At 46.9% G+C, this 144179-nt stretch overlaps 1 long non-coding RNA gene across 1 annotated transcript; it reads right to left on the reverse strand.

Moving 5' to 3' along the window:
• Positions 1-13136: 13136 nt before the first annotated feature.
• LOC140394860 (uncharacterized) lies at positions 13137-78029 on the reverse strand. Its single transcript, XR_011936047.1, has 3 exons — positions 77846-78029; positions 28361-28637; positions 13137-13324 (listed from the first exon to the last, which is right to left on the reverse strand). It is a non-coding gene; the product is annotated as an uncharacterized lncRNA (long non-coding RNA).
• Positions 78030-144179: the final 66150 nt, after the last annotated feature.

Raw genomic sequence — 144179 nt, forward strand, 5'->3', positions numbered from 1 at the left:
GAACACCACTGGTCACAGCCCTCCAATTAGAAAAGCATTCTTCCATTGCTACTCTCTGCCTTCTATGGCCTAGCCAGTTCTGTATCCACCTTGCCAGCTCACCCCTGATCCCGTGTGACTTCACCTTTTGTACTAGTCTACCATGAGGGACCTTGTCAAAGGCCTTACTGAAGTCCATATAGACAACATCCACTGCCCTACCTGCATCAATCATCTTAGTGACCTCCTCGAAAAACTCTCGCAAGTTAGTGAGACACGACCTTCCCTTCACAAAACCATGCTGCCTCTCACTAATACGTCCATTTGCTTCCAGGGAGTAGATCCTGTCTCGGAGAATTCTCTCCAGTAATTTCCCTACCACTGAAGTAAGGCTCACCGGCCTGTAGTTCCCGGGATTATCCTTGCTACCCTTCTTAAACAGAGGAACAACATTGGCTATTCTCCAGTCCTCCGGGACATCCCCTGAAGACAGCGAGGATCCAAAGATTTCTGTCAAGGCCTCAGCAATTTCCTCTCCAGCCTCCTTCAGTATTCTGGGGTAGATCCCATCAGGCCCTGGGGACTTATCTACCTTAATATTTTTTAAGACACCCAACACCTCGTCTTTTTGGATCTCAATGTGACCCAGGCTATCTACACACCCTTCTCCAGACTCAACATCTACCAATTTCTTCTCTTTGGTGAATACTGATGCAAAGTATTCATTTAGTACCTCACCCATTTCCTCTGGCTCCACACATAGATTCCCTTGCCTATCCTTCAGTGGGCCAACCCTTTCCCTGGCTACCCTCTTGCTTTTTATGTACGTGTAAAAAGCCTTGGGATTTTCCTTAACCCTATTTGCCAATGACTTTTCGTGACCCCTTCTAGCCCTCCTGACTCCTTGCTTAAGTTCCTTCCTACTTTCCTTATATTCCACGCAGGCTTCGTCTGTTCCCAGCCTTTTAGCCCTGACAAATGCCTCCTTTTTCTTTTTGACGGGGCCTACAATATCTCTCGTCATCCAAGGTTCCCGAAAATTGCCGTATTTATCCTTCTTCCTCACAGGAACATGCCGGTCCTGAATTCCTTTCAACTGCCACTTGAAAGCCTCCCACATGTCAGATGTTGATTTGCCCTCAAACATCCGCCCCCAATCTATGTTCTTCAGTTCCCGCCTAATATTGTTATAATTAGCCTTCCCCCAATTTAGCACATTCATCCTAGGACCACTCTTATCCTTGTCCACCAGTACTTTAAAACTTACTGAATTGTGGTCACTGTTACCAAAATGCTCCCCTACTGAAACATCTACCACCTGGCCGGGCTCATTCCCCAATACCAGGTCCAGTACCGCCCCTTCCCTAGTTGGACTGTCTACATATTGTTTTAAGAAGCCCTCCTGGATGCTCCTTACAAACTCCGCCCCGTCTAAGCCCCTGGCACTAAGTGAGTCCCAGTCAATATTGGGGAAGTTGAAGTCTCCCATCACCACAACCCTGTTGTTTTTACTCTTTTCCAAAATCTGTCTACCTATCTGCTCCTCTATCTCCCGCTGGCTGTTGGGAGGCCTGTAGTAAACCCCCAACATTGTGACTGCACCCTTCTTATTCCTGATCTCTACCCATATAGCCTCACTGCCCTCTGAGGTGTCCTCCCGCAGTACAGCTGTGATATTCTCCCGAACCAGTAGCGCAACTCCGCCTCCCCTTTTACATCCTCCTCTATCCCGCCTGAAACATCTAAATCCTGGAACGTTTAGCTGCCAATCCTGCCCTTCCCTCAACCAGATCTCTGTAATGGCAACAACATCATAGTTCCAAGTACTAATCCAAGCTCTAAGTTCGTCTGCCTTACCCGTAATACTTCTTGCATTAAAACATATGCACTTCAGGCCACCAGACCCGCTGTGTTCAGCAACTTCTCCCTGTCTGCTCTGCCTCAGAGCCACACTGTCCCTATTCCCTAGTTCTCCCTCAATGCTCTCACCTTCTGACCTATTGCTCCCGTGCCCACCCCCCTGCCATACTAGTTTAAACCCTCCCGTGTGACACTAGCAAACCTCGCGGCCAGGATATTTATGCCTCTAAATTATTTAGGGGAAAAGAACATAACATAGAAAAAACTGTGCCATTACCAAGCAACAGGGGATACATAGAGAGACAGGGAAAAACAGAAGGGCAGTCACTAAGTGTGTGTATGTCAGAGAATGGAGGCAACAATTCTAAGCTCTAGTAACATATCCTGTGAGACTAGGGGGGAACGTGAGTTAAGGAACTCATGTGCTTGCTCTGAAGTTAAAGTTATCGTGAGTTTAGATTGTTGATTTTTTGGGTGTCCAAGGGGGAAAATACCAGCTGGAAAAAAAGCATCTAGTCTTCTAGTGAATGCTCAGAAATCTGGGATATTTTATTTTAACTCGGCCAGTCCAAGTAAGAAACCTTGGTGTTGAGATAATGGAAAATCTTCACCGCTGTTTTGTGCCTGTAAAGCTATTGCTGTGATAAAATAAATAGTGTGAGTTTGAATCATTTTCTGGTGTTTGTATTGAGATTTTCCCAGGGCAGCACGGTGGCACAGTGGTTAGCACAGTTGCTTCACAGCCCCAGGGTCCCAGGTTCGATTCCCGGCTTGGGTGACTGTCTGTGCGGAGTCTGCACATTCTCCCTGTGTGGGTTTCCTCCGGGTGCTCCGGTTTCCTCCCACAGTCCAAAGATGTGCAGGTTAGGTGGATTGGCCATGCTAAATTGCTCTTAGTGTCCAAAAATGTCATGTGGGGTTACAGGGATAGGGTAGAGGTGTGGACTTAGCTAGGGTGCTCTTTCCAAGGGCCAGTGGGGGCTCGTTGGGCCAAATGGCCTCCTTCTGCAGTGTAAATTCTATGATTCCCAACCTTTTTGTCTTGTGTAATACAGTTAATTTTTCTTGTTCAACAAGTGTTTTTATTCTTTGTGTTAAACGTACATTGGCAGACTCTTCTGACTCTGTTCAGTGACTAACCTCCACGGTTTCTTAGAAAAAAAAATTAGGATACAAGGCTATGGCTTAAGTGCTGGAAAGTGTGTTTAGAATACATAGGTGCTTAATTGCCGGTACAATCACAATGGGCCGATTGGCTTCCTTCTGTGCTGTAAAACTGCATGACTATGACTAAGAACTATCAAGCCAGGTTTCACTCCGGGATCTGACTTGTCTAATATTAGCATCAGCTGCGATGGTAACAATAGGCTACTACAAATTGTACTAATATGAACACACTCATTCACCAACTGAGGAGTGAGTAAGATCCTAAAGCTGATAAAGTAATCAATTAAAATTCCAAGATTGTACATCAACTTTGTAACCAACATTATTCAGTGCCTGTAGCATAGCACGTACAGATGCTCCAAACTTTTCCAAGGTATTTTCTGCAGGGAAAAGTTAACAATTTAATGAACAATTTTTTCCCCCCTTACATGGTGCTTGCAGGCACCTTTTGAACTAACAAGTGTATGAAAGGGATAATGAAAAATAAATATGGACGTTTTCCAGCCCTGCCACCACATTTTGTGCCGTGGCGGATGAAAAGAGCCTTGACCGCTGGCAGGATTTTACCGTCCTACCAAAGAGTACTGGTTTATCATGACTCACTCACCCCGCCACCAAGGAACCCACCCAGAGGGGGTCAACTTTCATAGAATTTATGGTGCAAAAGGAGGCCATTCGGCCCATCGAGTCTGCACCAGCCCTTGGAAAGAGCACCCTACTTAAGCCCACACCACCACCCTATCCGCGAAACCCACTAATCCCACCGAACCTTTTTAACACCAAGAGGCAATTTAGCATGGCCAACCCACCTAATCTGCACATCTTTTTGACAGTAAGGGGCAATCCCACAGACCCGGGACTGAAGACTTGCCGGCAGGAAGGGCAGGAAAATCCCACACTATGACCGGGCTTCTCCGACCCAGCGCCGGGTCGGAGAATCCCCGGGAGGGTGCGAGAATCGCGCCCTGACGCGGGCCTCCCCATTCTCCTGTGGCGTTTTTCTGGCGCCCTCGGGATCGCCGCCACGCCGGTCGGGGGCCGTTGACAGCGGCCCCCTACCCCCCCCGGTGATTCGCCGGGTTCCGATGGGCCGAGTAGCCGACAAGTTTGGCTCAGTCCCTCCGGCGTGGATTACTCACCTCACACGGCGTGACCTGGCAGGTAAGTGTGCGGGGGCCGTCCTGAAGGGGGCCCCCACGGTGGCCTCACCCCCGATTGGGCCCACATGATCGGCAGGCGGGCTGATTCCGTGGGGGCCTTCTTTACTCCGCGCCGGGCCCCTGTAGGGCTCCGCCATATTGCCCGGGGGCTGGCGCGGAGAAGGGATCCCCCGCGCATGCGCGAACTCGCGCAGGCCGTTCCCCGCCGGGTGGAGCTGCGGGGACGACTCCGGCGGCAACCTAGCCCCCTAGAAAGGTGATAATTCCTCACGGGCCATTGACCCCGGAGTCGTTGACGTCGGTATTCCCACCAGCGTGGGGACATAGCCCCATTTTTAGAGAATCCCGCCCTATATCTTTCAAATGTTTATATATTTCACAATAATTTCAGAATTCCAGTCAGGCTAGTGTTGCATTCTGTTTTGACAAAACACAGTATTCAGATCAAGCAGAGGAGAGAGATGAGTGGATAATTGGATAGAGTGTGGTGGGTGGAAAGGGGTTAGGAGAAGGAGAAGGAGAAACGAGGGGAATCATGGCAGGCAGAACGGGAAGGCATGGGATACAGAAGTGGGAAGGCTAAGAGAAGGGGAGAGAATGGAAGGCAGAAGGCTGACCTTCCCTAGCCTCCACCAGACATTGAGATAGCTCCTCACGTGGAAGCTGCTCCCCGATCTGCTGCCAAGCTAGTGAAGAAGAGGTGGGTTTTCCGCCACAGGGGAGGCTGGAGTGTGTGTCTGAAAATAAAGTTTTGGATTATTTATTAATGTGCTCACTGGGGAGGTAGAATAATTAATCAAATGATGTAGTTACCGGGACCATTTCAGTTATCAGTTCAGTAAGCACTTGGATTTAAAGGTCAAGAGGTTGGCAAGAGAATGTTCACTGAATCACCATCAGGAAATGGGAGAGCTATCTATAACTTTCCGGAACAGGAACGGTAAGTACAATTTTTAAAAATAGCTGGGAAATAGTTTGTACTAATAAATGGTTTGGTCTTCTCGAGGGCAAATATTATATGAACATTTTTTAATGCAAACACTCTGACTGTTTGCCGTCCATTCTGGAATCCTCTCCTTACCTAGTCCGTGGTGCATGGTTAGAATGTGTCCTGGTTGACTACTGCGCCATTTGCCAGATTGCAGAGAAATTCCTTGCCTTCTACTCGCATCGTCACATTTTTTGTGACCTCTCTTCTTAATATTTTTCACAACTGCAGGACATCTCAAGCCACTTTACTGCCATCGGGAATTTGATTTTTTGATGTGTAGTCATTGTTGGTGATGTAGAAAACGCATCAGCCATTTATTGCAGAACAAACTCCCACACACAGCAGTGTGTGATGATCAAATAAGCTCTTTTAGTTGTCTTGTTGAGGGATAAAAGTTGGTCAGGTCAGTGGGGATAATTGCCTTCTATTCTGAAGTGCCAAGATCTCACAAACGTCGTTGACTTAAAATTTTAATCCCTGGCACCCTCGATAAAAGCTCAGCGCCGCTCACTCAAGAAGGAAAGAATACAGCTGACAAAAGGGGCATGATTTAATTTGACTGATAGTCATGTCATGTTAGATGGCGTTCCATCATGCCCAGGCCACCATCCAAAGGTGCCTTATGTTTTTAGTTCTGTGACTGTTTAGTCAGGTTCAATAATTGCAACATTATCAAAAATGTGTCAACATTCTATTTTGCATATCATAACTTTGTGGGGCACTAGTTGAAGAAAATTAAAGTTCTCCCAATATCCTCACCAAGTTTGGATAAGTAACCATTTGTCTCATTGTTTTGTGTGGAACTGAGACATTTCAGTGATGTGAAATGCCGGCCGACCTTTGCGACTCACGCCGGCTGAACTTCGTGAGCCACCATTTTCGCTCACCTTTAACGTGACAGGTGAGCCTCCTTGCTCCTCATGACCTCACTTGCTTTGTTATTTAATGATACATTTTTGCTTACGACTTCAGCTGATGATTTACGTTCTCACTACATCCGTTGATAAAAATCAAGGGGATTGTCCTTGAACTTGCCTTTGAAGTTTTGATGGTTTTAATATTTCATTTGCCAGTACTTCCCTGCATGTAACACACATGAGCTTTGCGTCCTGATTTGCATTGGCACAATTAATAAACCCATATCTCAAGAAATCCTCTTTATACTGCTTTGTTCCTGATTTTGGCTTCTTCCTAATGGGTTACTCACCAGAGGTGCTGGAGCTCACACCAGCACTGCTGGCAGCTACAAAAAGGAGGAATCTCTATCGCACCAAGGACACGTACCGTCAGTGTACCGCTTCTGGAGAGAAAACTCCATCGATTTATAAAATTAATCTGCTCCTGGGTCAGCGCGCTGACGTCAGGAGGAGGTGGGCTCCGGGCCTGCGCACTTGACCTAGAGTCACAACACAAGTGAAATTAGATGTTGGGCGCGATTTAACTAGCGTTAAAAAAACAAAGTCCCATTTTGGGCATGCATAGCGGGGTCTTTCTCGGCACCTGCAGCACTGAGAACAATCCCGCTATCAAACGGAACTCTGTCGGTCTTTTTGGCCTCGGCAAGGAATGCCCTGTCGACGCTGCGCTCAGCTCACTTCTTGCACTGAAGTGATTGGGACGCCATTTTAAATTGCTGCCTCAATCTCTCGACCCCCCTCAGACAACTCGCCGCGGCCTCTGGAAACCCCCCCCCCCCACCTCTTAAGGGGTCCTTTTAAGGGCAGGGCACACCTGGGCCCGATCCCTAGTTTGGGCAACCTGGCACTCAGGCAACCTGGCACTGCTAGCCTGGCACCCTGGCAGTGCCACCAGGCCTCTGGGCAATGTCAGGTGTCTGGGTGCCAGTGGGAGTGCCAGGGTACTAACCTGCCAAGAGCCCAACCACCTGGGGGCCTCTGATGGCCTGGGAGATCTCCCCCCACTCAAGTGCTGTTACGCCTGGTCCACGTTTGTGTGGACAAATACTAAACGGCGCCATGTTGAGGTCTCCCAGGTGCAGGTGTTAGTTCCTGAGTCTCGGGAGAATTGGGTGCAGACATATTTAAATGAGCCTAAATATATTAATCTGGTTCTCGCCAAGCTAGGGCGAGATCCAGATCACGACGTCTCCCAAGATCTTGTTAGACCTCACGAGGCGTTCCGAGCGTAGCAACTCGCGCGAGAGGCTTCTTGCGAGATTTAATGGACTCATCGCGTCACTGAGTTGGACGCAGTGAGGCCTTTCGATCGAGCCCGTTATCTTAAAATACCTGAAGATCTTGGCTGAGCCCAATAAACTGTAGTCTCGGGTGGTTGGCAGGTTTGTAAAACGTGAATACAAATAACCTTTTATTATTTAATAGTAATATAATTAAACTGACAAAAATGTGAAGAACTACCGCTTTCCCAAACCCCTCTTTCGAAGTACCAGCACTCTCTCTCCACACACACACGCGCACACGCACACATATACATACACACATGCACGCGCACACACACATGTGTGTGCACACATATACATACACACACGCGTGCACGCACACACACACACACACGCGCGCACACATATACATACACACACATGCACACACACACGCACGCACACACACGCACGCACACATATACATACACACACGTGCGTGCATGCACACACACATATATATACACACGCGCGCACATACACACATACACGCACACACGCACGCACACACATGCGCACACACGCACATATGCACAGACAACATAGAGGAGAAAGGGTGATGCTGTGGGATGAAATTAATGACAAAGTAAAAGGATAAAGGATGGTTTCCAGTTAATGTCTTTCTGGAGTTCAAGCTTTCATTGTGGTGCTTCTTCCTTCTAGGATCGAGAAGATTTTCTCTGGCAAGGTTGTCTATTTTCTCTGCAGATCCAAGATCATTTCAACTTAAATCACCACCAGTCAGTTCACCCCCTCAAAGGGGAAAGCAGCCTATGGATCGGGGACTATGGTGATGTTACTCTACTTTACAATGCTAGCGAGGCTGTTTCGTGAAAAAAAAAATAAAGTAGTTGGGTTGTGTAGGAATGATGACAAACAACTGTAACTTAAACAGTAAACTATAAAACCTTCATCAGCTTTTATACGCCATGCCTGTAGCCACAATGGTCTGAACTCCCCTGCTACCCACACGTCACTTCCTGTGTACCGGTCATGGCAACGGACCCATGAATACACATTGTGCAAACAGTTTTATTGAAATAATGCACAGGTGATTTCCCCCCCACTTTACCTCAGATATTTTTATTTGGTGAGTTAAAAAGTGGGATTAGTGCTTTACACAATCCACTTTCTGAAAGGAACAATTTCCAGAAATTGTTTGGAAATCTAATACAGTACTTGCCCATGTTTTCCCAACCATAGAATTAACATGGACAATTTACATTTTTCATAAAGGGATAGTTTTTCTCCTTTTTCAAACTGTAATACTAAACACAATTTCGATAACATGCTGGGCACCTGTTTGTAGTTTGACGTTTGTTATTTTAATCTATTAGACCACTGATAACTGATTATTATCTGTGTTTTGCACAGTGTTGAATGTTGTAAAACAACTAGATTTCCCTTCTTTTCTTATGCTGGTTTATGTTGGCCACTGTCTCTGCTTTATTGCAGTCTCGGTTAGAATTTGAGAAGTGGCAATGCTGGTATTGACTTTTATGCAGTTACACAGCCTTTTGCCAACCATCAAACCATTGCACACAATGTGTGGTTCTGGATCAGATAATAAGGGATAACTAAGCTCAACACAGTAAGCTACCGTTTAATTGTATTTTGAATTAGCTGTTTGTACATGAGGTTCAGACAGGCTGTTAACACTGCTGGATGTCTGAAGAACATAATCATGAATGCGGGGTTAGGGGGCTTGGAGTTATCCGCATTGAATAATAATAATAATCTTTATTCGTGTCACAAGTAGGCTTACATTAACACGGCAATAAAGTCACTGTGAAAAGCCCCTAGTCACCACACTATGGCGCCTGTTCAGGTACACTGAGGGAGAATTCAGAATGTCCAATTCACCTAACAAGCACGTCTTTTGGGATTTGTGGGAGGAAACCGGAGCACCCGGAGGAAACCACGCAGACACGGGGAGAACGTGCAGACTCCGCACAGATAGTGACCCAAGCCGGGAATCGCACCCGGGTCCCTGGTGCTGTGAAGCAACAGTCCTGACCACTGTGCTACCATAAATAAATAGCCATTGCTGGAACTTTCAACTTGCAATGGAAAGGAAGGTCAATTAGGCTATATAGCAGGCTGTTGATCTGATCCTGCTTATTTTATGTAGGGTGCTATTCTCAATTAGAGTGTGGACCACAAGGGAGCCCAGAGGTCAATCTACCCATAACATGGCACTCTTGATTTCGCAGTGATATAAAATAAATCAGACAAATTTGAACAAAATAGTCTTCCCTCCGTGACACTACTCCTATCTACACTTCTACTTGCTCTACTCTGAGAGCAATGTCTCACAAATTCGCTTCTTTAGCTTCTTACCGATTTTCCGCTGTTACCTCTCTGAACAATTCTAGCTCACGGAAGTAAGAATGAAAATCACAAAAAGCATTTTTAACAACAGCCAAGAGACAGCTACAACTTGAATTGGGATTTTTAGTGTTACCACAAACTCCATTTAGTATTCAAGTTAGCAAAATGTTAAATATAATAAGGTAATATAATAAATATATTCAGGTAGGAGAGGACTAATTCAGCTGTGTTAAGTTACCTCTGGTAAGCTTCAGAAAGGAAGTATATGTCCGGCCATGATCGATCTTCAATGACCTCCCATATTGAAGATGATAATAGTTCACCTATTTTTAAATATGTAGATGAATCAGTTTGTGCTGTGTGGAGTGTGGCGACCAGGGCTTTTCACAGTAACATTATTGCAGTGTTATGCTGTTCTGGGCATAGACAACGTTTTAAACAATGGAATGAAAATCAGCTAAAATGCTGCTCTATAAAAGGCGAGGTGCTCTGCTCAGGGTGTGAGGCTGAAAATCTACTCCAATAACAATACTGATGATTTCATGTATATCACCTAACAATTCTGACCACATTAACAGGTTTTTGAGTATTGCTGGAGTAGTGCTGTTGAGGCTTTTCATCTTGAACGCATCAGGGCAGAATCGAATGACTGTCAAATCTCAAAGGGACCAACAATTTATACTATGTGAGAAGAAAGTGCTCATATGTTGGCAAGTGGACTCTGACTGGTGGAGGCATTGTCATGGAGAATGTACGAGAGAACAATTACAACGCCCACTGGTGCCAGTGTGATGTCAGGTATGTAGGCCATATGACTCGACTGGTGAATCATATTAAACATCATGTCCCTCCAGGCAAAGTACTGATCGTATTCAACCAATCCTGTGCTGGGAAACTCATAGTATCCAATATTAGGTGTGATGCCGCGAATGGACAACACTTACTCAACAATCCCGATTGTGCTAAAAATTACACTAACAACAATTTAGAATTATCAGTTTGGCTCCGAGTGTGGATTACATACATATATTGGAAAGTACATATATTTAAACAAAAGGCACTGTCCTTTGCAGGTAAAAGGAGTATCTTTTCATCTTTTTCAACTAAACAAAAGCTTGTTGGACAGCCATTCCCTGGTTTATTCCTCTGCCTTGAACAATCAGAGTTAACTTGCCTGATCTGAATTTAAACAAAGGCTTGGCAGTTAACTGTTCCTTACCAATCAGAGTCCACTTGTCATCTGTTGTGGGAAAAATCAACCACTTCAGGAGTCAGACTTGCTCTGTTCAAATCAGTGCAGTTTATTGTTACACGAAGCTTCGGGAGAAAGCGTACGTACCCTGCGGTACAGTAGCCAACCTTTCTCATGGTTTGAATGGCAGTCATTCATTTTATACTTTGGGTTCACAATGAGCCCAGATACAAAACAATTATCACCATGTTATCTTTAAACAGCCACTTCGGGTTCACAATGAGCCCAGATACAAAACAATTATCACCTTGTTATCTTTAAACATTTTATAGATTGTACATCGCTATTTGTAAGTGTTTTGCCATTTACATATGGTTGTAGTTAAAGAGGTTTTACAGGTTACAGGTAGCAGCAGGAAAGCAGTATCGGTTGTCCCTTTGTTTTAGGAAATGGCCCAAGACATTCGTATTAGCATATCATTGTGTATACCTTGGCTGAAGTCAGCTTTATTCAAGTGGTGTATTTCTTAATCTTCCTGCCTGGCTCCCTTTGTCCTGGATCTGTTCCTATCTGTCCCACTGGCACCCCACTGGGCTCTAGGCATCAGTTATGTCTGCTTTATTCTCTGTGTCTTCATCTTGTGTGTCAGGCAGCCATCTTCTGTGCCAAGTGCCCTTCTGAACCATTTCCCACTTCAGCATCCAATTAGCACCCTCTTCTCATGTAGTATACATTGTTGGTCCCTTTGAGATTTGGCATTCTTGCGATCCTGTCCTGATGAGTGCGAACTGAACAGCTTCAACAGCATTTCTCTTTCAGCTATACCCACGTTCCATACTGCCAAGTGGATTAACAGAGTTCACGCCAGAAAAGACTGTTTACTTATTCCCTTTCTTTCCTGAAGGATATCTCTGTCATTTACAAAAAAAAAGACTTGAAATCCTTTCAGGTTCCCTGTTCTACCTTCTCGCCAACCAATTTGCTCCGTGGGTCGACCACCATTTTCCATTTCACTTAAGTTTTTTCTTCATCTTAATTTTATGTCCCTTCTTTCCGACGACCCTCATGCAACAGAAAATGTTAGCTCTTTATAGCTGATCAAACTCTTTCACATACTTAAGGGCTTTCTGAAGAAAAACTTATTGTCAAGAGAGAAATGTCTCAAGGTGCACCGTCAGTCCTTCATGATTCTGCCCTGTAAGATCTGGTTTAAATATTGTCACCTTTGATTGAACCAGCCCCAAAAATAAGATATCCTTGGTAGATTATGGGGGTCCAAAACTGGGCACAATGCTCCAAATCCAAATGCAGTGTTAAAAACATGTTTCAGTTTATAGGCTGTAGTTGTCCTATTTGTGACATTTTATCATAATAATTGTGCAGTTTTTATGGTATGTGCCATATATACGTTATATATTGTGTTGGTTTAATGCCATATTCTATCAATTGATGCAACTTCACTGCAAAAAAGTGTCCTCAACGGTTAATTTTTTAAAACTTCATTTGCAAATTTAAATAAATCCTAGCACTTTCACACCTAACATGCATGTTATAAACTGGATTGGTTTCCATGAATTTGGCAACCGTACACGTTAGCCTTGTCAGTCAGCAGATGTTTATTGACCCAAGACTAACTGATACTGGGCCACCGATGTGTAAAACATGTACTTTTGTAAATTGTCCCTTTCTTTGCAGCACACGATATTTTGCTTTTGGCGGCAATGGGGCACGCATTCCTCCAAATGAACAAACTTGTCAAAATAAGCAGTTAGATTTTTGTTCGGAATTTTGAAGGCACCATTAAGCATTGGCGAATTTATTAACAGCCCCCGCATCAGCTTACTTTCATTCCCTGAACTGAATATCTCCCGCTGCGTTCTTGCATTAATTTCCACCTCGCGCTTCAAAAGGAATTGATCTTTTCAGTTTCTGTTCATTTTAGGACAAGCTTCTGAAAGGTGACAGCAACAACTTGCATTTGTATAGCCCCTGCAACATAGTAAAGACATCTTAAGGTGCTTTGCGGGAATGTTCCCAGACAAAGCTTGACACCAGGCTACTTTGCTAAAATTAAACACGTGACGAAAAGCTTAGTCAAAGAGGTAGGTATAAAGGAGTGACCTAGAGTGGTGAAAGGTAGAGAGATGAAAAGGTTTAGGGCGGGTACTCCAGAGATTAGGGCAGCTAAAGACATGGTGCAGTGTTGAAAATCAGGCTTGTGCAAGAGGCGTGAAGGAGTTCTTTCATCTCATGCTTGATTTGTAACATTTTGTTTATTGTTTTATTTTAGTTTTAGCCATCTTACTTTATTTTAAAATGCTCCTGTCTCGTTGAAAAAATGGTATGATAGAATTCTCAACCTCTCTAATCCATGAATGGGCTTCTTCTTTCTTTTCGTACAGCTGACACAGATGGATATTAAGAACAAAAGAATGCTGAAAAAAGGCAGCCATGTCGGACAGCATCTGTGGGGACAAACAGAATAAACTTTCATCAAACTTGAGGAAAGATTGAAGTGGATTTTTAAGCCAGTGGAAGGGGGCAATAAAAAAAAGCGAAGGACTCAGTCTATGATTGGTTGGTTTGCACGGGAGAATAATTAATCTCATGATGCAACAGCCAAAAAGTGTGGTAATGGATATAATAAAGAAACAAAGGTTGTGTCCAAATGTTGTGCAAACAATTACATATAAACCACCTGAATGCAGCATAAAGTGATTTAAAAAAACAGACAAGACCAACTCAGCAAAAAAAAAAAAAGAAAAAGTACACATAGAACAAGATGGGACAGATGTTCGGATCTAAAGTTGCTGAACTCAGTGTCAAATTCAGAAGATAAGGCACGGTAGCCCAGTGGTTAGCACTGTTGCTTCACAGCGCCAGAGTCCCAGGTTGGATTCCCAGCTTGGGTCACCGTCTGTGCGGAGTCTGCACGTTCTCCCTGTATCTGCTTAGGTTTCCTTCGGGTGCTCCAGTTTTCTCCCACAAGTCCCGAAAGATCTGGGGTGGGATTCTCCGACCCCCGATCGCCGGGGGGCGGCGTGAATCCCGCCCCCACCGGCTGCCGAATTCTCCGGCGCCGGGGATTTGGTGGGGGCGGGAATCGCGCCGCGACAGTCAGCGGCCGCTAGCAGCGCCCCCCCCCCCCCGGCGATCCTCCGGCCCGCGATGGGCCGAGTGGCCGCCCTTTTTTTGCCGGTCCCGCCGGTGTAAATTAGACTAGGTCCTTATCGGCGGGACCTGGCGGCGCGAGCGGCCTCCGGAGCCCTCGGGGGGGCACGGGGGGATCTGGCTCCAGGAGATGCCCCCACGGTGGCCTGGCCGCGATCGGGGCCCACCGATCCGCGGGCGGCCCTGTGCCGTGGGGGCACTCTCTTCTTCCACACCGGCGGCTGTAGCGGTCCGCCATGGCCTGTGCGGAGACGAAGCCCTCTGCGCATGCACTGGAATGACGCCAGCACACGCTGGCGCTCCCGCGCATGCGCCAACTCGTGCCAGCCGGCGAAGGCCCTTCGGCGCCGGTTGGCGTGGCGCCAAGCCCCTTCCCCGCCGGCCGGTGCGGCGCAAACCACTCCGGGGTGGGCCTTGTCCCTGAAGGTGCGGAGGATTCCGCACATTTGGGACGGCCCGACACCAGAGTGGTTCACGCCACTCTTCGGCACCGGGACCACCCGCTTTGCCGGGTAGGGGAGAACACCGCCCGTGCTGTTAGGGGAATTGGACATTCTGAATTCTCCATCAGTGTACCCAAACAGGCGCTGGAGTGTGGCAACTAGGGGATTTTCACAGTAACTTCACTGCAGTGTTAATGCAAGCCTACTTATGACACCAATAAAGATTATTATTAGGGGGAAAAATTATAAAAACAGCTCTTTTTTCCGTCATATGTCGCATACTACCAAACCTTACCCATTCATTTTCTTTTAAATATGCCATAAACTCAGAATTGGAACTATTTATCAAACCAGAGGAATTATCGTAAATAAGCATTCACTTCTGGAGTTACTAAGCTGTGTATTTATTGATCAATTTATGAGATCAGTACATTTGGTGTTCATTTTGTCAATAAATTGTTGCTCTCCTTGCCCTTAAATTCGATCGTTGCTCTGTTCAACAGGATGGCCAGAATCTTAAGCTCGCACTTGACAACAAGGGCAGAAAACTTTGTGAGAATCAGGAAACACGATCTCCAGAGAGATTACGTTTCCGATTTTTCCCACCCCCTCACCAGCGTTGTCACAAGATTCACGATTACAAAGGACGTGAACCTCATTTTAATACATTTTCATAATTCTACATTTTATTTGCAGCCCCCGCTACCAAATGATCCCCCTTCAATAAATATTCATAAAATTGCCGACGTTTGCAAGAGGTTTGGTCAGGCGTGAGGCAGTCGAGGGGATCGTTCCAGTGGCTCAGGGGTGGATATAGCCCCCGGGCAGGTAGAGGGACTTGTCCAGGCAGTACCCTAACACTGCCCCAACAGAGGTTTCCCGACTTTCGTAAGGTTTTCAGCCCTTGCTGCTGATCCCGCGGGCAGCGAGTGCGGGCTCAAGATTCTGGCCATTCTGAATGGCCGTGCCAACCTGTGCCAGTGGCACTGCTGTGCGGACCAAAGTAGGAACCCCATGTGGGGGGGAGAGTGGGATGCAGGGGAGGTGCGGAAATTGTGTGTGTGTGTGTGTGAGGGTTTCGGTGATGAATGCCATTTGCGGGAGGCGGGGGGGGGGGGGGGGGGGATGCTGAAGAGCCCTGAGACCTCCATGAATGTGTCCTGGGGGCCACTCGGCTGCAGTGTGGCTATAAGAAGCCTCCCAGTGTGGCACTTGTTTTTGGCGAGGAGACAAGATTCCGTGAGAAAACTGGTTTGTACAACTGGATAGTTACCAGTTTTCTATCTGAGCCTGACACTTTGCCAAATTCTGGTAACATTCTGCCCAATATTTCTGACCAAGAGAGACGCAGAGTGTACAAATAAAGACTTGCATTTATATAGCACTTTTCATGACCACCTGTTGGCTCCAAGTGCTTTGCAGCCAATGAGGTGCTTTGAAGGGTGGTCACAATTGAAATGTAGAAAACACAGCAGACAATTTGTGCAAAGTAAATGCCCACAAGCCACGGGATCTTCTATGTGCACCTGAGCAGACAGATGGAGGCTCGGTTTAATGTTTCATGCGAAAGATCTTTGACAGCGTGGTACTACCTGAATGCACACTGTAACAAGTTGTTTGGTGAGAGTAGCCTAAAGTCTTAAATGGCCAGCCTTAGTTTTTCTCTCTCACCCTGTGGATATGCCCTGCCCTTTGACCTGAGATCAGTAAACTACTGTGTAATGAACTCCAATGCAAACCTATATTCTAAGTCCATTATACCTGAGTGTGACAGTGCCATTTATTTAGCAAATATTCAGCACTGTGAGTAGTGTAGCTGTATTTAATTGTTGACAATTTTGGCTTGTGTTCTGATGCTTGTGACAGCTTGACTCCTAACCTGCGATATCTAAACAGCAATAACAGTGACTTTGATTAATAAGGACGGCCTGTTTCAAACATGAGGATCTGTGCAAAGTGCTGCTGCTGAGCTTGTGAAAATTGCTGAAATGAAATGAGTTTTAGTGCATGGTTACCAGTTACAGCTGAGCAGGTATGGGGAAGAGTGAAGTATAATGGGCGCGATTCTCCGACCCCCCACCGGGTCGGAGAATCGCCGGGGGCTGGCATGAATCCCGCCCCTGCCGTGTCCCGAATTCTCCGTCATCAGAGATTCGGCGGGGGCGGGAATCGCGCCGCGCCGGTCGGCGGGAATCGCGCCGATCGGCGGGCCCACCCCCGGCGATTCTCCGGCCTGCGATGGGCCGAAGTCCCGCCGCTGTCAACCCTCGCCCGCCGGCGTGGATTAAACCTCCTTTTGAACGGCGGGACAAGGTGGCGCGGGCAGGCTCCCTAGTCCTGTGGGGGGGGGGGGGAGGGGCGATCTGGCTCCGGGGAACGCCCCCATGGTGGCCTGGCCCGCGATCGGGACCCACCGATCCGCGGGAGGGCCTGTGCCTTGGGGGGGCACTCTTTTTCTTCCGCCTTCGCCATGCTCTTCACTAAGGCAGAGGCGGAAAAGACACCCTCCACTGCGCATGTGCGGGGATGCCGTGAGCGGCCGCTGATGCTCCCGCGCATGCGTCGCCCGGCGAAGACCTTTTGGCGCCGGCTGGCGTGGTGCCAAAGGCCTTTCCCGCCAGCCGACGGAGCGGAAACCACTCCGGCGCGGGCCTACCTTTGTGGCGGCTCGACGCCGGAGTGGTTCCTGCCACTCCATTACGCCGGAACCCCCCGCCCCGCCGGGTAGGGGAGAATCCCGCCCAATGTGTCTGATGCAACAATCTGTTTGTTGGTGCAATCTATCAATTGGCTGCTTGATTGGGATGAACTCCCTCCCGGAATGCAACTTAACACACTGCCCTGTTCCCATTTTTCCCACTCAAAATTTATTAGGGGCATGAGACTTTCAGGGGGACAGCGTAAACACTTGAGGGATGTTCTGAAAGTATTCCTGAAGAAGTCAAACATTCCTGGCAATTCTAGGGAGACTCTGGCTTGTAACCGAGCAGAATGGAGAAGGCTCACTCGGGGAGGCACCGAACGCATCCAGAGACTTCGATACATAGAATCATCATAGAATCATAGAATTTACAGTGCAGAAGGAGGCCATTCAGCCGATCAAATCTGCACTGGCCCTTGGAAAGAGCACCTTCCACCCTATCTCCGTAACCCACCTGATCTTTTGGACACTAAGGGGGGGCTGTTTAGCACAGGGCTAAATCGCTGGCTTTGAAAGCAGACCAAGGCAGGCCAGCAGCATGGTTCAATTCCCGTAACAGCCTCCCTGAACAGGTGCCGGAATGTGGCGACTAGGGGCTTTTCACAGTAACTTCATTGAAGCCTACTTGTGACAATAAGTGATTTTCATTTCATTTCAATTTGGCACGGCCAATCCACCCAACCTGCAAATCTTTGGACTGTGAGAGGAAATCGGAGCACCCGGATGGAACCCACGCAGATACGGGGAGAAAGTGCAAACTCCACACAGGCAGTCACCTGAGGCCGGAATTGTACCCGGGACCCTGGAGCTGTGAGGCAGCAGTGCTAACCACCGTGCCGCCCCAGATATGTGCAGATGTGAAGTAGAAGGTATGCACAATACTCCAAACAACCCAGCTACGCAACCCTTCAAGTACCATGTACCCTGCATGTGGCAGAGTCTGCAGGCCACACATTGGACTTGTCAGCCATATCGGAACTCATCAAACTGGAACGGAAGCCAGTCATCGATCCTGAGGGACCGATTAAGAAGCAGAAGATTCTGTTTAAGCAATCTGAGCCAAAAATCCAAGGCTGTTAGTAGTTTGAATTTACGCATCTGGCTACAATCTCATCCTGGACGGTTAGAAATGAGGCAGCTTTATTTTGGGGACAGTGAATAATAAAGCCGAATAGGGCAATTAGTGTAGAACAAAGAACAAAGAAATGTACAGCACAGGAACAGGCCCTTCGGCCCTCCAAGCCCGTGCCGACCATGCTGCCCGACTAAACTACAATCTTCTACACTTCCTGGGTCCGTATCCCTCTATTCCCATCCTATTCATGTATTTGTCAAGATGCCCCTTAAATGTCACTATCGTCCCTGCTTCCACCACCTCCTCCGGTAGCGAGTTCCAGGCACCCACTACCCTCTGCGTAAAAAACTTGCCTCGTACATCTACTCTAAACCTTGCCCCTCTCACCTTAAACCTATGCCCCCTAGTAATTACCGCATCCTGAAGTAATAAAATGCAATAATCCAGTGGAAATCCGTATCAGCAATTTGTCATAACGATGATGAACCTGAATGCTTCTTTTAGCCAAACACTGAAATACTTGAAGCTGGAATAAAGCCAGTTTATGAAACATTTTTTCCCCGAAGTGATCCTATCTTTAAACATTTATTTTCTTCGTTCTTTTTAAACTTAAGCTGACACCGGATTAATTTTTTTCTGCCCACCCGGATTGATAGTTGCGTTTTTAACAGCAAGGGGATTCACTGGCATCAGTTTTTGACTTTTGGGATTTTACCTGGTCTTTCAACCTCAGGCTGATTAGTTTTAAACTTTTAGAAGATTTGTTCATGGAATGGGGACATTGCTGGCAAAAGCAGCATTGTTGCCCATCCCTAAATATCGTTGCCAAGGTAGTGAGCCTCCTTGAGCTCCTGCATTCCATATGGTGTCGCACACCTACAGTGTTGTTATGGTGCTAATTACATGATTTTAATATGAACATACAAAGATGTTTCCTAATATTCTAGCAACACCCTTCGTTGCAATCCCACTCTCACCATCATGTACATGTAGCCTGGGATCTAGCAATGATTCTCGGCATCAAGATACCAGCAGGAACCACCGCCTCTCCAGTGGCTGCTGTTCAATGAAATTGTCGGCCTTTGATTGGCCAGCAGCTCTCAGCAGTGGGACTTTCCCAGGATCCTTGATCCTGTGGAAAGCCCAAGGCTGCCCATATAAATGTCTGAGGGGGCACTTAATTTAGCAAGCCTTGCTGACAAGAGGTGGCACAGGGCTCCCACCGACCCTGCAGTCAGTGTCTGAGATGCCCCGACGTGCCCATTACTTCCAGCCCTTGGTCTTGGCGGTCACAGTGTGAATTTCAGACCTTGTAACACGTCTTTCAGCTATGTTTAATCAAACCCAGAGTCATCTCATTCACCAGAGCCTCTCCCTTAGCTTGCCCTGCTCCCCCCCTCCCACCAACACATATCACAGCTAACAGTTGTTTGGAAGGAAAGAGGATGGAAACTAGGCTGTGATCCAGACCACTTGCAATTCTTTGTCCATTAGACATTAGCTTGTTTCCAGATGTACTGTCTATGCATTTTACACCTTGGAAATAAAAGACACATTGCATTTACACCTGTCCATAATCTGTTTATACATTGTATGGTATCCATAAGTGGGGAAGTAGAAGGTGTGATACAGTTATCTGTTTATCTATCTCACTGTGAAGATTATTGCCTCACACATTGTATACGACAAGCAGAATTGTTCTAAACACCGTATAATTGTTGTATGTTGCCTAGATTAATGCTTTGGTATATTTATCACAGATCTTCTGAGAAGCAATAATATTAATGACAGGAGGGCTCTCAGTAGCATGAGTTCTGACATCTAGACAATACAAGCTGAGGATTGTGTAAGAAAAAATATGTGTGAGCGTTGCCAGTTCTAGTAAATGTAAAGCAAATGTTCTTAATACATTTATTGCTTCCAGATCATCTGCATCCTATTGTCTTCTTCAGAAGAAGTGCCTTTTTGACCTTAGTCATTTTGAGAGGGCATTATTCCGGTACATTTTCCATTAATTTATAGAGGCCTCTCAAATGAAAATTGGAGTTGAAGAGTGCACAGACAGCAAGATGCATTTAGTTTTCTTCTGATCAACCAATGCCTATGATACTTCAATGCAATTTTCAAAGCTTTTCTTTTGTTTGAGATGGTGGCACAATGGTAATGTCACTGGACTTGTAATTCAGAGACCCAAGCTAATATTCTGGGGACGTGGATTCAAATCCCACCACGACAGTTGGCTGGAATTTAAATTCAATGAATATAACCTGGAATTGAAAGCTAGTGTCAGAAATGGTGCCATGAGACTATTGTTGCCTGTCAGTCGCAAAGATGCTAGTGGGGCACCATTAGCCACTTTTTTCCAAATTAAGTAATCAATCATTATTCATATTTTCTGCCTTCCACCACCTAATCAAAAACCAGGTCAATAATTTGCCTTCAATTGCCTGAGCTGTTATTTTTTCTGACTCCCTTATCAAATGCCTTCTGGAAGATCGCACTACTATCACCAGAGACACTCCTCCGCTTACCAGTTTATTTATCTCATCAACGATTTTAATTAGGTTCATTAGGAATAACCTACCCTTTACAAATCTAAGTTGGTTCTCTCTTTTTTATATACATTTGGTGTAGCCAATTATTTTATTCCAATTAAAGAGCAATTTAGCATGGCCAATACACCGAACCTGCACATCTTTGGGTTGTGGGGGTGAAACCCACGCAGACACGGAGAGAATGTGCAAAACGCACGCGGACAGTGACCCGGGGCCGGGATCGAACCCGGGTCCTCAGCGCCGTAGGCAGCAGTGCTAATCACTGCGCCGCTCCAAGTTGGTTCTCTGTAATCAGTTCAAACTTCTCAATGTGCACGGCCTTACTGTCCTTAATTGTAGATTCCAAGAATTTCCCTCCAATGGATGTTAGACCAACAGGTCTATGATTCAGTAGTTTCTCTCTCTCATTTTAATTAATGAAATTATATTTGTAAATTTTACAATCTAAGGGAATAACTCCTGACTTGAGAAAACTTTGGAAGAAATGGCGAAAGCATCTGCAATTTCCTCACAAATCTCCTTTCAATTCCTAGGGTGTAAGTTATCCCAGGCGGGATTCTCCCTCCCGCCGCGGCCGTTTTCTGGTGCCGGGCGCTCCCGCTGGCAGCGGGATCCTCAGATCTGGTAGCCAGCTAATGGGGTTTCCATTGTGGGCACCCCCACACCGTCGGGAAATCCGTGGGTGTGAGTGCTCTGCCAGCGAAGCGGAGGATCTTTTCCTGGGATTTAACATTTTTTAGCACAGTTATTTTATCTAATAATGGCTTCTTGCTTACGTTAACTTAAGAGAGCTTCAGTTCCTGGTTCATTATTGGTGCAAGAAGTATTACGGGTAAGGCAGATGAACTTAGAGCTTGGATTAGTACTTGGAACTATGATGTTGTTGCCATTACAGGGACCTGGTTGAGGGAAGGGCAGGATTGGCAGCTAAACGTTCCAGGATTTAGATGTTTCTGGCGGGATAGAGGGGGATAAAAGGGGTGGTGGAGTTGCGCGACTGGTTAGGGAGGATATCACAGCTGTACTGCGGGAGGACACCTCAGAGGGCAGTGAGGCTATATGGGTAGAGATCAGGAATAAGAAGGGTGCAGTCACAATGTTGGGGGTTTACTACAGGCCTCCCATCAGCCAGCGGGAGACAGAGGAGCAGATAGGTAGACAGATTTTGGAAAAGAGTAAAAACAACAGGATTGTGGTGATGGGAGACTTCAACTTCCACAATATTGACTGGGACTCACTTAGTGCCAGGGGCTTTGATGGGGCAGAGTTTGTAAGGAGCATCCAGGAGGGCTTCTTAAACCAATATGTAGACAGTCCAACCAGGGAAGGGGCAGTACTGGACCTGGTATTGGGGAATGAGCCCGGCCAGGTGGTAGAAGTTTCAGTAGGGGAGCATTTCGGGAACAGTGGGCACAATTCAGTAAGTTTTAAAGTGCTGGTGGACATGGATAAGAGTGGTCCTAGGGTGAATGTGCTAAATTGGGGGAAGGCTAAATATAACAATATTAGGCGGGAACTGAAGAACCTAGATTGGGGGCGGATGTTTGAGGGTAAATGAACATCTGACATGTGGGAGGCTTTAAGTGTCAGTTGAATGGAATTCAGGATCTGCATGTTCCTGTGAGGAAGAAGGATAAATACGGCAATTTTCGGGAACCTTGGATAACGAGAGATATTGTAGGCCTCACCAAAAAGAAAAAGGAGGCATTTGTCAGGGCTAAAAGGCTGGGAACAGACGAAGCCTGTGCGGAATATAAGGAAAGTAGGAAGGAACTTAAGCAAGGAGTCAGGAGGGCTAGAAGGGGTCGCGAAAAGTCATTGGCAAATAGGGTTAAGGAAAATCCCAAAGCTTTTTACACGTACATAAAAAGCAAGAGGGTAGCCAGGGAAAGGTTTGGCCCACTGAAGGATAGGCAAGGGAATCTATGTGTGGAGCCAGGGGAAATGGGCGATCATTACCTCCACCTCCCTACCTTCCGGGGGCATCATGATCACATTTAACAGCCTTCTTACATTGGCCACCAACTGCCTGCCCTTAACAATCCCAGTCTGGTCCTCCCCAATAACATCCGGAACACAATCCTCAATCCTGGAGGACAAGATTTTGGCCAGCAACTTGGTATCTACATTCAACAGGGAGATCGGCCTGTCGGACCCACACAGCTCTGGGTTCTTGTCCCGCTTAAGAATCAGCAAAATCGTTGCCTGTGACATCGTCGGGGGCAGCACCCCTCTTTCCCCTGCCTCATTGAACATCCTCAACAACACCGGACCCAATATCCCCAAGAACTTTTTATAAAACTCCACTGGGTACCTGTCCGGACCCGGGGCCTTACCCGCCTGCATGGCCTTCAAGCCCTCCACTATCTCTTCAAGCCCTATTGGGGCCCCCAGCCCTTCTACCTGCTACCCATCCACCTTTGGGAAATTCAGCCCCTCCAAGAAGTGCCTTATCACCTCCGACCCCGTAGAGGGTTCCGACCTGTACAGCCTGCTGTAGAAATCCCTAAATGCCTTATTCACCCCTACTGAATCACCAACCATGTTCCCATCTCTGTTTTTTTACTTTCCCTATCTCCCTAGCTGCCTCCCTCTTCCTAAGCTGCTGTGCAAGCATTCTGCTGGCCTTCTCTCCATGTTCATAGATCGCCCCCCTCGCCTTTCTCAGCTGCTCCACCGCCCTCCCTGTGGTCAGCAAGCTGAACACCGCCTGTAACCTCCGCCGTTCCCTTAAAAGCCCTGCCTCTGGGGTCTCCGCATACCTCCCATCAATCTGTAGTATCTCCTTTACCAGTCGGTCCATCTCTGCCCTGTCCACCTTCTCCCTATGGACCCGGATCGAGATCAGCTCCCCCTGACCACCGCCTTCAGTGCTTCCCACACCACCACTGCTGAAATTTCCCTCATGTCATTGACCTGCAGGTAGCTTTGAATACATTTCCTCAGCCGCTCGCACACGCCTTCATTCGCCAAAAGTCCCACATCTAACCTCCATTGCGGCCGCTGGTTCCGCCCCCCCCCCATCAGCTCCATGAACCCTCTTAGTTCCTTTGCCATTGCTGGCACCCTGCCCGTTTTCGAGCTTGACCAGTCCAAGCCAGGGTCCATAACTGTGTTGAAGTCCCCTCCCATGACCAACCTGTGCGAGTCCAGGTCCGGTATCTTCTCCAGTATCCTCTTTATAAACTCCACATCATCCCAATTTGGCGCAAACACATTTACTAATACCACCTGCAATCCCTCTAGTTTCCCACTGACCATAATGTACTGACCTCCCACGTCTGAGACTATTCTACCTGCCTCAAACACCACCCGCTTATTGATCAGGATCGCGACCCCTCTAGTCTTTGAATATAGTCCCGAGTGAAAGACCTGACTGACCCAGCCTTTGCTCAGTCTAACCTGGTCCGTTACTCTAAGGTGCATCTCCTGCAACATTACCACGTCCGCCTTCAATCCCCTAAGATGAGCGCACACACGTGCCCTCTTGACCGGCCCATTTAACCCTCAAACATTCCAGGTGATTAGCCTAGTTGGGAGGTTCATTGCCCTGCTCTCTGCCCTGCCTCTGCTGATCAGCTATCCCCTTTTTTAGGCCTGCCTCCAGCCGGTGCTCCGCGCCTCCACCGGTCCATCCCCAGGCAGCCCCCGCCCCAACCTCCTCTCTGTCCCTCAGCCCAAGTCCCTCCCTCGTCAGCAGAACATTCACCCCCCTACCCCCACCAAGTAACAACACCCTGTAACCCAACCATTTTACTAAACCAAACATATGCACCCCCCCACTGCGCTTCCAAGAGCTAGTTCGCCCAGCTAGCTTGGTGGCCCCCATCCCCGGCATCAGATAGTCTCCCACCTATTGTTCCCTCCCTACCCTACCCCCGCTCATACAAACAAACTCCAACATCAAACAATCCCCACACAATTGCTCAACAGAAAAACACCAAGATCAAAACAAGCACGCCTCTATCCCCCAACAGTGCAAATGAAAACCTTAACTCACTCAGCTCTACTGCTGGTTCCAAATCAATGCAAACGGCATCACAAATATCTTCCATGAAACGCAAAATGAGAAACCTTTTACAAAAACAGAGAAACAAAAAGAAAAAACAAAACCATGAACGTTGCAGCCAAGTTCAAAAGTTCTCAATCCATCACCAGCCCTTTCTTTTTCGCAAAATCCAACGCGTCCTCAGGCGGCTCGAAGTAGAAGTGCTGATCCTCATGCGTGACCCAGAGACGGGCTGGGTATAACAGTCCAAACTTCACCTTTTTCTTAAAAAGGATCGAGCTGATCTGGTTGAAGCCTGCTCTCCTCCTGGCCCCCTCTACACTCAGGTCCTGGTAAACCCGCAGGATGCTGTTGTCCCATTTACAGCTCCATGTCTGCTTGGCCCACTGTAGAATGCGCTCCTTATCCGAGAACCTGTGGAATCTCACCACATTGCCCTCGGGGGGGTCTCTCATTCGCGGCTTCCTCGCGAGTGCTCTGTGAGCACTATCCACTTCTAAGGGCCGGGAGAATGCCCCATCCCCCAGCAGTTTCACAAACATGTCTGCGATGTGTGCCCCAGCGTCCGTTCCTTCAGACTCCTCCGGGAGCCCGGCAATTCGGGACCTACCTTCTAGGTCCTCCACCTTCTCCAGGAGCTTCCTCTGCTGGTCCCTCAGCATCCCCACCTCCAGCTCCACCGCAGACTGATGTTCCTCCTACTCAGCCAGCGCCTTCTCCACCTTCTGGATCGCCCAATCCTGGGCATCCAATATATGCTCCAACTGCTCAATCGACTCTTTTATCGGGTCCAAGCAGTCCCGTTTCTGCGTAGCAAAGCCTTCCTGAATGACTTGCATCAGGTGCTCCATAAACTGCTGAGTCTCCCAAGCCAGAGGTCCGAACCTCCGCCATGCTGTCTTCTGTTGCAGCTACAGCCCAAGCCTTCTCTATCTTTTTGTTTCTGCCCTTACGAACACTTCTAGTCCTTCTCTCCATGCACCGAAGTGGGAATTCAGTAAACAGTCACCACTAACATCCGTTTTACAATTCAAGTCCGGTAGAAAAATGGGGGAAAGGTCCAAAAGTCCGACCAGAGCAGGAGCCACCAAATGTGTGACTTACTCCTTCGTAGCCGCCACTGGAAGCCCCCAAGTGTCACCTTTAATTGGATGGTGAGTGCACTCTCTGGCCATTAACTTGCCAGTTTTACATAAATTATTTTACTGACACAGTGTGGAGTTAAGCACCCACATTTGTTCGCGACAATGGGGTCCCACATACCCAAGTGGAAAATCCAGCCTTTATGGTTTCAACCTGTTAATTAGGAGGAACTGATCATTTTCAGTTTACAGAGTTGGTTGTTGGGTGGGGTGGAGTCATGTGGGAATGGGGACGGGGAGTCTGTGTGAAGAGGTAAACCTGCCCTGAGGGCAATTCAATTATCAATCCCCCACACATTTTTCTGGAGTCCGTTTCTGCCACTTGATTTGTAGAATCTAGCTGTGAAGAGCATTCAAGGATCAGCCAGTAAGTGGGTCACTGTAAAAGATTCAAATCCACGAATGTGACAGAATCTGTGGAAAATAACTTGGACCTTTTTCTGCAGCTAACGTAGCCTTTCTGCAGAAAGGCTGGGAGGGAGATTGAATTTAGTTTCACACCAGCAGTAAACACCAGTAGTGAACTCATTTCACACTGCGCCCAAACTTCTTTTCCATTGAAGTCGAGCGCAGTGCAAAAAGAAAGCTGCCAATTTACTGTGAGATCCTTTCCCACTACGAGCATTGATACCAAAGGCTACATAAATTTGCACATATTTACAAAGAAAATTCTATCATTTAATTCTCCCCTTCCTATGGTCTCTGCTAAATTGCACAGAAAAAAATATTAAGATCAAACCTAATGGTTTGCAAAGTACAACATTTTGAACAATACATTGAATGCTTAAAAAAAAACATCAGAGGACTTTCATTGTTGCAAAACGTGAGTTTGAAAATGTACAAGCAGGAACAACAAATTCTCGCCTTGAAGGCTTCAGTCTGAGATCGTACTGTGGAATCCATTTGGTTGTTTTGCCAAGAAATATCGTCTACTTTTATCCAAGTCAAAGTTATTGGCTAGATGACCAGTTTTCTGGGACTTTGCAGCGAATGTTGTCATTTACAATTATCATTTGAGAGAAGTAACAAATGGTGTGATTGTTCTGGATTTTACATGCCGTGATGTACCAATCTTTGCACCATGCATTCAGTGAGCCCGGCAGGGGTCTATTTCCAGTGGTTTGTTTTTCAGATGAGTAAGTGCTGGCGTGATTCATTATTTCCACGAAAATCTGAAGAGAATATGGATAAACAGCCTGAAAGCAATGGTTCAGTGATAACACAGCCCATTCAATGACAGCAGCACTTACCTCACCAATCAGAGGGCCTAATATCTGCTACACTTTGTTTATATTATTTGTAAAGTACCACCTTAGCAACCGCACGATGAACAACTATTTCATCTAAGATACGTCACATGGTTCTCCCCTAGGATTGCTTCACCTTACTTTTTATATTTGTTTCCCCTGGCATTGCACAATGTTGCGCTGTCGCTTTTATTTTGGCAAACCAAATAACTGAGAAATGTGGGGCTAGTGATGGGCTTAATTTGACATCTCATTGTGTGGTCAATCTAATTATGCTAGTTCCCCGCTGGGGGGAAGTTTGGTTAAAAATTACTCGCAGAATGTGCACTTTCTTCAGTTTTGAAATTAACTACGTTTTCTGGTATAAGTCGCCTAATTTTACAAGGCCACACTTTTGAGTGAATCGAAAGAAGCAAATTCCACTGAGCTGAATTCACATCTTTAATCTTTGCTGTTGTGTCAAAGAACAAAGAAAAGTACAGCACAGGAACAGGCCCTTCGGCCCTCCAAGCCCGTGCCGACCATGCTGCCCGTCTAAACTAAAATCTTCTACACTTTCTGGGTCCGTATCCCTCTATTCCCATCCTATTCATGTATTTGTCAAGATGCCCCTTAAATGTCCCTATCGTCCCTGCTTCCACCACCTCCTCCGGCAGCGAGTTCCAGGCACCCACTATCCTCTGTGTAAAAACCTTGCCTCGTACATCTCCTCTAAACCTTGCCCCTCCCATCTTAAACCTATGCCCCCTAGTAATTGACCCCTCTACCCTGGGGAAAAGCCTCTGACTATCCACTCTGTCTATTCCCCTCATAATTTTGTAGACCTCTATCAGGTCGCCCCTCAACCTCCGTCGTTCCAGTGAGAACAAACCGAGTTTATTCAACCGCTCCTCATAGCTAATGCCCTCCATACCAGGCAACCTCCATACCAGGCAACATCCTGGTAAATCTCTTCTGCACCCTCTGTAAAGCCTCCACATCCTTCTGGTAATGTGGCGACCAGAATTGAACACTATGCTCCAAGTGTGGCCTAACTAAGGTTCTATACAGCTGCAACATGACTTGCCAATTCTTATACTCAATGCCCCGGCCAATGAAGGCAAGCATGCCATATGCCTTCTTGACTACCTTCTCCACCTGCATTCCAAAATGCATTACCTCACATTTGTCCGGATTAAACTCCATCTGCCATCTCTCCGCCCAAGTCTCCAAACAATCTGAATCCTGCTGTATCCTCTGACAGTCCTCATCGCTATCCGCAATTCCACCAACCTTTGTGTCGTCTGCAAACTTACTAATCAGACCAGTTACATTTTCCTCCTTCAAAACATTCACAAAGAGTCACTTTGGGCAAGACTCGGAGCAGATATAGAATGAGCAAAACTCAGGCCCTCTGTTCCATGTCCTGATTACTGTAAACTGGGTGGAAATATATCTGCAAAACACAAAATATACATAAAATGATCAACTTTTGTTCACTTAACCAGAAAGATTTTCACCCTCTTGTGCACAAAGGCCATCCTATATCCAAGTAAGTGCAATAATCAATATGTTTGACTAATTAGAAGGCAAGTGAGAGATTGTTTTATTTGGCTGAAACTGTTATTAACCAACTGAGGACTAAATTTCCTTTCCTGCTGCTCACCAGTGTGCTTTCCATCATCTGACACTTACAAGACATATAATGTGGAATATTAAAAGCAGCATGAAAAATAACCACACACACAAAGATTCCTTTAACAGAACTATTCTGTATAAAAAGGCCTCGGCCTTGTTAATATTTTTAAATAATAGTGCAACAATGTTAATGTACTTCCCAGGACGTTGAATTTAGGTTTGTTGAAGAATATGTTGCCAGTTTGATTAACACCACTGAGGTTTGGCATTGAATGGTGAAGTTAGGAGTGCAGGGGGTGCAGGATGTTTGAAAATGATTTGGCTTCACAATGAAAGTGTGGACTTTTCTCAGTGGAGGTAAAGGAGGCATTTTGAGCGAAGCCAGATCATCTTTCTAAGCCCTGATGCAAATTTCAGAAGATTGGCAAAACCTGAAAAAAAATTGATTGAGAAAAAGAATCTTTAATGTACAAAAACTGACATATAGTGGACAAAACTAAAATATCACTTCAAAACAATATTTGTATCAATATTAAACAAAGAATTTTTAAAAATCACAAAACTGCTGAAATTATTTCTCAGAGCTGGGGTGGGTATAATCTCTTGCAGTATCTGAAATCTTATTGTAAATATTTTCCTTTTAAAAACTTTGGATAAAGTTGTCGTGATTGGAGTCAAGTTGCTCACTTTAACTGCTCCGTTAATGATTAAGAATTAGTCAAATACACTTTGAGACTTGTTGACTTTCTTATTCTTCCAATGTCAGAGAATTGCTAATCATGTTCAGAAAAAGATCTAACTGCAAACCACTACCAATCCAATAATAGGAATAAAATATTTGCACTGGTTTCTTTAATTCAAAAAACGTTTGCAGGATTATTGGCAGTAATGAGATGCATGAATTTGGTGTTCGCCGTTAGACAGTGGATTCAATTGATGCATAAGATGGAGGCCAGTGCACCTGTCAAAGTTTGCCAATGGGCACCGTGTTTGTCCTTACCAGCTGTGTGTGGACAGAGCAGATATTCGCAGAGCAAAAAGTTGAAGCTGTATCAGGCTACAGGATCCCAGTAAAAAGGTGAACTGCACTAGTTGCTATCAGAGAATAGAGGCCACTTCACTTGGACACATATAACTGAACCATATGATGCAGAGACAAAATGGACATATAATATAAAATGAGACAATTTCCTAATCATACTCAGTCCAGTGTTGGACATCCTTATATCAGTAATAATGGTTTCCATGAACCACTTTTGCTTCTCCTGTTCTACAGAGACCCACTGAATTAATTGTTCAAGTTCAAAAAATAGATTCCCCTGATACTTTTTACAGTTGCTCCCTACTTACATTTGTGCTGTTAATTTCTATAAATTACACATTTCTCATAAAAGTGCAATTAATGTTCAATTTAAGCAACTGGAGGGAAGGAATTTAAAAAAAAAAAATCCTTGTCTGATAACTATCCAAATATCAGTTACTCCATTAATTTTTGCTTCCCAATTCTTTAAACTAGATTAAATTGTGATTATTACTTTGCCCTTATTTATTGCACATACATCCATTCCTATTATCTTGCGAACCGTGCTACCAAATTACATGTGTGCAACCAATTTATTAGTATGGATTTTAAATGCCATTCAATTCTGGGTTAGCTTTCTCGTTTCATTGTAATCCAGTTTTGATTGTTAGAAATGTTGGTTCAAGAGAAGGCCAGAACTAACGATGGTCAAATCAGTTATTTAACTGATGTGACAGGATAACAGTCACATTTAAATCATTGTGGCATTATTTGTAAAATGTTTCCATTTCCATAAACTAATATCAAAAATTAAAGTCGTATAAGTGTCATCTTCCTTGCCAACAAAATTATTTCAGTATGGCTTGCATTTTAAACTTAAATCATTTGACGCTCATAAAATATTGGTTAAAGGGAGGTAAGGCCCCTTCCCAGTTGGAAATATTTTGATGAAAACATTTGGCTTTTCTACATTACTCTATCACATATCTTCAGAAACCGAAATGACCAAAATTTCAGGTAATCCAGTCACTTTTTATAAATTGCTTGGGTACCATCTTAATTAAGTTTTCCTATCAATCTGTATCGCAAAGCGCACAATTGTGAATGTTTCTGCAAGATGGAGAATGTGGCATGATGTTTCATGCTGTTATGATCTTGATTCCCTCCAGAGAAAGTCACAAGTTCAAATCTCAGTTGCTGGGTGAGTTACATTAGCTGTTGATTGGCTGGGCCAGTAAAGGATACAAAGAGGGGATTGACGGCATCTGGCTCCCAATGCTTGAAGCATGCCTGCTGCTGGGAAAACTGTAGCATAAACTGATGGTGGTTATGGAAAGGTCTGTGGCAATCCGTCGCCAGCCTCCCATTTGGAAGAGGATTTGGGTTTAAGTTGGGGAGAAGTAATGGGAGGAATAACAATTCAGTATGTTTTCAATGTGGGCTGATTTCTGCTCCACGTGGCAATTTAAACTTTTGTGAAAATATCAACTCAGCCATTGTTGCTGGATTTTCTGGCATATTTAACCCACTGGATTAGGTGGGGCATTGCTTTTACACCATGCCCAGTATTACCCCTTGAACTAATTATATCAGCTTCTCAACTGCTGGGATAGGGAAAATTGGCCCCAATGGGTGATGGGTGCAAAACCATCTCATCTGGTGGGTCTCCCATCAACAAGTTGGGGTAAAATTGACCCTTTTATCTTTTTCCACAATTAACCACAAAATGTCCGTGGGGAAAAAATTGAACCATGGTAATTTTATTTTGTAAATTACATGTAGGCAAATTTATTTATGTAATGTGTGGGTTTTTCTAAATGTTGGTCAGAATTTTGTTGCAGTGTTGGGCGTCTCACCTGCTGGCTAGAGAGCTGGTTGTCTTTTTTCCAGAAGACTCACCAAATCACAAGCCAATCAGGCAGTGATGAGGCCAGTGGTGGCCTTGCCTTGGGGATCAAGACCCCTGGGCAGAGGTCTCATCCACTGAGAGCTGCTGGCCATTCAGAACCCACCAGCTCCTGTGCTCAGAAGCACCACTGGGGAGACATGACTGCTACCAGTAAGGCAGAACCCCCCTCCCTCCCCCCGGGTCCCAGATAGTGGAGCGACCCAGGCCATGGGCCAGTAATGTGTATGGGATGGGGGAGGGGGGGGGTTGATTTGTGAGGTGAGGTTCATGGGGAGAGGAGTGCGCAGGGGGTCAGCAGCAAGAATAAGTGGGTGGTTCTCAATTGTCTCTCTCTCGATTACGCACTGAGGCCTCAAAGTTGGCCAATCATGAACTTATTGCCAAAGCCATCCTGTGTAGCTCCTGAATGACAGAGCAAGCTGGGTGTTCTTATAATAAGTCTTGGTCAATTTCCTAGTAGTCATATGAGAATGTACATCCCTGTGCCTAAATGAGTACAATTTTAACTCTTCCTGGTGGATTCATCAAGAGATCACTGTTAAAGTGACTATTGTCTTGAACCCATGCCTCACCAATCTTTAGCCTAGATATATTTTCAGTAAATGTCATTGAATTGCAAACATATCTTTAAGATGATCTCAAAGAACAAAAAGAATTGGTGAATACATTTTGGTTTAGTTTAACAGTTTCTTTTTATTCATTAAAAGGAACATGTGACACATTATTTGTTGTGGAGTGTTGCAGGATTTTCTTCTTTACAATATAGGGCGGCATGGTAGTACAGTGGTTAACACTTGCTTCACAGCGCCAGGGTCCCAGGTTCGATTCCCGGCTTGGGTCACTGTCTGTGCAGAGTCTGTATGTTCTCCCCGTTTCTGAGTGGGTTTCCTCCAGGTGTCCGGTTTCCTCTCACAAGTCCCGAAAGACATGCTTGTTAGGTAATTTGGACATTCTGAATTCTCCCTCAGTGTACCCGAACAGGCGCCGGAGTGTGGCGACTAGGGGCTTTCACAGCAACTTCATTGCAGTGTTGGTATAAGCCTAATTGTGACAATAATAAAGATTATTATTAGTCAGTTGCAGGATCCCTGGGTTGGAAAGAAAACCTCTGAAACGGATCATACTAGCAAGTACAGGAGCATTATTATTAGGTGTGGATGGAATTGAGGAAGGGAGAGGGCTGAGTTGTCCTAAATAGATGAATGGCTTGCCACCTCTCGGTGGATAGTTCAAAATATGAAGAATGGCTAATTCTAGAAAGTATCCAAGGGAAGTCAGCAGGATGGAAGTGGATCCTAACATTGGCCAAGAGGAAAAGACACAAAAACAAACAAATAGTCCATGCATCAAGACCTAGACAATAATTCAGGCTTGGGTTGATGTAACATTTGGGCCACACAAGTGCAATGCAATGACTAGAGAAAGGCTCACCATCTCACCTTGGTATTCAATGGCATTTCTGTAGTTGAATCCCCTGCCATTAACATTCTGGGAGAGGTCAACATTAACCAGAAACCTGACTGGACCAAGCACAGTGGTGCTGCCTGACTTGCTGAGTAATTGCAGAATTTTCTGTTTTTAATTCTGATTTGCAGCATCGGCAGCATTTTACTTTTGTAAATGCTCTGGCCACAAGAGCAGGCCAGAGGCTAGGAATTCGGTGGTGGGTAACTCGCCTCCTGATGCCCAAAGCCTATCTGCCACCTACAAAGCAAGTGAGGAGTTTGAAGGCATACTCGTCAATTGCCTGGATGAGTGCAGCTCCAACAGCACAAAAGAAACTTGGTACCATCCAGAAAAAGCAGCGTGCTTAATTGGTACCCCATCTATCAATCTTAAAACATTCACCCTCTCCACCACCTCTGCACCATGGCAGCATTGTATACTATCTACAGGATGCACTGCAGCAACTCGACAAGACTCCTTTGACAGCACCAAACCTGTGGGGAGCGATTCTCCCAAATGGAACCCAACTGTTCGCGCCGTAGTGAACGCCATCGCGTTTCACGACGGCGTGAACCGGGCCCGGTTATGACCTATTCTGTCCTCCACAGGGGGCCAGGCCAGCATGATGCTGGAGCGGCTCACGCCCCTCCAGCCTCCTTTCCCGGTGCCAAATGGGCGCCGCGCCAACCAGCGTATGCGCAGTTGGGCCGCGCCAACCTGCGCATGCACGGGGGACTTCTTTAGCGCGCCGGCCCCGACACAACATGGTGTCGGTGTTCGGGGGCCGGCCGTGCAATGAAGTAGGCCCGGGGGGGGAGAGGCCGGCCCGCCAATCGGTGGGCCCCGATCCTGGTGAAGGAGCCCCCCTCTCCCACCCACAAGCCGCCCCCCGGCCGTTCGCGCAGAGTTCCCGCCGGCAGCGACCAGGGGTGAATGGCGCCGGCGGGACTCTGTCATATCCGCGCGGCCGCTCGGCCCATTCGGGCCGGAGAATCAGCGGCCCGCGGCCGGCGTCGCGCCAAACACGCTGGCGCAAATGGCGCCGATTTTCGGCACCTTGGAGAATCGCGCGCCGGCATCGGGGCGTCGTGGCGTGGTTGCGGCGATTCTCCGGCCCGGCGCGGGGCTCGGAGAATCGCCCCCGTGGTCTTTTCCGCCTAGAAGGACCAGGGCAGCAGGTGCACATGAGCACCACCACCTGCAAGATCCCCTCCCCGACAATACCCAATCCCATTGGAAGTATACTGCAATTGCAATTCCTTCACTGTCGCTGGGTCAGAATTCTGGAACTCTCTCCCGAAGTGCACTGTGGATGTGCCTCACCACATGGACTGAGGTGATTTAAGAAGACAGTATTCTGTCACCTCCTCAAAAGGCAATTCGGGGTGTGCAATAAATGCTGCTCACACCCCATGAATTAATTTAAATAAAAAAGGATTTGAACAAATTCAGGTCAAAGAATGGAGTTTCACTGAGTTACCATGCATTGAAAAACAAAAACAGCAATTATCAGCCAGTCTCGGTACTCTTCCTTTCTTCCTGGAGGTAATTTAGACTGATACAGTATAGCACATCTCAAGAGCATTCCTGCTGATTTCAAATTAGTAAGGTAAGGGTTGAGAGCAATTTGCCTTGATTTAACCATGTTTCCCCATGCAGTGTTCATTATAGCATGATACCTGGATTGCTCCCAAAAAGCACATCATAGAGGGATCCACTGTTTCCAGTTGGCTACATTTGCGCAATAAATAAGTAGTCAGTAAAGGCTTGTTAACTTTGTGACATCCTTTAAGGCCAAAGAAACTTCAGTCTTATGCTACCAGGCAGTTCGGAGCAGCATAATTTTGACTTTTGGCCGATTGACTGCCAGAGTGCTCTGCTTGGGCGGCCACATATTGAGCAAAACGGTAGCTGCGACTTTTGAGACCCCAGCCTCATTTAAATCAGGCCTGTGAACCGAGGGATGAAAAACGGGCATGGCGTTACAGCTTGCCAGATTAATATCAATATTAGGTTGCTCCAGCCGTCAAGTACATTATGGGAGTGGGAATCCAGAGGCAAAAGCAACTTGGATTATTTTTGTGAGCCTGGAAGGGCATTCCTGCTCACCTGGGCACAGCAGAAATAATTCCAAATTGATCTTGACGGGCCTCTTCTGCTTAATCCAGTTGCAATCTAATATTGTCGTTGGGGCTCCATTTAATATCGTAGAATCCTGATCAGTAGGTTAAAGGGGTGCTATTGTCTGAAACAGGCAGGCACTTTGGACGTATTGCAGGAGGCCCCTTTCAAAATGGAGCCTGCTGCCTCCCCAGATTTAACAGGGCGGTAAACCTCGGTTTTTAGGCTGTTACTGTTCCTCTAAGCAACAAGTGAATACCGACTTAGCTGTCAATAGAACAGAAGCATAGCCAACAGTTTAAACATATTTAAATGAAAAATTAATTTTATCTTCTAGTCTTAAGTCCTGAAGACGAAATTGACCTATCAGTGATTGAATTGTGGCTCCCATTTTCAAAAAGGAGTTAATGCATTTAAAAAAAAAACTAACCTTTATTTACTGTTATTGCCAATGCTGTTTGAATCATATCTGTGAGTGAATTATGTTTCTAATTTAAAGATGCAGGGTTGATTTTCGTGTGAACTTATATTGAGCAGGCAGTGAAGCAGGGTAGTGAGGTTAATGGGAGACCCAATCAAACGTTGTGGTTGGGCCTCATTTAGCTTTGTTAAGTTGAGCTTCCAGTATGATTGGAAGGACAGGAAATCCTGTAAGGCAGCCGTGCTCAAACGGATCTTCAGGAGCACCTTAAAGGGGAGGCCTGGAATTATCAGGAGGAAAAAGGAATAGTAGCTATCAGCTGGGATTTTTTTCCCCCCATAACTTACATCAAAAGGGTAAATATCGTAAAGCATGAAGGTTCAAAACACACAAGTGACGGAGGTAACATCCAGTGATGGACCTGCTTCCAGGTTCCTGACGGGAACCCTTCAAATACACCAGGAAATGTCCATCTAGGGCGGCACAGTAGCGCAGTGATTAGCACTGCTGCCAGACGGCGCCGAAGACCCGGGTTCGATCCCAGCCCCGGATCACTATTCGTGTGGAGTTTGCACATTCTCCCCATGTTTGTGTGGGTCTCACCCCCAGAATCCAAAAAGATGTGCAGGGTAGGTGGATCGGACATGCTAAATTGCCCTTTAATTGGGAAAAAAAAGGAAATGGCCATCTCTCAAATTCTGCTATCTAAATTGTCTTCATGACACAAGTGAAGACACAAAATGGTGCCAGAGTCCTTCCATAATCCTGAGTTGCAGGGCCTTAAATCAGAACTGAGAACCTCCAGCACAAACTCAGTGGCTCCGTGTTTTTGGCTGTGTTGCTGTGTGATTTGGAACTTTGTTACTGCCCCATTTTTAGCTGTAAATAGGACAGTGTCAGGCCTGAGGTTGGCCCTGTGGTAATACCAGGTATTGCGGTGCCTGAGTGGTGGATGACCATTGGTTAGACCCAGGAGTCTACCATTGGCTGATATACGTAACTCCGCCCTGAGAGGCGGAGTATAAGAACCGATGCTGTCCCAGCAGCCTTCACTTTCTGTATCGAAGCTGATGGGGAAGACTTCTAGCAGATTAAAGCCTATTAGTTATGACTCACCTTGTCTTGAGAGTAATTGATTGTGCATCAGGCCCCATAATCTTTTTTGGTTCTTCGAAAGACAAGTGCTGATGTTGTATCAAAATGGAAATACATTACCCTATTCTTGATGATAGCTCAATCACCTGGATCATTAATTTTATTTCTCTCTGTACAGCTGCTGCCTTGGCTTGTTGACTATTTTCAGCATGTTTTGTTTTTATTTCAGATTTCTAGCATCTACAATATTTGCTTTTAAAAAATGGAGAGTACATATTTTCAATGAAGAATCCATGTTGATTAACTATTATGTGGACTTGCAATGGAGATTCACGCAATCCGATTCCAATACTCGGCATGAGTTTGTGCAACAAAATTGCAACTGTCTAATAATCATTTCCATCCTTAATGTCTGAGGATCATAATTGGAGACATGCATCACTGGTCCCTCATTTTCTGTAATTAAATAAACCACCAATCACTCCATAACCTTCAAGGAAAAAAACAGGTACTTTTAGATTTTTTTATATGCCAGTATGATTTTGAAATACTTCAGTATATAGAAAATGTGGAGACAGTGGTAAAATTAAAATGATATATCATACTTGCTACTGACTCATTTGCAATGGTAAGATTATAATACTGTTCCCAGGGGCTCTGTAAGTGTGCATAATTCTTTCCGTTCCTGTAAATCCCCAATTTCTGCTTATCATTAACAATAATATGAAGAAATATAGTGCATTAACTGGATTCTCCAGAGATTATATTGGAATCGTTGATTATGAACTTCAGCGAATTAGCAAAATATGCTCTGAAGCTACTAAACTATCCAAGTCGTGCCTTTGTTTTCTCACAATTATGCTCCTGAATTTAAAGCAGGCTGCTGACAACATCTGCTGTGAAATGACAAAAGGGACATTCTGTCTTTCTTTATATTAGACAGAAACACAGATATGTTGTTTTGAAAGAAAGACCACAATAGGATCATATAGCACAGGAGTCCATTCAGCCCATTGTACCTGTGCTGGAGCTTTGGAAGAACTATCCCACTTCTTCCACCCACTTCCCTGCTCTTTGCTCCCTAGCTCTACAAATGTTTATTGTTTTACCTGTAAGGACTGTCCTACCAACAGGAATGGAACTTAAAGAGTTGCATTAGGTAGGAGTAATATTGCTTAAATGTGGCTTAAAATGGACTTCTTCTGACGTCTCACGGACTGGCACAGAAATAATGTCAAAAAGGTACCCTTGCAACACCAGCCTGTTCTGAAGTGGTGAAAATGACTTCATGTGAAAGTTGATGAGAATGGAAATTTCAATTAAGAAACCTATCAATGAGTGGTTTTCAAAGTAAACCCTAAGAGGAAGTGTTGCTTTAAATGTGCATCTGAATTTGGTTAACAGAGGCTTTAAACGGAGAAGCTCCTGATAGCTTTTCTGCCCTTTAATCTCCCATTTCAACAGCAATCAGTTCTGTAATCCTGTTAACAATCTCCTTAATGGCTCCTCAATGACTATCATTCCCTGATCAGTCGCTACCAGTCCAACTCTATCTAACTGAAATGATCGATTGCATCGCCTGTGTTCTTTCATTTCTTATTTGCGTTTCCCTGTGTTTAAACATACGGCTGGGCGTTCTTTTTTATCCTGATTGTACCGTGTGCTGTAGCTCCCTCCCTTTCACTATGTAAAGCATAGGGTTATCGTCACAAGCATTTAATTTATTCCTTGTCCAGTTCGACATTATCCTGAAGCTGTGCATGTGTTCCCTGAAGGATAGTTGCTTTGATGAGTCACTCTGGTTTGTGTACTAATTGAAATTTATTTGATTCAATCCTTACTTCATTATTTCGTAGTTAGTAGTGACTGCCGAGAAGATCTACTGGGAACAGTAGAGAACCTATTAATTTTTATTTAGCTGGCAGTGGCTTGTAAGCAAGCCAGAGAGTCTTCAAATTCATCTATTTTAATAGATCTTTTAAGTGGGTGAGATGTAAAATGCTAGAGGCATTTTCATTCTTAGGCTCGGCAGAGAAGGGCTACCCTCGAAGTTCTCCAGCTTATGTTTGGGCTTGAAATATTTTTGTACAGCCCTGTAACTGTGGGACTAAACTAACTGAGCTGACTTCTCAAAGTTCAATGTCACTGCATGGGAAGATTTTAAATGTCGCTTTGCACCAGGGTGAAGTTAATCTGCTTTTAGTGCACAACAGCTTGCCGAAGAGAGTTTCTCATTGTTTAGTTTTAGCGCATTAAGGATCCAGATCATGACCCCAGAGTTATACAGCCACTTTCTCATTGCTTTCCAAACAACCTGGTGAGTGGGGTGGTGCAATGCGAAGTTAATGAGAATTATTAAGACACAATCTTAGAGCCACATATGGTACTGCAGGGCAGGGTTTCACAGTTAGAAGCTTGGACAAATGCGAAAATCTATATTAGAGGAACTTCATTTCAGTAAATTGTAGTCAGAAGGATTTATCATAAATCCACCTTGCTAAAATCTGGACCCAACGCATTAGACTATGAAAGATATACAGGCACAGAGGTAATATTCCGACATTAGATATGAATAACAGAAACCCACTCTTCGGGTGGAATTTGAGACCAGTGGAACTCTGACCAGTGCACATCAGCCAAAAAAATTGAGGCTGGGCTGGAAAAGGCCCTTAAGTGTCCATTAAATGGCTACTGAAGGGCTTTAATAGAAGCAAGGCCGGGATTCCCGCCGAAGGCCCTGCCCGCCTCACTGTGAAACTGCATCTGGGGCAGGGCGTGTGGATATTGGAGGGACACTTATTCAGGCAATTTTATGCTCCCCCCGCCCCCTCAGAACCCACCAGGGGGAGCGTAAACTTTTGACCCAAGTTTACAACAGGATCCTGAAACACAGGCACTGTACAGTTCAGAGCAGTGCCATTGTATAGCAAAGAATTATTTTAAAAGCAGAAGTCCACTTCAGTGTGGTAGTTACCAGTAGTGGCATATTATATGTATTACGGCACTGCCCGTATATTAAATGTACAACAGTAAATCCCTGCTTGCTGGCTCCACGGTATAAAAGCCTGTGCTCTCCGATGCTGCAGCCATTCTGATTCCAGCTACAGGAGGCACAACATGTTGCTCAATGATGCCTTGATTGTTCCACCATTCTCGTCTTCTGGTAATTGACGGCGCATCAATTTATTGAGCAAAATTTTTAAAACGATGGATCTCCGCATCAAGCCTAATCGCTGGAGCTGAGCTCTCAAGCAGCCAACACTACACCCGCCTTTGACCACTTGCTAGCCTGCTTGTAAAGCTGCCTCAGAACAGCCGCTGAAGAACCCTCGGACTCGCAGAAGCTCCAAGTCCTCTATTCACGGGTGAGCCCTGACATTTTCCCCCTCATCCGGGATGCGCCCACCTACTCTGAAGTGATGGAGCTCCTGAAGGGACATTACGTTCGACCAGTGAATCAAGTATACGCGAGGCACCTCCTGGCCACGAGACAGCAACTCCCCGGGGAGTCCCTGGACGATTTCTGGCATGCTCTGCACATCCTAGGTAAGAACTGTGACTGCCAGGGAGTTCCGGCAGTCCAGCACACTGAACGTTTAATTAGAGACACTTACGTCATGGGCATGAAGTCTGCGTATGTCCGCCAGCCCACCATGTGCGCCCCGTGGGCGCCGCCATCTTTGGCGCCATTTTGGACGGGGCCTCAGGACCCATGCCCATCTGGCCGTTCATTGCCTGCCGCTACCTCTGCCACCGCTGACCAGTCGGGGACCTCCCTGCATCTGCCGTGGCTTGCCTCTATCACCCTGGATCAGTCCTGGCCCCGCAACCTTGCCACCGTGACGACGACGATGAAGATCGATGGGCACGAGACAACCTGCCTCTTTGACTCCAGGAGAACCGAGAGCTTCATCCACCCCACTACGGTAAGGCAATGCACCCTCCTGGTACACCCCGTCACCCAGAAAATCTCCCTGGCCACCGGATTCCATTCCGTGGAAAACCCGGGGTACAGCATCGCGACCCTCACCGTCCAAGGCGTAGAGTTCAGCAACCCCCCTCACCGTATGCGGCCTCACGACCCTTAAGGTTGATCCACTTTCCCTCTTTGCGAACCTCGCCCCGGATTGCAAACCCGTCGCCACTAGGAGCAGACGGTACAGTGCCCAGGACAGGACCTTCATCAGGTCGGAGGTCCAATGGATTCTGCGGGAAGGGGTCATTGAGGCCAGCAACAGCCCCTGAAGAGCTCAAGGGGTGGTAGTGAAGACTGGGGAGAAGCACAGGATCGTCCTTGACTACAGTCAGACCATCAATCGGTACACGCAGCTCGATGCGTATCCCCTCCCACGCATATCTGACATGGTCAATCAGATTGCGCAGTATCGAGTCTTTTCCACAGTGGACTTGAAGTCCGCCTATCACCAGCTCCCCATCCGCCCGGATGACCGCCAATACACTGCGTTCGAAGCAGATGGCCGCCTCTATCACTTCCTGAGGGTTCCCTTCGGCGTCACTAATGGAGTCCCAGTCTTCCAGCGAGAGATGGACCGAATGGTTGACTGGTACGGACTGTGGGCCACCTTCCCGTACCTAGATAATGTCACCATCTGCGGCCACGATCAGCAGGACCACGACGCACACCTCCAAAAATTCCTCCAGACCGCCAAGCTCCTTAATCTCACATACAATCAGGAGAAAAGCGTGTTCCGCACCAACTGCTAAGCCATCCTTGGCTATGTCATGGCAAAATGGAGTCCTAGGGCCCGACCCCGACCGCATGCACCCCCTCCTGGAACTCCCTCTCCCTCACTGCCCCAAGGCCCTGAAACGATGCCTGCGGTTCTTCTATTACGCCCAGTGGGTCCCTAATTATGCAGAAAAGGCCCGCCCACTCATTCAGTCCACAGTTTTCCCCCTGGCAGCTGAGGCCCACCAGGCCTTCAACCGCATCAAGGCAGACATTGCCAAGGCCATGATGCACGCGGTCGACGAGTTCCTCCCCTTTCAGGTGGAGAGCGATGCATTGGACGTAGCCCTGGCCGCCACCCTCAACCAGGCAGGCAGGCCTGTGGCCTTCTTTTCCTGCACCTGCCATGCCTCCGAAATTCGGCACTCCTCTGTTGAAAAGGAGGCCCAAGCCATTGTGGAAGCTGTGCGACATTGGAGGCATTACCTGGCCGGCAGGAGATTCACTCTCCTCACTGACCAACGGTCGGTTGCCTTTATGTTTAATAATACACAGCGGGGCAAGATCAAAAATGACAAGATCTTGAGGTGGAGGATCGAGCTCTCCACCTATAATTATGAGATCTTGTACGTCCGGGTAAGCTCAACGAGCCCCCTCATGCCCTATCCCGCGGTACATGTGCCAGCGCACAAGTGGACCGACTCCGGGCTCTCCACTTTGACCTCTGCCACCCGGGGGTCACCCGGTTCTTCCATTTTATTAAGGCCCGCAACCTGCCCTACTCCATTGAGGAGGTCAGGACCGTCACCAGAGGCTGCCAGGTCTGCGCAGAGTGCAAGCCGCACTTCTACCGGCCAGATCGAGCGCACCTGGTGAAGGCCTCCCGCCCCTTTGAATGCCTCAGCATTGACTTCAAAGGGCCCCTCCCCTCCACCGACCGCAACACGTACTTTCTGAACGTGATTGATGAGTACTCTCGGTTCCCTTTCGCCATCCCGTGCGCCGATATGACTTCTGCCATGGTAATCAAAGGCCTGCACAGCATGTTCACTCTGTTCGGCTTCACCACCTATCTCCACAGCGATCAGGGATCCTCTTTCATGAGCGATGAGCTGCGTCAGTTCCTGCTCAGCAAGGGCATCGCCTCGAGCAGGACGACCAGCTACAACCCCCGGGGAAACGGGCAGGTGGAGAGGGAGAATGTGACGGTCTGGAAGGCCGCCCTGCTGGCCCTGCGGTCTAAAAATCTCCCGGTCTCTCGTAGGCAGGAGGTCCTCCCCAACGCGCTCCACTACATCCGATCGCTCCTCTGCACCGCGACTAACGAGACCCCTCACGAACGTGTGTTTGCCTTCCCCAGGAGGTCCACCTCCAGGGTCTCGCTCCCAACATGACTGACAGTGCCTGGACCCGTCCTCCTCCGGAAGCATGTGTGGACCCATAAGTCGGACCCCTTGGTCAAAAAGGTCCACCTTACATGCAAACCCGCAGTACGCCTACGTGGCACACCCCGACGGGCGCCAGGACACAGTCTCCCTCCGGGACCTGGCACCCGCTGGATCCCCACCCACGACCCCCGACCTGGCACTGCCCCCCCCCCCCCCCCGGTTGTCTCATTCACCCCTGCACCACTCATCCTCCCTCCAGCGAACCTCACCGCAACCCCCACCCCAGCAGGATCCGTCCTCCCACTGGATCCACTCTAGGGCGATGAAGACGAGGACAACACGCTCCTGGAGTCGCAGGTAACAAAGTTGGCATCACCACCAGGACTGAGGCGATCGCAGAGGAGGGTCAAGGCCCCCGACAGACTTAATTTGTAATGTTTTCCACCACCCCCGCCGGACTCTTTTTTAAACAGGGGGTGAATGTGGTAGTCACCACTAGTGGCATATTATATGTATTACGGCACTGCCCGTATATTAAAGGTACAACGATAAATTTGTGCCTGTTGGCTCTGCCCAGCAGGCGGTGTATAAAAGTCTGTGCTCTCCGATGCTGCAGCCATTCTGTTTCCAGCTACAGGAGGCACAACATCTTGCTCAATAAAGCCTCGATTTGTGGTAATTGACGGTGCATCATGCAGTTCCTCAGATATGTCCTGCACTACATAGAATTTACATAGAATTTACAGTGCAGAAGGAGGCCATTCGGCCCATCGGGTCTGCACCGGCTCTTGGAAAGAGCACCCTACTCAAGGTCCACACCTCCACCCCATCCCCACAACCCAGCAACCCCACCCAACACCAAGGGCATTTTGGACAATAAGGGCAATTATCATGGCCAATCCACCTAACCTGCACATCTTTGGACTGTGGGAGGAAACCGGAGCACCCGGAGGAAACCCACGCACACACGGGAAGGATGTGCAGACTCCGCACAGCCAGTGTCCCAAGCCGGAATCGAACCTGGGACCCTGGAGCTGTGAAGCAGTTGTGCAATCTACAATGCTACCATGCTGCCCAAAGAAGTACTAGCAGCAAAGAAGTTTGAAAAACAAAGTTTAGACACAGTAAGGTGCGGAACTCTTTCAAAGAATAAGTCCACAGAGTTCCTCAACTCATACAAGGTACAGCAAAAACTATTTCAACACAAAGTTTAGTTTAGTAAACTGAGAACCTGAAAACACAGCAGAAAAACTATGGGCTGAATTTACCGGCGGGAATCTCGGTCACACTGATGGCGCACTTCCGCCTCGGGTTTCCCGCCAATGAGGTGTGCAGTCAAAGAGAAATTCCTTTGACAACAGCAGGACCAGAAAATCCTGCTGGTGGGCTGCCTCCACCGCTGAAAAACATGCAGTGGGTTGCTCGGTAAATGCCGCCCTATATTGCTTGAACGTATGGATAGGATAATGTGGTGGTGATCACAAGCCAGACTCAGGGTGTGCTGATGTCATCGCACTGCTTACGCTCTTTAAAACGGGGAGTACAGCACTTTTAAGTCAAACTCAGACACACAACAGAAATCCCTTTAAAACAAAATTATTTTAAAAGGGGATACTTAAAATGAGTATTTGCTGCATTCCAAATTTATTTTAACCTGACATTTAGCACCAATATTTTGTTTATAATAGCAAGGGTAATTGTTAAAAGAATGTTTTTTAAAAATCCATCTTCATATGCCACTTGTACCATTCTCAAACCAAGAATGGCTTAGGTTGCATTTATATTTTCACTTCTGTGTCGATGCAAAGTGGCTTCAAAGTGCACATCATCATAAAAGCAGCAGCATAAATCAAAGACTGCCAAGTACCCTCAAACCTCGAATTGTGGGTCCACTCTGGGATATCCTCTTACCGCTGTTTTGAGTTCTCAAAGCAAGTAAACCAAATCGAGCTTTAAAAGGGCACTAAACGCGGGTCATCTGCTTGCACTTGGAGTCTATTTTGATGTTTAATACTATTAAAAATAAGGACATCTCATATATTTAACTAAATTTTTCACTGTGTCATATCTGCTGGTCATATGTCTAACATATTTATCCACATCCCCTCCCACCCCGTATTGATTTAGTGACTTGTCCACCACCTTTGAATGTGAAGGCACGTGCATTCTCCATAATGGCTCAGAAATGTTTAAGGATATTATGTGTACAGTTATAATTTAACTTAAAATTACAGCTAATGGGCAGCCTGCCTAAACTTACTAAATGAGACATGTCTTGTACGATTCAAGAAATTGTAAAGTAGTGTATTTTTCCTCTTGCAAAAAATCTCCGAGAAGCCGAAGATATTAAAGCCAATCAGGCTTGATTTAATACTTTGTCAAATGCCAAATAAAAAAAGGAAATGGAAATCACAAGGCATTTATTAACTTCTCTGACTTTCTCCATTTCCCATGTTTTAAGTTGTGGAATATCTAATAAGGTGCCCTCTTTACTTGGAGATGTTTTTTAACCCCATTGATTGCAATGACAAAAAAGGTAGCAGATCCTAAAATGTTATTGAAACTGGGTTTGGTAATAAAACACTGAGGCACTGCTCCGCATTCTGGACTTCAATTAAATCAACATGTTAATCAAGAACTATAGTTTGAGTAATTCATGACTACTGACAGGAATCTAATTGAAACATCATTTCCCTTGAAGGTATTGGAAGGAATATAACTGTGTACTGTTGATCCATATCTTCAAATAACAATCTAAAAGTGAAAAATTTATTTCATTTAACTTGCTCATTGAGCTCCAAAAATTGATGATCATGTATTTAGCTGCCTATAGACCCTAAGCTTTTGAGTACCTTCCCTAAACCTCTCTGTTCTTCCCTTAAGATGCTTCTATCCCATTGATCAAGCTTTTCGTGGCCTAGCCTAATCACTTATTGGGCGAGCTGTCAGGAAACAGAAGTAGTATTAAGTGACCTATGGTTGTATTGTTGGATGTTGGGAATAAGGTATAGATTTAAGTGAGTTTAATTTAGAGTTCTTGTGTAAGAAAAGGTAAATCTCCAATTAGATTCGTGGAAAACAAAGGTGTTTGCATGTATGGGTATTTTTGGTTTAATTTTAGCTGTGTCTCTATTGTGCTTAGAGAGTTTACAGCGTGAAAGTTAAACAAGAGCTTGGAGAAAGAATTAACTGTTGCTTAGCAACCAGGGGCCATTAGGGGAAAAACTTGTTTTTTTTTACTTTAACTGGGCTCAACAAGTTGGGTCTAGCAAGCTAAAGTGTGAACAGCTCTGCCAGAAGCAGAACAATGGAGTAATGGGCAAGAACGCAAGCCCCAGAAATGAAAAGACGGTTAGTTCTAGAAACCAGGGAAAGAAAAGAGGGTTTCCAGGGAATTGAAGTTAAAAGAACAGAGGAACTGGAATTTGAGCAAGGTACTGTTTGTTGAAGTTATACACAGAGCTGAAAAGGGCAGACATGGTGAAGTTGGCTGGTGAAAGCCAGATATATCTGAAGCACTCCTAAGGTTGGTGATATCTGACCACAGCTTGTGAAGTAAAACCGAAGCCATTGTGATGCAATTAGTGACTGGATCCCTGAGAGATTGTGCAAAAGTTTGAAAGCTTGTGATTATTCAGGACAAAGGAATACTGAAAGGAGAGTTGGAAATCTTGAAAGCAGATCCTTGCGAGAAATAGTTGAGGGAAGACATTTTTTAATGAAGATCCTATGGTATGTCTTGTCAAGCGTGGAGTTTGGATACTTTAATGTGAAAGCCAGAGTCCAGTGACATCAGTTGGCTCATGGTACTATGATCATCTGGGGGGATTTTAGGAGAAACCCACAGGAGGTTCGATTGGGTGGCACCTGCCACTTGGTTTCAGAGCAGAGTGCATCTGACCACAGTTGGCCTGAGCGTTTACAGGGACTGCTTATTTACTGAAAATATTGTACCATAAAATACATTTTATGACCTGTGTTATTCTTAAAATCTGCGTATATTTGTGAAGGTAAGTGGGAATGAAGGAGTATTGTATTATAATAATTATCTTTATTATTGTCACCAGTAGGCTTACATTAATACTGCAATGAACTTATTGTGAAAATCCCCTAGTCACACTCTGGCACCTGTTCGAGTACACAGAGGGAGATTTCAAAATGTCCAATTCATCTAACAAGCACGTCTTTCAGGATATTGTGGGAGGAAACTGGAGCATCCGGAGGAAACCCGCGCAGACAAAGGGAGAATGTGCAGACTCCGCAAAGACAGTAATCCAAGCCGAGAATCAAACCCAGGTCCCTGGCGCTGTGAAGCACCAGTCCTGACCACTGTGCTACCATCAACTTTTCATGTTTAATAAATGTTAGTCTGTTGTTAAAAGCCACTTGGTATTCCTGTGACTCTGTTCATCCACATTTTCCTCAGAACAATGAAAGTTAGTCTTTTGAGTCAGGGTTCCACTCTGCAACCGACTTGTCACGTAGCAACGTTGATTGGGATCATAACACTTGGGTGTCAAATTTATTGTGTGATAAAAGAGAAATACAAGTTGCATTCATCATATTACAAAACTTGGAAACATTGTGAACAGTGAGGAGGATAGTGTGGAACTTCAAAGGGACATAGACAAGGCAGTGGGATGTTTGGATAGGTGGCAGATGAAGTTCAATGCAGGGACGTTGAACTTAAGTGGCGTTTTCTCCAGTTCTGGGTGCCACACTTTGGGAAGGATGTGGAGAGAGTGCAGAAAAGGTTCATGAGAATTGTTCCAAGAATAAAGGAACTTCAGTTATAAAGATAGATTAATTAGCTCTGTTTTCCTTGGATAAAAGATGGCTGCGATGAGATTTGATTGAGGTATTCAAAATCACGTGAAGCCTGGACAGGATGGATGGGGACAAACGTCTCACTCATGAAAGGATCAAGAACGAGAGGGTGCAGGTTTAAAATCATTCGCAAAAGAAGCAAAAGCAACTTGAAAAATAACTTTTCCACGCAGCAAGTAGTTAAGAACTGGAATGCACCCTGAGGGTGTGATGGAGGCAGGTTCAATCAGAGCATTCAAAATGAAATTAGACTGTTATCTGAAAAGAAAGAACTTGAGTGTTATCGGGGAATGGCACTAAGTGAATTGTTCATTCGGAGAGACAATGCACGCAATCGGCTGAATGGTCCCCTTCTGAACTGTAACAATTCTGTACCTCTGTGAAAGTTAATTTGCACACTTGTTTGAAAGCTATTACCTGCTGGATGTGCCTCACACTGTGATTGCACAAATCCTTGTTGTCTACACTCTCATGCCAATGTCAGAATTTAAGATGCTCGAAAACAGGAAGATGAAGGGCAAAATTTAACTAAATAGGGACAAAGTCTCACAGCGAGCACTTTTAGCCGTGTGTTTACCGGCGCTCGCAGCACTGAGAAACACAAGGCTATAAAACGTTTAATAAGGGGCCTCCGAGGGGAATGTGTGACTGAGGTTGCACATAGCCCCATTTTGTGCACTGAGGATCTCTGCCCGCCGGAACTCCTCAGTGTAGCGCAGGATCGGGACACCATTCTTAAATGGTGACCTGGGGCGAAATTCTCCGGTATTGGCGCGATGTCCGCCGAATGGCGCCCAAAACGGCGCAAATCAGCCGGACATCGCGCCGCCCCAAAGGTGCGGAATGCTCCGCATCTTGGGGGGCCGAGCCCCAACCTTAAGGGGCTAGGCCCGTGCCGGACTAATTTCCGCCCCGCCAGCTGGCGGAAAAGGCCTTTGGTGCCCTGCCAGCTGGCGCGGAAATGACATCTCCGGGCAGCGCATGCGCAGGAGCGTTAGCGGCCGCTCACGGCATTCCCGCGCATGCGCAGTGGAGGGCGTCTCTTCCGCCTCCGTCTTGGTGGAGACCGTGGCGAAGGCGGAAGGAAAAGAGTGCCCCCACGGCACAGGCCCGCCCGCGGATCGGTGGGCCCCGATCGCGGGCCAGGCCACCGTGGGGGCACCCCCTGGGGCCAGATCGCCCCGCCGGACCCCGGAGCCCGCCCACGCCGTCTTGTCCCGCCAGTAAGGTAGGTGGTTTAATCTACGCCGGCGGGACAGGCATTTTAGCAGCGGGACTTCGGCCCATCCGGGCCAGAGAATCGCGGGCGGGGGGTGCCCGCCAAACGGCGCGGCGCGATTCCCACCCCCGCCGAATATCCGGTGCCGGAGAATTCGGCAACCAGCGGGGGCGGGGTTCCCGGCGGAGGGTCGGAGAATCTCGCCCCTGATCTCTGAGGCCCCGAAGCAACCCCCAAAGCCCCTCAAGCCTCAATGCACTATGGGAGGGTCCCTGGCTCCCCTGCACCCTCCCAACACACGGGCAAGGCCCGATTGCACCCACACACAAAATGCCAGCTGGGCACCATGGCAGTGCCAAACTGACACCCTGGCAGTGCCCCTGACAGCTGGCAGTGTCAGGCTAGAACCAAACATGCCAGGGTACTACCCTGCCCAAAGGGCATGCACCTGAGGGCCTCTAATTGGGAGACCCCCACAAGTGCCGCTCAATCTGGTTCCCTTTTAGGAGACCAGTGCTGTATGGCACTCGCCCGAGGTCTGTGAGGCGAGCGAGTTTGATACCACACCTCAGTTAACTCAGGAACCTGCGCATTAAAGTGAGATAGCGGTGTCGCTTTAAATATGCAGATTTGCTAAAAAATGATCCCGCCCACAGTGGGGGGTATTCACACTGCAACGCCTCGCGAGATGGCACTAGATCTCGCGAGGCGATCCAAGGCTGGTAGATTCTATGAGCAGGGTCTCCCCGCTTTTTACGGTCACGCTGCGGCAAGCTGCTTTTCGGACGCAGCATGGCCATTAAATCGTGCCTTAAGATTTAGCAAAGTGCATTACTCACTTCAACACAAACTTGGATTTGGTTTGCGTCATTTCTCCCCTTAACATGCTTTTGTGTTTGCACTCGGCCAATTTGCCGATTTCGCTCTTCAGTGTCTCAGTTTCTGATCTTTGAGTTCACCAATTGTTAGCTGGGAATTACAAAAAAGGATGAGTTTCTTTCCTTTTCTTTGTGATTTAATCCTTCTTTTCCTTTGTGCTCTGATTATTCAGTGTCGCGAGGAATGCATCTGGATTCCAGATTGGTCTTTTCTGCGGCCAGCTTCATACAGATTTCCTTCTTGTCTTATTTCTTGGTTTGCTAACTGAGGAGATTCCATCAAACTTCACCACCACTGTTTCTCAACTAGAGCATTTAGACTCCCTTAATACTGAATGAAGACTCTGTGTAAATATATGTGAAGTGTTTCTGGTTCATTCAAATTCTCAACAATATGACACTCAACAGTAAACGTATAGATAGATTTAGATAAAAGCAAATTACTGCGGATGCTGGAATCTGAAACAATAACAGAAAATACTGGACAATCTCAGCAGGTCTGACAGCATCTGTAGAGAGAAAAGGGAGCTAACATTTCGAGTCTGGGTGACTCTTTGTCAAAGATAGATTTGGAGGTGTGATGACAACTCAGGAATGGTACTGTACACCAGTAGAAGGCCATTAACACTTTGCTGCCTGAAATTAGTTGAAACCAGCACCACAATTATCATAATAGATTTGCTTTAAAAAGTGTATCTGTTTCTGATACATTTAGATCACTTATGAATAATAGACTAAATTGGGAAAGTGTTTGGTGGTATTAATCTTTAGATGAAATGCAAAGGAATCAACCAAAAGTCTAAATTGACAGGAGATCACTTTATAGTTTTCTCCGTTAGCTATTGGAAACCTAAAGTTGCTCATGTGGATTTATAGAGAAAACAAAAACAAATGAAGTGACTTTACTGGGACTTGTCTAAAATAGTGTGCTTATGGCACGTTATCACAATTGTGGAGTACACTCAAATTATTAATGGAAAGTTTGGTCATTCAGTTGCGGTGATCGTAAGACCATTCATTTTCCAGGCAAAACAATGGCAGGAAAGCACGCAGACAGCACTTTTCAAATTTAAAAATAATGTTTGTTGTTTTTGTGTTCTCTCCAAATGTTCTGTATCCCTCCAAAACTCGTATACCATCACTAATCATTCACATGTGGCCACAGGCAAGAATTAGAAACTGTGTGCATTTGGAAATTAGGTGCCAAAGCCTTAATGTTCCGAACTACTGTATGTTTTCCTTGTTATGAGATAAAACTGATTAAAAAGATATGCTTGGTTTGATTTGAGGCCTGCACACACATGGGTCAAAACTACCCTCCAGGCATTTTGCTTTCTAGTCTTTTGTTCTATGTGAAGCGAATGTTGTTACTTGGAAATAGATTTTGAAATGGTAATTATTTTTATTGATGATGTAAGTCAGCACTGCGTTACTGAGCACGTCTTAATGGGAAAAATAAATATACAAGGAAGAGAATCGAAGAATGGATATGGCAGTAAAACCCGGTGATGTATGTGACGTGCAAAACTACTGTGAAAATTAGTGACGGTTTACAAATGAGGACATTATAAATTCATAAAATTCAATATCAGTCATATCATTGAATATAACCACCTGATCGGGATTTGGAACTGGAGAACTACTTTTGCGGTGAAGAAAGGGATTCATCTAATTCATCTTTTATTTTAGTTGGAGATTTGAGAGAAATGGCAGCAGTTGTGTTAGTAACAGTAACCAAAGCACTATTAAAGACTATTCACGCCCGTGTTCCACAGCTAAGCTGACAGTTTTATACTTTTGTGCCTCTCTGCTTGTTTTTCAATACCATACCGAATTAAAAATGTGAAGTTCAGGCAAAACCCTTAATTTCCTTCCCAAAAGCAAAGTCTACCAAGCGATGAAAAAGATATTCCCTGGGTTACAGCTGCCATGACAGTTCTTCATCAACCCCGTTATAAATCATTAAAAAGAACATTTCGGACAAAAGAAAGCATTAGAAATTGCAGAATGAACCTGCCTCCAATCACTTCCCTTTCACAGAAATGACACAGTGTTGCCTCTTGGGCCTCCATAACTCTGGGTACAACCTCTTGGTTCAAACATTCAAGAGGCATGCATTAAGCGAATAACTCCCAGAACCAGGCTCTCCAAGCATGTACAGATTGCCATCTTCCAGACGTTGCTCCCACTGTTCCAGGAATCTCTGAGATGCCACGTTCCTTCCTTCCATGCCTCTTCTTGTGACTATCTACTCGAGTTCAGCTCTGCCTCCCAGTCTGGGAAACCAGGGATATAATTCCCAGTATCCACCATTAGCTAGAGTTCCAAAACTCTAGTTTAGACAGCATATTGATGGCCAATTTTCATGCTTCTCCTCAACCTCTCAGCTTGTTCTGCTTCCTTCTGACGATTGTACCCTTTTTCCATGACCTTCCCCCTTACAGTACTTACTTGATACTTGGTAACATTTGCTCCATATTCTTCCATCAGGGACTTTTCTGCCCATTCAGCCCATCTCCCCATGCCAGTTCACACATTTCACCTTTTTCCCCTTAACTCTGCAAGTTAGTTTTCTTCAGCCAGATGTCTATTTGCCTTTTAAACATTCTAATGGAAACTGATTCCATCACCCTTTCCCAACTCTATGCATTTATGTCAACGATTGCACAGACCATGAACAAAAGGGAGCAAAGACAAAAATGGAAAATCTTCTTTTGTGGGAGTCAGGCATGAGAACCTACTGTGGAGATAAGGGGGAAGATCTTGTTGAAGGGAATATGGAAATGGGAGTATCGAAAAATCCGGTCGACATAGGTTGAAGAAGTCAGGATTAACAGGAGAAGAGCTGAAGGATTGCCTCCAAAAGATATTGGCTACATTGGAAATCCAGTTCAGAATCAGGTTAATCTAGTGTATTCATCGACTAGAGTTCATGACATTTTAAGAATAGCCTGCAGGATCCTTAGAGCACTTTGTCAGCAGATACAGAGAATGGGGTATGTACTGTGATTTTTCAAACGCAGAGCTATCAGATGGAATTGAGTTGGTGATTGCATCCACTTCCATTCAAGTGTTCCAGAAGGATCAGCTAAGAAAGGTCAGTAAGACAAGCCTAAAATATATAGCATCGAAGAACCACTCAGGTGTGGACATACGTACAAAACTATCCTCCCAGGTTGATAAAGCTTACAGGTCCTATGTACAACCCAATTGTTGATGCACTCACTAAAACACCCAAACCTAACAAGACACGTGGAAGGTGTGGGGCTGGATTCTCCACCGGCGTGATGCTCCATTTTGCCAGCAGCCCAGGGGTTTCCCCGACGGCGTGGGGCTGCCCCACAATGGGAAACCCCATTGACCAGCTGGCGTAATGGAGCATCCCGCCGGCGGGGTGTAACAGAAATGTGGCGGGGCAGAGAATTCAGCCCGTGGCCTTCTGCATGCACCAAGCTTTCCATTAATTCTGCAAGGCCTGTGACAGAAAGGGTCAGCAGCAGTGCACTAGAGCAAAGGCTGATGTAGCTTCAAAGAGCCACGTACTGATCCAAAGAGACCATACACAATTTCATAATAAGAAGGATGCCACTGAGCACTGAATCAGAAATAATGACAGTTAAATACCGTTAAATCAGCAATGTATTTAAATAAGAAGATGCATAATAATAACACGCTATAACACTTCTCCCCTCATAAATTTTTATTCCCTTTAAAGATAGAAATACAATGAAACTTAATTATGTCAGTCATTCAGGAGATTTGTGACGACACTATGATCTTCGCAAGACCACTGGTGACTCTGTCAACTCTAGTGATGATGTGGAGATGCCGGCATTGGACTGGGGTGAGCACAGTAAGAAGTTTTACAGCACCAGGTTAAAGTCCAACAGGTTTGTTTCGATGTCACTAGCTTTCAGAGTACTGCTCCTTCCTCAGGTGAATGAAGAGGTATGTTCCAGAAACATATATATAGACAGATTCAAAGATGCCAGACAATGCTTGGAATGCGAGCATTAGCAGCATCTTTGAATCTGCCTACATATATGTTTCTGGAACAGACCTCTTCATTCACCTGAGGCAGGAGCAGCGCTCCGAAAGCTAGTGACATCGAAACAAACCTGTTGGACTTTAATCTGGTGTTGTAAAACTTCTTACTGAACTCTAGTGATGCTTGACTTAGTTCAACTGAACTAGTGGGCACAGGCGAAGGTTGATTATCTGAGCATGAACATCCCTCTCCTGAAGTAGCGTCCATTGGAAGTCTTGGTACAACAGGAACCACTTGTTGAATTTCTGCAGCCGCATTTCCTTCTATTATGTTATCTGGAACTTTTGCTGTCTCCGAGTCATGACATAGATGAATATGATCTTAGTGCCTGTGAACAATTCTTCCATTGTTCAATTTGCGCCACCAACGATACTGAACCACTTCGGTTAAGAATAACTCCAGGAAGCCAACACAGGTTACTGCCAAAATTCATGATGTAGGCACAATCATTCAGGTTAAAGCATCACTCCTTAGCATGCACCTAGCAAGATATGTAGAAGATGTCCAGAACCAATAGTCACAGTCTGAGGATACGGGGTAGATCATTTAGGACAGAGGTGTGGAGACATTTCTTCACCCAGAAAGTGGTGAGCCTGTGAAATTTATTACCACAGGAAGTAGTTGAGGCCAAAACATTATATTTTTTTCAAGAAGCAGATAGATATAGCACTTAGGGCAAAAGGGATCAAAGGCACTCTTTCCCAGGGTGGAGGGGCCAGTCATTAGGGGACATAGGTTAAAGGTCCATGGGTAAAGTTCAGAGGAGATGTGCAAGGCAGGCTTTTTACACAAGAGGGTGGTGAGTGCCTGAAACGCGCTGCCAGGGGGTGTTATGGAAGCAGATACATTAACGGCGTTCAAAAGGCATCTCAACAAATAGATGGATAGGATGGGTACAGCAGGATACGGCACTAGGAAGTGCTGAGGGTTTTGTCCAAGGGTGGTATCATGAGCGGCACAGGCTTGATAGACCCAAACATAGCCATGGTACTGCTGACCTGTTTTCCATCAGTAAACTTCTTGATGAAACAGGTTAAACTCAAATTATTTTCTATTCTTGTCGCCAAAAAATGTGATAGCTTGACCACAAAAAGGTAGTTGTGAAGGTTAACAGCGTTTAAATACACAGTGTGTGCTCAAAAACAGGAGCAGCTCGTTCACACCAAAATAACAGTAACAGAAAAAATCAGAACCAATGGCATTTAAATACAAATATATACAGGTAACAAGAATAACTAATGATGTCACAGCATATACTGATGATTTTTACTGATGACAGCAATGGATTTAAATATGAAGATGCATAATAATAACATTTTATAACAGGCAGGGTATGAATAATGATATTGAAGTTTTGTCAAGAAGTGTGAGACATGTCAAGAGCCAAGTCAGTACAAAGAGCACTGAGTCCAAAAGATGTTTCTACCCATCCTTGGTCAAATATTGCATCCGTCCTCTTTCATATCCAGAGCAATAAATCATCAACATTGACTAATTTACCACCTACCCCCTTATTCAACAACTGTACAATACATCAAGCACAAGCTTTGTGTACACTCTAGTGCCATTTTCAGTTGATTTGCTGTGCCTAGAGGCATCATTATGGACAATGGTCCGCAATTTATTGCTGAGCCATTTCAAGTGGAATATTGATTACACTACTTCTTCTCACTCCTGCGATCTAACAGGATCTAGCTGAATGAATGATTCACATCGTGAATCCCAATTCCCAAGTGTAGACAGATCAAGCAAAATCCATACATTGCAATGTTACACCTAAGAGTGATATTTGTAAGTGCAACTATTCCATCACTGGCTGAGTTCATGTTTGGAAGACCATTGTACACCAATTTACCTACTCTTACCAATTCTTCACTCTTAGAAACTAGAGAACAACTTTTGAAATTGTGAAAGAAGATGATCAATGTGCACGATACAAATACAGACAGTGAATTGCCAAATTTACAGTTGGGACAAGATGTTCACACGAAGGATCCAAAAAAGGTATGTGGCAACGAGCCAAGGTGACAAGGATATATTCGGAACCAAGGTCCTATGAAGTAATTATACACAAATATGCAACTGAAGCATAATTGAGGACACATCAGATTCATTCCATCTCCTCAACCATCATATAGATCTCAGACAAGGGGCGAAATTCTCCGGAAATGGCGCGATGTCCGCCGACTGGCGCCCAAAACAGCGCCAATCAGACGGGCATCGCGCCGCCCCAAAGGTGCGGAATGCTCCGCATCTTTGGGGGCCGAGCCCCAACAGTGAGGAGCTAGGCCGACGCCGGAGGAATTTCCGCCCCGCCAGCTGGCGGAAACGGCCTTTGGTGCCCCGCCAGCTGGCGCGGAAATGACATCACCGGGCGGCGCATGCGCGGGAGCATCAGCAGCCGCTGACAGTTTCCCATGCATGCGCAGTGGAGGGAGTCTCTTCCACCTCTGCCATGGTGGAGACCATGGCGGAGGCGGAAGGGAAAGAGTGCCCCCACGGCACAGGGCCGCCCGTGGATCAGTGGGCCCCGATCGTGGGCCAGGCCACCGTGGGGGCACCCCCCGGGGCCAGATCGCCCCGCCCCCCCCCCCCCCCAGGACCCCGGAGCCCGCCCGCGCCGCCTTGTCCCGCCGGTAAGGTTGGTGGTTTAATTTACGCCGGCGGGACAGGCATTTTAGCGGCGGGACTTCGGCCCATCCGGGCTGGAGAATCGAGCGGGGGGGCCTGCCAACCGGCGCGACGCGATTCCCGCCCCCGCCGAATATCCAGTGTCGGAGACTTCGGCAACTGGCGGGGGCGGGATTCACGCCAGCCCCCGGCGATTCTCCGACCCGTTGGGGGGTTTCACATTTTCTCCCAAATTTACACCCACCAACAATAAACAATAATCAGTATCGAATTCAATGTCAGTCCCCATATCAATAACAACAATCCCATCCTCCCACCAAACCCCCAAACAGCATCCCGCGTGTTAACATAAACAAGTAACAAAAAGGAATCAGGAATCACCCATAGTCACCATTAACACATACAGCCCCCCCTCCCCCCAACCCTCCCATCCACCCCCCCCCCCCTAATGTTCGATGTAATCCAATTCTCGAAGGTGCAAAATGAATAACGCCCATTAATTGTAGAACCCCTCCATCCTTCCCCTCAGTTCAAATTTGACCTTCTCAAGAGTAAAGAATTCCAGCAGGTCCCCCATTACGCCAGGGGACAGGGTGGAGAGGTTGATCTCCAAGCCACCAGGATCCGCCTTTGGGCGATCAACGAGGCGAAGGCTACAACATCTGCCTCCGCACCTGTTTCCAATGCCAGCTGGTCCGACACCCCGAATATGGCCTCCCGAAGGCCTGGGTCCAGTTTCACGTGCACCACTTTAGTGATTACCCTAAAAATCTCCTTCCAGTAATCCTCCAGCTTTGGACAGGAACAAAACATATGAACATGGTTTTCAGGGCCCCCTCGCAATGCTCACACACATCTTCTACCCCTCAAAGAGCCAGCTCATCCTCGCCCTTGTGAGGTGCACACTATATACTACCTTCAGCTGTATCAGGCACAAGGTGGAGGCGTTCACCCTTCGGAGCACCTCACACCAGAACCCCTCCTCCATTCCCTCTCCCAACTCTTCCTCCCACTTTGCCTTGATCCCATCCAGCTCTGCCTTCTCCTCTTCCAAAATAGCTCCGTAAACCACCAACACTACCCCCTTCTCCAGTCCCCCTGTCGTATGCACCACCTCCAGCAATGTGGAGGGCAGCTCTACCGGGAAGCTCTGTATCTCCTTTCTGGCAAAGTTTCGAACTTGCATGTATTTAAATATTTCCCTCTGCTCCAGCCCATACTTTGCTCCCAGCTCCTTCAATCCTGCAAACCGACCCCCAAGAAACAAATCTTTTAGTGTCCTAATTCCTTTCTCCTCCCATCTCCGAAAATATCCATCCCTGGCTCAAATCTATGGTTCCCCCGAATCGGCATTTCCCTTGACCCTGCCCCCCCCACCCGAAGTTCTGGTGAAACTGCCTCCAAGTTTTCAACAAATCTATTACTACCGGACACCCTGAGAATTTCCCCGGGGCCGTCGGGAGCAGCACTGTTGTTAGTGCCTTCAATCCCGACCCCCTACACCAACTCTCCTCCACTCTGACCTGCTGGGAAGGAAGGAAAGTAAGTTATGAGGAAAAGGCAGATACTCCAATTCTAAATGACAAGGTAAAACAATGGAAGCTGGAGTAAATGCGAGATGAAATTATTCACTGTAGTAGGAAGAATGCAAAAATTGATTAGTGAGAGACTAGGAAATATTGTCGGAGGGAATTGGGTGTCCCGACGTAGAAATCAGAGAAAGTTAACAGGCAGGTACTGCAAATAATTATACGGCAAATGGCATGTTAATCTTGATAGAAAGTCGGTTACAATAGAAAGAGAATAGAGTTGTATTGCTATTATATAGGGCTTTGGTCTGTCCATATGCAGAATACAGTGCGCAATTTCAGTCTCCTTACCCAGGAGAAAATACAATTCCCTCAGAGGAGGTGCAGTGAAGTTTCGATAGATTTATTCCTGGGGTGGGAGATGGAGTAGAATGGGTCTATACTCTCATATCATTGTGCAGTATATCATTATTAGAGGACTTGACAAGGTTGATACAGAGAGGTTGTTTTCCTGGCTTGGGAATCCGGAACTAGAGATCATCATCTCAGCAATAAAGATCAGCCACCTAGCATGGAGATCGGGGGGAAATGTCTTCATTCAGAAGGTTACGAATATTTGATTTCTTTATCTAAGAGGGCTGGAGATGCTCAGTTGTGGAGATTATTCAAGAAAGAAATCAGTAGATTTTTGGGCACTAAGAGTAAAGTTGATGTAGAAGAACAGACATTAGTTTACTGAATGGTGGATCAGGGTCAAGGAGCCATATGGCTTGGCCCTGATCCTATTTCGAGATACTGCTGAATACATTTTCCTTTCCCAAAGCTCATGAAGACTCTGATTAAGAGGCTGCAGACTGTTAAGAGGAACAAGCCAGTAAAAAGGGATTTTGCCTTTCCCTTTGACATATAAACCTCAGAACAACATCATTAAGCAGTGTGCAGCTGTTAGATGTCATATGTGCGGTGCAGGCATACATTTGTCAGAGCGAATGTTTGCCCTGAATCAAAAATAAGCAGCAGAATTTCCACCCGTCTGCTCACCGTATTAAATCATAACACATACTTTTAAAGATCTCAACCTTAAATCTTCAAATCATACAGCATGCGAGAGAATCTATACCCTCATAACACAGAAATGCTGCCATGTAAACACAGAGCAAGGGTTAACTGAAAAACATTCAAGGTGCCACACAGTGTAGAGCTATCTGCAATGCCTGTGGAGGAGGTTCTGTAAGGGACAATTCACCTTTCGCAAAGGCAGCCACAGATTGGAACAGAACAAATGAAAGAGGATTAATTATGAGGAAAATAGCATGGCGCCAAGGGTGGAATAAAAATATTGAGATTTGCCAGATTTCAAATAAAAATTGTGCCGTTCATTTAAATTTCTGAGTTGTTTAAAAGGATACAAATGATTTCATGCTAATTGAGGTAGTCGGTCAGACTGGAATATTGTGATTCAAAGTGTGTGTATTTCAAATGCTTGAATGCTAATGCAATGCAAGGATACAGCCAAATTCTGCAATCTAATTTTCTTTGGATGTCTTTTATAATGTTTCTGATATTAAAAATGAGTAGTATTTGTTCCATTGTATGCTCAGCTCCTCTAAAATAACACTAGAATTTGCAGTTCAACACATAACTCTTTCAAAATGTACTACTTAATCATTTCCATGCTTGCTTGTTGGATAGTTGCATTCATTTACAGTAACCTGTGTGATTAATTTATCATATTTGCCTTCTTGTTAGAACACTGGCTGACATAAGGGGCGTCATTCTCCGACCCCCCGCCGGGTCGGAGAATGGCCGTTGGCCGCCGTGAATCCCGCCCCCGCCCCCGCCGAAGTCTCCGAAGGGAGAAAAGTCGGCGGGGCGTTAATGGCGCCGCTGCCGCGGAGAATGTCACGGGCCTGCGTAAGGCAGCCGATTTTCGGCCTGCCGATATTCTCCCTTCCGGATGGGCCGAAGTCCCGTCGACGTGATGACCGTTCACGTCGACGTGAATCAAACCTCCTTTTCATCGGCGTGACCCGGTGCTCCAGGCTCACGCCGACCAGCGAGGAGGTGAGTGACGGCCTGGGGGGTTGGCTCTGGGCAGGAAATGGCGTGGCCGCAGACTGATTGCGTGAGGAGAGGTGTGTCTCGACTTGTGTGTGTGTGTGTGTGTGCGGCGGGGGGGGGGTGGTTAGAGTAGGCTGGGCTCCGGGGGAATGCCGGGAGGGGGTCCGTGCTGGGGTGGAGGTTGGGGGGGGGGGTCCGTGCCGGGGTGGAGGTTGGGGGTTGGGGGGGGGGGTCCGTGCTGGGGTGGAGGTTGGGGAGGGGGTCCGTGCTGGGGTGGAGGTTGGGGGGGGCTCCGTGCCGGGGTGGAGGTTGGGGGTTGAGGGGGGGGTCCGTGCTGGGGTGGAGGTTGGGGAGGGGTCCGTGCTGGGGTGGAGGTTGGGGGTTGGGGAGGGGGTCCGTGCCGGGGTGGAGGTTGGGGGGGGGGGTCCGTGCTGGGGTGGAGGTTGGGGGGGGGTCCGTGCTGGGGTGGAGGTTGGGGGTTGGGGAGGGGGTCCGTGCCGGGGTGGAGGTTGGGGGGGGGTCCGTGCTGGGGTGGAGGTTGGGGATTGGGGGGGGTCCGTGCTGGGGTGGAGTTTGGGGGGGGGGGTCCGTGCTGGGGTGGAGGTTGGGGGTGGGGGGGTCCGTGCTGGGGTGGAGGTTGGGGGTTGGGGAGGGGGTCCGTGCCGGGGTGGAGGTTGGGGGGGGGTCCGTGCTGGGGTGGAGGTTGGGGAGGGGGTCCGTCCTGGGGTGGAGGTAGGGGGGGGGGTCCGTGCTGGGGTGGAGGTTGGGGGTTGGGGAGGGGGTCCATGCCGGGGTGGAGGTTGGGGGGGGGGTCCATGCTGGGGTGGAGGTTGGGGGTTGGGGGGGGTCTGTGCTGGGGTGGAGGTTGGGGAGGGGGTCCGTGCTGGGGTGGAGGTTGGGGGTTGGGGAGGGGGTCCGTGCCGGGGTGGAGGTTGGGGGGGTCCGTGCTGGGGTGGAGGTTGGGGGCTGGGGAGGGGGTCCGTGCCGGGGTGGAGGTTGGGGGGGGGGGTCCGTGCCGGGGTGGAGGTTGGGGGTTGGGGAGGGGGTCCATGCCGGGGTGGAGGTTGGGGGGGGGTCCGTGCCGGGGTGGAGGTTGGGGGGGGGGGTCCGTGCTGGGGTGGAGGTTGGGGAGGGGTTCCGTGCCGGGGTGGGTGATGGGAGGGCGAATGAGTTGGTCCACCTGGCCAGGTTCCAGCCTCCAACAGTTGGACCCATGCGGTCCATGCCACATGGCTGGGGGGAGGAGGGGATATGGGCAATGATGACATGTCGTCGTTCCCCTCCCCCCCACCAGGCCGTCATGTTTTCAGACCATCCAGCGATGTTGGCCGCCGTGGTGGCAGCCGCTCATGTCTATGTTGCCCTGGATGAGGAGGAGGAGGAGGAGCGTGCCAGAGAGGCGGCGCAGGCTGCCGCAGAGGGGCAGGCGGCAGCCGCCCAGGCTGGAGGGACACCTGACCGACAGGACGAGGAGGGGGAGGAGGACGTCGCGGCCCCACGGCAACGGAGGCACCCGAGGGCGCCCCGTGTGTGCCGGCCCCGGCAGTCATACCAGGACCTCACGGACCGGGAATGCAGGAGGAGACTCCGGATGAGCCAGGAAACCGTGGCACACATCTGCCACCTTCTGGCACACCTGTCACCGCGTGGCACTGGCGGGGGACACCCTCTCCCCGTGTCCGTCAAGGTTACGGTGGCCCTGAACTTTTATGCAACGGGGTCATTCCAGGCACCGAGTGGGGACCTGTCCGGCATATCGCAGACATCGGTGCATCGGTGCATCCGGGCAATGACAGATGCCCTTTATGCCATGGCGCACCGCTACATCCGCTTCCCCGTGGACCGGGCCAGCCAAGATGCCCGGGCCGTGGGCTTCTCTGTCGTTGCCGGGTTCCCCATGGTCCAGGGCGCGATCGATGGGATGCACGTCGCCGTGCGGCCACCTGCAGATAACAGGGCCGTGTTCACTAATAGGAAGGGGACCTATTCAATGAACGTACAGGTGGTCTGCGACCACCGCATGATGATCCTGCACGTCTGCGCCCGTCACCCAGGCAGTGTACACGACTCATTCGTGTTGTCGCGGTCATCCATCCCCGGCATGTACGAGGGACGCCATCCCCGGCTGAGGGGCTGGTTGCTGGGCGACAGGGGCTACCCATTGCGATCGTGGCTGATGACGCCTATACGGAGGCCACGCAATGAGGCGGAGAACCGCTACAATGATGCCCATGTAGCGACAAGGGGAGTGATCGAGAGGTGCTTTGGCGTGCTGAAGATGCGTTTCAGGTGCCTGGACCTCTCTGGGGGCGCCCTCCAGTATCGGTCAGATAGGGTCGGCCGCATCATTGTGGTGTGCTGCGTCCTGCACAACATAGCCCAGCAGAGGGGCGATGTGCCGCAGGCAGAGGAGGGCGGAGTGGAGGAGCAGCAGGAAGAGGCCCAGTCCTCCCCAGATGAGGGGGATGGGGGCAATGGTCAGGGCAGACGGGGTAGACACAGGCGGCTGGCCCAGCGGGCACGGGACAGACTGATAGACGCCCGCTTCACTGACTAGATGGGCGTGGGAATCGGGTAGTATGGCCACAGACCGCACACCATGACAACAGCCGACCACCCACACCCCCCACCCATCCACCCACCCAGCACCCTCACCCCCCTCCCCAACCCCACCCACCCCACCCGCATGCACACTACCCCCCCCCCCCCATTGCCGATCCACCGGCGGCACAACGGGCCGGGCTCACCCAGTTGCGGGTGGACGCGTGTCTATCGCAGGCCATGGAGGATGATGACAACCCGCCTCCAATGAGCTCCTGGCTCTACATCGTTGGACTATGTCTGACCCATGGCCACAGTACCACCATCCACCCGGACCATCCCTGCATGCGGCTGTGACACTGCAGCGCACGGTCCCGTCCTCTGCCCGGGGGATGTTGATGGCGGCCCAGGGGGAAGCGGGCAGACTCACCTGGGGCTGAGGTAAGACCACCCGTCACACACACACTTGCGCTCAACGTACATGACACGCCCGCACACTTTGGACAGAGCACAAAGGCAGCTTCGGTAGGTGTAACATTGACTTTAATAACCAAAGGAGTTCATGCACGTGCCCTAGCCCCTAAAACTCATCTGTGCCCTGCACCCGTGCCAACTTACTCAGTGTCTAATTGTTTGGCCTTACGGGCCCTTTGACTACGTCTACGTGGTTCCCCAGACGGTACAGCAGAACTGGAGGTGGACTCCTGTGATTCCTGCCCTCTGACACTGGATCCCTTTGGCGGCCGTTTCCTGGGGCGTCCTGGCCTAGATGGGCCAGGCTGAGGCCCGGGCGACTGGGATGGCGAGCTGCCAGCCTGTCCTGCCCGTTGCCCACCCGATGCACCTGGGACGGAAGGGGGGGAGTCCGAGGTGTCGCGGTGTACCGGGACCTCCCCTACAGAGGGAGCCGGGACGGACCACACCACCTCCTCCTCCCTCGGGGTGCCCGATGGCCCCCAGGCCTCTACATGGGTGGGGGATGCGAACGGACTGGCCATCCGACGCGCCCCCGAGATCTGGCGCTGCCAGTCCTGGAGGCCCGTGCTGGTATCGACAGGGGTCTGCAGGTTTGCAGCCATGGAGCCCAGGGGGTTGTCGAACCCTGTCTGTGACAGTGCGACGCCGGCTCGCACATGGCCACTGGCGCCGATGCCCTCAGCGATGGCCTGCTGAGACTGGGCCATGGCCTGCAGAGACTGGGCCATGGCCTGCAGAGACTGGGCTATGGCCTGCTGAGACTGGGCCATGGCCTGCTGAGACTGGGCCATGGCCTGCTGAGACTGGGCCATGGCCTGCTGAGACTGGGCTATGGCGTTGAGCGCCTCTGCCATCTGGCGCTGGCACTGGCTCATGGCCTCCTGTGAGAGGGCAGCCATTTCCTGGGCCACAGACGCCGCCTGCACGGAAGGCCCCAGGCCTCGCAATCCGTTCCCCATGTCTGACACCGTCGCACCCATTGCCTCCACCGCGGACGCCACCCGTGCGGTGTCAGCCTGGGTGGCACGCATGACCGGGACCACTCCCAGCTCCTGGACGCGGGTGGACTCCTCCACCTGCGACCGCAGCCGCCGCAAGCCACCCGTCACCCTATTCGCTCGTCTCCGTGTCGGTGGTTGCATCGGATCTATGTGTGGGTGTGGTAACTGCAGGAACCCGGGATCCATCTGGGCGGCAGATGTTCGCTTGGCCTGGGCTGCCCTCCGACCGCCCGGTCCCTCTGCTGCTCCTACCTCCACCTGCTGTACCGGGACGGCTGTGTTGTGCGCACCAGTGAGTGTACCAGACGCTTCATCACTAAAGTGCCCAACCGTGGTGAGTGTTTCTGCGATGCTGGAGGGTGTTGGTGACAGCAGTGGCGTTGTGTCGTGCTCTTCGTCCCACTCTGAGTCCATGGCACTTTGGGGTGGGGGTTCGTCTCCACCAATCCACTCTGAGTCACTGTGCGGTATTTCGTCTTCCCGGGTAGGGGTGTCCTGGGTAGTGCTGTCCCGGGTAGTGCTGTCCCGGGTAGTGCTGTCCCGGGTAGTGCTGTCCCGGGTAGTGCTGTCCCGGGTAGTGCTGTCCCGGGTAGTGGTGTCCTGGGTAGTGGTGTCCCGGGTAGGGGTGTCCTGGATAGTGGTGTCCTGGGTAGTGGTGTCCTGGCTCGGATGTGACGGGGGCCTGTGGCTGCCCCCCTCATCGCTGGGTGGTCGCTCCCGCACGTGACGGGGGTGTCGTCTCCCTGTTGCTCCAGGTCTCTCCGTCTCCCGTGGTGTGCGAGGGGCATCCTGCGGGCGTCGCATGCTGGACGGTCCGGGTCTCTCCGTCTCCCGTGGTCTCCGAGGGGCATCCTGCGGGCGTCGCATGCTGGAGGGTCCGGGTCTCTCCGTCTTCCGTGGTGTGCGAGGGGCATCCTGCGGGCGTCGCATGCTGGAGGGTCCGGGTCTCTCCGTCTCCCGTGGTCTCCGAGGGGCATCCTGCGGGCGTCGCATGCTGGAGGGTGCGGGTCTCTCCATCTCCTGTGGTCTCCGAGGGGCATCCTGCGGGCGGTCTGCATCTGCGGGGATGGGTGCCTGGACGTTTGGTCCTGCGATACACAATGAAGCATGCATGGTTAGACATCAGGCAGTGATCAGGTGATACGGGGGAGGGGGATATAGGGGAGGGGGGATATGGGGATGGGCTGTTGGTGGCTCACTTGCTCGTGGGGCCCCGATCTCTGCATCAGCAACCTCCCGGTCCTCAGGTCCGCCAGCCAGTTCCAGGGCCCGTTCCTCGTGTACGGTCAGTGGCCTCTCATCAGCGGGCCCTCCTCCAGTCCTCACATGCTCCCTATTGTTGTGTGCGCGCTTCTCCTGTGGGGGGGGGGGGGGTGGTGGCAGGGGTAAAAGGCAACAGTGTTAGGCAGGTATATGAATGCACGCCATCGGTTGCGCGTGCATTGCAGAGGTTAAGGTTAGGGCTGGATTCACTTGGGGATATGGGGGATATGGGGGAGGGGGGATATGGGGGAGGGGGGATATGGGGGAGGGGGGATATGGGGGAGGGGGGATATGGGGGAGGGGGGATATGGGGGAGGGGGGATATGGGGGAGGGGGGATCATGGGGGAGGGGGATCATGGGGGAGGGGGGACATGGGGGATATGGGGGAGGGGGGATATGGGGGAGGGGGGATATGGGGGAGGGGGGATATGGGGGAGGGGGGATATGGGGGAGGGGGGATATATGGGGGAGGGGGGAGATATGGGGGATATGGGGGAGGGGGGATATGGGGGAGGGGGGATATGGGGGAGGGGGGGATATGGGGGAGGGGGGGATATGGGGGAGTGGGGTATGGGGGAGGGGGGTATGGGGGAGGGGGGTATGGGGGAGGGGGGATATGGGGGAGGGGGGATATGGGGGAGGGGGGATATGGGGGAGGGGGGATATGGGGGAGGGGGGATATGGGGGAGGGGGGATATGGGGGAGGGGGGATATGGGGGAGGGGGGATATGGGGGAGGGGGGATATGGGGGAGGGGGGATATGGGGGAGGGGGGATATGGGGGAGGGGGGATATGGGGGAGGGGGGTATATGGGGGAGGGGGGTATGGGGAGGGGGGATATGAGGGAGGGGGGGATATGGGGAGGGGGGATATGGGGGATATGGGGGCGAGGGGATATGGGGGAGGGGGGATATGGGGGAGGGGGGATATGGGGGAGGGGGGATATGGGGGAGGGGGAATATGGGGGAGGGGGGATATGGGGGAGGGGGGATCTGGGGGAGGGGGGATCTGGGGGAGGGGGGATCTGGGGGAGGGGGGATCTGGGGGAGGGGGGATATGGGGGAGGGGGGATATGGGGGAGGGGGGATATGGGGGAGGGGGGATATGGGGGAGGGGGGATATGGGGGAGGGGGGATATGGGGGAGGGGGGATATGGGGGAGGGGGATATGGGGGAGGGGGATATGGGGGAGGGGGGATATGGGGGATATGGGGGAGGGGGATATGGGGAGGGGGGGATATGGGGAGGGGGGTATGGGGGAGGGGGGATATGGGGGAGGGGGGATATGGGGGATATGGGGGAGGGGGGATATGGGGAGGGGGATATGGGGGAGGGGGGATATGGGGGAGGGGGGATATGGGGGAGGGGGGATATGGGGGAGGGGGGATATGGGGAGGGGGGTTATGGGGGAGGGGGGTATGGGGGAGGGGGGATATGGGGGGGATATGGGGGAGGGGGGATATGGGGGAGGGGTGTATGGGGGAGGGGGATATGGGGGAGGGGGGATATGGGGGAGGGGGGATATGGGGGAGGGGGGATATGGGGGAGGGGGGATATGGGGGAGGGGGGATATGGGGAGGGGGGATATGGGGGAGGGGGGATATGGGGGAAATGGGGGAGCAGGGATATGGGGGAGCGGGGATATGGGGGAGCGGGGATATGGGGGAGGGGGATATGGGGGAGGGGGGATATGGGGGAGGGGGGATATGGGGGAGGGGGGATATGGGGGAGGGGGGATATGGGGGAGGGGGGATATGGGGGAGGGGGGATATGGGGGAGGGGGGATATGGGGGAGGGGGGGGATATGGGGGAGGGGGGGGATATGGGGGATATGGGGGAGATATGGGGAGGGGGGATATGGGGGAGGGGGGATATGGGGGAGGGGGGATATGGGGAGGGGGAGGGATATGGGGGATATGGGGAGGCTCACCCTGCCTGCTCTGACGAGGTCGTTCACCTTCTTGTTGCACTGGGTGCCTGTCCGTGGTGTTAGGGCCACAGCGGTGACGGCCTCTGCCACTTCCCTCCACAGACGCCGGCTGTGGCGTGGGGCAACTCTGCGGCCGTGCCCGGGATACAGGGCGTCCCTCCTCTGCTCCACCGCGTCCAGGAGCGCCTCCACATCGCGTGACTCGAACCTCGGGGCTGAGCGACGGCCAGCCATCCAGTCGGGTGTTGCGGTCGGGTGTTCCGGTCGGGTGGGGGGGAGCTGCGCGGCCTTATGAGCCATCACGCCGTGCAGCGCGTATGACGCTGCACGGCGTGAACCACTGCGCAAGCGCGGATCCCGTCACGTCGCTGCTAGCCCATTTCGGGCCGGAGACTATCGGCCCATTTTTATGACGTGACGCAAGTGGGATTTGCGCCGTTTTTTGCGCCGATCGGCGGACTTTCCGCCGATAACGGAGAATTTCGCCCAAGATGTCTGGCTCTCAAAACATATTGTATTAAGAAGTCATCTTGGTTATTGAGAACATTTTGGACCATTCCAGTAGCAACAGGAACATTCCACATCATGCCCTTTTTGACAAGAACATGGGCACTAAATTTGAGGAAAGCGTGCGCCGGAAAGTCTGTACCATCGCAGTTGTACATCTGCCCTGGATAGCATTATTATTGTCCAGGAAATTATGACTCAAGATATTTGCATCGTGCCTTGCGCCACATGGTAATATGCTACTCCACGGACACCCTCCCATGAAAGTGGAACAGCTAATTACCATAGCTCTGCCCATAATAATGCTAATAGACGGCATTTGCTGAAATAACACCACTGTGCTCGCCACTCCACTTAGAACATCGCACAATAGTGCTGGAGGTATCCAAGTCAGTAAATTGTTCTACCCTCAGCAGGTTGCCTGAGGGCATTAATTTCACTGGCTAGTTCTAGGAACTTCATTGAAATCTTAAACCTCAATTAAATAATACAAGATGTTTTGAGAGCCAGGCATGTTCTGATTTTCCCCTGACTGCTATTATTTTTATATTAATATTTATTGAGCCTGTGCGCCTTGCATGGATTGTATGTAACCAGTGATTGCACCATTGGAGGATCAAGAAACACAATGATATAACTCATAATATTCGTCATCAATAATGTCATTGCAATTAATTCCAGACCATTAACTTTAAATATTTTCTTTATTTTGCAGTATTTTGTGATGACAATGTTTTTTTTCAAATTGTTGTCTCTTTGCCATTTAGCATAGTTTCTGGCTCTAATACACTGGTCTCAAAATTAATATAAAGACTGACTTTTAGAAGAAAAAACTTGTGACTCCATGAGTATAATTGTTGTTATAAATTGGAGAGAAACTTGGCAGAGTGGCATTAGGCTGTGGTAAGTGACTTCACGTAGTGAGAGTCAATAGATGATTACATTTTCTAATTGTGTGACTCACTTTTGGGGAGAGGGGAATTGGCATGTTGCCATGCTTAAACCTTATTTTTTTGTCTTGGACAGACAGGGTGTATGGAGTAACTGAGATTGTAATCGGAATAGTTGCCTTCAGGGGAGGTAGACTAAGACATAACTTGATCCCAAGAAACTGGACCAAACTAGCATCACAGCACAAAACTATATCATCTGGAAGCAACTGTAGACCCAATGATAAAAAACAATCTGGAGTTTGCAAGAAATATGTTAAGTGGTGCGTTAAAGCTCTTGCCTTTCGAGTCCAAATGTTGTGCATTCAATCTCCACTCAACTTTTTGCGTTGATTTTGCAGTGCAGGACTGAAGAAGTGCTATTTTTCAAAAGGGAGATGGTGGCCTCGCAGCACCAGGGACTCAACTTCAATTCCGGCCTTGGGTAACTGCCTGTGTAGAGTTTACACTTTCTCCCCAAAGTCTGCGTGGGTTTCCTCCCGGTGCTCCCGTTTCCTCCCACAGTCCAAAGGTATGCAGGTTAGGTGGATTGGCCATGATAAAATTGTCCATAGTGCCCAGGGATGTACAGGTTAGGTGGGGTTATGGTGAATGGGCTTTGGTAGGGTGCTCTTTCAGAGGTCAGTGCAGACTTGATGGGCCGAATGGCCTCCTTCTGCACTGTAGAGATTCTATGATTCTATCTTCTGTTGAAACTCATTTATCTCTTTGCTGTTTGTGGCTACCCTGTTTCCCAAGACTTCAAAAAAAAGTACCTAATTGGCTGCGAGAGGTGAAACCAAAGTCATGAGTCTGCTGCCATCAAAGGGTGTTTCTGATCTCAGTCAGATGTTGACGTAAATCAGGGTAACGTGCCACAGTGAACAACGTGAAAGTCAACCTGCAGTTACCCTGTAACAAAAAGCCACAAATTTGCATTGTATGAGGCTCAATAGCAAGATCCTTTCAACCTTTTGAATTGGTGAGGGACCTACCTCAAGGGCAAATAATTAAAACAGTAAGTAATGATACAAAAGTATTCAACACAAAACTAAATGCCAGAACACTTTTGTTGCGATATAAGTAGAGTTGTATTTTCCTTTTAAAATAAGTTGAATATACTCTAAGGAGTGAATTATATGCACCCAGCGGAAAATCGTATAATTGCCTCAGGAAATATACATGAATTATATTACAACTATTTATTTGTTTATCCATTGTTTGTTCAATGGTAAATGTTTCGGATAGTAATTTTAATACTCTATTATTCTGCTGCACATGGAAGATAGGTCTCATGAAGGCATTGATAACTCCAGTGACTAATTAAAATATTTTTCTGTACGTTCTCCTGGGCACAAAAGGCATATTTAGTACTTAATCTCAGAGAAATGGGATTCATTTGTGGATTGAGGAAATTTGGGTATGTCATGTGAGAGTACCTTTAAGAAATGGGTGTTTAAGAAATGTACCTTTAAGAAATGGGTGTTTATCAGTGATGTCAGAGTGTGGGTGGAGCTGGGCTGTCTGTCGGCTTTTTACTTTTGTTATAGGCTGTTTGCTGCAGGGTGTGTTTTAGTTTCGTTTTGAGAGCTGGATAGCTGCAGTCACAGCCAGAAGGTGTATTAGTCTCTCTCTCTATAATCTAAAGACTGTAAATCGATCCTTTGGTCATTAAAAACTAATAACTGCTCTCAGTAGTGACTTTAACCTGATGTGCTTTTAACATAGAACATAGAAAATACAGCACAGAACAGGCCCTTCGGCCCACGATGTTGTGCCAAACCTTTGTCCTAGATTAATCATAGATTATCATTGAATTTACAGTGCAGAAGGAGGCCATTCGGCCCCCTGAGTCTGCACCGGCTCTTGGAAAGAGCACCCCACCCAAACTCAACACCTCCACCCAACACCAAGGGCAATTTTGGACACTAAGGGCAATTTATCATGGCCAATCCACCTACCTTGCACATCTTTGGACTGTGGGAGGAAACCGGAGCACCCGGAGGAAACCCACGCAGACACGGGGAGGACGTGCAGACTCCGCACAGACAGTGACCCAAGCCGGAATCGAACCTGGGACCCTGGAGCAGTGAAGCAATTGTGCTATCCACAATGCTACCGTGCTGCCCTTAAAAACAAATAAATCTACACGATATCATTTTACCGTAATCCATGTACCTATCCAATAGCTGCTTGAAGGTCAAAACAAACAAAGAACAAAGAAATGTACAGCACAGGAACAGGCCCTTCGGCCCTCCAAGCCCGTGCCGACCATACTGCCCGACTAAACTACAATCTTCTACACTTCCTGGGTCCGTATCCTTCTATTCCCATCCTATTCATATATTTGTCAAGATGCCCCTTAAATGTCCCTATCGTCCCTGCTTCCACTACCTCCTCCGGTAGCGAGTTCCAGGTACCCACTACCCTCTGCGTAAAAAACTTGCCTCGTACATCTACTCTAAACCTTGCCCCTCTCACCTTAAACCTATGCCTCCTAGTAATTGACCCCTCTACCCTGGGGAAAAGCCTCTGACTATCCACTCTGTCTATGCCCCTCATAGTTTTGTATACCTCTATCAGGTCGCCCCTCAACCTCCTTCGTGCCAGTGAGAACAAACCGAGTTTATTCAACCGCTCCTCATAGCTTATGCCCTCCATACCAGGCAACATTCTGGTAAATCTCTTCTGCACTCTCTCTAAAGCCTCCACATCCTTCTGGTAGTGTGGCGACCAGAATTGAACACTATACTCCAAGTGTGGCCTAACCAAGGTTCTATACAGCTGCAACATGACTTGCCAATTCTTATACTCAATGCCCCGGCCAATGAAGGCAAGCATGCCGTATGCCTTCTTGACTACCTTCACCACCTGTGTTGCCCCTTTCAATGACCTGTGGACCTGTACTCCTAGATCTCTTTGACTTTCAATACTCTTGAGGGTTCTACCATTCACTGTATATTCCCTACCTGCATTAGACCTTCCAAAATGCATTACCTCACATTTGTCCGGATTAAACTCCATCTGCCATCTCTCCGCCCAAGTCTCCAGACAATCTAAATCCTGCTGTATCCTCAGACAGTCTTCATCGCTATCCGCAATTCCACCAACCTTTGTGTCGTCTGCAAACTTACTAATCAGACCAGTTACATTTTCCTCCAAATCATTTATATATACTACAAAGAGCAAAGGTCCCAGCACTGATCCCTGTGGAACACCACTGGTCACAGCCCTCCAATTAGAAAAGCATCCCTCCATTGCTACCCTCTGCCTTCTATGGCCTAGCCAGTTCTGTATCCACCTTGCCAGTTCACCCCTGATCCCGTGTGACTTCACCTTTTGTACTAGTCTACCATGAGGGACCTTGTCAAAGGCCTTACTGAAGTCCATATAGACAACATCTACTGCCCTACCTGCATCAATCATCTTAGTGACATCCTCGAAAAACTCTATCAAGTTAGTGAGACACGACCTCCCCTTCACAAAACCGTGCTGCCTCTCACTAATACGTCCATTTGCTTCCAAATGGGAGTAGATCCTGTCTCTAAGAATTCTCTCCAGTAATTTCCCTACCACTGACGTAAGGCTCACCGGCCTGTAGTTCCCGGGATTATCCTTGCTACCCTTCTTAAACAGAGGAACAACATTGGCTATTCTCCAGTCCTCCGGGACATCCCCTGAAGACAGCGAGGATCCAAAGATTTCTGTCAAGGCCTCAGCAATTTCCTCTCCAGCCTCCTTCAGTATTCTGGGGTAGATCCCATCAGGCCCTGGGGACTTATCTACCTTAATATTTTTTAAGACACCCAACACCTCGTCTTTTTGGATCACAATGTGACCCAGGCTATCTACACCCCCTTCTCCAGACTCAACATCTACCAATTCCTTCTCTTTGGTGAATACTGATGCAAAGTATTCATTTAGTACCTCGCCCATTTCCTCTGGCTCCACACATAGATTCCCTTGCCTATCCTTCAGTGGGCCAACCCTTTCCCTGGCTACCCTCTTGCTTTTTGGTCCCTAATGTTTCCGATTCAACTACTTCCATAGGCAGTGCATTCCATGCCCCCACTACTCTCTGGGTAAAGAACCTACCTCTGATATCCCTCCTATATCTTCCACCTTTCACCTTAAATTTATGTCCCCTTGTAATGGTTTGTTCCACCCGGGGAAAAAGTCTCTGACTGTCTACTCTATCTATTCCCCTGATCATCTTATAAACCTCTATCAAGTCGCCCCTCATCCTTCTCCGTTCTAATGAGAAAAGGCCTAGCACCCTCAACCTTTCCTCGTAAGACCTACTCTCCATTCCAGGTAACATCCTGGTAAATCTTCTTTGCACCTTTTCCAAAGCTTCCACATCGTTCCAAAAATGAGGTGACCAGAACTGTACACAGTACTCCAAATGTGGCCTTACCAAAGTTTTGTACAGCTGCATCATCCCCTCACGGCTCTTAAATTCAATCCCTCTGTTAATGAACGCGAGCACACCATAGGCCTTCTTCACAGCTCTATCCACTTGAGTGGCAACTTTCAAAGATGTATGAACATAGACCCCAAAATCTCTCTGCTCCTCCACATTGCCAAGAACTCTACCGTCAACCCTGTATTCCGCATTCATATTTGTCCTTCCAAAATGGATAACCTCACACTTTTCAGGGTTAAACTCCATCTGCCACTTCTCAGCCCAGCTCTGCATCCTATCTATGTCTCTTTGCAGCCGACAACAGCCCTCCTTACTATCCACAACTCCACCAATCTTCGTATCGTCTGCAAATTTACTGACCCACCCTTCAACTCCCTCATCCAAGTCATTAATGAAAATCACAAACAGCACAACTTTTGTTAAAAGTTTTTTTAAAAGTCTTATGGATGTTAAAAGGACAGCTTAAGGATTACTTAGTGTTGTATTCTTTGGGGGTTATATTTGAATTGATGGCTGCTAAGATGTTCACTGTATGTTTTAAAAAGGTTAACTTGAGTTCATAGAATAAACATTGTTTTTCTTTGAAAAATACTTTTCCATTTCTGCTGCACCACACCTGTAGAGTGGGCCGTGTGCTCCCCATACCACAATCTATTAAAAATTGTGGGTCAGGTGAACTCCATGATACACTTTGGGGTTCTCTAAACCCTGGCACATAACAGGTACAACACCAGAACAACCTGATCCTGTCTTCATCCCAAGCTAATGGGATAGTTTATGTCCACCTGAACTGACAATTGAAGCCTCAGCTTAATTTTTCTGCAGAAAGATAGTATCTTAGTGCTGCAGTTCTGCAGTATTACTGAAGATTATGTGCATATGTTTTGGAAAGGGGCTTGAAACCATGGGGGAGAGTACTGCAGGATGCCAGCTGACAAACTTGAAAGAAAGGCTGCCGTTGAAAGCCTGATGGTCTGATCAAGCAGTGGGAGGACGTCAGTGGCAGCTGGCCAATCTGATTGGCGTTGCTGGGATGGCAAATAACCCCCCCCAGATGAAGACATCCATGGGGTATGGACCCAGTAAAGTTGTGGATTTGGATGGGGAGGGATTGGGGAGCCAAGCCTGGGCGATGAGGAGGGTAGGTTTTGGTGGTGAGGCAGGAAGGGACAAAGAGAGGGTTTAACTCAGGTGGTGGGGAAGGGGGGTCTTCCCCAGTCCCCCTCCCCTGATGCATATCGGGCAATCCTATCGGAAATGCTGCCTTTCCTTCATGTCTTTCCCACAAAGCTTTTTTAAAGCTGTCCGTTCCCAGTCACCTGCCCAGGCCAAGTATGTTACAGCATGGGCATCATAATATTCAGGTCACTTGGCTTGTTAACAAACTCAATTGCCCGTTCATTATTTATTTAATAATGGCGGTGGGCTGCCACTTTCAGCGTCTACCCACCTATTCTGTTATGGGAACTGGGTGGGGGTGAGCAGGAAGGCGATGGTCTAACAGTCATAATTTATGTGCCCCTCTCATATCCCAGCAGAAATACGCTCAGATCCCGCAAGGCGTCGTGATCAGGATCCTGCCCACAATGGACGTGACCGAGCTTTGTGCATCCAAGTAGGTTTTAAACCCACTTGCGCGTGCTCATCTGGGATCTACTGGGCTCCTGACATCTAACGGCCTCCTCAGGGAGACCGCAGCTGGGCGCCATTCAGTACTGGTCCACACAAAAGGTGGACCAGGTGGAACGACCCCGGGGGGCCGCCAGGGTCATCGGAGGCAGCTGGGTGGTCAGGGACAGGGTAATTGGCCCACCCCCCTGGCCCTCCCCTGAAACACGGGCACCATGGCACTGCCAGGTTGGCAACACCTGCCACTCTCGAATCCTTCAGCAGTGATATCACCACAAGCCCAGCGGAGAGGACACGGGAAGCACTGCCTGCAAACTAGCCATCAGACCCCTTTCAAACTAAAGGCTCGTTAAGTCCTGCGAGCGACCCCACTCCCTGAGGTACCGATATTGAACCCTTGCACAACACCTGGTCCCAAGTTGAAGTTAACTGAGTTCCCCACATCCTCACTGCTGCCCTCTCTGTGGCTGGCAACCCGAACACTCAACTCTGGTGCCCCTTTGGAGGTGATACCTCCATGTTCTGGTTCCTACAGCTGTTGTAAATTGCCACCAGCGACCAATGAGTATTCATTGAGGTGTAGTCTCGGTAGGAGGGCTCACTAATGACATTACCAGGTATTAAAATGAGGTTCCCAACCTTCCATGTCGTTTTTCTTGTTGCTCCACCGGCAAAGGGCCTGGAAAGGTGGAAAACGCGATCTTGCCAGTGAGAATCACGTTTTCCGATTCTCGCTGAATTTTCCGCCCACATGGGGTTCAAATCGTCCTCTAGTCTCTTGTCGCTTTTCCAATCCCTCGGTTACCAAGTCACATTAACGGGTTACACTGAAAATTAATCAATTGTAATAGAGCGGAACCGAGTTCAGACTTTTACTTCATCAGCAATGAATGTTCAGTTCTTGCCTGCAATTAAACGTTGCCTTAAAGATGATCTCCAATAAGATTTGGGGGCGGAATCAAGAGATGAGGGCCACCACAGTTAATGATTGCAGTGGGTCAGGCATATTATTAGCGAATCACAGCTACAACTTCAAATGGTTCTGCCATAGGCTCCACCATAGTGGGGAATCACACCTGCATGTCTGAGACTCTTGGAGTCATGCAGGTAAGATTATTTCATGCTCCGTTGACACTCGGAAAGCAAAGCCTCCACTGTTTATACGTAACATGACATTATTTTTCTTCCATTTTTCTCCAAAGCTGTCAGAATGTATTTTTTTCATTGCGAGCTGCCAAAACAAATTCCAACCTCCCATTTCGATTGAGGCTGAAGTTTATTTTTAGGCAGGACGTTGAGGTATTAAACCACCAATATAATGCACTACATTCCGAAATATAGCCATAATGTGCGGGAAAATGCTGGGAATGTTACTGAAGTTTAATTGTCCATTCCCATTTTTAGTACAATTATTACACCCAGACAAAACAAGTTCGCTGGTTTCGCGGGCCTGGAGTTTAGCATATGGCCTTGATCATAATCCAGCAACAATACTGCCTAGAGCACTAAATATCATAAACCATTTTTATTTTATTTTGTTGGTGCTCTAATTTGTAGTGCATAGGTCGAAGTTGATCATTCCAGTCATTTTGCCGCCCTCGCTGTTCCCTTGCCTGTTTGAACCAGAAACCTAGGTGAATCATGCCCAAGTATTCCGTTTGATAATTGGCTCTAAAGCATCTCAAAATAAACTTTTTTTAATTAAATTAGTGACAAAGAGTGTTAAACGACATCAATGCCATCTTAGTGTCTTGTTAACATAAGAAGCTGGAAGAGAAAGGATTGAATTGGCTGAATATGTTTCCTCAATGCTGAAGTGGTTCAACTGGCTTTTGCTCATTTTCAAACAAGTTTCTGTCTGTTGGTTAATGGGCTGCATAGGTTCCCTCCAACCATTGCTCACTGAAAGGATGAAATCAGAGAGATCAGGCTTAAACGTTTAAATTTATTAGTCTGATGATAGGTAAGAATGAAAACCACATTGGAAGAATAGGGGCTGGATTCTCCGCACGCCGTCATCGTGTTCGGCGACGGGGCGGAGAATCCAGTTTCCCGCATGAAATCGGGACCGGCAACGGTTCCGCGATTCTCCGCCCCCCCCCCCTCCCCAAAAAACGGCGTACTCGGGGAGTACACCGCACCGAGTATCCACCAACTGAGGCCATTGACTGAGGCCCGCCCCGCTATTTTCCATCCCCGACCGTCCGAATTCTCCACGGCGTATTTCTAATGTGGTCCTGCCATTTTGGAAACTCGCGAGGCGGCTGCGGACACAGTCCGTGGCCGCCACATCGGGATTGGGCCGTTCGGAGGGCGGGAGGGGGGTCCTCATTCGGGACTGTTTTTTTTTGTGCGGGTGTCCGGGTCGGGAGAGCGACCAACCGGGGGCACTATTTCCACAGTCCAGGTCCGCGGGCTGAGTCCGCCATGGAGCACGGAGCGGCCGTTGGAGGCCGCCTCCGTGCACATGCGCGGCCTCTGACCCGGAAGTGCGCGGGGCCGTATCTGCAGCTGGAGCTGCGAGCTCCACGACAGCTCCCTGCTAGCCCCCTGCAGGGGTATGAATCTGTGGCCTTTTGACGCCGTTTTCCTGGTGTAAAAGACCACAGTTTTCACGACGGCGTGGGGATATTGTCCTGCAAATGGAGAATCCAGCCCTAGATCATTGTCGGTGAATTTCTTTGGAACGTGTTTTTGCAGAATACAAGCTTGAATTACAATCCAAATCTATTGACAGGCATATTTATACCAATATTATAAAAGTGAGAGCAATGCCAATATTATTATTTGCACTTATGTCTTTCACAATCTCAAGGTGTCCCAAAGTATTTTAGTCAGTGCGGTACATTTGAAGTGTAGTCACTGTTACAGAAGAGGAAACATGGCTGCCAATTTCTACAGAGCAAGATCCTAGAACCAACAATGTGATTACAAATGGATAATTTACTTTAATTAAGTTATATTATATGTAGCAGAATGAGTGGGGTACTGAAAAAAGTGGATCAAATTCAAGGAATTACAAGAAAATGATATTCTTACTTCGTACACGAGAGCCACGTACCACACTTCTGGTTCAGTACACCACACTGCAGATTCAGTACACCGCACTTCAAGGCAACTCTGCCACTCTGCAGGTTTAGTGTACTGCACAGATCTCCAATACACCATGCTGATAGTCTCGACAGTGCAGCTCACCAGGATTGTCTCAGAAGGCACTGCTATGCTTCCTGCAGTGCAAGACACTTTGATTCAGGCGCTGCACATCTTAAAGTTACTGGCAGGCACACTGCGTGATTAGGGAAGCTACACAAAAGCCCAGGATTACACTTACCCATTTTCTTTCTGGCTGAAGGCCAAGAGGGCCAGACCCAATCAGTGGGCCGCTGAAAGCTGAAGCAGCAAAGCCTTGGACTCTGTCCCATTGCTGAAGGAGAAAAAGAAAGAAGCTCATTTTTCAACTGTATCCTTAATTATCTCTGGATTTCTCCCAGAAACAGCAGCCATATATCTGCCAAGTTAGCCAATGACTATTCACTAGATTGCTCCCTTTATAATAATCTAACTATTAGTTTTTCAGCAATGGGATATGGGGGAGGAGGAGGTGGTGCTCCCATAACACCGAAGCAAATTAAACTGGGACAGTCCAGTGCCAAGTGCAATCAAGCTCATTATGTTCTCCACTACTAATTCCTGGTCCCAAAGCCTTTCCTCCCTTGCTATTCATTATTCAATAATTAAGCAATTGGACTTATTAGAAGTCTGCTCGGGAAAGCCATTAGTAGATTTAACCACTTAGAAATTTATTATTTTGAAATTTTCCATATCTTGGAAACTTGAAATGTAACTTTTTCATTATCCATTATATTCTGAATCCACCCATAGGCAATTGTTATTCTACTTATTATTTTGTCCACTGACTTTAAGGTACGTTACATTTTTTGGCATCCACTTGAACCCAAATTGTGCCTTGACAGCCCGTGCCACTTAATAATGAAGGAGTAAAGGATGCTTTAACTGGTTCAGTGTTTGCAGCCTCAAATGGCATATGGGTGAAAGAAGATAGTTCACTAAACTTGAAAATCTCAAGCAATGCTCTGGGGGCCTTGGCTCGAATCCCACCACAGTAGATGGTAAAGTCATCTTGTAGCAGGCATGGGTAAACTGAAAGAAGACACATTGGTGTTAGTTATAGTTTCTACACCTTGCCTGTGGAACTACAATACCTAGGGGGTAATTTTAATTGAACTAACTAGGTAGGGAATTTTATGGATCAGGTCAGCTATTGGTTTTGCACCCTGCCCAAGGATTACTCCAATTGAAAATAAGGTTATACAGGTTGTAAAACGAGTGGCAGATTCATTCCTTTCGGCTTAGCAATGGGGTGGTTTGGTTAGAGTTAACCCCTTGGAGTTACATGACAATCAAGCAGAAAGTTTGTGAACAATGTTGAGGCATAAGTGGTACAAAAACGGACAAAAATGACTCAAATCATGTACTAAAAATTCTAACTTGAAGGTGTGTGTGGTTGTACTTGATCACAAGAGGACATCTGAGATACTTTTATAATGACCTTCTGGGCAAACAAATTAAAAATGATGGGTGGGAAAAGATGTAATGGCTCATCCAATCTATCCACACATTTGTGATGCCTTGTACGTCAAAAGACATAAACTTCCCACCAGTCACGTTCTTCTGGAGGAGTTGAAAAACCAGATAAAATCCAAACCGATTTGGGGGGAAGCTAGAAATCTCTGATTTAGGTGATTGAAACTAGTTTGGGAGACTGTGAGATCACTGATTCATGTTTCAAGATACCTATGCCTTGTTCGAGGTGCTGTGGAGATGCTGGTGCTGGACTGGACTGGGGTGGGCACAGTAAGAAGTCTCACAACACCAGGTTAAAGTTCCACAGGTTTATTTGAAATCATAAGCTTTCGGAGCGCAGCTCCTTCATCGGGTGAAGTGGAGGCAGACTCACAATCACAACAGACATAGGAGAGACACAATTGCAAGATAATTACTGATTGGAATGTGAAGAATGATTGGACTGTGAGTCTTTACAGGTAAACAAATCTTTACAATGTGAGTGGAGTGAGTGATAAGTTAGGAGTCAGGACAGTTAGTAAGATTTTGCAAACCGCATGTGGGGGTTACATGTAATGTGACATGAACCCGAGATCCCAGTTGAGGCCGTCCTTATGCATGCGGAAAGGTGATCACTGTTAAAGGTGATCACTGCTCCAGTAGAAACAGATCTGGAATACAAGAGAGTAATGTTAAATATGTAAATATGTAGTCCGCATCGACAATGACGTGCGATCACATGACAACAAGGCATGGAGAGAGATAACCCTCTGCAGAACCTCATGCTAAGTCTGCACTGTATATAAACGGTTTAACGTTCAATACAAGGTAAAGTTTACCAACAGCCTTGCCTCCAGCAATACCTGAAAGACCATGAACAACCTTGTCTAATACCCACGGCCATGATAACAGATGGTGACGGTGGAGGTGGAAAATATATATATTTAAATAAATTTAGAGTACGCAATTATTTTTTTTTCCAATTAAGGGGCATTTTAGCGTGGCCAATCCACCAAATCTGCACATCTTTGGGGTGGTGGAGGTGAAACCCAAGCAGACATGGGGAGAATGTGCAAACTTCACACGGACAGTGACCCTGGGCCGGGATCACAGTGGAAAACATGATGAAAGAAGCAAGTCAGTGATGAGTCCATCGGCGGAAGGGAAGTGGAAGGGAAAGTTCACTTCCTTATCTGTTTCCACACATTGTCACACACACCCATAGGCATGTATTGATACATTATCGAAACAGCTTGAGTGTGCATTCTAGTATTGTAAGGAGTCATGATTTGAAGTTTAAGGTCTTTTAGGATTTTAAGATGAGTAAGGGTTTTTTTAGGTGCCAAGATTCAAAGTCATGTGGCATTTCTTTACTCCAGGATATGAATATGCAGGAGAGCTGTTGTACTTGGGATTCTCGCCCTGATCCTTATTTAGGCACAGTCTCCCCTTCTGGCAAGTAAAATAAATTAACTGTTGATGTTAACCTGTATTTTGTTATCTGAGTCTTACTCGGAGTTGAGACATAACACATTAACGTGGATTCATTATTCAAAGATGATTCTGCATATACACCCAAGTCTTCACTGTGCAGGTACCTTCTTCAGATTATCCACAAGCAGAATTCCCATGGCATGTTACATCACATCGAATAGAAACATCCATAGAATCCCTACAGTTCAGAAGGAGAACATTTGGCCCATCTAGTCTGCACCGATCCTCCGAAAGAACACCCCACACAGGCGCACTCCCCGGGCCCATTCCTGTAACCCCACCTTACCCGCATATCTTTTGAAACTAAGGGGCAGGTTTAGCATGACCAATCCATCTAACCTGCACATCTTTGGACTTTGGGAGGAAACCCGAGCACCCAGAGGAAACCCACGCACACACAAGGAGAACGTGCAATCTCCACACAGGTAGTCACCCAAGGTTGGAATTGAACCCGGGTCCCTGGCGCTGTGAGGCAGCAGTGCTAACCACTGTGCCACCATGCCACCCATTCCGTTACACTGCTGTATAACATAATAATCTTGATTATCACAAGTAGGCTTACATTAACATTGCAATGAAGTTACTGTGAAAAGCCCCTAGTCACCACATTCTGGCGCCTGTTCGGGTACACAGAGGGAGAATTCAGAATGTCCAAATTACCTAACAGCTCGTCTTTCGGGACTTGTGGGAGGAAACTGGAGCACCCGGAGGAAACCCACGCAGACACGGGGAGAACGTGCAGACGCCGCACCCACAGTGACCCAAGCGGGAATCGAAGCTGGGATCTGGCACTGTGAAGCAACATTGCTAACCACTGTGCTACCGTGCTGCCCTGTACATTAGAAACATAACCACGCCTATTGATGGTGTACCATGACAGGAACCACAGAAGACCAATGGAGACGAGGCAGGTGGAAAACTCTCCCTGGTGCATCTCTACATTGGCAGCAGCGTCAGCAAGGATTTCAAATCCACTGTGGTAAGTAAAAAGGAGAAAACTGATTATTTTATAATCCATTAAATAAAACTCAGAGATTTTGCCTCAAAGTGTAATTTGTTAGTTGTAAAATGTTTTGAGTTATCAACAGAATACTGGAAGGTCCTTTTGAAATGTAATTACTTCATCAATATTGAGATTTTTTTTGGTTGAATAATGGACCAGCAAATACAACAATCCCAATACAGCTTTTAGTTCCAAAATAATGCTTTCAGGGGCGAGATTCTCCGGTTGGCGCCCCCCCCCCCCTCCCCCCCGCGATTCTCCGGCCTGGATGGGCCGAAGTCCCGCCGCTAAAATGCCTGTCCCACCGGCGTAGACTAAACCACCTACCTTACCGGCGGGACAAGGCGGCGCGGGCCGGCTCCGGGGTCCTGGGGGGGGCGCGGGGCGATCTGGCCCCGGGGGGTGCCCCCCGGTGGCCTGGCCCGCAATCGGGGCTCACCGATCCGCGGGGGGGCCTGTGCCGTGGGGGCACTCTTTCCCTTCCGCCTTCGCCACAGTCTCCACCATGGCGGAGTCGGAAGAGACTCCCTCCACTGCGCATGCGCAGGAATGCCGTCAGCGGCCGCTAATGCTCCCGCGCATGCGCCGTCTGGAGATGTCATTTCCGCGCCAGCTGGCGGGGCACCAAAGGCCTTTTCCGCCAGCTGGTGGGGCGGAAATTCGTCCGGCGCGGGCCTAGCCCCTTAAGGTTGGGGCTCGGCCCCCCAAGTTGCGGAGCATTCCGCACCTTTGAGGTGGCGCGATGCCTGACTGATTTGCGCCATTTTGGGCGCCAGTCGGCGGACAGCACGCCGATACCGGCGAATTTCGCCCCAGGTCTCTTATATTTTAACATAATCTTTTAAACAATAAGTAATAATTGTCAAAATATAAAATGTCTTTTTAACAGATGCTATAAAATTAAATACATCAGAACGCAAACTGGGTTTCTATCACCCTACTGAAGTCCAAAATATCGGGTCTGCAAGAAGAACGATTTGAATTAGGTGCATGTGATTAAAAATTGAAGCTATTTTCGAAAAATCTGAGGGAACCACAAATTGAAAATTAAACTAAACTAATGTGATGCTCAAATCACGAAGTTTGGTTCAAGCTAATGATCAAACTACCTCCTGATTGCACAATTATTTCTAATTGTGGTTCAGCAGGTAGCGGCCCTGCTTCTGAGCTGGGAGCTCCAGTGTTCATGATGTGGTTCAGCAGGTTGATAGTCAGTCTGCGAATCCTTCCAAACCTTCTCCCCTATTGCCCAAAGGGAAAAACTTCTGCATGAAGATTGGAAACAATCTTCAATCTCAAAGCTCACAGAAGGCAACTTATAATTTAAAGGTATGTACAGCACAAAAGCAGATTCAATAATTCAAAGTCACACAAGGTAAATGGCAATGGCAGAAAGACTTGGATCTTATTTAAAAAAAACTGGAATGTAAGTAAATATTGGTTGTGATTTAAATCCAATTGCTTAGCCACCAAGTTCAAAATCTCTTTTTACTTCATCTTTCTGATTGGATATTTTGAAAACAGCAGTACTATTTTAACAATACAATAACAATTGGAACAGGATGATATTATTTCTTTTCATTAGCACATGCTTTGAATTAAGAAATAATATCTAGCTCTTCACACTCCTCTGATACTTTCTTGCAATGCAGGCCATTAAAAACTGAAAGCAAAACATTTACGCCAATGCCATATGAGATGACACACTTCTCTGAATTCCTCCCAGATGTTGTACCAACCATGTTTTTTTTAAGTATGTTCAGACTGGTCTTAATTGCATCTGAATAATTCTTGAGGGATTCATCAAAATGTGCTTGGAATTTGCATTCCACTGGTCTTCAGTGTGGATGCCACTGATTAATGCAGTGAGCTAACAACTTGAAGAATAGATAACTATTGCTCCAACTGTGAATTTGCAGTATCGGAGACATCAACGCCTGCAGTGAGCCAGATGACTACCTCATTTTTCGCAGTCATGCTGCCGGATTCTCCGTCCCTGAGACTAAGTGTTGATGCCAGGGCTGGATTCGTGGAGTTCTATGACAGCAAAACTGGCGTCATACTTAGACCGATTCAGCGACCGTTGAGGGGCTAGCACCAGCGCAATGTGAGACACGATCCGTTCCAATGGAAGACAGTGTCGGATTCGCCGGGATCGGGATTGACAGGCGAGATGCTGACAAGCTACAGTTGCATATTTGGCTTTGTTTATTGTCACGTGTACCGAGGTACAGTGAAAAGTATTTGTCTGCGAGCAGCTCAAACAGATCATTTAGTACATGAATGAAAAGAAAATGAAAAGAAAATGTATAATAGGGCAACACAAGGTACACAATGTTAATACATAGACACCAGCAGCGGGTGAAGCATACAAGAGTGTAGTATTAATCAGATCAGTCGATAAGAGGGTGACTTGATTAATAATACACTCCTGTATGCTTCCCCCGATGCTGGTCTCTAAGTATTTACATTGTGTACCTATTAGCACATCACTCTCCACACATACTCATCCCAGTTAACAAGATGGCACTGGTTGCACTGGAACGCGCCCATCCTGTTGATGAGTCGGCTGGGGTCAGAGGGTACCACGGGAGGGCGACCTGGGGGGGAACCCATATGACCCATGGTGCTATGTACACAGTGGGCTGCCATGTGTAGTTTGCACATTCTCCCCGTGTCTGTGTGGGTCTCCCCCGCACAACCCAAAAAAGTGCAGGGTAGGTGGATAGGCCACACTAAATTGCCCCTTAATTGGAGAAAAATTATTGGGTACTCTAAATTTATTTTAAAAATGTTCACAGTGGGCAGTCAGTGGCATGTGTCGTCGCATGGCTGCCTTGCAGGCTGTGGCAATGGTGTTCCGTGCCCTTCCACCCTGACCCCACCCTACCTCCTGTCCTCCCCCCCCCCCCCCCCCCCGCTACTCACCCCAGACACTGGCAGAAGCCCACCGGCCAGCTACAATACTGTCAGCACACTATGGTGATGTTGGACACTTCCCGTACACCCTCTCTCCCCCTCATCAGCCACGTGGCTGTTTCACGATATTTGAAAGCACAACTCAGGAATTCTCTCCGGTGGAGGCGGAGAATCGCGTAGGCCCCGGAGAATATCGGGTCAGGCTCGCTAATGATACGCCATGGACGTTTACTGTGCGTGCAGAATGGAACGCATTGACACCGCGATCGAGGCACCAGAGAATTGCGATTTGGCCTGAACCTGTCGATCGCCTGATTGCGGCGTAAAAACCGATTCTCTGTCCAATCGAGTTCCGTGATTCCAGCAAGAGCCAATGAAGAATCCTGCCCCGTTCATAATTGGTTTCATGCTGTGAGCTTCGAATCTAATTGACAAGACTGAACGACAAGGCTATGGTGATGGACTTAAGAGCAGTATGTCCTCATTCAGCCTCTAGGTTTGTCCCTTTCTTTGTGAACTTCCCCTTCACGGTAGCATAGTGGTTAGCACTATGGCTTCACAGCGGCAGGTCCCAGGTTCGATTCCCGGCTTGGATCACTGTCTGTACAGAGTCTGCACGTTCTCCCCGTGTCTGCGTGGTTTCCTCCGGGTGCTCCGGTTTCCTCCCACAGTCCAAAGACGTGCAGGTTAGGTGGATTGGCCATGATAAATTGCCCTTAGGTTAGATGGGTTGCTGGGTTATGGGGATAGGATGGAGGTATGGGCTTAAGTAGGGTGCTCTTTCCAAGAGCCGGTGCAGACTCGATGGGCTGAAAGGCCTCCTTGTGCACTGTAGATTCTATCATTCACTTCACACTGTACGGTTCAATTGCATTTCTATCTATTTCTTATACTGACTGTGTGAGTAATTTAGATGAGTAAGAAGTGATTCAGAGAATCAGCAACATTCATTCAAATCCTTTCTATTTGGCTCAATTTTGGGCTGGATTCTCCAACTGCGAGATTATGTTCTCCCGCTGGAGCTGAATCACTTGCAGTTCGTGCTGGCACCCACATGCAATTCACTCACCCCAGCCATGCATATTTGTGCATGGCAGGAATTGTAAGGGATTCTATCACTCAAAATGGTGACCCTAGAACGGTGCCTGGCAGCTGCCCCCCTCCCAACCCTTGCAATGAAAATTCTACCCCACCCCCCACTGACAAGTGTGGGCATCCTTTCACCCTCCACATGGGAATTGTTGGGTCACCCACCAGCACAGTATGCACGCATGAGGGTGATATGACCCCCCCTCCTGCAGCAACACCCTATCAGATCTCCCCATATCAGAGACACCCCATATCAGAGATTGCCATATCAGAGACCCCTCCCATTGCAGAGAACCCCCATAACAGAGACAGTCCTCCCATCTGTCACCCTGCCCGGAAGTTAAAGAGCAGTCCAAGTTGAAACAGTGAGAAGATCACTGCTTTTTCACTCACCTGTCTCTTACATCTGCTGCCTCAGAAACATCTGGGAATTAAGTGCTTTCACTTCCTCTTTTTCTCAGCAGAAAGTACTTAACTATGATGTGGTCTTGAGCTGTCAATCATAGTGAGATGTTTATAAACATTGTGGTTAGGTTCACAGCAGGCTACTTGAGATCCATTGAAGCATGAAGGAAATTAAAATAAACAATTCAGGCATCTGGGGCGGGATTCTCCCGCAACTGGCCGGATGGCCAGAGGCCGGCGCGAAGAGTGGCGCAAACCACTCCAGCGTCAGGCCATTTGGAAGGTGCAGAATCCGGCTAGGCTGGCGGCGGTGGTGTTGGCACCGGTTGGCGCATGCGCAGAACCTCAGGCATGGTTCCGCACATGCGCAGACAGGCCGGCGTGTTTCCTGCGCATGCACAGGAGGGTTCATCTCTGCGCCGGCCATGGCAGAGCCCGACAGAGGCTAGCGCAGAAGGAAAGAGTGCCCCCACGGCACAGGCCTGCCCGCAGATCAGTGGGCCCTGATCGCGGGCCAGGCCACCGTGCCCCCCCCTGAGGACTCACCTAGCCGGCCTACAAGCCAGGTCCCGTTGTGATGGACCATGTCCATTTCACGCCGGCAGGAGTAGCCAGGAAATGATGGCCGCTCGGCCCATCGGGGCCCAGAAAATTGCCGGGGAGGTCGCTGCCAACGACCCCCGACCGGCGTGGCGTAAACCCCGCCCCTGCCCAAAAACTGGCACCGGAGAATACGGCAGCCAGCGTCGGAGCAGTGGTGCAGGATTCGCGCCGCCCCCCCGGGGATTCTCCGACCTGGCGGAGGCAGCAGTGAGAAGAGACAGTTGAGTGAAAAAGAAGTGATTTCTTCACTGTTTCTGTCTGGAATGCATCCGTGGATGGCCTTTGGGGGCATCTACCTTAAATACGTACCCCCTTTGCCACCTTGAGTTCTACTGTGTCAGAACCACACTGGCAAATATTTGCACCATTCCATGCTTGCGTGAATCTCAGCTCCAGAGTGCCGGAGCAACACGGGAGAGTGGAGAATCTGGTGTCCGGCCCACTGGAACAGGGTGTGAACCTTGATTCCGCCGATGGCGGTGGACCTGAGCATCGCAAATGGACCATCCCATTTTTTTCTCCGACACCAGATTTTCCACCACATCAGGAACTTCGTTACCGGCTGCGGGTGGCTGGGAATTCACCCCTTTACCTTTTGGAGAAAGAAAATACTCACTTAAATTATTCTCATACTGTTGAGGAAATTCACCTCAAAGGTTGATAGATTGAGCATTGAGGTAAATATTACAAATATACATATAAAGAAATTGTAGATGTGTCGGCACGATAAATTACGCTGTGAGTACTCGGAAATGTTTTGCCACAAAGCTTTTTGGGTTGCTACTTTTTCCCAGTGGTATCACTTCCATCTCTGAGTCTGGAGATTGTGGGTTCAAGCCCCACTTCAGGGTCAGGAACACATTATCCCATCTGCTGCTTCAACACAGCAATGAGGCAAGACTACATTGGAAGAAGGATCATCTTTCAAAGGATATATTGAAACGAGGAATAAAAATAGACTCAGTGGAAAAGCGGTCACGTAAGGGGATGCAGATGGGTGGATGTTTGCTGTGAGAAAGATTGGCGAAGGGTCAGAGAGAAGGTATACCACATCAAGGGAAGGGTTCACCAAAGAGGACAGGATAGACAATCGGGCTTCTGATTCTGAGATGAACAGGAAGTGAAAGTTGACCTGATGTTGGGGGGAAATAGAGGCCCCTGCCAACCGGGAGTAGGAGAACATCTTGGATTAGAAAAATCAAACTGGAAAACAGTGATGAAAACACAGAGAATAAAAGAAAAAGTGGATTGGCAGCAGACAGGACAGGATTTTATTTTAAGAACGCATTTTAAATACTTGGTATTCAACCGCTTTTATATTTTTCTTGGACCAAGTGATGTTGTGCTTATTTTGATCGTACAAACCGTCAGGCCAGAAACCATCTGTAGTGTATCAACTCAGAGCATGTCTTCAACAGCGATGAACCCACAAAGTTTTACTGCCCTCAGATTTCACCACAGCTACTAATAAAAAGCATCACTCAAAACCAGAAGGCCTGCAAAGGCACCAATCAAAAATAGACACACAATTTTAAAAAAAGACCAAATCTGACACTCTGATCCTTTGTTTGCACTGGGGCATTTGTGAACCCAGAGATAAAAACAGGATTGTTTTTCAAACTTTCTAGAAAATTATATCTCTGAAATTAGCAGTGGAAACTTTCCAAAACAATGTTAGCCTTTTTTGTATGATAGAAATCAAATGTATATGCATTAAAAAGCAACGTAGATTAACGGACAAATTCAAATAATATGTGTACATGAAGCCTATAACCTTAAAAGGGTTATAAAATCACCAGATGTTTTCCACAAAATACAAATATTAAAATATGATAATAAAATATTCTCATTTCCTGACACCTGGTGGAATTATTAACATACGGAGACATTAATTGGCTGGTTTAAATTGATGAGGTTTTGTGAAGTGCCTATGTTTTTCAATTGTGTACTATAATATGCCTAATGCTGTAATTAATCAGATGAATCTCAGGTGCCAACAGGACAGACTTTTTGCAGAACTCATGGAGGTTCCCTGGAACGGGGATATTATGAGGTCCGGAAAGGTGTCCGCACCGAGCCAAACAGGTTGAGTCTAAGGAAAAAGGTTGCATGCAACAGAACAAGAGTACAGAGCATTCACTCGACTCCAGGAGTCTGCTCACAATTTATGGCCCTCTGGTTTTATACAGGATGGGGGAGTGGGGGAGTGTGTATCAATCCCCCAATCTCACAAGTGTCCCATGACCTGCTTAAGGTTTATTAGTGCCCCATGAGCTGCTTAATCCCAGGTTATTACAGGGGATGGCTTGCGTGCAGATAAACATCAACCCCACGTACTTAGCTGCCTGTGATAAGTTGTTCTCTGATTATATTAGCTTGCCAGTTTCCATATTTTGTGGTGAATATCAGAAGAAATGATTTCCAGATAATGTAATCTGTTTACTGATGGAGATACCAATGGAAATGACAATGAATCAAAAAAGTACAACACTTTGTTTTTACACTACCTGTAATTGAACCTTTTTTCCATTACTTGACTGAAGTGCTTCCTTTATTTGGAGAAAAGTATTTATTTGAAATGAGGATCCATTTTGTTGGTGAATAAATACATTTCTGTTGTTTTTTCAGCTTTTTTTATATGTCAGATTGTCGGTAAAACCAGCATTTGTTGTTCATTTCTAATTGCCCTTGAGAAGGTGGTGACAAGCTGTCCTTCTGGAACCTTTGATGGTGTAGGTTCACCAACCGACAGGAAATTCTAGGATTTGACCCAGCGATGCTGAAGGATCAGCAACAGATTTCCCAGTCAGGGTGGTGTATGGCTTGGAAGCGATCTTGCAGATGGCAGTGTTCCAATGTGCCTGCTGCCCACATTCATCCAAGAGGTAGAGGTCACAGATTTGAAAGTTGCTGATGAAGAAACATGGTGAATTGTTCCAATGCGCCTTGTGGATGATTCACACAGCAGTCACGGTGGTGGAGGGAATGGATGTATAACATGATGGGGCACCAATCAAGCGGGCTGTTTTGTCCTGGATGGTGTTGAGTTTCTTGAGTGTTGCTGGAACTGCACTCGTCCAGGCAAGTGGAGAGTATTCCCTCACACTCCTGACATGTGTCTTGTACATGGTAGAAAGCTTTAGCGAGTCACAAAGTGATTTATTTATGACATAATACCCAGCCTCTAACCTGTTCTTGTAGTTGCCGCATTTAACTCATGACAAAATACCCAACCTCTGATATGCTCTTGAAGCCACAATAGTTTTGTGACTGGTCAAATGACGTTTTGCTACATCTAAATAATTCACTTTAACATTACCTATTTTTTTTACATATGCTTATGTAATTTGTTAGCTTTTTGGTTATTTTGTATCAAAGATAATAAAGGAAAGGAATGTGACAAGTCAAAGTTTCTGGGGGTCCAGAATTCCCTTGCATCCCCATTTAATTTAGTTGTACCTCATGTCATGGTCCTGTGGTTGGAATTTCACCGTCATAAAGTTTTTCTCGGGTTTGAATGTCAACATCAGTTGGAATCTCCCACAGAATTACACAGCCTTCCAACACTCATTATTGAGACTCGCACATATAAATAGACACTTGGACCAGATAGGGACCAGTGCTTATTGCTTCTATCCTGGCCAACAGACAATGCTTTCAGAAGAGGAGTAGGGGAAGGGAGCAAAGAAAAGAATGGGGGAAAAAAGGAAAATGGAAGAGATAGAGAGTCTCCATGTGGTCAAAACTGGGAGAAGTTAAATCTTTAATGAGAATAATTAGGAACACTGAAGCATTTCATGACATGATGCTTCATTTACACGTGTTATTTGGCACTTGGACATGGTTCAGTTTCCATGAAGGGGCAGTAACGTAACAAGAAATCTAATAATTGCATTGTACAGAATTAGTTACATGATCTTGAATATATTCAGTGGCTAAACTGTCAAAGATAATACATTTATCTAATTGGTGATTATTTAGTTTTCTTGATTAAAACAACATCCAGGGTCACTATAACTGTGGGTAATTTCTGCTGCAGAACATATTTGGAACTGCTCCGTTTGAGTATTTGGCATGCAATATACTTATTCAGTTTGATTTATTAATGTTTTTCTCAAACACGTTATGTTATCTTGGTCAGCCCCCCCCCCCCCCCCCCCCCCCCCCCTTTATCCACTTGCACATAGACAGATGAACTTCCCAACATGAACATTTTGTCTAAGTTAGTTCAAGAATTGTTGAAATATTCTGAGTGTGCTTTTGGCCAAAACACAAAGGCCTTGAGTTTTCCTAAGCCCAGTTGACTCAGGAATCTCTTAAAGATGGCAGGTTGGTCCCAATTCCAAGATTCTCGACTCCATCCCTGGGGTTGCTGATTTTCAGAAGTGCCTTTTAAGGGTGCGGGCCGGTGTGAGTCACAAGCTCACACTCTGCACTCTTGACCTGGACGGTCCATTGTGCGGTAGGCATTTTCCAGTCCTCTGCAATGTGCATGGAGTCGAGACAGATTTCCGTGGCTCAGGGCACCTCAGGTGTGTCATGAACCATAGTCTGCTTGAGGGGACCTTTTGATAGGTAGGTTCAACAGGTCCTCCTCATGCCCCATGCCAAGGTATGCTCTCGAAAAAAACCCTATGGTCCTTCATGGACTTGGTGCCAAGCCTTGCCCCCCAAACAACCTCTTTTGCTCTTCATGCCCCATTTGCCAAGCTATACATGTCTATTCACCCCGATACTCTTTATAGAGGCAATTAAATGCACCATGACAGTAAGATGTGTAAAAAAAGAAGCTTTAAAAAGTAATTTATAAAAATAACTTCTACCACACCCAATAGATGTGTTAATAGACTGAATTTTCCACTCCTGCCAGCAGTGGGCAACTTTGCAGGTGGAAATACGGAGAGCAACCAAAAGTACTGGAAACCCCTTGAAAGCCATCTGGACCCTTTAAATTTTCAAGAGCAAGCAGCAACTGAAAGCACTTGCGACCGTTTTATAATGTTTAATCAACATTGTAAAATTGACAGAAGATGTTAGAGACCCGGAGCTGTCAATCAAATAATGTTTTCTCTGGGGCTCAGGTGTTTCAACAGTCTAATTGATCTCTGCGCTCTCAGCTAAGCCTCATTATATATTCTTGGCGGAGAGGCCAGACATCCATAAGAGCACTGAAACACTTGAGCTCCAGATAAGACATTGCTCAGTTGATCGCCCTGGCTCTCTGGTGTCTTCCACTAATTTCACAATGTTTATTTACTCAAGATAAAGAGGGTTCAAGTGCCTGCCTTCAGTTTCTGCTGTTGAAAATTTAAAAGGTGTAGATGTTGACACTTATATTGGGCTGTAATTAAAGCTATTTTTATGAATTGATGGTTGTTTTTAAAGGTTTTTTGTTTAACACACAGTGACATAAAGGTTTTCTGATGGGCATACTTGACATGAGGGCCCAAAAGGGTAGTTTGGGGGTGTACCTTGGTGTGGGGGGCATGAAGGGCAATGTTTGGAGACATGACTTGGCATTCGGGGCACAGGGGTGTGAGGGGTGCATGAGGTAGAATGGGTGGGAGATGGGGAGTATGAGGGGGAATGGAGAGGTTGTGTGAAGTGAATGCTGGAGGGCCTTTTCTGTTTGTAGTCCTGCAGCACTGAGGTGGGTATCTTAAACATCCCGGCTCAGCACCAGGCAAACTCTGAACTTTCTCCCATGGCTGGCCTGACTGCAGTCTATACCCATCCCCTTATAATGCCCTTGTGGACATTTACTCCCCTGAGCTGGGCGGGGCGAGCAGGAATTTTCCCAACACCTTCTACCTGCCTCAAGGATGGAAATCCAGGCCAATACCTCTGGAAATGGAAATATGTAGAGTAAGAGCGGTATGACACGATACAAAGAAATGAGAGGGAGCAGGGATTAAATGGACAGAGGCTGCTAATGGCAAACAAAATGGTGAAGAATGCTATTCTGTGGCAGCTCGTAAGTCCCAAAGTCAGTGGTCAGAAGTGTAGCTACAAACCTCTCAAGTCTTTCATTCAATCTCTCGCCTTCTCTGCTACCAGTTTAAGGTTCTAGCAGAGGGACAGCCTATATTGAGAGTACAAATCTCATGGCTTGGTTCAAGAGCTTAATGGTCTCATAGCATGCTGAATCTGTTCACTTCAAGTGGGTGATATGGATAGAAAAAATGATCTTCCAGTCCCAGACATTGGAGCATTACTTGCCCATCAGTCGCACTGGCTCAGCTGACTAATCATCGGTAATACAGGGTTTCATTGTTTACTCTAGATACGCTATTTCCAAAATTGCTTTACCTGGACTGCCAGCTCTTGGCTGTGCACCCACCTTTGAGTCAAAAGTTTGTGGGTTCAAGGGCCACTCCAGAGACCAGAGGGCAAAACTTTAATCTGATACACTAGTGTAGCACAGAGTAAATGCTGCACCTTCGGTGATGCCAGGCGAATCGCCTCCTCCCCCCCCCTTCCCCTGCAGAGTGTTTTGCTGCAGCAGAGGCGGCCCACTATTGGTTGGTGGTGGGATCTTCTGATGGGGGTTCCCATTGTTCGCGCCTCTGCCACCGGGTTACCCTCAAGGGGGGGGGGGGGGGGGGGTGGGTGGGGGTGGAGCAGGTGGGGGGAGGGGGGGGAGCGAGGGGTGGTGGAAGTGTTTGCTGTTGGCGGGGTCGAAAGAACCCACTGGCAGGAACGGCTGGAAAATCTGGCCACAATATTTTGGAAAAGGTGGTAAAGGTGGGTGTTTAAAATCCCTTGCATTATTTTGAAGACTAACAGGGGAGTTATCTCTTGTGTGCTGGCCAGTATTCCACTCTTAATCCATGTCACGAGAACAGATTATCTGGCCATTACTTAATTGTTGTTTGAAGGAAATTGGCTGTCGTGATTGCTGCATTGCAGCAGTGACTTTGGGATGCCCTCGGGTCAGACAGATGCTATAGAAATGCAAGTCTATCTTTCTTTCACCTGCCAATAAATATAGCTATCTGTACTAATCATGAGGAAATGTATATTGAAGGAACCTTGATCAAAACAGTTATTTCTACACTCATGAAACAACTGAAATAGTAGATTTGGAATTTTGAGTTGGTAAACCCTATTTTGTTCATCTTCTAAAGTACAATATGCCAATGTCTGCGTGGGTTTCCTCCGGGTGCTCCGATTTCCTCCCACAAGTCCCAAAAGACATGTTTGTCAGGTGAATTAGACATTCTGAATTCTCCCTCTGTGGGAAGAGGCGCCGGAGTGCGGCGACGAGGGGCTTTTCACCGCAACTTCATTGCAGTGTTAATGTAAGCCTACTTGTGACATGAATAAAGATTATTATTATTATTATTAATAAACATCCTCCTTAAACTTGAATTGTTTGGCATATAAAATCTGCAGCACATATTAATATACAGTTAATGCATATGAAAATAAGAGCCCAGTACAGCCCAAAAGATACCCTTCCCCTCTATTTTGGATGGTTGCAGTTATCACTGAGCTGCAAAGGTGGGCTTTTATATCACTAAGCTGTAGCATTATTAGTTTTAACCTTTGCTCTGCTGCTAATGGAAAGAAATGAAAGCACAGAAAACCTTATTAGTTTGGCACTTGCCTTAACTCGGCACCTGTTTGGTGGCACTTTCCCAGGCTGGCACATTCATTCAGGCAATTCCTTTACAGAGGTAACTTTCCCGTGGGAAATACTTGCAAGTACCTATGTCTGTAAAATTGCTGACTTGTTCTGTATAACCTGGGGACGAATATGTACATGTTCTACCAGTGGTATAAGAGTACAACTTTATTTAAATTGTTAAAAGATGAATGCAAACCTGCACAGAAAGTTAATATTGCGGCTTTCCCCTGGAAAATCAGCAGAGCAACTGATGGGTGAATAGACTTTTACAAGTAAATGAAAGACATTACTGACTATTCTAGAGATGAGAATACGCTTAAGCTCAACCTTATTGTTCCCGAAGTCCTTCACTAACTTCGCTGAATGTGGAGGAAATGTTTTTGCTGCTGTCAATCAGCTTGATAACAATACCAACATAATGGATAGGAGCAAGCGTGACTTAAAATGTCACAAAACTCAAATGGAAAAAGAATCCCAATCCTTTTACTGCTAAAGTCTTGCCCTTGGTTTATTAGCCTTGCTTTTGTGACACTACTTTATGCATATAGTTTCATGTTGTACTTATTTTTGACTAAATGATCCCTCTGATTCTCACCAATGGTTAAGATTTCAACGCTTTTAATTTTTAAGTGAAAAATCGGCGACAATCTGTGAAACTGTGCACTGCAAATCTTGGAGACATATTTTGACTTTTGCATTGGATCTAATTTGGCCGTGCCTTCCCAGCGCCCTATGACATAAAGCATTGATGCTTTGTTAACTGAGACCCAAAGGATTAATTGTGAAATGGAACACGTTACATACTCTGTTACTTAATTGAGGTGTATCATATTCAGTAATTTTCTAATAAAACAGGAGATCAGTCATCAGCACAATTATTATATTTAGTAGAATTTGATGCATAGAAGTATTTCAAATGGAAGTTGAGCGATTTTGAAGGGCATGATTTATGATGCATAGAATCTGATATAATTAATGATGCCATTAACTAATTTAGTGATATAGGTAAGGAGCTAAAGGATTTCTGCTGATATAGTAGATTTAAACAGGAAATATATAATTTGTTTAAGTTATATGATTTATAAAGTTTCAGTATCCCTTTTCTTTGCACTTTCAAGCCAATATCAACATATTAAAGAAGATGAAAGCGTGGTGTTCCTTGTTTGACTTTCATTAATTGCTATATTTCATTCAAGCTATTTGTGTTTTCAATGCCACTTGAATTTTATTGTAACAGCTTTACTTATCACAGTCCCAACTCACCTCGAGTTTACAAAGATCACTGGATGATTAATGATTTCGAGCCAAGCCAAATCTTCAGAAGCATTACATCGAGTGTGATATATCAACAGTTTAAATCAGGAGTTGTCAAAGACAAAAGGAACAATAGAGAATAGTTTTATAGGAAAATCTACTTCTGCACAGCTAATCTCCTGCAAAATTTCATTGACCGCTAAAGTGAACAAGTTAATTCAGTATTAGCATAGTGATGTGACTACTAATGTGCTATACTATAATTATCAAAACGGGCAGTATGCAGTAACATTGCATCATTGCACTGCTGACTAGGTCTGGTGTTACACATTTATTCTTTTAATCTTTGCTTCCCTAAAATTATTTTGGTTGTATAAAAATATGATGATTCTGAAATATTATGGGCGGCATTTTGCGTAGCATTGCAATTGGCTGGAGGCCAATGTGGAAGTCAGTGGATCACCGACTCCAGTCCCTCATTGGAAAGATGATGGGTAATACATATAATGACCAATTAGTGCCTACCTTGCTGTCCATTAACACTGGGAGATGGTGGGCAGCATGCCCAATCTGAAACCAAAGGCGGGACAGAGGGGGCAGCCCCGTGACGTGCAAGGAGGTCACGCCCACCCTATTAAAGGATCCCTGGAATGGGACTGTGGCAGCTACACCAGAAAGAAATGCTTTGGTGCCTGAGTAATTGTTGAAGGAGGGAAGAGTTTGTCTCTTAATGTACAGGACTTCTGACAGGGAAGAAAGAACTTTGAAATAAAGCTGACACATTTCCCGCCTGAGTAACAGGTGGTTTAGGGAGATAATGGAAATCAGGCTTTCAGCTCTTTGTCTCCCCCATAGATGGCCCAGAAAATGAGGTCAGATTCTGGGTAAGGTCCCAGAGCAAGGGTGGCAGCAAGGTGTGATGATGACTTCCAGACGGACAAGAACAGCCTGGGTGGAGGTCACGGTGGATGTCAGCAGCCTTGGTCTCGTTCAGCAAACCCGGCTGCAGTATCGCAAAAGGCCCATTGATCTTCTGAGATATCCAATGGTGAGTGTGTCATCATTCTGCAGATGGTCATATATGGAAAGACGTGATTCTATTATGGCATTGTTTTGTACGTTGCCTGAGTATGTAAGATGTAAGGTGCATGGGTGCCACATTGCATCGCAATGAAGGTTAAGAAGGAAGGTAGGAACTGCTACTTTTGATAGTTAGCAAAGAGCATAGAATAAAATGTGCTCCCGACAAAGCAAACAATGGTCACAATTCTGAAGGCCTCATTCTAACACATTATCATCATTCCATCTCCCTCTTTATTTGCAGCCAAAGAGAGTGCAGAATGCCCATGAAAAGAGCAGGACTGGAGGCATTGTCCCTGTCACTATCCTGACAGCCCTCGAGAAAGAGGTTCTTAAGTTGGCTACCAACCAATGGAGTTGGACCAGATGTTAAGGCAAGACGTTCCGATGGTTTGGATGGATAGCTGTACGGATACAAAGGATACCCCAGGGTGCTACCATCTGCAGCTATCAATGTTGCACCGGTGTAGTAAACAAAAAGGAGAACCTTTCAGGTGAGTTGTTGAGACACACTCTGACCTTGCAAATACATGAGACATTGGGAGATGTGACTGTTAGGATCTAATACCATTCAACATCTAGGCGCAGCTTCCTCTCCGATGTCAGTGAGCCTTAAGTCATAAATAACCCATGCTACCTTCCTGCTATCTTCCCTAACTTACAGCACCCTCCCCTCCTTCAATGACCAAGGAAGCCAGCGGTTGGAAAAATGTTAACTATTTACAATAATCTGCCCACGGCAGTAACTATCCACAATCACAAGTCCTGTTGGGACAACCAACTGCCCGGGCTTTTATAGCCAGAGTCCCAGCTCTGGACTACTTTTTCACACTTCTGTATCACTTTTGCACACTTTGACCAGCCATCAGGATCCTCCACCCTTCCGATATCATTGTGGTTAGAGACCTGGTTGGCCGGTCATGTTATCTCTTCTTCCGCTTTTGAGACTGCAGTTAATGTTTTATTTTGTGACTTGCTGGTTGATTGGAAAGACATGGCAACATTATTCTTATCTTCCTATTCATCAATAATTGTGACGGTGACAAACCTTTCTCAAAGGTGATGCTCGATTATTGAGCAATGCTGGATATGGATCATCCTGGCTGTTAGTCGATTTGAACAAAAATGTATTTTATTACAAACATGTATCAAAGCAGGTTACAGCGAACAAACACCCCGGGAAACATGCTTCCCTACAATCAACTATACAGTCTGTACAGACTTTTCCCCTTTTTCACCCTGTCCTCCCCCGCGACGAACAGCCCCTCAAACACGGTCACAAACATCCCCCACCTTTCCTCAACCCCCCCCTGAAGAGCCCCTTAACTCATACTTTATCTTCTCTAATCGCAGGAAGTCACACAGGTCACCCAACCAAGCCGCTATCCCCGGTGACGATGCCGACCGCCACTCAAGCAAAATTCGCCGCTGTGCAATCAGAGAGGCGAAGGCCAAGACATCGGCCTTCCTCCTCTCCATGTGCTCCGGCTTCTCTGAGACGCCAAATATCGCCACCAAAGGATTTGGGTCCGCCTCCTCTTCCGCTATCCTGGGACAGACCGCGAACACTCCCGCCCAGAATCTTCCCAATTTTTTGCAACCCCAAAACATGTACATGTGATTCGCTGGCCCCCGCCCACATCTCTCACTCATCTGCTACCCCCTGAAAGAACCCACTCATTGTTGCCCGAGTCGTATGCACCCTGTGCATCATCTTAAACTGTATCAGGCTCATCCTTGCACACGAGGAGATAAGGTTTACCCTACGCAGTGCCTCACTCCATACTCCCCAATTGATCTCCATTCCCAACTCCGCTTCCCATTTCTCCTTGATCTTCACCACCCTTCGTCTTCCTGCTCCCCCAGCCACTTATATATATCCCCAATTCTTCCCTCCCCTTCCACATCCGGAAGCAGCAGTCGCTCCAGCAGGGTGCATCCTGGCAACCTAGGGAACCCCCTCCAGACCTTTCGTGCAAAGTCCCTAACCTGTAGATACCTGAACTCACTACCCGTCGGCAGTTCTACCCTCTCCCTTAGCCCCTCCAGACTGGCGAGCCCTTCTTCCAAATACAGATCCCTCACCTTGGCCAGCCCCACTTCCCTCCACCTCCTGTATACACTATCCATCCCCCCCGGCTCAAACCCATGATTCTCACACAGCGGCGTTAGCACCAACATCCCTTCCACCCTAAAATGCCTCCTCAGCTGATTCCATATCTTCACAGTGGACTGCACCACCGGGCTCCTTGAATACCTACTCGGCACCATTGGCAACGCTGCCATCACCATAGCCCTCAAACTAGACCCCTTACAAAATTCCCCCTCCATCCTAACCCACTCTACCCCTTCTCCTTCCCACCACCGCCGCACCTTGTCCACATTCGCCACCCAATAATAATGAAGCAAGTTTGGCAACACCAGCCCCCTCTGCTGTCTCTGCTTCTGTAGCAGGGTCCTCCCGACCCTCGGCACCTTCCCTGCCCATACAAAGTCAGAGATGATTGTGTCCACTTTCCGAAAAAAGGCCTTTGGTATAAAGATCGGGAGAGCTTTAAATATAAACAAGAACCACGGCAGAAAATTCATTTTCACCACTTGGACCCTCCCTGCCAGAGTTAAGTGCAGTGTATCCCTCCTCTTAAGATCCTCCCTGGCCTCCTCCACCAGCTTCGTTAAGTTCCACTTGTGGAGCCCGTGCATTCCTTCACTACCTGAATCCCCAAATACCTAAATCTATCCCTCGCTACCGTAAATGGCATCCCCCCTAAATTAGCCTGCTCATTCACTGGGAATACGTTGCTTTTCCCTCCATTCAGCTTGTACCCTGAGAACCCTCCAAACCTCCCCAGCAGGCCCATAATCTTTCCCATACTCTCCAATGGATCCGAAACATACAGCAAGAGGTCATTGGCATAGAGCGACACCCGATCCTCCCTCTGTGTCCATCGATTTTTAAAGTAATTGTTTTACTATTTGCACATCTTTCTCTGCTTTTCCATTTGACTGTGGATATAAAGGCCTGGATGTGTCATGCTTGAAGTCGTACTTCTGCGCAAATTCCCTCCATCCCTGACAACTGAAACACGGACCATTATCACTCATGACAATCTATGGAATGCCATGACGAGCAAAGATAGCTTTAATATTCATTATAACACATCTGTCTGAAGAACTGGATAGTTGGAAAAGTAATCTACGACCAGCAAATGCTCTTTTCCTTCGAGATAAAACAAGTCTATCCTTACTTTCGGCCATGGAAGTGTCAGTATGTCGCCTGCCTGCATTGGTTCTTTCATTTGTCTATGTTGGAATTTTTGAAATGTCAGGCATTCCTCCACCATCCTTTGAATATCCTTGTTGATCCCAGGCCAATACACCATGTCACGTGCTCTCCTTTTACACTTTTCAATTCCGAGGTGGCCCTCATGAATTGTTTGTAAAATTCTGGCTCGCTCAGACTGTGGTATTATTATTCTTTATTGCCTTGGAAGGAATCCACTGGCTACACTTAGTTCTGCTCTGATGCTGTGGTACTTTGAAATGACTCTTTTGGCCATTCCTCATTGAGATTCTTGATCACCATCCTTTTTGGTTTCTGCCACTATTAGTTTAGATTTTTCATCAGACACCGGCAGTGTCTCCGTTATCATATTGACATGCACTTGCACATCTTCTTCCATATGATTGTCGTCCAGCATGGCTGTACCTCCTGATAGAGCATCTGCAACTACAATGTGCTTGCCTGGAGTGTAAATTAGATCAAAATCATACCGCAGGAGCTTCATTATCATTCTCTAGATGCGTGGTGATATTTCACTTTGGTTTGTTTTTGACGATGGTCTGTGATCCGTTTTTACCAGAAATGTTGGTAGACCATACATAGAACATAGAATTAGAACAAAGAATGTACAGTGCAGAAGGGAGTCTGTACCGGCCCTTGGAAGGAGCACCCCACTTAGGCCCCACACCACCACCCTGTCCCCGTAACCCCATCAAACCTTTTTGGACACTCAGGGTAATTTAGTCAGGCCAATCCACCTAACCTGCATATCTTTGGACTGTGGGAGGAAACCGCAGCACACGGAGGAAACCCACGCAGTCACGGGGAGAACGTGCAAACTCCGCACAGACAGTGACCCAAGCCGGGAATCGAACCTGGGACCCTGGCGCTGTGAAGCAACCATGCTAACCACTGTGCTACCGTGCTGCCCTTTTCCAAGCCATTAACTCATCCAAGACATTCTTTCCTAATTTGAGCATATCGACACTCAGAGTCGGTCATGATCCAGACACGCAGGCAACTGGCTTCCAATCCTCTCCATCTTCCTGCTGTAACAAAACTGCACCTCACCCATTCTTTGACGCATCAGTCAAGATTTTTGTTTTCTTGGTTGGGTTGAAAAATGGAGCTGTTGACAAAGCTGCCTTCGGGATAAGCTATTCTTGCTCATGCTTATCTGTCCATTCAAAAGTATTCATCTTCTTGATAACTTCTCTCGGACACGTTGACTTGGCTGACAAATTCGGAATAAATTTTCCTGTAAAGTTGATCATTCCTAATATCCTCTGAACTCCTTTGTTGTCTGACGATCATGGCACGTTCATTATTGCCTGTATTTTCACTTGATCAGGTTGCCTTGAGCAAACAACTTGTCCCCCAGAAACTTTAACACCAAATTAACACTTTGCTTTGTTCAACCTTAGGCCAATACTTCTTAACACTCTGCAGTACTTTGATGAGTCAGTCGTTGTGTTCTTTCTTCATAGAACTCCATACTATTATATCGTCAACATACACATGAACTCCTTGAATACTTTCTACAATGTACTCCATTGCCCTGTGAAAGATTTCAGGTGTGGATATTATCCCAAAAGGCATTCTAAGAAAACAGACGCACCCTAATGGCGTGTTAAACGTATAATACTTTGTACTCTCTTCATCCAATTTGAGTTGCCAAAAACCCTGCGGTGCATGCAGTTTACTGAAGCACATCGCACCTGACATTTCACCCGTTATTTCTTCACGTTTTGGTATTGGATAGTGTTCTCGCTTGATATTGGCATTGAAGTCTTTAGGATCCATGCATTTTCTTAAATCGTTATTGCATTTCTTAACACACACCATTGAATTTACCCAATCTGTTGGTTCTTCAATTTTCTTAATGACCCCCAGATTCGTCATTCTATCAAGTTAAACTTTCAACCGATCATTTAATGGTGCTGGTTCTCTCCGAGGAGCATGTATTACGGGTTGCACAGTATCCTTTAGCTGAATTCGGTAAGTAAATAGCAAGACACCAAAACCTTTAAAAATCTCCGGAAATGCTTCTACTATTGAATCCACCGATCCACTGTGTGCATTCAAAGCATAGTCAGCACTATATACTCTCTTGACTAACTGAAGAGTTTCACAAGCTTCCACACCTAGTAACGATTCTAGATCTGTGGCTACAATTGTAAATTTCACTTTGAGTATTGCATCTTTGACTTGATCTTCAAGCTCTAACAAGCATAAAGAATTAATCCTTTGACCATTGTAATCTTTTAAAAATACTGGTCTGTTCAAAATCTTGGCCTTGATTCACATCGCTTCAATATCCGTGATACTGATAAGATTCGTTCTCCCTAAATAAAGAGACCCCCTAAATAAAGGGAACCCGGGATCCCCTAAATAAAGGGCCGCCCAGATAGCTTCTAAATAATGGGACCCCCCAAAGACCCCCAAATAAAGGGACCCCACAGAGACCCTCAGAAAAGAGACACCTGTCTGGAAGCTAGAGAGCAGTTCAGACAGAGGCCGTGAAAAAAGTACTGTTGTAATATTCATCTGGGCATACACCTTCTGGCTCAGACAGAGAATGCAACACGTGTTAATTCCTGGTAAGAGAAACCAGGCAGCTGTGCTTAAACCCTATACATCCTTGAGCTGCAAACCAGTCATTCATGTCCTCTACTAGACTGTGATTGACAGCTTCCACACGCACAGTTATCAGCCTTTCTTCATTCAACTTCCTTCATGATTGAGTAACTCTGAAGTGCTCTAACCACAATGTTTATAAACATCAACCACTTCAAAGAGAGTTAAGTGCTGTCGATTTCCAGCTGCCCACTTCAAAAGCACTCAAATATGAAGGTGGCGATTGGAATGTACTTAATTCTCTGTGGGGTGTCTGGTGGGGGTGGATTGGGCAGGAATTGAATCGAGGGGAGGATGGTGGCCCTCGGATGGACTTTAGGGGTAACTCCTTAAGGGAATTGAGCCTTTTTCCCACTGTCAAACACATCAGGGTCACGTTTGTCCATTCCTGGTGTAATCCCCACCCATGTGATTCCCAGTTGAGATGACCGGCGAATCACGTGGGCCCAGAGAACATGGTGCCCGGCCCACTAACTGGATGCAAATGGGTGATTAGGACCCATTTGCATCCTCCCACTGCCAGGTGGGCAAATACTTCGATCCTGACGCCAGCAGGGGGCTGGAGCATCGGAAACGGATCGATGCCCGGCTGCAATTCCGATTCCTCCCCGAGACTTTCTGCCGCCTACCGCCGGTAGTGGAGTTCCCGATGCGGAGGAGAATCCAGCCCCTTGATTTTTACTTCTTATTTCATCATTTACATGGCTCGGTGCGAGTTCTTCAATCTGATTGGTTGCAGAGCTTTACTGGTGCTTTCCCTGCTCACAAATACCAGAGATTCCCTGTAGAGGGCGTCATATTAAAACAGGCACCTGAAACAGTGAAAATTTGTACTGTCCTCCCTGTGAAAGGTCTATGGGCAATTGTATAAGAGGTGAATTTTACCTTTGAGAGTAAAATCTGAGCCACTGCGAACATCAGCAGCCAAATCAGGGGAATGCCATTCACCGTTGCAAAACTGAATGAAATTATTTGACACATAAGTTACCTGAACATCCCAGAGAATGGTAGCCAGACATCCCTTTCCAACACACTAGTCCTTATTGTGCTGTTAAATGATTTTTTTTTGGATTATTATTCTTTATGTGTTTTCAGCGAACAAATGGTTCTTGCGATTTATTTTATATCCACAGAGTGGTTGATCTTAAGTGCTTTAAATAAACAGTTGAGAGTTGGAAATAACCCATTGGCTGTCTCTAGAATTTGCTAATGACTGAAAAAATCCGCCAGCAAAAATCAGTTCCAGAAAGCGTAGAACAAAATGTTCTTTTCTTTGAAGTAATATCCATTTTACCCCATGAACCTTTTCTTCGCTTTGTGCCTTTTATGTTTGTCTTTGGTTGCCTTTAGATTTGCTTTAATTACCCATGATCAATTCTAAATGGGCTGAAGATATCAGCAGAAAAGATGGACTCTCGTATAATTTATCTTATTATCGCTGAAAAAAAGAAGCTTTATCTTGCACGTATCAGGACATTTCACAAGAATACCAATATAAGAAGTGTCCCGGTGAATGCAAAATGAAAAACTTTGATAGAACATAGAACATACAATGCAGAAGGAGGCCATTCGGCCCATCGAGTCTTCACCGACCCACTTAAGCCCTCAATTCCACCCTATCCCCATAACTCAATAACCGCGATACGAAACAAACCTGTTGGACTTTAACCTGGTGTTGTAAGACTTCTTACTGTGCTCACCCCAGTCCAACGCCGGCATCTCCACATCGTCGTCATTGATGGTACATCAATTTAATCAGCTAAAATTTTAAGATGGATCCTGTGGTGTTGGGTGTTCTAACACACAGAAGAGCCAACACAGTTGCATATGGTACAACACTTGTTTATTTAAACTTGCTATTTACAACTTGGTCTTTGCACTCTGCACGTGGGGGGCTCCCTGCTTGTGGTGTTTCAACAGCTCTTTCATGCTTCCTTCTCCCCAGACCTACTGACCTCCAGGTGTCGTGCTCGTGCTTTTTATGTGGTTGGTGTTCTTGTCTGTGATTGGTTGTGGTGTTGTGTACTCTGATTTGCCTGTTAGTGTGTCCATCATGATGTGTGTGTTTGAATATCATGACATCCCCCCTTTTTACAAAGATATGTGCCTACGTGGTAATAAATATGATCGTGACGTGAGTGCATCTAAGAGTGTGTGTGTGTCGTGTGCAGCATGTGTCTATGACGGAACTATGTACATGGGGCGATGTCGAGTGCGTCACATGAATCCAGTTGTACCATAACATAACAGAAATGCGAACGAGAGAAGAAGAAAAAAATTTTGAACAGTTGTCCAGTCAGACGACATCTGGAACGATAAACAACAACAGGTTATCATGTAAAATTGTCCAACTTATTAAACATATGAACTGTATTATAAGTCCATTCTAATGGGTTTGCGACGAATTCGGGTTGACCGCCTTAAGGGTGGATCAAGAACCACCGGCTGCTGTGCAGGCATGGCCATGGGTGGCGATGGAAAGGGCGTGATGTGCGGCAGCTCCACAAAGTCATCCTCGGAAGCCTGTTGAGGATCTGGCGTGTTGTGTGGCTGTGAACGTGGAAGTCGGCGAAGGGCGCGCCGATTGCGGCGACGCACGGAACCATCCGGCATGCGAACCAGGAACGAGCGGGGAGCCACTTGTCGGAGGACTTCGGCCGGTGCTGACCAGCCACCATACGGTTGATGGACGCGTACTTTGTCTCCGGAGGACAGGGGGGGCAGGTCCGTCGCTCGTGTGTCGTACCGACCTTTCTGGCGATCACGCTGCAGTTGCATGTCCCGAAGAACCGCCTCATGGTCTGTTGTCGGTGCCAGGACGGAAGGTACCGTCGTCCTGAGGGAGCGACCCATTAGTAGCTGCGCTGGCGAGAGGCCCGTGGATAACGGGGCCGATCGATAGGCCAGCAAGGCAAGGTTAAAGTCCGATCCGGCATCAGCCGCCTTGCACAGGAGCCGCTTTGCGATGTGGACACCCTTTTCAGCCTTCCCGTTCGATTGTGGATGCAGAGGGCTGGATGTCACATGAGTGAAACCATATGCTGCGGCAAAGGACGACCATTCACGGCTGGCAAAACAAGGTCCATTGTCTGACATGACAGTCCTTGGAATGCCATGGCGAGCAAACGTTTCCTTGCAGGCCCCAATGACTGCGGACGACGTCAGATCATGGAGAGGCATGACTTCCGGGTAGTTTGAGAAGTAGTCTATAATAACAATGTAATCTCTGCCGAGCGCGTGAAATAGGTCAACACCCACCTTCGCCCAGGGGGACGTCACCATCTCGTGTGGTAGAAGTGTTTCCGGAGGTTGCGCCGGCTGAAACCTCTGACAGGTTGTGCAGTTGAGCACCATGTTGGCTATGTCTTCATTAATACCCGGCCAATATACCGCCGCCCGGGCCCTTCGTCTGCATTTTTCGACACCCAAGTGGCCTTCGTGTAGTTGACGAAGAATCATCTGGCGCACACTGTGTGGAATGACGATCCTATGCGATTTCATAAGGACCCCGTCTATATTGGTGAGATCATCTCGCACATTGTAAAACTGGGGGCACTGCCCTTTTAGCCACCCTTCCGTCATGTGGCGCATCACTCGCTGCAGCAGAGGGTCAGTCGCCGTCTCTGCGCGTATGTGGGCCAGACAAGGATCATCAGCTGGCATATTTGCTGCTGTCAGAGTCACGTGTGCCTCAATTTGACGCACGAACCCCTCCGCATCTGGTGGTGTGCTCACTGCTCGGGAAAGAGTGTCCGCCACTATGAGTTCCTTCCCCGGAGTGTAGATCAGTTCAAAATCGTACCTCCTGAGTTTGAGTAAGATGCGCTGGAGGCGAGGAGTCATGTCGTTCAGGTCTTTGTTAATGATGTTGACCAGGGGGCGGTGGTCAGTTTCGACCGTGAATCGTGGCAGGCCATACACATAGTCGTGGAACTTGTCCAGTCCAGTTAACAAGCCCAGGCATTCTTTTTCGATTTGCGCGTAGCGCTGTTCGGTAGGGGTCATGGCTCGTGAGGCATACGCAACCGGGGCCCATGATGACGTGCTGTCTTTTTGCAGGAGTACCGCTCCAATACCAGATTGGCTGGCGTCTGTTGAGATCTTTGTAGGGCGAGTCGCGTCAAAGAAGGCCAGCACTGGTGCCGTGACCAGTTTGTGCTTGAGCTCCTCCCATTCCTGCTGATGCGACTGGTGCCAGTTGAATTCCGTCGATTTTTTTACGAGATGGCGCATGTTTGTTGTATGAGAAGCCAGGTTGGGAATGAACTTCCCAAGGAAGTTGACCATGCCCAGGAATCTTAAGACAGCCTTCTTGTCAGCCGGTCGTGGCATGGCTGTGATGGCGCTAACCTTGTCTGCATCGGGACGGACCCCGGACCTTGAGATGTGGTCCCCGAGGAATTTCAGCTCCGTCTGGCCGAAAGCACACTTCGCACGGTTGAGACGCAGGCCATTTTGCCGTATGCGGGTGAAGACACGTCGAAGACGATGCATGTGTTCCTGCGGAGTGGTGGACCAAATGATGATATCGTCCACATATACACGTACCCCTTCGATGCCTTCCATCATCTGCTCCATAATGCGGTGGAATACTTCAGATGCCGAAATGATGCCGAATGGCATCCGGTTGTAGCAGAATCTGCCAAAAGGGGTGTTGAATGTGCATAGTCTTCGGCTGGCCGGGTCCAGTTGGATCTGCCAGAATCCTTTGGACGCATCCAATTTAGTGAATATGTTGGCTCGCGCCATCTCGCTGGTGAGGTCTTCTCGTTTTGGGATGGGATAGTGTTCCCGCATGATGTTGTTGTTCAGATCTTTTGGATCTATACATATACGGAGCTCGCCAGAGGGCTTCTTTACACAGACCATGGAGCTGACCCATGGCGTGGGCTCCGTGACCTTGGATAGGACCCCTTGGTCCTGAAGAATCTGCAGTTGTGCCTTGAGGCGGTCTTTGAGAGGCGCAGGAACCCTGCGAGGTGCGTGAACGACAGGGATGGCGTCCGGTCTGAGTCGAATCTTGTACGTGTGTGGCAATGTCCCCATGCCTTCAAAAACCTCCTGGTTGTGAGCGAGGAGGGAATGGAGATTCGCGTGGAACTCAGCATCCGGGAAGTCGGATATCTCATCTGGAGAGAGAGACATGATGCGCTGTACCAGGTGAAGGACCTTACACGCTTGTGCGCCCAGTAACGAGTCCTTTGATGAGCCCACAACTTCGAAGGGGAGTGTGGCCGTGTACCTCTTGTGAGTCACCTGTAGCTGGCAAGATCCTACGGACGGGATAACGTTCCCGTTATAGTCAACCATCTTAAGCCGGGATGGTGTGATGAGTGGTTTGACCTTCATGGCCTGGACTGCAGAGTAAGCAATCAGGTTGGCGGATGCGCCGGTGTCCAGACGGAAGGCGACGCGCGATCGGTTGACCGTCAGGGTGGCACACCACTCATCGTCTGGATTGATGGCATTGACCTTATTGACATCAATGACGGCAACTCTGAAGTCATCCTGGTCATCTGCATCACTTAACTGGAAGTCTTGATGCGTGGGCTGGACGGTCCTGACTCGTGTGCGAGGTTGTCGAGGATGCGCCGGATCCATGGGTTGAGCCGCACGACAGCGGGCTGCGTAGTGGCCTATCATGGCACATCTGTTGCACTGTTGGTATTTTGCAGGACATTGCCCTTTTAAGTGTAGACCTCCACACTTGCTGCACGTCATGACGTCACGGCGTTCGTTGCGCCACTGCGCATGCGCAGTGCGATCTTGCGGTGGGCGCGCCTGCGCAGTGCGTCCCTCGTTGTGGCCGTTATTCTTGGCGCGCACCTGCGCGGGAGACCGCGAAAAGCGCGGGAAGCGGCCGCTGTCGTCCGGGCCGTGGGGCGGGAAGAAATCGACGGCCTGGATGCGTTCAACGTCGTGGGCGGCCTGGCTTGCCGATTCGACGGCTGGGGACCCCCTCCGTGCCAACTCGGACGCCTGAAATCGGGCAAAACGGCAGGTCGCATTTTCATGGAGGACACAGGCTTCCACAGCAGACGCTAAGGTGAGGCTCTTTATTTTAAGAAGCTGCTGGCGTAGGCCACTGGAGGCAACGCCAAAAACAATCTGGTCCCTGATCATGGACTCTGTGGTGGTGCCGTAACCGCAGGACTGCGCTAGAATCCGGAGGTGCGTCAAAAAGGGTTGAAAAAGCTCCTCCTTACCTTGCAGGCGTTGCTGAAAGATGTATCTTTCGAAAGTTTCGTTTACTTCAGTTTGAAAGTGCTGGTCCATTTTGAGGATGACCGTGTCATATTTGGCCTGGTTTTCGCCTTCCTCGAACACCAGTGAATTAAAGACATCATTTGGGTGGGGGCCTGCGTAGAAGAGGAGCATTGCAATCTTCGAATCATCCGAGACATTCTGTTTTTCGGTGGCACGGATGTACAGGTCAAATCGCTGCCTGTAGAGCTTCCAGTTGGTGCCTAGGTTCCCCGTGACTTGCATCGGCTGCGGTTTGCCGGTGTGGTCCATGTCCAGAATGGCAGGTTGGTAGGCAGGTATCGATCCACTCCTGTACCATGTGGTGTTGGGTGTTCTAACACACAGAAGAGCCAACACAGTTGCATATGGTACAACACTTGTTTATTTAAACTTGCTATTTACAACTTGGTCTTTGCACTCTGCACGTGGGGGGCTCCCTGCTTGTGGTGTTTCAACAGCTCTTTCATGCTTCCTTCTCCCCAGACCTACTGACCTCCAGGTGTCGTGCTCGTGCTTTTTATGTGGTTGGTGTTCTTGTCTGTGATTGGTTGTGGTGTTGTGTACTCTGATTTGCCTGTTAGTGTGTCCATCATGATGTGTGTGTTTGAATATCATGACAGATCCATCGCTCAAGCCTGCTTGCCTGGAGCTGGACCCCCAAGCAGCCGACGCCACTGCCACATTTGAACACTGGCTAAGCTGCTTCGAATCTTACATTGATTCCTCCGCCGCCACCGCCGCTGAGACCCACAAGTTGCGAGTCCTCATCTCCCGGGTGAGCCCGCAAGTTTTCCTTCTTATCAGAGACGCTACCTCATACGAGGATGCAATAACGCTGCTGAAGGGGCAGTATATTAAGGAAGTCAATGAGGTGTACGCTAGGCACCTCCTTGCCACGAGGCTACAGTGCCCCGGAGAATCGCAAGCTGAATTTCTGCGCGCCTTGCAGGAACTTGGCCGGAACTGCAGTTGTAAGGCGGTATCAGCTGTCCAGCACACTGAATTGCTGATCCGGGACGCCGATGTCGCAGGCATAAAATCTAATTACATCCGCCAGCGCCTCCAAGACACAGTACAGCTCTCGGACTCGTTGGAAGTGGCCTTCCATAACATGGATGCCCACTCCTCCGACCACACAGCACCCTCGTGGACGTCGTGGGCGCCGCCATCACCCGATCCAGGGACGCCTCAAGCCTGTGCCGCGCAGCGACCGACCAACTCCGGAGGCCCGAAATGTTATTTCTGTGGCCAGGGTAAGCATCCCAGACAATGCTGCCCAGCGAGGAGCACGATCTTCAACGGGTGCGGAAAGAAGGGCCATTTCGCTAAAGTCTGCCAGGCCCGACCTGTTTCTAAACCCAGCAGCGCTGCGTGTAGCCTGCGGGGATCGTCCCCATCTTCCACGTCACCCACCACGTGCGACCAATGGGGGCCGCCATCTTTGATGCCACCCGCCACCTGTGACCCGTGGGGGCCGCCATCTTGGCCACCACCTTAGACGCCACCATCACGTGCGACCGGTGGCAGCCGACATCTTCGACGCCACCGCCACGTGCGACCCGTGGGGGCCGCCATCTTGGAATCACCCCGCCGAATCCCGGTGCCCCTGCTCACCAGATCGTACGCTGGCCTCCGCTACCCTCGATCTGCCCACCCACCTTCCGAAGCTCGCCTCCATCACCCTTGACCAATCTCGACCTCATCACCTCACTAAATCCATGATGGCTGTCCGGATCAACGGCCAGGAGACGACCTGCCTCTTCGACTCCGGGAGCACGGAGCGTTTCATTCACCCAGATACGGTACGGTGCTGCTCCCTCCCAATTTTACCCGCGACCCCGAAAATCTCCCTGGCTTCCGAATCACATTCCGTGGAAGTCTGTAGGTACTGTGTCGCAACCCTTACAGTACGGGGCGTCGAGTACAAAAATTTCAAGCTCTACGTCCTCCCCCAACTCTGCGCTGCCCTACTACTAGGCCTAGATTCTCAATGCCACCTCAAAAGTCTTACCTTGGAGTTTGATGGACACCTGCCCCCTCTCACCGTCTGTAGCCTCTCGACCCTTAAGGTCACCACACCCCCGCTCTTTGCTAACCTCACCCCGGACTGTAAGTCCGTCGCCACTAGGAGCAGACGATACAGTGCTCAGGACAAGGCCTTTATCAGGTCGGAGGTCCAGCGACTCCTGCGGGAAGGGTTCATAGAGGCCAGTACTAGCCCCTGGAGAACCCAAGTGGTGGTTGTCAATACTGGGGAGAAGCACCGGATGGTCATTGACTACAGTCAGACCATCAACCGGTACACGCAGCTCGATGCGCACCCTCTCCCCCGCATATCTGACATGGTCAATCAGATTGCACAATACCGAGTCGTCTCCACCATCGACTTGAAGTCCGTGTACCACCAGCTCCCTATCCGCCCGGAGGACCGCCAATACACTGCCTTCGAGGCAGATGGCTGCCTCTACCACTTCCTCAGGGTCCCCTTCGGCGTCACCAATGGGGTCTCGGTCTTCCAACGGGAGATGGACCAAATGGTTGACCAGTACGGGCTGCGGGCCACATACCCGTATCTGGATAATGTCACCATCTGCGGCCATGACCAGCAGGACCATGACGCTAACCTCCAACATTTCCTCCACACAGCCAAGCTCCTTAACCTCACATACTATAAGGAGAAATGCGTTTTCCGCACAACCCGTCTAGCCATCCTTGGCTACGTTGTGGAAAACGGAGTCCTAGGGCCTGACCCTGACCACATGCGCCCCCTCCTGGAACTTCCACTCCCCACTGCCCCAAGGCCCTGAAGAGATGCCTGGGGTTCTTTTCCTATTATGCCCAGTGGGTTCCCAATTATGCGGACAAGGCCCGTCCACTCATTAAATCCTCCAGTTTTCCCCTGACAGCTGAGGCCCGCCTGGCCTTCAACCGCATCAAAACAGATATTGCCAAAGCAGTAGACGAGTCCATCCCGTTCCAGGTGGAGAGCGATGCGTCTGACTTTGCTCCGGCTGCTACCCTCAACCAGGCGGGCAGGCCCGTGGCTTTCTTCTCCCGTACCCTCCTGGGCTCCGAAATTTGACACTCCTCCGTCGAACAGGAAGCCCAGGCCATTGTGGAAGCTGTGCGACACTGGAGGCATTACCTGGCCGGCAGGTGATTCACTCCCCTCACTGACCAACGGTCGGTTGCCTTCATGTTCAATAATACACAGCGGGGCAAGATCAAGAATGACAAGATCCTAAGGTGGAGGATCGAACTCTCCACCTATAATTATGATATCTTGTATCGACCTGGGAAGCTCAATGAGCCCCCAGATGCCCTATCCCGCGGTACATGTGCCAGCGCACAAGTAGACCGACTTTGGGCCCTCCACAATGAGCTCTGTCACCCGGGGGTCAACCGTTTTTTTTCATTTTATCAAGGTCCGCAACCTGCCTTACTCCATCGAGGAGGTCAGGACCATGACCAGGTACTGCCAGGTCTGCGTGGAGTGCAAACCGCACTTCTATCGGCCGGACAGAGCACATCTGGTAAAGGCCTCCCACCCCTTTGAGCGCCTCAGCATCGATTTCAAAGGGCCCCTCCCCTCCACTGATCGTAATGTGTACTTTCTCAACATTGTTGATTAGTACTTACGTTTCCCTTTCGCCATCTCGTGCCTTGACATAACCTCTGCCACAGTCATCAAGGCCCTGCATGGCCTCTTCACCTTGTTCGGTTTCCCCACTTACATCCATAGCAATTGGGGTTCCTCCTTCATGAGTAATGAGCTGCGTCAGTTCCTGCTTAGCAAGGGCATCGCCTCAAGCAGGACAACCAGCTACAACCCCTGGGAAAACGGACAGGTGGAGAGGGAGAACGCGACGGTATAGAAGGCCGTCCTTCTTGCCCTACAGTCTAGAAGTCTCCCTGTCTCCCGCTGGCAGGAGGTCCTTCCCGATGCGTTCCACTCCATCCGGTCGCTCCTGTGTACCGCGACCAATGCGACACCTCACGAGAGAATGTTTGTCTTCCCCAGGAAGTCCACCTTAGGGGTCTTGCTCCCGTCATGGCTGACGGTTCCAGGGCCCGTCCTCCTCTGGAAGCATGCGAGGAGTCACAAGTCGGATCCCCTGGTCGAACGGGTCCTTCTCCCCCATGCTAACCCCCAATATGTCTACGTGGCACACCATGAAGGGCGGGAGGACACAGTCTCCCTTCGGGACTTGGCACCCGAATGTTCCCCAGCCACCATTACCACTACCCCCGACTCTACACTGCCTCCCTCCGTTGCTATTCACGACTCTACACCGTCTCCCTCCGTTGCTACTTATCCGGAAGACGACACACTCCTGGACACGCAGGCCTCAACACTTCATCTGACACCAGTGTCCTCACCACAGCTGGGACAGAGGCAATCACAGCGGAAGGTCAAAGCCCCCGACAGACTCGATCTCTAATTCAACCCGTCCACTTCATCCCCGCCGATTTGTTTTTAGCAAGGGTGAATGTGGTAAACCATTGTATTATATTGTACTTACTGTTCTTACTTATGGTATTTCCTGTTCTTACTGTTTGTTACATGTCTGGGTTTGTCCCTGCTGGCTCCGCCCCTCAGGCTCAAGTATAAAGGTGGCTAACCTCCAGCCCTGCCCTCATTCTGGGACCGGCTGCCAGCAGGTATCTTTAGCTGATTAAAGCCACAGTTTACTCTTCCGACTCTCGTCTGTCGACATTGATGGTACATCATTAGCTATTTGGCTTCATGGATTAGCTCGGTTGGCTAGGCAGCTACAACGCGGATCAGCTTAATGTCAGCAGCATAGGGTTCGATCCCTCATCAGGCTGAGGTAAACTTGGGCCTGTCACTTTGCCCTACCCATTGTAAAACATTGTGGCACTTTGCTGTGGTTTGGTGAATAATCGCCATGGGGCTGCCTTTGGGCAGAGAACTGAAGGGGAAGAAGTGTTCACATGACATGCTCATGTGACAATGGCAGTCATTACACCGACCAACATCGTGTTCATCACCAACAAATGGTTGAACAGTTTCAGCAGGAGGAAGCGGGATCCCGGAGAGAGTTTATGCTAAAGTTGGCAAAGGAGCCATTAGGCTTTAAGTTCTTGGACTTTGGTGGACTTGGGAATGTTTTCTCACCATCAACCAAACTGCACTGGGTGAGTCTGATATGTTAAATCAATGTGCACCTTTTGGTAAAAATTGAATGGAGAAAGGTCAGTGAGATGTGGTTCCATCCATTGCAATTGGTTCTGCTTTATATCTACATTTTCTTCCCCAGCCTTGTTACCTCTTCTCTAATATATGGCTCCCATATGCTGAAGAAGCTTTTCATCATCCAATGCAAACAAGCAGCTTATGTCGTCATTTGATTGGACTCTTTCTTGCATCAGGATCCTTTCTGTGACCTCTGTTGAATGCAGTTTATAACTTTTGTCCCGCGTGTCTATGGGTTCGTGACCTTCTGCACCTCTTCGTGAAGATGGAGGTCATATTCTGCTCCTTAAGATTACCTTGGTGACATCCCCCAGTAGTAGGAGAGAGGCACTCCCAACTGCGCATTGACTGAGAACAGTGTTGAATCCCCAGTGCTAGAGATGAGAATGGAGGTCAGGTAGGATGAGATGCAATATAACTGGGAAGTGGTCCACCAGTCGGAGTATCACTAATATGGGTTTCCAAATTAATAAGTTGGTGAACAGAATTATACCAATGAATTATTTTACTTACAGAACCCTTCCCAAACAAACACCAGGAAAATGGAATAGAGAAGCATTGTAGGAATGTTGGTCAGGAAATTGGGAGACAGCACCTTTGACATCACTGGATAGCAAGTCTAGATTATGTGCAATTGGGCTTGAAACAACCATCCTCTGATCTAGAGGTGTGAGAACCCCCAAACCGAATCAAGCTTCATGGCCTTTCTGACTGATAATTCTAAGCTGAATTATGGAGCAAATCTTGAATTGTGGACCAAGCAGAGCGAAGCATATTTAAAGTAAGACCTTACAGCCAACGTAGAAAAAAGCATTTGGACTCTTATAATCAAGTGGCATTCAATGCTGAGGTTCAGAGAAAAATGTACAACTTTTTAAGACACTATGCCCGCAATCCATGTTCAAAATACAGATTATTTCCTTTGGTGCTTATTTTTCTTTCCAAACATTGAGAGTCTATTTTCTATTGTGTGACATTTCCAAGCAAGAAAGTTTTAATACATTTTGAACATCGTCTTCATCCAAGCTGAAATCAAACTGCAGCAGGGTTTTGTGGCGTACCGAGGCCACCATGCTTAGTGTAGCGGTTTCTATTTGGTATGAAACGTCAATGGAGATTTGAGCCAGTCCAAGTACAATTCAAGCTGTCAGCCAGCTTTCATTATTGTTGTTCTGTAGTATCTCTTCTGCTGTTTAAAACATGTCTGACCGAAACCCATTTCTCATTGAATGCACAGGACGAAAGAATGCGCATAAGCTGAACACGACAGCAGATTTTTAATTGCTGAGAAAGATTTATAGTGGGAACAAAGCTGAATTTTAAATATAGTATAATTAAGTTTGACAAAGAAAAATAATTCATTTATGAACAGAGTCAGAAATCACAAAATGTGTTTTTTGTCTCTCCTGCTGCCCAGACTTCCACGCAATATATTTGTGTGCGAAAAGTCAACATCACCAGCCCAAGGCACCCACATTATATTCCTAGCTGCATGCCCAAGAAAGCGATGCGGAGAAATCCCAAACGACTTTCGCCCTAGCAAAAAGAGCCCTCTTGCATTGGGCCCAGTCAGACCGACAGTGTCTGTGGAACAACTGTGTCTCATTTCCTTTGCTATTCAAAACCTGAAATACTGTGAGATTTGATAAATACTGTTTTCGTTTTAGGAAATTGCCCTAATTGCAGTTGAGTTAGTTGCCAAGACAAGTGCCAGTTCAGACACATAATAATAAGAAAGGAAGTGTTTGGGGAAGGGGGAGGGAACTGTGTTAACGTCAGATGTCAAAAATTGAAATTTGTCGAATGTTTGCAACTGACGGTTCGTCAAAGCGAAAGAGTGTCAGCGGTTCTTTGCATGCCATTAGGATAGAGATTTCAGAAGTTAGGCGTACGCAAAAGCAACTGCCAAATTATTTCATGTATATTCTGCTTTACAGCAAGCTACTGCTCTGTTTTCCAGCAAAAAATAATATCGAACAGTAGAATTTATTATAAAATCATGCAATCCCGACAGTGCCGAAGGAGGCCATTCGGCCCATCGAGTCTCCACCGACCCTTCGAAAGACCACCTTACCTTGGCCCAATCCCCCGCCCTATTCCTGCAACCCACCCTCAGGGTAATTCAGCATTGCAAATCCACCTAACCTGCACATCTTTGGATTGTGGGAGGAAACTGTCGGAGCATCCGGAGGAAACCAACTCAGACTCGGGAAGAACGTGCAAACTCTACACAGTCACCGGAGGTCAGAATCAAACCTGGGTCCCTGGCAGTTTGAGACAACAGTGCTAACCACTGTGGCACCATGCCGCCCCTTTTTATTTATAGGGAGAGTGGGAATAAATACGTTATTTCGAAAAAATAATTTAAAATTATTTTTAAAGTTTTGTTTTACATTTTTCCAACTAAGGGCCAATTTAGCGTGGCCAAGCCACTACCCTGCACATCTTTGGGCTGTGGGGGTGAGACGCACGCAGATACGGGCAGAATGTGTAAACTCCACACGGACAGTGACCCAGGACGAGGATCGAACCTTGGTCCTCGGCACCATGAATCAGCAGTGCTAACCACTGTGCCACCGTGCCGTCCTATGGAATGTCTCATCATGTTTGCTCTCTGTTCAAGGGATTTGTCTTAAAGTTTATCATCAGAGCTTGTTTTTCTTTCTTAACTGATTTATATGCATGACAAAGGATAAGCTTTTGCAAACTTGTGAACTACAGTAAGGCAACATCAAATATTGAGGTAAAATGTAAGGAAAATTGCCTATGTAGTGGTTACATTAACAAACAGGTAGCATACATCTGTGTCACAATTAGCTTTTATACATTTTTGCTAACATCAATATTAACAATCAAGTAGCATACATCTGTGTCACAACTAGCTTTCATACATTTTTGCTAACATCAATGTTGTACTGCATCTCCAATTTCCAATTCTCTTCCCTCACCTCACGGTGCACTCAAGGCAGACTTTCACCTGTTTCTCGAACTAATGTTCCCAGAGCAGGTCGCTAGTCTGCGGCCAGAGGCTTATCGTTTGAGGGGCACCACTCCACATCAAGCATGGCTGACCAGGAGTCTCTCCCGCTCTTACTGCCAGTCATTGGTGTGTTGAAAGGATTTGAGGTTAACAATCAAGCTGTTTGGCCCTATACGGAACACACCCTCCTTGGCCCTCAAATCCTGGGGTAGGAATCGAACCAGGGGCTTCTGGCTCAAGAGGTGGGGATGCAGTCCACTGTGCCACAAGCCTTCCTGCACTACTTCTAACAATACCTTTTTCAACCTCCTTTTCTGCCTTGTTCATCCTCACCTCCTGGTATGAGTTGAAAACAGCACCAGGAGCTATTTGCGCAACATGATCATCTGCTATATCCCACCACAGCCACTGATCTCTTTGCCTTCCATGTGATTTCTGTCCAGAGTACAGAAACCACCCTGAGAAAAGTGACTCACCATATCCTGTGCAACTGGGTGCCTTCTTCCTCCTCATCCTCAATGAACTTTGTCTGGCCTTCGATCTCATCTCAGAACAAGGATGCCTTTTGGCCCACGCGCCTCTTCCCCTCTTTGGAAGTGTTAACCACTTTATTTTTTTTACAGTGCGTAAGGAGGCTATTTGGCTCATCGGGTCTGCAACAACCCTGTTAAAAATTACCCGACTAGGCCCCACTCCCTATCCCTCTAACACCACCTAGGGGCAATTTTTGTTATCATGGCCAATCCACCTAACCTGCACATCTTTGGACTGTGGGAGGAAGCTGGAGCACCCGGAGGAAACCCACACAGACACAGGGAGAATGTGCAAACTCCACCCAGTTACCCAAGGCTGGAATTGAATCTGGGTCCCTGGCGCTGTGAGGCAGCAGTGCTAACCACTGTGTCACCATGCTCCCATGCTCTTTCCCTCAAAGCCATGTAGCTCCTCCCTTTTCAAATAGTTAACCAATTCGCTTTTGACTATTGTTATTGAATCTGCTTCCATTACCATTTCAGGTGGTACATTCCTGACCAGAATAACTAATCACATAACAAATTTCTCATTTCACCTGTTTCTCCTGCCAATCTGAAGGCTTTGAACCACACCCTGTATAGCCACATCCAGGTGAACAATAGATATCTCAGGGGCAGCACAGTGGTGCAGTGGTTAGCTCTGGGACTACGCACCGAGGTCCCAGGTTCAAGTCCAGGCCCTGGGTCACTGTCCGTGTGGTGTTTGCACATTCTCCCTGTGTCTGCGTGGGTTTCACCCCCACAACTCAAAGATGTGCTGATTAGGTGGATTGGCCACGCTAAATTGGCCCTTAATTGGAAAAAAAATAATTGGGTACTCTAAATTTATTTTAAAAAACAATAGATATCCCAAGAATGAAGAAAATAAAATTCAAAAAGAACAGTTGTCCTAATACTGACACCTGGGGGTGTGGTGGCAAGGTGCCATTGCAGACTCTTTCACTGCCCACAGGCTTAAAACCACTCACCACAATTCTGCATTCCGTTCCTCGGCTACTTCTGTATCTTGCCAGCACTGCCTCTTTAATCTCATGGTCTTCAATTGTACTAAGCGATTGGCACATTATCAAACTTTTGAAAGTCTATGTACACATCATTAATCATACGACCTTTATCAGCCCCCATTATATTTTGTCTTCACGTTCCCACTTGATCACCTGTGGCAAGTCTCACATTTTCATCCTGGTTTCCTCCGACCCCTCAATGTGGGTGTTACCTATTGACTAATTTATGAGATGAACGGGTTCGAACTAAAGACCACCAGAGCTTTTTATTACACAAATAACAATGGAATGACTTTTCAGTTGCTAAGTAGAGGCCGTAGCCCTGCAATAATTGGGGAAAGAATTTGATGCTGTGGTGTAGGGACTGTGGACTTGTTGGATGGGTCAACTAAAGTGGGCCAAAGATACTTCCTTACTTGTATCAACATTCTTCATTTGCCTTGTCAGTTAAGTGCACATTTCAACAACAATATTTAAGAAGAACCCTCCTGTTACTTTGCTAAATCAAAAATAATTAGGATGTTAATCTTTCTCTGTCCAGCATCTCTAAGTTATGAACTCGGAGAGCCTGTACATCTGTCCATTGTAAAGCTGACTGCTCCTTTCTTTGAGTCCAGGTGTGAAAGCTCATGGGTGGGTTTCAATTAGACTTGACCTGGGCCCTCAGTCCCAATGACCTAGGTGACATAGACGTATCTTCAGGCAATACTAATATGAAAACTTATTCCCTCTCCATTACTCCATTTATCTTGAATGAAAGAAACAGTTTAAAAAAATAACTATCCTCCTAAACTTCACACTAAAAACAGCAGGATTAAATATATTTCATTAAAATAGCTTTGTTGAAAATATGATTGTATTAGCATACTGTCATGATTTAGACCAGGCCTTTGAGATTGGCCAATTGGAATGCGAGTTCCCAGATTAGTGGCCCAATCAGGGTACCTCTTCTCTGTATATAACAGGGAGTGTCAGATCCTCTGCACTCCCAGTGTCGATAGCAAGCTGAATACACATGGTCGTACTGCTGTTGGTTTTGTTAATAAAAGGGATTGTGGTGAAGGGACCTCTGCGACCGTGGACTTTTTACACATACCCAAGTTAATTAAATTACTGTGCCCCATATTTTAATGAAACTGTTGTGCTGAACACTTTAAATGTCAGCACAGATTTGATTCCAATGCTGTTTCTATGCAGAAAAAGGCATTAAAAGCACTTTTGGAATCAATTGTTATATTTGTGTTTAATTAACTGCTTTTCTTTTAATGTCAATGAGTCATGCATTTCAGAATTATCAATTGAAGCTTGCAAATAGTAACAGCTGCAATATGAATAAAAGTAGGCTCTGTGAGTTGTAAAGACTGTTTATCGTCCTTAGGGTTACCCGTCCCTCCAGCGTTGTCTGCACGGCGTGGCCAGTATTTAAATCTCAGATCCCATTATTATCCGACAAGAATATTTCACGTTCATTTCCTTGGTATAGTCGCAAAGCTTTTTCCACAGACACCATAGAGGACAAACTAGTGAATTGAATTATGCATAAATCATTGGCCCAGTGCATGTGTTAACTGCATAGCACACTATTAATCTGGAAGAACCTTTGAGTGGGAGAGTTCCAAGATGTATTTCCACTGTGTAAAATCTTGGCTGTGGGACTGTTGTGTTTCTGGGAAAATAACACGCCTCTGTACATTTAAGTTACTTTCTTCTAAATTGGAGAGATTTGGCAGCTGATACAACAGCTAGATAATCGTTTAAAAAGAGAAATGACAGAGCATTGCAATGGTTTGATATTAGAGAGCAGATTGGTTTGGCACAATTTGAATTATGGGTGTGAATAGGAGAGCATATAGGTTTCACTTTCTGGTAGTGGAAAACTTCTGATACAATTCAGCTGCAGTTTGTAGATTTAATCCTCAATGCAGTGAAAATTTGAAAGCATTTCCCTATTTTGCAAGTTCGACATGGTAGTCTTCGATTGCCTGATCACAGTAGGAGGAATAGAAAGCAAGCAGGGCACTGAGTGGCTGTTTGGTGTCCTTCTCATATCAACATCAGACTTTTCAGATTTGTGACTTCACTTAGCCTTTCATTGATCTTCCTATTGGTTTGAATCAGTTGGTCACAATCTTGTTGCACTCAGAAGTCTGGGTTCGAGATCCACAACTTTATGCACATCATCCAGACTGACACTTCAGTGCAGCACTGAGAGATTGGGGGCGGGATTCTCTATCGGCAGGATCCTCCGTTTCGCTGGCAGCGCACTCACGCCCGGATTTCCCGACGGGGGGGGTGGGGGGGGGGGGGGTGAGCCATACCAGAAAACAGGTGCGGCAGGACGGAGAATACCGCCCTGAATTTTCTATGCGGGGGTGGGGCGGGTGTGCAAGTGGACTGTTCATGCCAACCGGAAGTTGATCGATAACTGACAAGTTGGAAAGAAGGCCGCCCCGCTATTTAGCCGGTTTAAACCCCTCGCACCGTCCCCTCCATTGGGACAGGCCAACCAAGGTAATAGTGGGTCTTCTGCCCCTCAGTGGGAGGGATTGCTACCTTTGAGAGCTGCCAATCGATCAGATTGGCTGGCAGCTCTCGTAGTCCTGGCTGGGCCAGAGCTCAGTAATGGATGCTGCCAGAAAAGCAGGAAGGAGCACGCTGAAGATATTTGTGGTGGTGGTGGTGGAGAGCCCAGGGTTTGAAGGGTAGACAGTGAGGATGGAAGCGGGTCTGACCTCTTGGGGTCTGTCCCTCATATAAAGAGTGCACTCTCCCCCTCAAAATGTGGTGTCCTCTCCTATCCCCCCTCTTTTATTCATCGAAACCTCAAAAGACAGCCTGCCTGCTCCCGCCTATGCTAACTGTATTATGCCATGGGCAGCATAGTATCCTGGTCAATGGGCTTGCCAACAAGCCTAATTGACATTTAATTATTTATTTACGTATGGTGGGTGGGCTGATGATTTTGGTGCCCGCCTACCTGGCCTATTTTTGGAGTCAGCTCAATGCTTGGGCAGGTGGTGTCATGTGAGAGTACCTTTAAGAAACGGGTGTTTATAAATGGGTTTGTATATAAGTATCTGTAGTGAGAGTACCTTTAAGTGTGTTTACTACTGCAGTGATGTCAGAGAGTGGGTGGAGCTGGGCTGTCTGTCAGCTTTTTACTTTCGCTTTAGGCTTTTTGCTGCAGGGTAGGTTTGTTTTCATTTTAGTTTTGGAGAAGCTGCAATCACAGCAGGATGTGTGTGAATCTCTGCAAGCTTATGAGTGTCCATTTGTTGCTTTCAACGTGATAACTGTTCTCAGTAGTGAAGTTAAGCCTGATGTCTTTCTGTTAAAAGGTGTTTTTAAGTCTTAGGATGTTAAAAGGAAAGTAAGAATTACTTTGTGTTGTATTCTTTGGGGGTAGTATTTGAATTGATGATTGCGAAGGTGTTCACTGTATGTTGTAAAAAGGTTAACTTGAGTTCATAGAGTAAACATTGTTCTGCTTTAAAAAAATACATTTCCTTTTCTGCTGTACCACACCAGTAGAGTGGGCCGTGTGTTCCCCATACCACAATCTATTAAACGTTGTGGGTCAGGTGAACTCCATTATACACTTTGGGGTTCTCTAAACCCTGGCCCATAACAAATTGGGGGCTCGAGGGGGTTAAAAGTCTAGATATTGGATTGGCTTAGTGAACTTAAAGACAGTGAGGGGTGAGCATATTGTGGTTGCTTTTCAGGTTTGGTATGTAGTTTTAAGTGGGGAATGTGTTGTGGACAATGGCTCTTTCAGAGGCTCCGAAGTTTTTGGGAGTGGAGACAGTCACGCGCAGTACCTTATGGACAGAGACTAAAAGCAGAGTGTTAGATTTGGCAAAAACTTTGCAATTAACATTACCTGACAAAATGTGAAAAGGTGAGGTAATTATGGCGGTGGCTAAGCATTTAAAGTTGCCTGAGATACAGTTTGACTCATTGGAAATAGCAAAAATTCAGTTACAAATTAAACAAATGGAACATGAGAAAGAATTAAAGCAGCTTGAATATGAAAGAGGGGAAAAAGAAAGTGAGAGAGCGGAAAAAGAAAGAGAAAGAGATAGAGAGGAAAAAGAAAGAGGGAGAGAGGAAAAAGAAAAGGAGAGGGAAGAAAGGGGAAAAGAAAGAATAGCCCTAGCAGAACAAAAAGAAAGAGAAAGGGAGATACAGATCAGGGAAAAAGATAAAGAGAGAGAGTTTGAACTTCAGAAAATAGCCATGAAACATGACAGCCAGTTAAAATTGGCAGCCGTAAAGGGAAATGTACAGTTGGATGATAGTGATGAGGAAAGTGAGACAGAGCGTCAAAGTCGAAGGCTTGGTGGGGATCTATTTAAACATGTCCAAGCATTGCCAAGGTTTGATGAGAAGGAGGTAGAAAAAGGAGGTTTCCTCCGGGTGCTCCGGTTTCCTCCCACAGTCCAAAGATGTGCAGGTTAGGCGGATTGGCCATGCTAAATTGCCCTTAGTGTCCAAAATTGCCCTTAGTGTTAGGTGGGGTTACTGGGTTACGGGGATAGGGTGGAGGTGTGTACCTTAGATAGGGTGCTCTTTCCAAGAGCCGGTGCAGACTCGATGGGCCGAATGGCCTCCTTCTGCACTGTAAATTCTATGAAATCTATGATACCCTGGCCCATAACAGTGGGCTAGTCATCCAACATATTTACTTGGCCCCCCCATCTGTCCAAAACACAGGCCCGGGAGGAGCATATAAAATCTAGCCCAATAGGCAAACCATCTTTCAGATAAAACTTTAAACCGAGACCCTGTCTCCCTGATCATGAAGTGCAAAAGTATTCATGTCACCATTCATAAATTCTCCTGATGTCTTAGACAACATTCGTCCCTCAGCACAGTGCCAGCCAAAACAGATATATTTATCATTCATCTGATCTACTCTTGTCAGTAACTTATTCTTCATATATTGGCAGTCACATATTCTTACATAGTAACGGTAATCACATTTGGAAGGTAACTAATTGGCTGTGAAGAGATTTTGGAGATCATGAGGGTTGAAAGGCTCGATATGAATGCTGTGTAAGTTCATAGAATCATAGAATTTACAGTGCAGAAGGAGGCCATTTGGCTCATCGAGTCTGCAATGGCCCTTGGAAAGAGCACCCTGCTTAAGCCTACACCTCCACCCTATCCCCATAACCCAGTAACCCCAGCTATTTCCTTAACACCTTTTTTAGGTTTGTTACGATACTTATTCACCAGATGTTGATTTTATTCGACACACACACACTCAAACATAAGCAAGTGGAGATATGTGACAATATTTTTCTCTTAAAAGAAGAATGCCATCTTATTTCAAACTAGAAACTGTTAAATATTGTCCAATGAAGCTTTGAACATCTCACTTTCACACAACCCGCCATTGCTCCAACTTTCTGCTTAATCTTGAGATATTCATATTGTCCTTTGTAGGGGATATTAATAAAAGCGATATTCTTAGTTTTGACTTTCTTCAGCGCCAGGACTGTTGGGGAAATTGATTCTCGTGTAACATTTTGTTTTATCAAAGCCAGGAAATGGTTTGAATTTCAAACTTTTAATTGTTGAGGTAATTAGCATTGGTGCATATAAGGGATAGTTTGATAATCGTATCAGGGAGAAAGGAATAACAGGATATGCTGATTGGCTTAGAGAAAGTGGAATGGGAGCAAGCTCGTGTGAAGCACAGAAACCTATCTCAACCAGTTTCCAGTTTTTATGCTGTGGAAATATTGCTCAGTGTTGTGGTAAAAAAGATGGCAATATAGATTGAAAATAAACATGTACATGAGAATGAAATAGAATCCCAGCAGTGCAGAAGGAGGCCACTCAGCCCATTGCGATTGCACCCACCCTCTGAAAGAGCACCCTGTGTTGGCCAATCCCTCACCGCATCCCCGTAACCCCGCCTAAACTTTGGACACTAAGGGGCAATGTAGCATAGCTAATCTACCTAACCTGCACATCTTGGAACTGTGGGAGGATTCTGGAGCACCCGGACGAATCCCACGCAGATGCAGGGAGAACATACAAACTCCAGATAGCCACCTGAGGTCGGAATTGAACCCAGAATTAAATGCAGTAAGATAAGGGGCTGAATTTTAACTTGGAGCTTTGAGACCCTAATAACAGCATCAATTGGGTCTCAAGCATGCGCTTGCCAGGAGCCAGCCTGGTGGAGATATTTTGTCAGAGGGACTTTCTAATTGGCTGCCACTGAGCTTTGCGAACAATAAGGGTGGTGGGCAGGTTATCAATGCCACTAGCTCAATCATGGAGTCCGTAGTTCTAAAGGTTCAGATGACCGCTGAAGACTTATTTCTGGGGCCTTGGTTCCAGACACACCATCATCCACGGGCACGGACTCCTCTGTGTCCATCTTGGATCCAGAATCATCCTCCTCTTGGTGACCCAGACGACTGAGCCCCAGACCAAGGGGCGGTTCCTGGTGTGGCAAAGGCGTTACCACCGCCAGTCGGGTGTCTCAGAGGGCGGGTTCACGCTTTATCAAGTGGTCCAAGTGATTTCTCTGAATGCCATTCCACTGCATAAACACGGCAAATTCCTCACTAGCGAACGGCATCTCATTACCCATCGCTCGGACCTCTGGGATCCCATGAGTGCTACAAGTACCCCAAAGCTTTTCAATTGTGGCTCTGGATATTATGGAGGCCATCCTGCATACTACTAGCCACTTCGAATTTGCATCCATGATCACAAGGAACGTGCACCTCATGAACGGTCCTGCAAAATCCAACTGGAGGCTAACCCATGGACATCCTGGCCATTCCCAATAGTGAAGGGAGGCTGTTGGCATGAGTTTCTGAAGTTCCTGGCTTGCCGGGCAGCTTTGCACAACCCTCTCGCTGTCCCCATCGATACTGGGCCACCAGACATAACTGTGGGCCAACATTTTCATTTAAGATGCCCCCGGATGGACACTGTACAGGTCCTGTCGCAGGGCATCCTGACCCTGTGGGGGGATGGCCACATGAGCTCCCCACAATATAACCGCATCTTCTACATTGAGTTCGGAGAGCTCCTGGACGAAAGACTGAAGGGTCACTGGAAGGGCCTTCTTTTTCCCACTGCTCAACAGCAGGAGGCGTAGTTTCACTAGCTCCGGGTCCCGCTGTGTCCACGCACCAAGCAGTCGTTATTGGCAAGGTGTCCATGAAGTGGAGTATCGCAATCACCTCATCCTCCACTGGTCGGGACGGGGCTCTCACGGACAATGGCAGAGAGCTGAGGGCGTCCGCATGGACAATCTTTGTACCTGGATGGTGTTGGAAGGAATATTCATATGCAGGGGGCAGGAGAACCCAACGCTGAATCCTAGCCGATGCTATTGGTGGGATGACTTTATCCTCCCTGAAGAGGCTGTGCAGTGGCTTGTGGTCCGTTATAATAAGAAAAAGGCAACCTTCAACAGAGTGATGGAACTTCTTTATTCTGGTAATCCCATCCTTCTCGCCAGTTTAATGACTCAGAGGAGGCTGGTGGTAAACGAGCAGAGATTTATTTACACTATTTACAAAGGTCAGCAAAATGCAGCATGGGAGGACAAACCACACCAGGCCCTGTTTTGGGCCTGCTTTTATTTTAGCTCATAACGATCCCCAGGTGGTTGGCATCCACCTCTGATCTGGGGGAGCTCGTACTCCATGAGTCCCACGGGGAGATCAATGATGGTGTCTCGTGGTCCTCATGGGGGTTCTGACAATATAGTATACATAAAATATTCCATTTATGTTGCATTTTATCTTTTATGTATAAAAGTTAATTTAATATGATGTTATATCTGGTAAATGACCACGTTGGAAAAGATAATTTGTATCTAATGTACATTTATTATCTGACGGAACATGAACAAGACCACGGGGAATCTACTGTCTTTACTGTAGACAGCTGTGATAATGCAAAAGCCCACTAAAGACCTAGGGCACTGTGATTTCCTTCACTACCACTGCACTGAACATGAAAGCACACCCTGGGAGTTGTACAGATGGTGTTTATTATCAAGGTCAGATCAGAAACCAACCTTTGATCGATGAATTTTGCTGCACCTCATTTTTCCACAGCATTGTTTGTTTTAATCGTCAGTGTCTAAATTCCTTTCTTGATGTCCCTGAACTCTCCCTTTCTCAAAATGTCATCATCTCATTTTTCTTCGTCGTGTGCTGTGTTCAGTTCAGACGCCTGGTCATTTTTCTTTTTTGTGCTACCTGTTTCTTGTTAAGTTACCGAGTCTACTTTTACTTTTTGCAGGGAGACAAAGCCCCTGTCACATCCCGCACGGGGCCTACGGGGTGGGAATGATTATCTACCCCGCTGTCCTTGCGGAGTACGGTCAGTCAGTATAAAAGGTCGGCCAGTAGGGCACCAAGCCCCGAGGAACCCGATAGGGATCTGCTGGGCTGTGTATATATCTTGTTGTACATAAAACTTTGTTTCTTTATTTTATTCAGTGTGGAGTCTCCGTTTCTCATTAAAGCCCCGTTGGAGGCACCTTTGAAAGAATTTTGAAGTGTGATTGGAATGGGGGAGAGAGCAGTAAAATGGCAGAATAAACAAAATAAGCAGAAATGGGAAATAGGAAATCTGGAAAAAGGATAATGCTCAAGATGGGAATTAAAAAGGAAATTCATGAACACTGATAATAGAGGTGAGGGAAGAATGCCGTAAAATAGCTAACGAGGAAAATCTTTAAGTAGGGAATGAATACAGCAAAATAGGAATAAGCAGGAAATTAATGAATTTAGTGAGTGGGAAAGATCCACAAAAAGGAAAAACAAAAGAGATGATTGAATGAAGAGAAGGAAAGCTGAATCTTTAAGTTTTACCAGATGTATTGGCTGGTCGAGTCACTGGAGATCTATCCATCATTCGGGGAATACAAACGGACTGAAGCCTGAAATAAAGGGTGACGGAAAACAAGACTTTTCCTGTTTTAGTTGATAATTCTGTTATCACACAGGATAGGATTCAGTAACAGCTGGAGGATTGCAGTTCTTTAAATCTTACTGTTCATGTTTTGGAGAGAGGTGTTTTTGTTCATTTATTTTCGTTTTTATATCTTGGCTGGACTTTTTAAGGATCCACGTCTACAAGTCTACTCACTACTGGAAGGCAACAGTGAATAGTGCAAGAAGGAAGTCCAAGTTTAACACTTTGGTTTAATCTGAAGCCAGAATCTCAATTGTCTTTTGTGCATCTCGCAATGAATTATCAGGATGGGGACAAACCAATTCACAATTCTCGGAAGTCTCCACTAAAATGTATCGTATCGCTATGAACTGCTTGAGGTGTGAGATTTTTGTCATCTGGATTGAATCCAGGTGATCTTGCCAGAGGGCGTGATTTTCCAGCCATGCCCACCATTGGGATCATCCAGTCCCACGGAAAGTCGATAGACTTTAGGCTGGGCTGTTAAAATCAAGTGAAGGGTCTGGTCAATGCAGGGCCGGAAACTCCCAGCCATACAGTTCAGTTAGGGCAGCACGGTAGCATGGTGGTTAGCACAATTGCTTCACAGCTCTAGGGTCCCAGGTTCGATTCCGGTTTGGGTCACTGTCTGTGCGGAGTCTGCACATCCTCCCCGTGTGTGCGTGGGTTTCCTCCGGGTGTTCCGGTTTCCTCCCACAGTCCAAAGATGTGCAGGTTAGGTGGATTGGTCGTGATAAATTGCCCTTAGTGTCCAAAATTGCCCTTAGTGTTGGGTGGGGTTACTGGGTTATGGGGATAGGGTGGAGGTGTTGACCTTGGGTAGGGTGCTCTTTCCAAGAGCCGGTGCAGACTCGATGGGCCGAATGGCCTCCTTCTGCACTGTAAATTCTATGAAAAAGAGAAATATTTATCAATGACACACAAATCAAAACCATGAAATGCTGTGGCCTGCAGTCATGTAGGCTGCGGGAAAGCAGAATTGAATTGTAGAGTTAAAAGTCGGGCTGCAGAGATTTGTTTGACTTGTTTTTGTGTTTGGAAGATTTAACCTGCTGCTTTACTATTCAACAAGGCCAACTTCATGTCTGAAGCAATATTATCACAAAAAAACACCCAATGATAAATGGAGGCTGTAAGTCAAAGAACGCTAGGAGGAGGGTCTTATCGAAGGCAGGTGAGGTCAAGAGTTTTCTGGAGGGATTGCCAGAATCTGGGGAAGGCATTACATGACTAAGGAGTGAGGTGGCCATCAAGAGAGTTAAATGCATGGAGAATTTCTGGGAAACCAGAAACCGATAGGGGCCAGCAAGTTTAGCGAGTGATGGGCGACTGGTACTTGGTGCAAGATGAAACGCAGATAGCGAGTTCAGGATGGTCTGAAGTTTACAGAGCTTTGAGCGTGGGAAGCTGCCAAGGAAAGCAGTGGAATTGTCTTGTTTGTAAATGACAAATGCATGACCGAGAGATCCAGCAGAAGATGGGCTCCAACAGGAGCTGAGGTGGGCAGGATTACAACAGCGTGATGGAGAATGTATTGAGTCGGGAGAACTTGGGATCAGATATGCACACAAAGTTGCAAACAGTCTGATTCAGCCCGAGGCAATGGCCAGAGAGGGAAATGGAATTGGTGGAAAGTTTGGGGGTGTAGGTTGAAGACGATGGCTTTTTAATCTTCCAAATGTTTGGCTGGAAGAAGTTGCATCGCATCCACAGCCTGTGAAACTAGCATTTTGACAGCACAGATGAGCTGGAGGAGCTCAGAATGGTGGTGATGACGAAGAGCTGAATGTCAAAAGAGTTAATGTGAAAGTTGTCTCCATGGGGTGGATTTCCCCCGACGGTTGGAAAGCAGCCTAGAGTACATCCAATCCATTCAGAAGCAACAGAGCGGGGCCCAGACAACTTAACCATTCAATCCTCATTTATATTCTGCTGGTCAGACTCCTACCTAAACATTTCAGAAAAGGTGTGGAGGCTGGCAGACTAGGATGAGGTTTCAGGTGGAAGGGGAATGGCTAGGTCATTCCCAGAAATGGTCCCAACTTAATGCATGATCCGGCTAGGGAATCTGAAAGTGATTCAGTCAGGGATGAGGGAAATCCTTAGGTTTCCTTCTGAAGCTTGGAGGAACACTTTTGCTTGACATTATTTGTGAATTGTGCAATAGCTGCTCTAAAGATTATACAGGTTTCAGTGAACTAATTAGACTTGTTTGGAAAGCCTGACAGGATTCTCCAGGAAATATTACAATGTTTTTTATGTGGTTCTATGGAATATATATGCAAGTTACATATAAAAATGCAAAGTATTTTTCTGCAAGTAGCTCAACAGATCATTAAGTACATGAAAAGAAAAGGAAATAAAATAAAATACATAACAGGGCAACAAAAGGTACACAATGTAAATCCATAACACTGGCATCAGTTGAAGCATACAGGGGTGTAGTGTTAATGAGGTCAGTCCATAAGAGGGTCGTTTAGGAGTCTGGTAACAGCGCGGATGAAGTCTGTTTGTGCGTGTTCTCAGACTTTTGTATCTCCTGCCCGATGGAAGAAGTTGGAAGAGTGAGTAAGCCGGGTGGGAGGGGTCTTTGATTATGCTGCCCGCTTTCCCCAGGCAGTGGGAGGTGTAGATGGAGTCAATGGATGGGAGGCAGATTCTTGTAATGGACTGGGCTGTGTTCACGACTCTCTGAAGTTTCTTGCAGTCTTGGGCCGAGCAGTTGCCATGCCAGGCTGTGATGCAGCCAGATAGGATGCTTTCTATGGTGCATCTGTAAAAGTTGGTTGGCCCATCGAGTCTGCTCCGCCATTCAATCATGGCTGATATTTTCTCACCCGCATTCTCCTGCCTTCTCCCCATAACCCCTGATCCCCTTATTAATCAAGAACCTATCTATCTCTGTCTTAAAGACACTCAGAGAATTGGCATCCACAGCCTTCTGCGGTGAAGAGTTCCACAGATTCATCACCCTCATCTCAGTTTTAAAGGATCGTCCCTTTCGTCTGAGATGGTGTCCTCTGGTTCTAGTTTTTCCTATAAGTGAAAACATCCTCTCCACATCCACTCTATCTAGGCCTCGGAGTATCCTGTAAGTTTCAATAAGATCCCCCTTCATCCTTCTAAACTCCAACGAATGCAGACCCAGGGTTCTCAACCGTTCCTCATACGACAAGTTCTTCATTCCAGGGATAACTCTTGTGAACCTCCTCTGGACCCTTTCCAAGGCCAGCACATCCTTCCTTAGATACGGGGCCCAAAACTGCTCACAATACTCCAAATGGGGTCTGACCAGAGCCTTATACAGCCTCAGAAGTACATCCCTGGTCTTGTATTCTAGCCCTCTTGACATGAATGCTAACATTGCCTTCTTAACTGCCGACTGAACCTGCACATTAGCCTTAAGAGAATTCTGAACAAGGTCTCCCAAGTCCCTTTGTGCTTCTGATTTCCAAAGCATTTCCCCATTTAGAAAATAATCTATGCCTAAATTCTTCCTTCCAAAGTGCATAACCTCACACTTTTCCACATTGTATTTCATTTGCCACTTCATTGCCCACTCTCCTAGCTTGTCCAAATCCTCTGCAGCCCTCTTGCTTCCTCAATACTACCTGTGTATTTCCTTATATATGCTGAATTTCCTTAGTTTCCTGAGGAAGTATAGGCGCTGTTGTGCTTTCTTGTTGATAGCGCGACGTGGGTGGACCAAGATGTTTGGAGACGTGTACCCCTAGGAATTTGAAACTGCTAACCATCTCCACCTCAGCCTCGTTGATGCTGACAGGGGTGTGTACAGTACTTTGCTTCCTGAAGTCAATGACCAGTTCTTTAGTTTTGCTGGCATTGAGGGAGAGATTGTTGTCGCTGCACCACTCCACTAGGTTCTCTATCTCCCTCCTGTATTCTGACGCGTCGTTATTCGAGATCTGGCCCACTATGGTCGTATCGTCAGCAAACTTGTAGATGGAGTTGGACAACTTACATATTCCACAGCTTACAGATTACATATTGAAAAAGAGGGGAAACCACATTTAATAACACGCGACAATAAACAAAATCCAAATCCAATATGCTCATAATAGATTTTTGTCTTTTGAATTATTTCTGATGTTACATTTTTGAAAATATGTTAATATCAGAAAAAACTGTTGGAGCAACTGCATTCAATAGGCGATGTAAGTCTGCCTAGCTTACATATTGAAAAAGAGGGGAAACCACATTTAATAACACGTAGCATTTCTCCTGGGTTTGCTTTCCATTTAGTTTAATGTAATTGGACAACGGGCGGGGTCACCGGCTGAAAACACATTTGGATGCCTGGCACCTGTCATGGTTATAACTCTGTACAACACATGATAGCAATTATATTTGTCCAAAAGTGTTAAACAGTTTTATTCTGGGTTTGTCAGCAATGTTCCATCTGCGTCCTTCTACTGCAAGACAGAACAGGTTTGGACAGTATCCTGGCCAATATACTCCAGGTCTAGACAAATGCTTAGTTAGCCAATGACAGTGACAAAGTGAATAGATTTAACTGGCCTTGGAGGTGTTGCCTTTGCAACAGTCTATCACCAAACAAATTTGCACCATCAATTTATATTAACTTGTGTATTTATTGGAAATTAAAAAATATATATATTTATGAAGTTTATGAATTTTCAAAACTTTCTTTGCTCATTGTCCAGGGCATGGGCAATGGTCAGCTGAAGAGCAGCAACTCAAAAATTTCAGAGATTATTTGATTGCTCTGCAGACTGCATCGGGTACAGTATCAGTGGAATGTATAGAGAAAAGCTTAGCCATGCAGGCAGTGAATGCGATTGAAACATCTACAGAGATTACTTTCAGTGATGATATGGTAGTTTTGATATGGGCAGCATGGTAGCACAATGGTCAGCACTGGTGCTTTACAGCGCCAGGGACCTGGGTTCGATTGACGGCTTGGGGCGCTGTATGTGTGGAGTATGCACATTATCCTCGAGTCGGCGTGGGTTTCCTCCGGGTGCTCCGGTTTCCTCCCACAAGTCCCGAAAGACGTGCTTGTTAGGTAATTTGGACATTCCGAATTCTCCCTCAGTGTACCCGAACAGGTGCCGGTGTGTGGCGACTAGGGGATTTTCACAGTAACTTCACTGCAGTGTTAATGTAAACCTACTTGTGAAATTAATAAAGATTATTATTATATCCAAGCCACAATAAAACGGTTTACGACACAATTGGAAATAGTAGAGACAAGCAAGGACAAGATATCAAAGGGGGATTTGGAGGTCTCACAGTAATTAAAGTGACTCTTCATGTAGTGATCAGTGTGAGGATTATGAACCTGTTGGACAATCGATTGCCTCAAGTGTGTCAACGTTTGTAGACATGGTTGGTGGAAATACAGTGGGTATAGGCCAACCTTCTTCCTAGGCTGCTTGGGTGTGTGGTCATCCAGTAGTCCAGAAATTACCATGGTGGGAACAAGGGTGTACAAGAAGCGGTCCCTTTAAAATGTACACGTGTGCAGCTCTGCAGCAATCTTAAAGGGACCTCGCAGAGCAACAAACAGGCCGTGCCCAGCGATGGAAAATTAGTGGGAATATTTGGTGCACACAGTTTTCCTTTTGTGCCAGCTGTGAAATATTGACAACCTAAAAGACTTTTGATCTGAGCTTCTTTTTCTTCGCTCCATTTTGTTCACCACTTCCGTTTCTACGAATGTCCTCCAAATATTTCAATTACAGTCAGTATTCCAGTGAATTTGCAGACAATGTTCAAAAAGCTGAGGTGGCATATGATAGCACTGCCAAGAGAAAAAGCAAATCCAGAAAATGTTAAGAAAATTTGATGAAAAATAGTCATAAACAAGTAAAGAGAACTACTAATAGCATTGTGAGGTGACTCTGCTTGCGGAAGACAGCGGTCTCATTTCTTGGAAGGTGTGAAACTAATAAGGGGTTGATGAGCAAATAGATCTGGGAATTGTTATGATCTCCATGGAGACTGAAAACTTTCAAAGAGAAATTCAAACTTACAGTTAGCAACTGAAAGAACGACACGTCAAGATTTAAAAGCTATTACTGTAACAAATGGTTAAAACCACTATCGACTAAACACAGTTTTCTTTTTGTAAAAAACCTAAACTTTAAATTACTGAAAAGAGATTCCCATTTCACTTGTAGTATGATCAAAAATCAACCATTAACTATAAATTTCACAGTCCCTTTATTTATCCTAAATTTAAGGCTGCAGTGCAGAACTATAACAATCGCTTGAATCCCATAAATGCAACCATGTACAGATACATAAATCATTAAAATAAACAACAGAAATTGATTGGCCATAAAGAGCTAAAACAAAGTACTGGGGTTCATTTCTAGAAGAATGGAAAACAAAAGCAGAGAGGTAACGTTACATTTATTCAGAACGCGTACAGTTGAACAAACTGTCCATCCATAATGCAGAAACGGTATTGAATCACTGGACATTTAGGTTCAGCAAAGGTTGATAAAGCTGTTACTAGAATTGAATGGAAGAATTCAGCTGGCTGCAGTTCTTCACTGAGTAAATAATTGAGTAGGCGAAGAGGACAATAATTGGGTACTTTGAAATTTTGAAGGGGATTGATAAGGGGAATATGGAGAAACTGTCTCCACTTGTGAATGAGTGGAGAACAACGGGATATAAATTTAACATAGCAAGATTGAGTGAGGAATTTAGGAGCAAGTTGCCTACACAGAAAGTGGTGGGAACTTGGAACCTTCTGCCACATTGAGTAGCTGAAATAGACAGTTCTGGTGCACTTCAGGAGAGGCTTAATGCATTCATGAGATAGAAGTGAACTAGGGTTGCCACCTCTCCAGGATTATCTGGTGTCTCCAGGAACTGACGATCAAACTCCAGGACTTGCTTTGTACAATCCAAGAGAAAAATCATTGGGTTATTAAAAAATTATATTGCTTTTATAATTTTGTTTGAACATTTCTCTTTACCAGATATAGAAATATATAGGGCGGGATTCTCTGACCCCGGGCTGAGTCGGGGTATCGTCGGGGGGGGGGGGGGGGGGGGGGGTGGGGGGGGGTGCGATTCACCGGTCCGCCAATTCTCTGGTGATCTAAGAATTGGCGCCATTGGTGTCGCCGTGGTCGGTGTGGCGCAGGCCCGGGTGCGCTCTACGCGGCCCCACCCACCGATTCTCTGCGCGGGATGGGCCGAGTGGCCGCCAAGATAGGACGAGTCCTATCGGCGGCGTTCACATGTGGTCCTATCCACCGGGACCTCGGCATCCATCCTGCGGGGGGGTGGCCTGGTGAGGGGGTCCAACCCCCGGGGGGGTGGGGCTCCACCGTGGCTTGGCCCGTAATCGGGGCCTACTGATCGGCAGGCCGGCTTCTTCTGGTGGGGGCCTCTTTTACTCCGTGCCGGGCCCCTGTAGCTCTACGCCATGTTGCGTCGGGGCCGGTGCGGAGAAGGCAACTAGTGGGCATGCGCGAGTTCGGGCCGGCCGTAGCGTGCATGTGCAGAGCCGCGGCGCCCATTTGACGCCGGTATCAGCAGCTGGATCTGTGTGAGTCACTCCAGTGCCGTGCTAGCCCCATGTAGAGCGCAGGATCGCTGCTCATGGGGGCCTATTGACGCTGTCGTAAAACGTGTCGGCTTTTACGACGGCATCAACACTTACCCTCAGGATCAAAGAATCCCGCCCATAACATTCGGAATGCTGTTTAGCTAACAGTCAAGCTTCATCCAATTGGGCAATGAGTCTTTTTATTTTACAATTGGCATAGGAAGGCAGTACATCACAAGGGTGGATGAATTGACTGACTAATGGTTGGAGCATGGGTCAAGTCATGTGATGAAACACCCAGGAACTTGATTGGAGTTGGCCGCTCTGAAGGGAATTGAGGTTTATTGGGGTATGGTGTGAAGAGGTAATTAGAGTGGGAGGAGGCACATATGGAGTATATACACTAGTATCGACCAGTTGCAACAAACAACTGTTTCATTGTCGTAGATTGGATGTAATTCTAGATAGTACTGTATGAGAAATGCAATGGAATTCACAGAACCTTGCCAATTTTTGTAGTTGTGAGCCTGAAGACCTTGAGCTGAGCTTCAAACCTCAATTCCAGTGCATCCCACAAATTTATCATAGAATTTACGGTGCAGAAGGAGGCCATTCGGCCCATCGAGTCTGCACCGGCTCGTGGAAAGAGCACCCCACCCAAGGTCAACACCTCCACCCTATCCCCATAACCCAGTAACCCCACCCAATACCAAGGGCAATTTTGGACACAAATTTGTATATTTACACCCTGAAAATGTCTCCACATCTCACTGCCACTACTCATTCACTCTTTTAGCTCGGGCTTTTCCAATACATTCCTGGCCTGTCTTTCAAGCTTCACATGAACTCCATCTCACCAAAGTCATTGCTGACCGGTATGGATACCCTGTACCAGCAAGATTTCCATTCTCTAGTTACATGCCCCTAAATAGCTGTCAATGTTTTAGACCTAAATCTTCTCTGACATTTCAGTCCACTCTTCAGCTTGGGCACATGCTTCTTCCCAGTGTGTTCATTTTGCCCAATAATTGCCCCTAAAATATTGGTACAATGGTCGTCGGCATGCTCACCGTGTCAATGCTGACACTCTAAATAACCCAGTAACACTTTCCATTAAGTACATGTTCATTGGAGCAAAGGGCAACAGTGCCTGCCAGTGGAAAACAATCCAGCTTTTATTTTGTAGGGTCAGCATAAAGAAAATCCAAAATGAATAGAATTCGATTCAGAAGTGCGAACATGCAGTTTTGATGTTAAGTCCATATTTCACAAGTCCTCACCTGGGTTCCCATGTCTTGAAAATTGGAATTCTGGAAGAAAATACAATGTATTTGTGGAGGCACATGGGTTCAGTAATGCTTACGACTGGGGCACCAATCGGATTAGACTATTACTGGTCTCTGTTTTAGACAGTGCTGAGTGCTTTCAGAAGGGGGATTTGCAATACATCCGTGAGATAGTGACAGGTTAATTTTGTTTTTGTAGCAGTTACATTTATAAGTAACAAATTGTACAGCATTTTACATTACAGGTATCAAAATATGACTTTATTTTAGAAAATGTAGAGGAACTCACAAATTACGCCTAAGAATTCGAGGGACTTGATGTTTTTCCAAAATGCTGAAATTATTTGGAAGAAATTGAAAACATTCTCTGACTTTTTTTTCTGTTCTGGCAACTTGAGGTATTCAGAAATACTCCAACTCTTCCTCATTATTTATTAACGATAGGTTTAATGCTGGAAATAAATTCAACTGAAGCAACGTAGTCACCAAATGTTTATGCGCTTTCCATGTTCTAAATTTGCAATTCAAGATAGAGTTAATTGTAGATGAATGCACAGTAACTGAGGAAACGGGCAACAGGGGAAAAATTAGACTTCAATGCACCTGTTTCACTTAAAGTAATGGCAAAAAGAAACAATTTAATTGAGCTACTTCCCATGTCCCAATGACACCTGAAAGATATTTGATGCTAAGTTGGATTGTACAATTTTCAGATGACTCAAGCATTAAGATGTTGGCTGAAATTTACCAGCTGATCCCAAATGCGCCCCCCCCCCCCCCCCCCCCCCCCCACTCTGGGTTCCCTGGCAGGGGTGCAAGCAACGGAGAAACCCATTGACAGCAGCGGGATGGTAAGATCCCACCAGTGGCCAATGGCAGGCCACCTCCCGGGGGGGTGGGGGGAGTGGGTGGAGGCAGTAAATTCCACTTGTGTGTAGTTCAGTACGTCACATAAAGAGGTTCTGAATCCTGTACAGTTTAACAGTAAGTATTTATTTACTATGCTAGTAACTACACTAGTCACTATTCAGCATAAATATACACATTATAAGGTCTAAAGCTAGGAGCTGTCTCCATGCTTACCTCTACACAAGTCTCTATCCAATGCAAGACTTGGATCATATGTTCCATTACATTGCACTATGAGCAGTACTGTACCCAGTCCCATGTTAACCCTTTCTATGCCAGACCCTTATGTTACATTTATGACATATTTAAGGACCCATTCTGGATATTGCTGACCTATGGTCAGCAGATCCTGGTGACTTTGTCCACATGTGACCTAAACAGCATTTGAGGAAGGCCACAAGAAAAAAAATAATTCCCACTCTTCCCTGCACCTGAGGGTTGCTGTCGCTATGGCAAGTCGAGTGGAGTTTATTTTTGGCGATAGGTGGACTACTAGTGAATGGGTAACGGGCAAATTCAAACAAATAACTGCAACAAGGCTCATAGCCGCCTAAGCGGTGAAGATAGGCCCAAACGGTCTTGTACCAGAACAGCCCATATTTGTACTTTCACTAATTTTCAGTGGAATATTCAGATTATAATCAGAATATTTTTAAATGGTGAGAAACTAAGAAATGCTTAGAGGGACCCGCATGTTCTTTTCACGAATCGCAGACAGCGAACGTGGAGGCACGCAAGCAATAAGTAAGGCAAATGGTACATTAGCTTTTGTTACCAAAGAATTGGGGTACAAGAGTAAGAAATTACACAGGGCATTGGTGAGACCACACCTGGAATACTGTGTGCAGTTATTGTCTCCTTGACTAAGTCAAGGCACACTTGTTCAAAATGTAGTGCAATAAAGGGTCACTCGACCTATTCATGGGTTGTGGGGCTTGATGCACGAGGAGGCATTGAGTAGACTATGCCTCTATTCCCTGGAGTTTAGAAGAATAAGAATTATCTAATTTAAACATATAACATTCCGAAGGAACTTGACAGGGTGGATACTGAGAAAACGTTTCCTTGATTGGGGAACATTATGGGGGGGGGGGGCGGGTGGCTGCAGGACAGCCTCAGAATTTAAGGATATTTAATGTTAAGAGGAGGAGAAATTTCCTCACTGAAAAGGTTGCGAATCTTAAGAATTGTCAACCCCAAATGGATGCTCAGTCGCTGACCATATTCAAGAAAGACGTCAAGAGGCTTTGGGGCTCTCGGGGAATTCAGGGATTTGTGGATGGTGCGGGACGGTGAAGCTGAGGTGGAAGATCAGCCCGGGCCTTGTCAGCCATGAACATGTTGAATGGTGGACAGGTGCAAATGGCCAAATGGCCGACTCCAGCTCCAGTTTCTCATGCGAACAAAGATCAAGATATTGTAAAGATTTGTGATTTGTTGATTTGTTAGCATTTACTGATTTAAATATTTCACGTGTTATCAGTGAGACGCTGAAGAGAAATTATATTAAACATGGATTTGAAAATGTCACCGCGAACATTATTTTACACACGTGGAGATGGAGAGCCTCAAGAAGGCTAACTAAATTCATCATCAGTGAAAAAAATTACAGCTTAAACGCTCATAAATCATTAAGCAAATTTTTTTTCATTCAATATTTGCATTTCAGTGTTATTGCAGAATAAATCAAAAGGATAGCGGCTTGCTAATAATGTTTTTTCAGACTAATGTTGCAAGAATGGTTCATTTACTGACATTGCTCTGGGGACAGTGTGCTGTGTTATTTTTTAAAGTTTAAAAAAAATTTCACTGTGGTTCAATGTTTTGGCAGGCTTGGGTAGAGTATCCCAAACAGTCCATTTTATGGAACTTGGAGGCGCCTGCTGTAATCGCTCGTATTTTTGCAAAAGGATTTCTACTGTAAATAGAAAAAAAAAGCAAATGCACAGTGGTCTTTACTAACACAAAAAGTAATATCTCAGAGTGAAAAAGTCAGCTGTGCTGATTACTCCTGGGTATTAGATGAAGAGAAAATTCCATCAACATGGGCGGATGGTTAAATATGTAAGAGTAACAAGTACACCCAATGAGCCCCTGGGTGGGCTAAAAAGGCTAAATCAGGAGACCAAAAATAGCCCAAAGGCCAAACAAGACATATGTCAAAACGCACAAGGAAACAAAAATGATGAGGCCTGTAAAAGCTGGCAAATTGCAAATAAGTTTGATATTGAAAGAGGTTTAACTGTTTTTTCTTTCTCTTTTTTTTTCCTCTCTGAGGAGATTACTTGGATTGGCATGTATGGTGGGGAAGGAGGGGGTGAGGCGCTGAGTCAAGAGCATTTAGTAACTATGGTGATGTGGGGCTTGTTTGATGGAGCAGCTCATCTTTTCACGTCCGCCAATTTTGTTTGCAGGAGGTATTAAAATGTCAGATAGCAGCAACAGCACTCCAGCATCTATATTTGATGTATATAGTTTGTGAAAGATCTTAGGTCGTTTGAGAGATTTGTCAGAAGAAATGATTTTCAGAATCACAAAATGAAGATATATTGATCCTTTACATCAATCCATAGACTCCCTACAATGCAGAAGGAGGCCATTTGGCCCATCGAGTATGCACTGACCCTCCAAAAGAACACTCCCAACCAGACCTACTCCCCCGACCTATTTCTGTAACTCCGCATATTGATCATGGCCAAGCCACCTAACCTGCACATCTTTGGACTGTGGGAGGAAACCGACACCCGGAGGAAACCCACGCAGACTTTGGGGAGAACGTGCAAACTCCACACAGTCACCCAAGGCCGGAATTGAATCTGGGTTCCTGGAGCTGTGAGGCAGAAGTGCTAACCACTGTGCCAAACTGCTGCCCTTTGCTGACCAATATTGATCAGACAACAGATCTCGTTTTGTCGTCAAGAAGCAAATAGTTTTCAATTTAGAGTTTGTTATGGACAACACAGAACTAAATGTCTCCCAGGTATGTCACGAAAGGCACACAGCCCATGACCCTCATGGAGTTGAGAGCGGAATCTGATGCGGTTCCAGGTGACATCTTTAGGAAATCTGAAAATTCAAAGCCTAATCCCCTTGTAGATTGCAAATTTCATGCCTATGTTTTCAAAGGAAGAGATTGAGTTTTAATATTGCAAGATTTGTACCTAGAAATTAAGATTTACAGTGGAGAAAATGCTTGGAAATATTATATGGATGCTATCGACGTACATTCAAAGCAGCAGTAGTCAAATGGTGGAGAATTGATCTATCCGGGTGGAACACAGAGAGCAGTATGAAAAAAAGAAAAGGTAAAAGCTAAACTTACTACCAATCTCTTCTCCTTGGGCAGTCCCTCAGTGATGAGGATGACTTGCTTCCACTCCGGGGAGGTGGGTTCTGCGATGGCTGAACAGTCCGATCCTGGATCCGCAGACTCTGCCCCAGGTTTGGCAAGTAGTACTTGATGAGGTGGGTGGGATGCTCTGGACTTTGCGCTCTCTTTCTGCTATTTACACTTGGCCTACGCATGCTCCACCCTATGACTCTTGAGGTGATTGGCACCTTCGCGTATGCTTTTTCTTCAGTTTGCGCGTTCTCAGGCAAGTGATTCCCATATGTCGGTAGGGATGTTGCATTTTTTTAGGGAGGCTTTCAGAATGTCCTTGTAGCCTTTCCTCTGCCCTCCTCATGATCGCTTGCCATTACGGAGAGCGGAGTAAAGCATTTGGTTGGGGAGTTGTGTGACGGGCATGTGGGCAATGTGGCCGGCCCATCGCAGCTGGTTGAGCATGACCAGTGCCTCGGTACTGGGGATATTGCCCTGGGAGAGGACGTTCACATTGGTGCATACATAGAAATGTACATAGAAAGTAGAAGCAGAAAGAGGCCCTTCAAAACTGCTCCACCATTCATTGTGATCATCGCTGATCACCAAGTTCAATACCCTGTTCCTGATCTTGTCTTCCCCCATATCGCTTGATCCTTTTTGCCCTAAAAGCCATATCTAATTCCTTGTTGAAATTGCACAATGTTTTCACTTCAACTACTTTCTGTGGTAGTGAATTCCACAGAATCACCACTTTCTGGGTGAAGAAATTTCTCCTCACCTCAGTCCTAAAATGTTTACCCCTTCTCCTCAAACTATGATCCCTCGTTCTGGACTCCGCCACCATGGGGAACACTCTTTCTGAATCAACCTTGTCTAATCCTGTTAGAATTTTATAAGTTTCTATGAGATCCCCCCTCACTCTTCTGAACTCCAATGAACATAACCCTAACTAACCTAGTCTCTCCTCATATGATAGTCCCACCATCCCACAATGAGCCTGGTAAACCTTTGCTGTACTCCCTCCATAACAAGAACATCCTTCTTCAGATAAGGACACCAAAGCTGTACACAATACTCCAGGTGTTGCCTCACCAATGCCCTGTACAATTCTAGTAAAATATCCCTATTCCTATGGTCAAATCCTTTCTCTATGAAGACCAACATCATTTGCCTTCTTTACTGCCTGTAGTAACTGCGTGCTTACTTTCACCATCTGGTGCATAAGGACACCAAGGTCTCACTGAGTATCCACCTCTCCCAATTTGTACCCATTCAAATAATAATCTGACCCCCCATTTTTGGTATCGAATCGGATAACCTCACATTTATCCACGTACTACTGCATCTGCCATGCCTCTGCCCACTCCCTCAACCTGTCCAAATCTGGCTGAAGCATGTCTGTATCCTCCTCACAGTTCACACTCCCATCCAACTATGTATCATCTGCAAATTTAGAAATACTACATTTCGTTCTCTTGTCCAAATCATTAATATATAACGTGAACAGTTGGGGTCCAAGCACAGATCCCTGGTATGCCTATCCTGCCAGTGGATTTGCAGGATTTTGCAGAGGCAGCATTGGTGATATCTCTCCAAGGATTTGAGGGCCTGCTGTACATTGTCCATGTTTCTGATGCATTCAGGAGGGCGGGGACAATGGCTGCTCTGTAGACCGTAAGGTTGGCATTGGGTTTGAGGTCTCGATCTTCGAACACTCGGTTCCTCAGGCGCTCAAATACTGCACTGGCACATTGGAGTCGATGTTGGATTTCATCGTCAATGTGCTCGCACCGAGAGGAGGCTCCCCAGGTATGGGAAATGATCCACATTGTCCAAGTGCTCACCGTGGATCTTGATGGTTGGGGGGCAGTTTAGTGTGGCAGGAGCGGGCTGGTGGAGAACCTTTGTTTTCCAGATGTTTATTCTGAGGCCCATTCTCTCATATGCCTCGGTTAATGCATGGAATACAGAGAACAGTAAGAAATAAAAAGGTAAAAGCTAAACTTACTACCAATTAATGGGTAATTATTTTAACCTGCTCTTCTGACCATGAGGTGTATCTGTGGAATTAACTTTTGAAGTCTCTCTGCCAATTCTATCATCATTTTGTATATAAAATAAAGATATCCATTCTTGAGCCAGCCATGGACATTCACATGGGCAATTCAATAGCTTGCCATTTCTGATCAAGTTACCAAAAGTCAACACACTGCAACCTCCCTCAAACAACTGCATCATTGGGTGGATACCATCTTTTCTGTCGGGGAAGACAGGCTGAGAATTAAAAAGCTTAAAACAACAAAGATGGCAAGAATATTTAAAAATGAGTCATGACCTTTTCCAGACCGATTAATTCAGCTCAGACAAATTGGTTGCAAATAATAGTTGCAGAGAATCAACTTTGACATTTTTGGGCTACACTTTCCAAATGTCTTGAGAAAATCTTTGGAAAATATGGTTAATAGCTCTGCAATTGTACTCCCTATCCATGTTCTTCATGAATATTGAACAAATGGCATTTAACACTGTGTGACGCAGTGAACCTCATATCCTGTGCATTCAAGAATCAGAAATAGAGAGAGATAGCCATGTGCTATCCATTTGTCCTGCAGTGTCGGTTTCGTTAGAATTATGAGTTTGTTTCAGCACAATAGGAAGGGAGGAGGTCATTTAGCCACTCAAGCCTGCTTCGCCATTCAATGAGATCACAGCTGCTCTGTGGCTTAACTCCACATCCTTGCCTTTGCCCTATATCTCGAGTAACTATGGTTGACAAAAATCTATCAATCTTAGTGTGACATTATGTATAATGTCTAGCACATTAAGGGTTAATGTAATATGTTGTCCTACCACCAGATGGAACTGGGGATCAGACCTATAAAAAGGAATGTCTTTCAGACTTCTGGGAGAAGGTGGGAAAAGGTTAGCGAGAGTAGGAGAGCGGAGAACAAGTAGGGACAATGTGTGTGAGATAGGTGTTAGTATATTGTAGATTGTAATTATAGTCTAAAGTATTGCTAGCTTTGGGAATAGTCTTCGAACTGTGTAATAAGTAGTGTAATAAAATTTAGCTTTGATAATTTAACTTAGCTTTGTGGTCTTTGTGCATACTACGTCTAGAATCCATCCTGAGTATTAGCAACATAAAGAACACCACACCCAGATTTTAAAATTAAAATTAATCCAGATTAAATTACCATTCTCCCGACACAAACAATGGAGACCCCTGTCCGGCTAACAGGAGGGTTAAGGTTAGGGTTAGGGTTAGGGTTCTCCAGGAGAATCGGTGGACCGGCGACGAGCCTGATTTCAGCGTGAAATTGGATTCTCCGCCCCCGCGCCGAACGCGATCACGGCGCAGGGTTGCGGAGAATC

The sequence above is a fragment of the Scyliorhinus torazame genome, chromosome 18 (genome assembly GCF_047496885.1).
Source record: "Scyliorhinus torazame isolate Kashiwa2021f chromosome 18, sScyTor2.1, whole genome shotgun sequence".
In the NCBI taxonomy this organism is placed as follows: Eukaryota; Metazoa; Chordata; class Chondrichthyes; order Carcharhiniformes; family Scyliorhinidae; genus Scyliorhinus; species Scyliorhinus torazame.